Source organism: Hibiscus syriacus, unplaced genomic scaffold (assembly GCF_006381635.1).
Source record: "Hibiscus syriacus cultivar Baekdansim isolate YM2019G1 unplaced genomic scaffold, ASM638163v2 tig00110324_pilon, whole genome shotgun sequence".
In the NCBI taxonomy this organism is placed as follows: Eukaryota; Viridiplantae; Streptophyta; class Magnoliopsida; order Malvales; family Malvaceae; genus Hibiscus; species Hibiscus syriacus.
The window spans coordinates 1-104,732 of NW_024062682.1; the positions used below are offsets into that span (position 1 = coordinate 1).

General features: G+C 34.8%; 8 protein-coding genes, 2 non-coding genes and 8 pseudogenes across 11 annotated transcripts; 14 read left to right on the forward strand and 4 right to left on the reverse strand.

Moving 5' to 3' along the window:
• The first annotated feature begins 7,308 nt into the window (after positions 1–7,308).
• On the forward strand, positions 7,309–8,996 carry LOC120117910 (annotated as a pseudogene).
• Positions 8,997–10,135: 1,139 nt separating this feature from the next.
• On the forward strand, positions 10,136–10,661 carry LOC120117909 (annotated as a pseudogene).
• A 611-nt stretch (positions 10,662–11,272) lies between these two features.
• LOC120117897 (two-component response regulator 24-like) lies at positions 11,273–11,863 on the forward strand. Its single transcript, XM_039138066.1, has 2 exons — positions 11,273–11,611; positions 11,690–11,863. The coding sequence occupies exons 1-2, from the start codon at positions 11,273–11,275 to the stop codon at positions 11,861–11,863; spliced, it is 513 nt and encodes a 170-aa protein (XP_038993997.1).
• An 836-nt stretch (positions 11,864–12,699) lies between these two features.
• LOC120117903 lies at positions 12,700–20,130 on the forward strand (annotated as a pseudogene).
• A 1,688-nt stretch (positions 20,131–21,818) lies between these two features.
• LOC120117908 lies at positions 21,819–22,664 on the reverse strand (annotated as a pseudogene).
• A 1,118-nt stretch (positions 22,665–23,782) lies between these two features.
• On the reverse strand, positions 23,783–25,087 carry LOC120117937 (annotated as a pseudogene).
• A 63-nt stretch (positions 25,088–25,150) lies between these two features.
• Positions 25,151–26,288, forward strand: LOC120117938 (bidirectional sugar transporter NEC1-like). The gene is made up of 5 exons (XM_039138098.1): positions 25,151–25,202; positions 25,294–25,308; positions 25,506–25,542; positions 25,628–25,838; positions 26,025–26,288. The coding sequence occupies exons 1-5, from the start codon at positions 25,151–25,153 to the stop codon at positions 26,286–26,288; spliced, it is 579 nt and encodes a 192-aa protein (XP_038994029.1).
• Positions 26,289–26,368: 80 nt separating this feature from the next.
• On the reverse strand, positions 26,369–28,017 carry LOC120117906 (syntaxin-related protein KNOLLE-like). The gene is given in 3 exon segments (XM_039138073.1): positions 26,369–26,867; positions 26,870–27,410; positions 27,853–28,017. Coding segments are annotated over 2 exon segments (939 nt in total). The 5' UTR covers positions 27,402–27,410; positions 27,853–28,017; the 3' UTR covers positions 26,369–26,460.
• A 7,066-nt stretch (positions 28,018–35,083) lies between these two features.
• On the forward strand, positions 35,084–37,324 carry LOC120117907 (aquaporin SIP1-1-like). The gene is made up of 3 exons (XM_039138074.1): positions 35,084–35,456; positions 36,014–36,286; positions 37,033–37,324. The coding sequence occupies exons 1-3, from the start codon at positions 35,157–35,159 to the stop codon at positions 37,180–37,182; spliced, it is 723 nt and encodes a 240-aa protein (XP_038994005.1). The 5' UTR covers positions 35,084–35,156; the 3' UTR covers positions 37,183–37,324.
• Positions 37,325–42,986: 5,662 nt separating this feature from the next.
• On the forward strand, positions 42,987–47,394 carry LOC120117904 (apyrase 2-like). The gene is made up of 10 exons (XM_039138072.1): positions 42,987–43,589; positions 44,085–44,213; positions 44,304–44,360; positions 44,458–44,550; positions 45,712–45,917; positions 46,117–46,208; positions 46,505–46,716; positions 46,804–46,993; positions 47,077–47,200; positions 47,307–47,394. The coding sequence occupies exons 1-9, from the start codon at positions 43,269–43,271 to the stop codon at positions 47,184–47,186; spliced, it is 1,410 nt and encodes a 469-aa protein (XP_038994003.1). The 5' UTR covers positions 42,987–43,268; the 3' UTR covers positions 47,187–47,200; positions 47,307–47,394.
• A 1,322-nt stretch (positions 47,395–48,716) lies between these two features.
• LOC120117911 lies at positions 48,717–51,210 on the forward strand (annotated as a pseudogene).
• Positions 51,211–58,101: 6,891 nt separating this feature from the next.
• On the forward strand, positions 58,102–59,529 carry LOC120117947 (annotated as a pseudogene).
• Positions 59,530–60,151: 622 nt separating this feature from the next.
• Positions 60,152–61,745, forward strand: LOC120117932 (pentatricopeptide repeat-containing protein At1g09220, mitochondrial-like). Its single transcript, XM_039138091.1, has one exon. It carries the CDS (start codon positions 60,152–60,154, stop codon positions 61,652–61,654), a length of 1,503 nt encoding a protein of 500 aa, XP_038994022.1. The 3' UTR covers positions 61,655–61,745.
• A 442-nt stretch (positions 61,746–62,187) lies between these two features.
• LOC120117899 (thioredoxin-like 1-1, chloroplastic) lies at positions 62,188–64,265 on the forward strand. Of its 2 annotated transcripts, none has more exons than XM_039138068.1 (4): positions 62,188–62,479; positions 62,829–63,017; positions 63,218–63,382; positions 63,764–64,265. In XM_039138068.1, the coding sequence occupies exons 1-4, from the start codon at positions 62,231–62,233 to the stop codon at positions 64,010–64,012; spliced, it is 852 nt and encodes a 283-aa protein (XP_038993999.1). In that variant the 5' UTR covers positions 62,188–62,230; the 3' UTR covers positions 64,013–64,265. The 2 variants fall into 2 exon arrangements, with proteins under 2 accessions (XP_038993999.1, XP_038994000.1); XM_039138069.1 differs by having other exon boundaries at positions 62,192–62,479; positions 62,838–63,017; positions 63,764–64,251.
• Positions 64,266–64,682: 417 nt separating this feature from the next.
• LOC120117950 lies at positions 64,683–64,879 on the forward strand. Its single transcript, XR_005515707.1, has one exon. It is a non-coding gene; the product is annotated as a U2 spliceosomal RNA (small nuclear RNA).
• Positions 64,880–65,784: 905 nt separating this feature from the next.
• Positions 65,785–66,464, reverse strand: LOC120117900. The gene is made up of 2 exons (XM_039138070.1): positions 66,386–66,464; positions 65,785–66,259 (listed from the first exon to the last, which is right to left on the reverse strand). Exons 1-2 carry the CDS (start codon positions 66,386–66,388, stop codon positions 65,894–65,896), a joined length of 369 nt encoding a protein of 122 aa, XP_038994001.1. The 5' UTR covers positions 66,389–66,464; the 3' UTR covers positions 65,785–65,893.
• Positions 66,465–85,902: 19,438 nt separating this feature from the next.
• Positions 85,903–96,597, forward strand: LOC120117939 (annotated as a pseudogene).
• LOC120117949 lies at positions 86,913–87,109 on the forward strand. The gene has a single exon (XR_005515706.1). It is a non-coding gene; the product is annotated as a U2 spliceosomal RNA (small nuclear RNA).
• Positions 96,598–104,732: the final 8,135 nt, after the last annotated feature.

Sequence of the window (104,732 nt, forward strand, 5' to 3'; positions counted from 1 at the left end):
TTCCAACGTAAAGAAAACAATTAAGACAAGTGTTTGTAGGGATGTGATATAGTTGAATTGAAGAGAAGGGACAACATTCATACCAAGTTTTTTTTTTTTGCTGGGAATTTAAGAGCCTAAAACACAGGTTTGAGGATCAACAATAATAGTTAATTTTGTATGAAAACTTTGGTAAAGTGGTTCATTTAATCTATATTTCAGCTAAGTAAGGTTGCAATTTTTGTAAGCAGTGGAAATATTTTCCATTTAATTTGAGTGGATAGTAGGTGTAGTTTAAAACCTACATACACACATTTGTAGGTGACTTTCTCTTAGATATAATATATAAAAAAGAAGTATAAATATTTTAATGCTAGAATTAAATATTTTATTTTAGAGTACTCGATTATGAAGAGTAATTTCAATATAAAAATATTAAAATAAGACTAAATTTGAAGGAGATTAAATTTAAGTGTGTATATCAGTTAGATGAATTATTCACATTTAATTATAAGAGAACTTAATATTTACAAAATGTAAATTATATATTTGTCTTGATAACCATTTAAGTTAAATATATAATTCAAATAAAAGGTAAACACATAAAATCTTAATTTGATTATTTTTTATAGAAGTCGTTAATTTTAAAAATAGAAAATATCCAAAATATAATGAATGTTGACAACCACAACCGTAAACTGCACAATAAAGACAAAAAAAAACTAGTCACTTAAGATCACATTAGAACCATACAAGAAAAGATTAAAAACATTACTAAATGAAATTTAGTTAATATAGTCTTTCAAACGTCTACTGCACTCACGATTTTCGGCCCCTATTCGACCTCGAGTTTGACAAAAATAAGAAAAATATAATATGTTCATTTCTTAAGTGTCGAGTGCTTCTGCCCCTTTCCTCTTTAGGGCTCCTACTACTGTCTGGTTTTTTTGTCATTTTTGAATCGGAATTGGTAAAACCAGTTTATTCGATTACTACAGGATGAACCCATTCGGGATATGAACAAAAAAGAAAAGACCTATTCAATCGTTTACAAAAATACCAGTTACAATACCTATTTGCCAAAGAGGAATCCTTTTAGTAGTAGTGGCCATTTACCCCACTTCTCTCCACATTTCATCAAGCGGCCATGCTAGAGACATCAACAGTCATGGATAATTATTAGATGAAATCCTCCCGAATGGATAATGGAATTCCTATTATTACTATTCTCTTTTTTATCTTCATTTTAGAAAAAAAAATATAAATGAAAACATGTTGAGATTATCGATGAAGCTCATGATCAATCGAATATTGCCAAGAGGGAGTGAATTGACTTTTTGAGTTAGGGAGTAAGAGAGGTAGGAAAATTTGCACAGGGATTTATAGTGGTTCGACTTCTCAACCAAGTCTACATCCACTACCTTTGCTCCTCACTAAGGATTTTCTAACAAATTCATTAATTTGTTTTTTTACAGGATTAAGATATAACATTTACACTCCTTAGCTTTTCACAGGCTAAGCTAAAAACCAATCCCCTTTACAAAGGAAAAGAAATGTAAACAAGAAAACCTTTAAAGGTAGGGTGTTTACAAAGATTTAAGCTCATAAAAACAAAACCTAAGGATATACAATTAAACTCACACAAATATTTACAAGAAAAAGAAAATAAAGATTGAAAAACTTTCTCTTGTGTATGAATGCTTGGATAGGTATTGGTAACCTTCTTCAAGTGTCATCAACTTGTTTTTATATGTTGGAATGTGTTTGTGGTCGTTTTTAGCCGTTGGGGATGATTTGGAGCCGTTAGGGATTAATTTTTTTGCAAATAAAACTGCTCAGGACAGGAATATCGGTACTACCTTTAAATTTTTTAAATAAACTATCCGTTAAAGACCATTGGGCTGACCAATATCGATAATATTCCTCATGGTATCGATACTACAATGTAAATAGTATCAGTACCCCTTTAGGTATGGATATCTATTTTGCATTATGGAATTTGAGATATTGAAAAACATGGTAGTATTGATACTACCTAGAGAGTATCTATACTTCTCTTACCTTTGGTATCCGTACCACGCGAACAATATCGCAGTATCAATACTGTAAGAACAGTATTGGTACTACGTACCCAGAAAAACATTTTTGTGCTCAAATTCTAGTTTAATGGACTTGAATTATTTTTTGAAACTTTTGAAAACTTTGAACAAATTCAATCAAGTCCAAAAACATTTTACCTTAATTTGTTGTATCAAAATTATAAAACATGTTCAACAATCTCCCCCTTTTTGATATAACAAAACATTTGAAATTTGTTTTTGAAAAACTCCCCCTTAATAAAATATTTAATGAAAAAGAGAAATATTTGGAAAATATTAAAGCTCCCCTTTTTCATTGAGAAATTGAATTTTTCAAATCTATACTTCTCCCCCTTTTTGTTATATAAAAAATAATTAAACTTTAAAGTTAAAAAATAACAAAGGAGAGTAAGTGGTAAATTTAAATTTAAAATCATTTGAAAAATCAAAACTCCCCCTCAATAAATGCATTCCAAACAAAAAAATTAACTTTAAAAGCATGACACTTAGACATTGAATTTCAACAAAGATGAACAAACATGTTAGTAACACATGAAATTCAATATATCCAAGTCTAATATACTTTATGCAATACCAAATGTTGTATTTAAGTGCATGTACATAAAGCTATCCAAAAATGTTATGCATTTGAAAAATTGATATCAATTGTTAGAGAGATATCATTTGTAATAAACCACATGCATAAACATTTAAATTAAGGTTAAAAACTAAAATTTGTAAAAAAAAAAAGCATTTAAAACCAATCTTGACCAAAATTCATTATGATGAACAAATATTATGAAAAACATTAAAACTTTAAAAATGTCCATCATAACATATTTTCAACATACATGAGATAGAAAACATAAAATTATTTAAAATCAAAAATCATGCATGCTTAAACTAAATGAGCAACCAATTATGCAAGATAATTAAAATAAGCTTTGAGGTTACCCATTTCATATCAAGTGTGGCTAGCATTTGAGTATCTTCACTTTCATCACCATTGCTCCCACACACCTACAATAGAACCATTGATCTCACACACCTACAAGACATTCATTTGGATTTTGGTATCCAAATTTCTTTGGATCCTTGGACGTTAGTTTAAATGCCCTTGTTCTCTTAGGAATCCATACTTGTTTAATTTTAAAATGTTTTCCTTTCTTTAAAGGAAAGTATGTTCCTTGTGATCATGATAATGACAATGTGAACATTTTGTCATATGAAACTAGATGAATATTTAAAATGAATTCCTTTTCTTTTGTTAAACATTTAAGCTTAACTTTTAAATCAAATATTCTTTTTCAAAATTTTCAATTTTTTACTTTTGAAAGCTCTAAATCATTTCAAACTTTCAAAATTTCATTTTGATTTTCAAAATCCATTTTTTGCTTTTAAAAGAAAACCGTTTTTCAACTTTAAATTTTGAAATCATTTTTCATATTTGAAGTTTATGGTCTCAAACTCCAAAAATAATTCATATGTATCTTGTAACTCATTAAAAATATGAATTAGATTCATTAGGTTAGAAGATACCTCGGGCTCTCACGAGCCATAAGGACACTGCCTTTGTTGGTTCTTTTTTCTTGTTTCCATGTATCTTTTCGAGCTTATTCCAAGCTCATTGGCATTTGAACAAGAAGAAATTCCTTCATAAATATTGGGACCAATGTACAAACAACATGTGCATGGCCTTGGCATTTTGTTGAGCTTTCTTTCGTTCTTGGGCACTCCACTCCTCCGTCTTCTTCTTTGGAGAAGAGTAGTTGTTCTCGATCATCTCCCATACATCAAGATCATTGGATTGGATGAATAGCTTCATTAATTTCTTCCAATGGCGACAGTTACCTCCATTGAAGTATGAAGAATTATTAATAGATTGAGAGTCTTCCATGTGGAACGAGTCGAATGTGGAAGTCATCTTCTTGGTTGTATCGGGAATCAGTAGAGTTTTTCAAGGATCATCTCAAGGTTGTTAAACCGTCTAATAAGTCAAGCTCTGATACCAATTGTTGGGATTATCGATGAAGCTTAATGATCAACCGGATATTGCCAAGAAGAAGTGAATTGGCTTTTTGAGTTTAGGGAATAAGGAGTAAAGAGAGATGAGAAAATTTGCACAGGGATTTATAGTTGTTCGACTTCTCAACTAAGTCTACATCCAATACTTTAACTCCTTACTAAGGATTTTCTAACAAATTAACTATTTGTTTCTTTTTACATGATCAAAAGATAACATTTACACTCCTAGCTTTTCACAGGCTAAGCTAGAACCAGTCCTCTTTACAAAGAAAAAGAGATGTAAACAAAAAAATCTCTAAAATGTAGGGTGTTTACAAAGATTTAAGCTCACAAAAACAAAACCTATGGATATACAATTAAGCTCACACACAAATATTTACAAGAGAAAGAAAATAAAGATTGAAGAACTTTCTTATGTAGAATGCTTGGATAGGTGTTGATAACCTTCTTCAAGTGTCCTCGACTTATTTTTATATGTTGAAATGTGTTGTGATCATTTTTAGCATTGGGGATTATTTTTTGCAAAAAAAACTGCCTAGGACATGGAGTCGATACTACCTTTATAATTTTTAAATAAACTAGCCGATAAAGACCGTTGGACTTGACCAGTATCGATACTATGCCTCATGGTATCGATACTACAATGTAAAGTAGTATCAATACCCCTTTGGGTATGGGTACCTATTTTGCATTATGGAATTTGAGTTATTTGAAAAACACATAGTAATATCGACTACCTAGAGAGTATCGATACTTATCTTACCTCTTGTATCAGTGTCACGTGAATAATGTCAATATTATTCATGAAGTATCGATACTGTAAGAACAATATTGATATTGTACCTAGAAAACATTTTTGTGCTCAAATTATAGTTTAATGGACTTTGAATATTTTTGGAAACTTTGAAAACTTTGAATAAATTCAATCAAGTTCAAAACATTTTGCCTTAATTTGTTATATCAAAATATTATAAAACATGGTTCAGTAAAACAACCAGTTTAACTTGTCATATATAGGGTAAGAACCCCCAGTAGAGACTAATACGATTCAATTCAAAATTTTGTTTGTTCGGATTTGATTGTGTTGTAGCTCTATAATTTAGATTGGGTTTATCGTTGGATGAACTGCATTGCTGATATTTATCCCAAAAAAGAAAAGGTGGATACAACTAGTTCGTGAACAACCATCACACTGTCAAAATTAGATAGGTTCGCTCTGTAGAATACAATTTCTTTTTATTCTTTTCTTTTTTTAATTCCCATATCTCGGTAATGGGGTTTGTTGATTCGAAATCACGCTCTGTAGGATTTGAACCTATGACATTGGACCAACTACAAATTGTAAATAAGAATTGAGCAACATGAAAATATTATTCACGAATGCAAATCGCATATCCAAATCCAATTCGAGGGTCCAAAACATGAAAGATCAGTATGATAACAAATTAACAATATCTTGATCGGTCGTGGCGATGTCAAATCTAACCCTGAAAAAAATAAACGAAAACAACAACCAAATGACCGAAAATGTGTCATAAAGACAGAAAAATATTAATTTAATATAATATATAAATATATATGTATATGAGGTAAGATAAGTTATATGGTGTGAAAAAATTTAATTTTACATTAATTTAGGATTAGATGAATGTAAATTGATGTATAAGATTAAAAATAAAAAGATTTTTACAAAAAAAAATTAAAGTGGATAATCCTAATCATCAATTTACTTTTATCAAATGACCTAAATTAATATAAAACTTTTAAATTTATATATATATATTATTTGGTATTACTTATTTATATATATATATATATATATGTGTGTGTGTGTGTGTGTAATATTAAAAAAACAAATTAAAATTATCAAATACTTGAAAAGATCAAATGGAGTTCTTTAAAAACAATTAAAGAATCTAATTATAACTTTTTAAAATTCGAGAGCCATGACCCCTCAAGTAGTTCGGTCACTGCACATTTATATGACTCTTTATTAGCACCACATTATTTTTATTGGATGCTACATTGTTAGCACGTCATTTTAATATTTTTATTTATAATTGTGGGTCTGTCATTTTATATATTTCTTTTAATGTATATTTTATTTTACCGCCCAAAACTATAGTTTTTTTAAATTCAAACATTATAACATTATAATTTATTGTTTGATTAAAAAGAATAATATATGTATATTGTGATTTAATCATGACTCCTAATATTGTAGAATTCTTAACGTAAACATAACTAATATGATACATACAAATATGATACAATTGCATAACTTATTATATATACTACATATTAAGTGAAAATCAAAGGAGATTTAAATATCTCCAAGCAATTCTTTGTATAGGTCAAAATTTGAATGTCCATATGAACTTGTAGGTCATACTACAAGGTAGGGTAAGCGTGTCCTTCCCATAGTTTTAGGATAAAAATCCTTTGGATACTTTTCCCCCTTAATTTCATAAAGTAGATGAAAATATTAACCTCGTTTTAGATGTGAGATTCCCCCCTTGATTCTGAAATAAGGTTTATTAACTTGCACGTAAAAACAAATTTAAAGTTAATTTTATATGTTATAATATTAATTTTTTAATTGTGAATGAAACCATAACCATTACCTTAATAATTTTTTAGACGAATATAAGAACCAAGATATTCACTCTGTAACAAACTAATTATGTCATTATATTTAGAATACTTTCAAGTTTTACGGCGAAATTGGCAGCCATGTTGACTGTCGATTAAAGATATTAGTTAGGGACAAGCACATAATTTTATGTGAATGTAAGTTTTTAGAAAATTAAAATTTAAAGACACAAAACTATAAAATTTTAGAGATGTGAAATTAGATCATTAATATAAATATTTTTTTTTATCTTAAACGACAATCCTATTTAAAACTACTTTGATTGCCGCATATGGTTGTATATGAGGTAGCTGATAATACTTTGGAAAAATAAGAGTTTAAAGGGTTAATAGTTAAGCACATGAGAACCAGAAATGATGTTCTGGGAAACCTAACCCGTCGACCATTTGCAAGCCTCAAATATTGAATTATATCCATCATATTTTTAACTTATTTTTCTTTCTGGAAATTGAAAAATTTTCTGTTCTAAAAGGTATTGGCTTTGATTGTGTAGGCCATGTTTCCTTTGAGAAGAAGGCCTGCATATATTTAAGCAGTGCCTATTCTTTGAGATTTACATGCAAAGACAAAATCTCCCATAAAGAACTATCTTTGTGTGCTTTTTCTTCCTTTTTGTTTTTCTAATTCCATGGCAAGTTCAGTTGTTTCATGGATGGTTTTAAGCATTTTCATGGCAATTTCAACCACTCAAGTTAAAGCTGCTGCCAGGGCCTTTTTCGTATTTGGTGATTATCTGGTTGATAATGGCAACAACAATTACCTCTCCACCACTGCTCGAGCCGACTCGCCTCCTTATGGCATTGATACTTCTAGCCACCGCCCAACCGGTCGTTTCTCCAATGGCAAAAACATTCCTGATTTCATCAGTTAGGGATTCTGCTCTTCTTCTTCATTGTAGACTGTAGTTTTATCTTATCTGACACCAATTTTAGAGTCCATAATTTAGACTCGTATAAAACTAAATGAAATGACTTAAAATGTGTATGCATATCAGGTGATGCACTTGGATCAGAGCCTACATTGCCATATTTGAGTCCAGAACTTAATGGAGATAAGCTACTTGTCGTGCCAACTTCGCTTCTGCTGGTATTGGAGTCCTCAATGACACTGGAATCCAATTTGTAAGTCCTCAAATTTCTTCTTTTTCTGAAAATAATTGATAATGATGGCAGGTAAAATTATAAGAATGTCCTGACAATTTCAATACTTTGAAGAATACCAGTCCAGATTGGCTGACCTTGCTGGAGAAGATGAAGCACAAAGGATAGTAAACGATGCATGTGTCCTTATCACCGTTGGCGGCAATGATTTCGTAAACAACTACTACTTGGTGCCATTTTCAGCAAGATCTCGCCAATTCAATCTACCTGATTACGTTAGATATCTCATCTCTGAGTACAGAAATCTTCTCATGGTAAAATCTCTTCCCCTTTTGTAACATTCGATCATCTAAATTTCGATCGTATCATGTTTATCATGAATATACAGTTAGTGAATGCTATCACAACCAGAACTTGAATAATCGAAACCAATGTAATATGGTAAATTGTGACATTATGTTGCAGAGACTGTATGAGCTAGGAGCACGGCAGGTTCTGTAACCAGGACCGGTCCATTGGGGTGTGTTCCTGCAGAACTGGCAATGAGGAGCCTAAGTGGTCAGTGTGATCCTGAGCTGCAACGAGCAGCGGCATTGTATAATCCACAACTTGTTGAAATGATTAATGGGCTCAATGGCCAACTGGCTACAAATATTTTCATTGCTGCTAATACACCGCATCAAACCAATGATTTCATCAGTAATCCTGGAGCCTATGGTAAGTATATATTATAGTTTAATATCATTTCCGAACACAAATATCTTAACATATGAATGGTAAATTTCTTTGAAGGATTTACTACATCAAAGATAGCTTGTTGTGGTCAAGCACCATACAATGGTTTGGGATTGTGCACTCCATTATCAAATTTATGCCCGAATAGAGACGAGTATGTTTTTTGGGATCCATTCCACCCATCCGAAAGGGCTAATGGGGTCATCGTTGACATGATTTTGAAGGGTTCAGCCGAACACATGAGCCCCATGAATCTCAGCACCTTCTTGGCTTTGGACACCACGACGACGACTTAGTTCAGTTCCTTTTGCACAACGATGAAGAACCTAAGCTTTTGTACTACCATTTGTTGTATGCTATTGCCATGCACTTGATTATTAATTTATTATGTTGTTCGTTTTGGAATTCGCTTCCTCATAACTTGTAATCTTTTAATTGAATAAGATTATTAAAATTGTGTCAAATGTTTACAAAATTATTTTAAATTAATACTCTTATTTACTTGAATAGCTAACTTGAAAATAATGTTGATAATAAATTAATAATCAAATATTTACAATATTTTAATAATCTTGTTAAAATTATATCAAATGTTTACCAAATTTTAATAATCTTTCATTCATTTTTTAAGTTAAAAAATAAAGTCTAATAAACAATATAGAACCTTCCATCAATGGAACTCATTGAATGATTAATCATTTAATTGATAAATGTTGGATTTTTTATGCAACAAATTTTGAAATGTCTATTATTTTTATTAACTATTATTTTTTTATGAAAGTAAAAGAAAAATATAAAGTTTAATAGGAGAAATAATATCTTTAGCATTATACTTCAATAAGATCCATTTCATGAATGTTGAATTGTTGATTGAAGTAAACTATTGTACTAAAAAAAAGACACAAATGTCTTTGATTCATGTTAATGTAATGTATTGATTATGAAAATAATTTGAAAAGTTAACATGATATAAAGTGTATGTATTCGAACCCTAATTTCTAAAATAGGTGGTTATCGAAACATAAAATTTAGGTACTTGTTTTAAAAAAAACTCATTACAAAAGTGATTTGATCTAACATATTTAACTGTATTTTATATTAAAGTATATTCTATCTTTAATTACGTATTTGAAAAATATGACATTGATGATATAATTATCTGAAAGACAATAAACGACGATATTTCAGATTTTGCGCATCTAAAAAGTAGCTGTAAAGGAAAGAAAATCCAAGCAAACTAGATTTCATCTTTGATGTACTTGTGACTCGCTCTTTTTTACAATTTGAAACAAAATACCACGGAGTTAAAGCAAAGTGATAAACCAGATATCGAAAAGCAAGTCCTTAACTCGAATGCAAGCGAAAAAGGTACCATTTCCACTGCCTATATAAATCCACCTAGTTCAGGGACACGATCACTGCCATCGAAGAATTCATACTCATTCAAGCAAAAATTAACAAGATACCATTGAGGTAACCAATTAAGATGCTTGTATTTTTGTGTAAATCTTCATGATTTTGACAACTTACAACTAACATTTTCAATGTGTTTTCGGTTGAAACAGATGGGGTTGGGAAATGGTGCATCGAGTTCATCATTGAACACGAAATCAGGTGAAGACAAGGTTAATAACAACAAGAATTTGAGTGTGTTGGTTGTTGATGATGATCCACTCATCCGAATGCTCCGTGATATGCATCTCAAGAGGTTTGGACTGAAGCCTCAAGTTGTTGAAGATGGGAAAAAAGCTGTCGATCTTTTTCGTATCAGAACTTCTTTCTATCTCATCCTAGTGGATAAGTAATCAGATTCAATTGATATACTTTCAAAAAATTATATACTAATGGTAGGAATAAATGCATATGCATGTGTGTTTTTTTCATAGGCAACTAAGGAGCTGAGAGATATGGGGATAAATAGCATGATCGTTGGCGTAACTTCGCGTGGCTTAGAGAGTGAGATGCAAGATTTCATGGAGGCTTGTTTGGATTATTGCTTTGAGAAGCCATTGACTCCTGATATGATCACTTTTCTTCTAAATGAGCTCAACAACAAGAACGATGACGATAACAACAACGATTGATATTCTCATCATCGATATGATTCGAGACATTAACCTACGATATTTCTCCTTGAGTTGTCTTACTAGAAAATAAAATGCAAACCCATTGCTTTCTATAGGCATTTATGTATTGGTTTGCTTTGCCCTTTATGGTTGTTGTTAAATACCAGTTTAATGTAATTTCCCTTTTCCTAATTAAAAAAAATCTGATGGATAATGCTTTTTATTTTGAAATTAAATTTGGTGAATTCTTTTTTAACATTATTATATATGAAGCAAGGCCTAAACAAAATACCAAGTATAATGATCTGGTGCTATAAGTGTTTCGAGTATGCATTGGTCTGGTTCAAGAATGTTCTACCTGAGATTACAAAGTTTGTTAATCAGTTATAAAACTGGTATTTCTAACTGATAGTTAGGTAGACACCTTTGAGCTAAACCTCTGCTATATAAAGAGGCTTCACTTTTTTTTTCAAAGAATGCATATTTCCACCTACACATTGCCATTGAAGACTCCATACTCATTCGAGCAAATTGACAACATACCATTGAGGTAATCAATCAAGATTCTTGTATCTTTGCGTAAATTTTCATGATTTTGACTACCTTATAACTAATATTTTAAATGTTTGAAAAGAAATGGAGACGGGAGATGGTGCATCGGGCTCATCATCGAACAAGAGACCAGAGGAGGACGAGATCACTGAAAAGAATAGGAAACCAGAGGAGGACGAGATCATTGAAGAGAATTGGAAACCAGAGGAGGAGGAGATCATTGAAAAGAACAAGAATTTGAGTGTGTTGGTTGTTGATGATGATCCAGTGGTACGGAGGGTCCATGATATGCTTCTCCAGAGCATTGGAATAAAGGCTCATGTTGTTGAAAACGGGAAAGAAGCTGTGGATCTTTTTTGCATTGGACTGTCTTACGATCTCATTCTAATGGACAAGGATATGCCTGTCATGAATGGCATTGAGGTATATATATACAATTTTCCAAAGTCAATTGATTGGCTTACAACTAAAATGGTATACTAATGCGTGTGTGTTTTAAAGGCAACAAAGGAGATAAGAGGAATGGGGATACACAGCATGATCGTTGGTGTGACTGAATCTGACGTAGACAGTGAGAAGCGAGAATTCGCGACGGCTGGTGTGGATTATTGCTTTCAAAAGCCTTTGACTCCCGAAAGGATCAATTTTATCCTGAATGACCTCAACAACTTCTGATCCTTTTCCAAGTTTTACACTAAGCATTCTGTGACCTTCAAGATGTTGGTATTTTCCAACTTGAGCTGTTAATAAATAAACCATATTCACTTACCAAAACAAGACAACATTAGTTTCTGTTAAACCATATAACAATCATGTATATTATACTCCTAAATCAATTACTCAAACACAAACCAAAATATTCTCATTTCAATCTAAACATCATATTCGATTTTTATTCAAACTTTTTATTTTTAATACTCTGTCACTTTTTACTAATCGAAGTTTAATCAATTACTTTAAAAAAGTGATAGAGTATCTCGTCACTTTAAAGTTCATATGCCCAAAAAATAAAAAAATAAAAACTGAAAGCGGTTAATAACCGCTTAAAAGCATATGCAACTTTTTATTTTTTTTCCATAAAAAATCAATTTATTCTTTCATATTAAAATGATACAAGTGAATGTTATGCTCAAATAGACATGGTTGATGAGGATTGACATTAATTTAATGATCATAATGAAAAACTCCTATAATTTAATATAGTTTACTCTAAAAATTCATTTCACATATAATTATAAACATAAACAATTTTTTTTTTGTGGGGTAAATTATCATTCCCTTTTATTGGTCATGGTCAATAACGTGAAGCTTAGCAGTTTAATCTCCCAAAACAGATCATCAAACATTCAAACTGGATACGTGTCAGTAATGAACAGAATCTTCTTTTTTGTTTTTCCCGAATGCACCAAACGGTTCAATCCTCCCTACACGTGCAGATCAACGGCTCAGATTTCTCCTCTCTTCCGTATATAAACTATGCGACGACAGGTCTCGGCAAATTAGCGGAAATTTGCTGGAAAAAATTGAAAAGGAAGAAGAAAGCTCGATTAGGGAAACGGTGGCTTTTGATCGAGTGTACTTCTTCTCCGTCGCGTTTCATTTTTCTAGGCCTTTGATCTGTTAAATGTCGTAACTTATTTTCCGATATTTTATGATTGTATTTTATTGAGTGAGATCGGAGATGTTGTCGTTGCAAAACGGAGTTGGGGTCTCTAGGACCGCTCCGTATGGCGTTGGAGTCGTCGATCGAGCTGATGATACCTTCGATGCTTCGTCGGTGGCTGCCGGGAAATCTTCCGTCTATGCGGTGAAGCAGGAGCTGTCTTCTTCACTCGGTATCGTGCCTCATAGTGGGCACGGTTCACATGAAGGTTCGTTTCTTCAATTTTTTAATATCAATATTTATTTGTTTTCATGAAAAAAAAATAAACGCGCGAAATGTTAGATTATCTTTGTTGTTTTTTTAATTTGTGTTTGTAAAATTTCTTATTTGATTTCTAAACAAACTATAGTTTTCAGTTAGTTCTCCAATTTTGTTTTGGCAAAATGGGGTTGATGCATAGATTTTAGACTTTTTGCCTGTCAGAAGAATTTATTAAATACTGTAAAATTCTAAATTGGTCAAATTATCTTATCTGTGTAATTTCTTATTTTAATCACTGATGTCGCCCATGATTTTCTTTTGATGCAGTTGATGAAGATATGCACTTGGCTCTAGCTCATCAAATGTATAAATCTGGAAACTACAAACAAGCGTTGGATCATAGCAGTGCTGTTTACAATCAGAACCCGCTTCGTACTGATAATCTGCTTCTTTTGGGTGCTATTTATTATCAGGTTAAGAGATTGCCTTTTTTGTCTTCCTTTTATGGGGACCTTGTTTTATGATTTTATATAAAGCTTTTTGTATATGTTTTTCAGTTACATAATTATGATATGTGCATCGCCAAAAATGAAGAAGCCCTTCGAATCGAGCCTCGTTTTGCAGAGTGTTATGGGAACATGGCAAATGCTTGGAAGGTACTTGTTAATCTTCATGCAATTTTTTTAAGTTAAATTTTGAAAATTAAGTAATTTATTTTAAAGAACTGATGGAGGTGTAACCTAATATGTAGGAAAAAGGCGATATTGATGTTGCGGTTCGGTACTATATGATTGCAGTTGAGGTTTGTATATGGTTATAAAACTTCTCTCTTGTTAGTAACTCCCTCTTTTGCCAGCCAAATCTTCCGTTATATTGTTAATCTTTGTTTGAACTTGCATTGCTGCAGCTTCGACCTAACTTCGCTGATGCATGGTCGAATTTAGCTAGTGCTTACATGAGAAAAGGAAGATTTAACGAGGCTGCACAGTGTTGCCGGCAAGCACTGCAACTAAATCCTCTTTTGGTATGATTTTAATCTGGTTATGTTTTATTATAATCCATTAAATGTTCTAAACTTGCAATTCTATATGAATTTCAACATTTCAATTTTTTTTTTGGTTCCTTTGTTTGCGTATCAACTGTGACTCATGATTTAAGATTTCAATAAGATTTTTTTGAACTGTGTAAGATATCTGACCTACACCTTTTAATTGCTTTACAGGTTGATGCTCATAGTAATCTTGGAAATCTTATGAAGGCGCAAGGGCTAGTGCAAGAAGTAAGTGTCAAGAAATAAAATGTTTCTACTGTTTGATAGCCTACTTATAGTTTCCGTGTATGTGAAATTCTTGAGTTAAATTATGTTTAATTGTTAGCTGATAGAATTCATGCCTTTGGCATTACCATGTTGAACTCTTCAATAGGATTTGGTTGGACCTCATTCCATTCCATCTTTTGGTGGAAGTGGTTTAATCTTTTACCTGCTTTGAGTGTGTATGCTCATTGCTGATTAACCTCGCCTAACCTCTTACCCTCCTGCTCGAACACGTGAGGGGAAAACATCCTTCCCTTATTTATTGATTTTTGCAGTGTGTCTTTATCTGGTAAGTTACTGATCGAGGTAATTCATATGTGGAACTGTGTCTTGATGTCACACTTCGATACAGATATGAACTTCTTATCCACAGTCCAGGGCTCAGATGATGGTTGCTCTTGTTATAACTTCATCTTCAGGGATCGAATTGTCAGACCTAATGTTTTGTGCAGGCATACAGTTGCTATATTGAGGCTCTACGGATACAGCCTACTTTTGCTATTGCATGGTCAAATCTTGCGGGTCTGCTCATGGATTCAGGTGACTTAAATCGAGCCCTTCAGTATTACAAGGTATGCAGAATGTTGTTCCCATCATTTTTTTCTTTTGTCGTTCTTTTTTGTAAAAAATCCTGTATTTTTTATTTCCCTGATGACATGGTCAATTTTTCATGTGCTGCTTCTTTTTTAATAATTTTCCACGAGATATAATCTGCCATCCCCCTCCTCCCCCCCTTCCCAAAACCGATTTTAGTCCTAAAAATTATTTTATGTTCTGCAATACTGATCTAATTTGCTAATTTGAAATTGTAGGAAGCGGTTAAACTTAAACCAACATTCCCTGATGCCTATTTAAATCTTGGGAATATTTATAAGGTAAGCCATCTTGCCTTGTGCTGATAATGTTTTGTTTCTGCTAGTGCCTGGAGCGTTCTTGTATTGGAGAAAAACATGATATCTGTTTCTTTCCAGGCTTTGGGAATGCCTCAGGAAGCTATTGTTTGTTATCAGCGTGCTGTTCAGACTCAGCCAAACAATCCAATTGCTTTAGGTAAGTGTCTACTACAAATATATTTTTTCTTTGATCAAGGATGAAAATTTTCTTTGAACTATCATTTGTTTTGTGCTGTAGTTTGTCTTCTGCTTTTTTATTTTCTTATAACCGTTGCATGCCTTTTTTTTTGTGCTTGGAGCTATTTAGATTTTTATTATACATTAGAAAGACAAGTTAAATAATGTTATTGAAGTACACATTATGTGATTATGGTGCAGGAAATCTGGCAAGTACATACTATGAGCGAGGTCAACTGGATCTGGCTATCCTCCATTATAAGCAAGCTATTTCTTGTGATCAACAATTTTTGGAGGCTTACAATAATTTGGTTCGTTTCAATTTTTGTCAGATTGTAGACTTTATTGTTTGCTTCTATGCTAAACTGAATTTGCTTTTAATTATTTTCTTGAAGGGAAATGCTTTGAAAGATACAGGTCGTGTTGATGAGGCAATTCAATGCTATAATGTAGGTTTTTTTCCTGGCCATTTATGTTTCTTCTTTCTTTTTTTTCCTGTAATTATTGTTATTGATCTTATCAACTTACAAATTTTCCATTGTTGGTTAAGCAATGTCTCACTTTGCAACCTAATCATCCACAAGCACTTACCAACCTGGGAAATATATATGGAATGGTATGCTATCCTCAAATTCTTGATATGTGGATTACTAAAATACAGCTCGTGATGAATTTTTTTAGTGAATGGAATTCTTACAAGATCTTTTTAACTTTGCAGGAACATGGTTGCTGCTGCTGCTTCTTACTATAAGGCTACATTGGCTGTCACAATAGGGTTTTCTGCTCCATTCAACAACCTTGCCGTAATCTATAAGCAACAGGTTGTACTTTGGTGTTCGATTTTCTGTTATCACCTTTGATACTGAAATTAAGTTAGCAACTGCCTTTTTCTTTGCCTCTTGTATCTAATGAGTATCATTTTTTCTCTGCAGGGAAACTATATAGAAGCTATATCTTGTTACAATGAGGTTTTGCGGGTTGATCCCTTAGCAGCTGATGGGCTAGTAAACAGGGGTAACACTTACAAGGATATTGGTAGAGTCACTGAAGCAATTCGGGATTATATTCGTGCTATTAATATCCATCCAAATATGTCAGAAGCCCATGCAAATCTGGCTTCTGCTTATAAAGACAGGCAATTTTCTTTGTTTCTTGTCATTCCTTTTCAATTTTCACATTCCTTGATAAGAGGGTCCATTTCAACTTAAAAGAAGAGGGACTTCGTTTTCCAAAATTTAATGATGTTTCTCTTTGAGCTTATATAATATCTTGAGATCTCTCTTTCTCTTGCCTTTGCCGATGTCTCCTTATTGGTTAAGGTTTTGTGAAGATATTTTTTCATTTTAGCTATAAGACAACTTTCTTTTGTTGTTTGCCTTTTGAATATTTGTACATAATACAATCTTTGTATGGCCTTTTTGTTACCAACTTTTATAGCTTGGGGGGGAGGGTTGTTTGATGTTTTAGTCCATAATGGGGGAAAACAAATTTGAAGCATCCTGCTCGTCAGTGTAATTTTCTTTTATTAGATGTAAGATTTGTTCTATTGGTCAGGAAAATTGCCTTTTTATGCGATTTGATTTTGACTTTGGTTTACTTGTAATACAGTGGACATGTGGAGGTTGCCATCAAAAGTTATAAGCAGGCTCTGCTTCTTCGACCTGATTTTCCTGAAGCTACCTGTAACCTCCTACATACATTACAGGTATCACCATGGAATTAAATCTGGGGCAAAGCTATATTTTCGTTCATTTTATATCGTTTTTATGTTTTAGTTGAATCATTTCTTGACATGTCAGTTTCTATGCGATAGCAATTCATGCTGTGTATACTTCTACCAATTCTAAGTGATGATGGACCATGGCTAAGATTTAAATAGCTTGCTTCATTCCTTGGAACCTTATGGCCTTCTGTAGAGCACCATATTTAATTTGGATGAACTAATCTAATTTAATTTTACATTTCCAGTGTGTGTGCAGCTGGGAGGATCGCGATAAAATGTTTACTGAAGTTGAAGGAATTATCCGAAGGCAGATTAATGTGAGTATTGATATACATGTACTTTTTTCCTTGTACATTATATTGCCTTTTTATCTATCTTTTTCAGATGCTCGTATTCCTTAGTATTTCCTTTTCAATGCACTTAACTGCAATAATTCTGTTGTCTCAGATGTCAGTTCTTCCCAGTGTGCAACCTTTCCATGCCATAGCATATCCTATTGATCCAATGCTTGCCCTTGATATAAGGTATAAGTTTCTTTTAATAGTACTGTATGTAATTTACTACAGTGAACTTCCGTCTTCATCAACATTTCTTCCCTTTTCTTGCAGCCGTAAGTATGCTGCTCATTGCTCCATGATTGCATCACGTTTTGCTCTTCCTCCTTTCAATCATCCTGCACCAATTCGTATCAAGAGCGACGGTGCAAATGGGAGACTAAAGGTCGGTTATGTCAGCAGTGACTTTGGCAATCACCCATTGTCACACCTCATGGGATCAATATTTGGAATGCACAACAGAGAGAACGTTGAGGTTTTCTTTGCCCCCCTTAATTGGTTAATCATTCTGTGGTATAACTATTGGGACATGATTGAACATAAGAACATGGTATTTTGCAGGTATTTTGCTATGCCTTGAGTCAAAATGATGGTACTGAATGGAGACAGCGTATCCAATCTGAAGCCGAGCATTTTATAGATATCTCTGCTATGTCATCAGATGCTATTGCCAAAATGATAAATGAGGATGGAATACAGATCCTTATCAACCTGAATGGTTATACCAAGGTATATTATATTTCACAATTTTCATCCTTTCGAGGAACCTAATTTTATTTTCAGAAGCTTCGTACATTGACTTCTGTGATATGATAATGAAAATTCAATCCAGTTTCTTTCTTTGAATTTTGTTTTTCTGGTGCCTAATTTATGTAACTTATGGCTCTTGTAGTTTTGAACTTTTAAATTTCTGAATTATTTCTATCAAAAAAAATTTCTGAATTATTAACTTTATAAATTTGAAACTCTGATATTAAATAATTGTCCTGCTCGATGATACAGGGTGCAAGAAATGAAATTTTTGCCATGCAGCCTGCACCTATACAGGTTTCATATATGGGATTCCCTGGGACTACTGGGGCAGATTACATTGATTACTTGGTCACTGATGAGGTAGGTATCGGTGCTTTACAGAAATCTTCAATTATTCTGTTGTTCTTTGTCTAACTTTGTATTTGTTTGCTTTCAGTTTGTTTCTCCTTTGCGCTATGCACACATTTATTCTGAGAAGCTTGTCCACCTCCCTCATTGCTATTTTGTGAATGATTATAAGCAGGTCAGTTTTTTAAACAGGGGGATAAATATAATTTATTCTTTGTCAGTGAACTCTTGTGATGTGCTTTAATTGTCATTCAGACACTTAAAGACCTAATTCTATAACTCTTCACTATGTGCAGAAAAATCGGGATGTGTTGGATCCAACTTGTCAGCACAAGCGATCTGATTATGGTCTTCCAGAAGATAAATTTATTTTTGCATGCTTCAACCAATTGTATAAAATGGATCCTGAAATATTTAACACCTGGTAATATGAGGATGATCTTGAAATGGACGTAAAATCCCTATATTTTGTCATTACACTAAACTTTCATACTTTGTTTAACTTGCAGGTGTAATATTCTCAAGCGCGTACCAAATAGTGCACTTTGGCTCCTCAGATTTCCAGCTGCTGGAGAAATGAGACTGCGAGCTTGTAGGTTCTAATGTTTCATGTTTCCCTATAAGAACAAAACTTTCATAGTATTTCATGGTTTTCATCGGTGACATTGGTCTTAATTTTCAGATGCTGCTGCACAAGGAGTACAACCAGACCAAATTATTTTCACTGATGTGGCCATGAAACAAGAACATATCAGGCGCAGTGCTTTGGCTGATCTATGTCTTGACACGTAACTATTCTTCCTGCCTTTTGTTCTTTCTGTAACAGCATTGTTTTGATCTTAGTTTAGTAATGGTGGTTGCCTCATTATTCTGTACAGGCCTTTATGCAATGCACATACTACCGGCACAGATGTGTTATGGGCTGGCTTACCTATGGTGACTCTGCCTCTCGAAAAAATGGCTACTAGGGTTGCTGGATCACTTTGTCTAGCGACTGGTTTGGGGGAGGAGATGATTGTGAACAGGTAGGAGTTCAACAGTAAATTGGAGATATAAATTGTTCTATGCAGCCATATTAAGTTTGATCTTCATTAACTTCTCGGTTAACGTAACATTTATGTTATGTTATTTCTTCCTCCACAGTATGAAGGAATACGAAGAAAGGGCGGTTGAATTGGCATTAAATAGACCAAAGCTCCAATCTCTCACCAACAAGCTCAAGGAAGCTCGTATGACATGCCCGCTTTTCGACACAGCACGCTGGGTAAACCTTTACCTAACATCTCTATTATTTTCATGAGAAATGCTTAAAAAGTGTTTACTCGTAAAAAAAAAACGGTGGCAGGTGCAAAATCTGGAGAGAGCATACTTCAAAATGTGGAATCTGTATTGCTCAGGGCAACAGCCACAGCACTTCAAAGTCACTGAAAATGACTGTGATTTCCCTTATGATAGGTAGGAACAAACAGGGATGTGTAGATAAGAATCAAGAGAATATAGAAGAAGAAAAGATTCCTAATTTAGGAAGGACGGACGGTTGTTTTAGAGAGATTATTATCCGGAAATGGAGTTGAGATGTGTTTCTGATATGTTGATTGCATAGATGCCAGCTAAATACTTCGCATTCCCTTGAGATGTTTAAAACGAGTGGCTAAGAAAGAGACTGGAGCATGGTTTATTACTGTGGCCAACAATTATGAAGCAGAAAAATCGGTAGTTTTCTTAACATTCTGCGCAGGGAAAAAGAGATACTTCTCTTAAAATTCATTTTTACTGATACGGAGCCAATGTTCAGACCTTTAATAATGAACTATTTTGGACCAATTTTCAAACTTTTGCCGAACCTACCTTTCTACTTCGTTTTAAGTACTTATTCTTATATGCTCACTTCGATGCTCCATTTTTGCCTTGCTTCCCTTTTTTATGTAATCATCGTACCTAATAATTATATTTTATATAATCATCGTACCTAATAATTATATTTTATATAATGACGATTGTGTTTGCAGTTAGTTTTACTCTTGTATTTTGGCCAAACTTGGGGTCCACAGTTGTCTTCCATTGAAGGGGGTACATCTGTTGTCGATCCATGGGGCAAACCAAATTCGATAGTTGCAATTACTGTTCCACCATGCTTCTATTATATGTCAAATATGGATATGGCATCATACACATGCTTTCATCTTAAAAAAAATATTTTCTACATCTAAAACTTTGATGATATTATAATTCATATCTAAATATATTTGTAAAATCAACTGTCAAATATAAATTGAATTTAATTTGAAAGAAATTGGATTTGATGCAATAATTATTGAGCTCGAGCTCAAACTATCAATCAAACTGCTTTGAGTGCTATCATAACTATCGGCTATGGCGTAACAAAGCCGACGTAAATGTGCCTTTGAGAACAACTAGGATCTCTGTTCCTCGTGGGTGAGTGCGAGAAGGATTAAAACGTTGAAGCTAAACTGAATGTTGTTCGGCTCAGGCATCATATACATAATGATGATGAACATTAATATAAAGTCCTGAATGTCTACCTTCACCTTTGATGTCTGAGGCCGAGGCCGATGAGCAAGTGAAAGCCAAGAGGGTGAAAGCAACAATAACAGAGCGAATTCCTTCTATTAATGCTTAATTTGACTTAGATGGTTGTTTGCCCGTGCTTTGGAGAAGAAGATTGAGAACTTTTGAGTGGCAACGACCTGTTTATCATTGTTCTCCTTAACTACCAAGTTAGGACTGTGACAACAACCGGCCATGTACTCTCAAATAAGGCCTTGGATGATTAACCTTCGGCGAGGATACGTGGGTGTCTGAAATAGTCCATATAAAATCACGGGTGTGATGCGACGGGAGAAAAATGAGAGTATCCTGTCAAACTCTGTTTTATTTTGATCATTCCGTTAATATACATGTTTACGGTATCGAATAACATGTCCTAGAAATAATTGTCAATCTTTTTTATGTTTATGGTGTTTTTACAATTTAGATTGTATTTCAGATTCAGATTGTGTAAAGTTTAAACTCCTCCCGTCAAACCTCATAATTCTAATTATATATTCTAATTTCATATCCAAATGATCCCACACAGAGGAGACGAGAAATAGGTACATCATAAGCCACCATATTCTTTTTATTCATGCTGGACATTCATTAACTATAACACTCGCACTCAAATTCAAATTCCAATAACTAGCTAATTCATTATATAATAGCAAAAACTCGTGGAAACATTATTTCAAACAAACATCTGAGGTTTTGATTTAGCTACTAAAGTACTTTTTAATCCAATCAGAACCGAGACTGAAGATACTTAACCGTATTCTTGTCCAACTGGAAGGCCTTGGTGAGAACATCTAGGTTGATCGGTGGGTTTGAGCCAAACACTGCATTAGCAATGGTGATAACCCCAGCATTTTGACTGCTGAGACCAGCAAATGCAACCGCAGCAGTTTTCCCTATGTTGAACTGGAAATGAATCATACCGATGGGGAAAACGAAAACATCTCCAGGGTTCAAGTCCGGGTTTGATATAACGAAGGCGACATAAAGTGTGCCTTGGACAAGAAGTAAGATCTCAGATCCTCGAGGGTGAGTGTGGGGAGGGTTAACGCCATTAGGCACATAGTCGATTCGAACCAGAGATATGTCGAGAGTGCTAATTCCTGGTAATACGTCAACATTGACCATAGTGACATTTGATCCAACTAGATTAGATGTGTTCCCCGGTTTATTTAGGCCGGAAAAAAATGAAATCTTCTGCAACTGAAAGCTTTGGGTCTTTGCAGAATTTACCGTTTACAAACACTGCAATGAAGAAATGTTAAAAGTTATATTAAAACATTAAAGCTAAACTGAATTTTCTTCAGCACAGGCTTTCACACGAAGTAGACTACCTGCCGCCATTTTTGATGTCCTTGATAGCAACACAGAAATCCTGGAAAGGACTGGGGTCATATGCTGAGGCCAATGAGCAAGCAAAAACCAAGAGGCTGAAAGCTATAAGAATAGATTGAATTCCTTTCATTATGATATACCAGCAGTGCTTAGCTTGTTGTTTGCTATTGCTTTGGAGAATATTAGGAAACTTTGCATGGCAGATGAAGCTTTTTATAGATGGAAACCAACCATCACTTCATTATTTTTCCATTAGTAGCAGGTAAAGACTGTCACGGTCAGCTGACCGGGTACGTCTCAAAGTTGAGCCATTTTAATTTACTCATTCTGTGGATTTGTATGCTTATGCTTCTGGATTATAGGTCATGGAACTTATTTTCATGTTTCTGTCTATGGTATTTTTGCAGTTTAAGCTACTGCTATCAGATTTCAGAATTCTGATCATAGACGAGTTCTCAGACTCTTGTGTTTATCGAACTGATTTGCAAATGAACATTCCTCAAAGAATATACCCAGATTTCTTGCAGAAAACTGGTCAAGTAAAAAGTAAACAGAGAGTTGTTAAAACATCGGTCGTTGACAATGACATTAAGCAGCACGTAATCCAGATAAAATGAGCTTAACAAATCTGATGACAAAGGGATTGAAAACATCCGCTATTATTTATGTGATGAAAAAACATTTTTCTTGACGCAAAACCTGCTTCCTTAGTTAAATATCAAGAAAATTAATTGATTTGAAGGTAATTCAACTAATATGTAAATATAAATCGGGGTGAGGCTAACTGCTAATTTGCACATGGAAGATATCAAACTAACTAATTTGGGGAAATAATTTAGATGACACAATTGTGTTTACCAAATCATAAACTTGAGACATATTTGATAATTCAGTGTTAGCCAAGAGGTTTAGCCGTTTAGGTTACAAGTTACCAGAATAGGTTCACCTACTTACCTAATCTTGTAAAGATGCGTCTGATCTGAGTACATGAGCATACTGATTGGAAGTTGTTGAAAAAGTGAATAGGATTGTAAAGTGGATTAATTCGGTTAATCATGTGTATCAGATTCGGTTTACGATAAAAAAAGGTGAAGAATCCTTAAAACATATGTAGAGCTGACAGTTTCGAATTGCAGAATTCCATCTTCATGAATTAAAAGGACCAATTTCCATATGCTTTTTTATGCAGTTAGTTAATCGGTATTGAAGATCACGTTAATGAATACATAGAAATGCAGCTTTACTGGCATAGAAATAAGACAGAGCAGATGGATTTTTTTTTCCTAATGATTAGTTAATAAAGTATGAGCTTTTTCTTGGATGAGTTCCCACAACGCATCCACATGTTGTTGTTGAGTCGGAGTTGCTCCAATGGCGCATCGAATCACATCAATCCCACCCACCACTGCATGACTTATGAAAGATCTCCCACTTGAGTTTATGGCCTCCACCAATTTACGGTTCAATTCATTGCCTCATCATCGTCCTCGACCTTGGGCTTCAACCTGAAGCAAACCAATGCGAACTTTCTGGGTACTACCATCTCAAACCTCTCATCTTTCCTCACAAATGCTTCGAAGCATTTAGCCATGGCAATATCGCTTTGAATGTGGTACATCAGGTTGGCCAAACCATGTCTGCGAATCACAATCCAAAGCTTCAAAGCCCTGAATCGTCTACCCAATGCGAAATGCCAATCTTTGTAGTCAATCACTGCTTTGGATTGGCTTGCCTTGTTTCTTAGTATTTCAGGATCACTAGATAGTGAATCGGTTAACAACTTTGGTTCCTTAATCCACAAACAGCAGTCCTTGTTTGTGAGAAACCATTTATGTGTGTTCGTGCTAATGGAGTTGGCAAGCCTACTCCATCCAGATGATGGCGGAGCTCAGGACAAATGCACGCACTCCCGCATATGCTGCGTCAATGTGAAGCCAAAGCTTGAATTCCATGGCAACTTTGTTTAACTCCATAATAGGATCGATTGCTCCAGTGGGTGTTGTCCCAACGGTTGCACATAAAAATAATGGCACCAAATCTGATTTCATGTCATCATCAATGGCGATACGAAGTTTTTCAGGTGACGTTGAAAACCCTGTCGAAAACGATGTTTCAATGAACCGGAAATTCGATGAGGGGATGCCTACTAATTTTGCAGCTTTTTGGAAAGTGAAATGTGTTTGATCCGATGCATAAACTACCAATTTGGTTATGTTTTCCCACCCACCGAGCTCTTTCAGTGCTTTGTCTCTTGCAACAGCAAAAACGCAAACAGCAGCCTCACATGTACTGCCATGTAAGACTCCACCACCGGTTCCGGTAAACAAAAATGATGATGGTAGCTGAAGTAACTTGCGCATGCAGTCCAACACAATGGATTCAAGCTCAGTCGCCGCAGGGGATGAAATCCAGTTGAAACCAACGACATTAAAACCCGAGCAAAGCATTTCCCCTACAAAGCCAGAAGTGCTAGCATTTGCTTGGAAGTAGGCGAAGAAGTTTGGACTTTGCCAATGAGTGAGGCCTGGAATTATGCAATCCTTGACATCTTTGAGTATATCTTCGAGCGGTTCAGGGAAATAGAGCATTGGGACTTAAGTTCTCTGTCACTGAGAAACAGTGTGAAGAGCTTCAGGCATATATCAATCAAAATGAGATTATTGGGCCCTCATCAGCAGCTGGCTTTCATATTTGGTGTCTTGGGTATTCTCACTATTCTTAACCTATCATATGTTCGATTAGTTTTTACGTTTGTCGATTATTATTGATGATTTATCTATTCTGTTTTGAACAGAGAACCGAACCAATGGTATGAATTCTTTCTGAACCTCTCTCTCCATACTATAATACACCATCTTCTTCCTATCATTAGAACCACCGACCATGATTCTTTACCCAAACTAGAAGGTATGAACCGCAACAATATTACCCAAAATCTAAATGAGTGTTGGATATGCGTATGTTTGCAGGGTCATAATCTCTAATGTTCATTCTTGCTTCTTTCAGGTAGCATTGTCTCTTTCCTGGTGTTCTTGGCACCAGTGTAAGAGCCTTTTCTGATACATATTTGCTAATAAAATCAATGGCACATTGCTGATAAATCTGTCTCCTTTCTCTCTCCTTATCAGGCAAACCTTTTATAAAATTTACAAGAAAAAAACTGCTGAAGAATACCAATCAATCCCATACATGGTTGCACTTTCAAGTGCAATGATGTTATTGTACTACGGCAGGCTTAAGAGTAATGTGAACCTCATCGACGGCACCAGCAGCTTCAGATGTGCCATCGAAGTTATTTATCTTGTGCTATACATCATATATGCACCAAAGAAGGATAAGGTACAGTTGGATAAATCAACTTAACTCGATTACACTGAAAATCTTGACACTGAAGTTTTTTTAGGGAATTTGCAGGTATTTACAGTGAAATGGATAATATTATTCAACCTTGGAGGGTATTGTTTGATAATGGTAGTCACCAATTTGTTAAGACAAAGGTCTAATCGAGTGATTGCCATGGGATAGATTTGTGCTGTTTACAGTGTTGCAGTCTATGCTTCTCGTTTAAGCATCATGGTTTGTTTACAACAGTTTCTTTCATTGTTTATCATCTATGTGAATTATAAGAATAGAAACAAGGGTGTTGAAATAACAGAACAGATGCAAAAAGTAGATATGGAGAGCTCAGTCGGGGATATAAAACCAAGTTTTGCAGAACATGAACAAATCAAGGAAATCACAATCGTTATTGCTGAGAAACCAGTTGAATCAGTTGAACAAATCAAGTAACAGTTTTTTTTCTTATTCATTTTTATTTAATAAGATATGTAAGAGCAACTTAAATAAAAGTACAATAATCATATATATGTGATAAATATTATTACCGGTCATACATTTTTTGCTAAATAAAATAAAGCAGAAGGAATAACTGGACATTAAATCCTCTGTAAAAACATCTCAATCAAGAACTGCTAAAGCTAGTAGCAATTGGGATGACAATCGCGAGAACAATCAACAACAAAAGAATGATCCCAATGCACATACACTTCCTGCTGCTCCTTTGATACTGTTTTGCAGTGTTGAGCTCTTTAGAACCATCTTTCACATAATGGCTAGCATTAATCACATGATGCTCAATATCATCCATTTGTTCCCCTTGTGCCTCCACCATCACTGCCATATCCAAAAACACCTGGTGCAGTTCCAGCAAGCTCCTCTCGATCTCTTTAGCCGCATCATGCCTGTCCTGGATCTCGACCACCGTCTCCAACACTTTCCCTCGGCCGTGCTCTTGTATTGCCCGTGTCAAGAACCCCTCACCACCATTGCCGTCGGAAATTATCTTCTCGATAATTTCCTCATCCGGGTTTCACCTGTCACAGTGAAATACCTTCTCCCCACTGTTTCCCTGTACTCGGTCATCATCTTCTGCCTCAAACCTTGGAAATCCATCATCAGCTCCTTCAACTTGTTGCGCAACCCATTGGTTACTGCAATCCTAGTCCTGTAAGCTAACGTACCTTCTTTGCAGCCCGAAAGGCGCTTGTTAGCTGCATTTGCTCGATCCATTTCTTCGAGCTGCGCCTTGATAGTCCTGGCTTTCTTTTGCACGGTGACGATGTCATTGTTGATCTTGTTCCGTAAGGCCTTTAAAGACTCCTGTTTGTGAAGTGTTTTGCTCTCTTCGTTGGACTCTTGGAGTTTACCTAAGAGTTCACGGATTACTGCCATTTCTTGCTTCACTTTCTCTGCTTCTTCAAGGAATAGGCCAAGGTTTTGGTCCATGGTGTTTGCGTTGGAAGACATTTCGAGGTCATAGTCCGGTCCAGCTTCGAGATCTTTCATTGCCTCTTTCTTGAGGTCTACGTAGCTCATAAACGATTTGGTCATCAGATCATTCATCTTTGCTCCCTGGAATTCCCAACAAAACAATCGGATAAATACATGAAACAGTTATTTTCATGAAATTGATTCCAAAAATGTCATATCAACTTGCATAGATGAAAGGCTTCTGGATGAACTAACTAATTAACTAAAAGCTCAAGAGAAACAGAACAATGTTCACCAATTGAAAGTAAGAATCACACAAAAAAGAGTTTCCAAATCAACAGAAAATGGTTAGGTTCTAGTTTACTAGATTCTTTAAAAATACAAATGAACTGATGAAATGGGTTTTCTCAAAATCAACATACAAAAAGAGGGTTAGGATCTCATTAACTAAACTCTTCGAAAATACATATGAACATATGAAAAGGGTTTTCTCAAAATCAACAAAACAAGAAAGGGTAATACTCTAATTAACTAAATTCTTTACAAAAAAAATAGCAACCGATGAAATGGGTGCTTCCCATACCTTGGATGTTGCAGTTGTGATTGCTTTATTACTGGAATTAGCTGACAGATGGAAAGAGAAAAAGGGAAGAATTTGATTAATAGGACTTAGGTGTTTGGATTGGAAAGGAACTGAAGATACAAAATGGAAAGAAATTAAAATATGAGATTTCAGATGTTTGAATTTGATTGCGAGCTGAGAGATAGCACTTAAAAGTAATCGGAAAATCGCTTTAAGAAAAGAGAAAAATGTAGCCGTTATAGATCTAAGCTCCGATATTCCAACGGCTATATTTAGATGCCCGTTGTTTTAAATTCTTTGTTTTTCTTTTTCCGTTTCAAATTGGTATATTTTTTGAAGTGAATTATAATTATACTTCAATATTTTATATCTACTATGTAATATATTGATGATTTATAGGTTCAAAATAAAATTGTATAAATTATATATATACATATATATTATAGGTTCAAATTGGTATATTTTCGATCAATATATATGTTCCCAACTACAATAGATGTTAGAAAAGTCTGTCAAACGATACATGTATAGTTTATAAATTTGATTTAAGGGACAATAGGAATGTTCTAGTAAGTATAGTTGGTCCAAATTTTATTTATTTTATTTTATTTTTAAAATAAAAATATTATATATTAAAAAAATCCATTCCCCTCCCCTCTGCATCGTACCCCTTCCCCTCCCTGCTGCACACTCTTCCTCTCCATACTGCAGTGAAGACAAATTTACCATTCACTCACTTCCCTGCCTCCCTCGCTTTCTCTCCCTCATCCCCTTCACTCTCGTCTCTTCTCTCCTGTATGAATAAATCAAAAATCATTCACCCATTAAATTTAAGGTAAGATATTTAAGGGTTTAACTATTTAAGAGTTTAAGATGACAGTTAAGATGATAGTCTGTCAGTGGGTGTTTGATGACAGAGACGATGGTCAGATATAACCGAAAATGACCGACAATAGTTGAAATTATAGTTTGAAATAAAAGATATTAGGATTTTGAGGTTTTTTTTTCCCCTAATTTTAAAGAATTTTAGATTTTTTTAATTTCAAAGTTTTTAAATAAAAATTTTAAAAATATATAAACACGACATGTGTCGCGTAACGTACTTTTTAAATGTATGTCACAATCGAAATACTTAAAATAATAACATCTATAATATTAGACACTTAGATTAATCGAAAATAAAAATTAAAGATCTAAATGAAAAGACAAAAGACATACAGTTTGAACAATTTTTTTGTATTAAACCTAATTTATATTACATAATTATTGAGATGTTTATTTTTATATATTTAATATGTTTTTTTCTAATTATAAATAATTATTTAGTTTGATACAATTGTTAAATGTTACTTAAAAGTTCCAAGTTTAATCTCCTAAATCTATCTAAAATATTATTAATTTTTATTAATAAGGTGATGACATGTGTCTTTGTCTTATTGAAGGATTTAAATTTATTTAATTATTTTTAAATTAAGACTAAATTAATTAAATGTAGAACTATAAAACATCAAATGTATTATTATATAAATTTTAAAACTACCACATCAGCTTATCGTTACTGATTATGGATGAAATTATTTTTTATTTAATGATCTATTTAGAAATGATAACATAATTTAGTGACCAATAAAATAATCTACCCTCAAATTTTCTTTCAAAGGATAACATTGTAAACACCGCATAACTCTCCACACTCTTAACAATAATAAATTTTAGAGTAAATACAAATAATAATCATTTAAATGTTAAGATTCTTTTATTTTTTTCCATCACAAATAATATTTTTTCGTAGAACATGTCATTATGAAAAAACTTCATTCCTGTATCATTAAACTATTAATAACAGCTAACTTGGTACATTAAAAATCTAAAAAAATAGCAGTATCATTTCATTTCTTTTGTATTCTTTTTCTTTTTGTAATTTGATAATATTTTTGTAAAAAATATTATCAAATTATTCTTTTATTATTGAAATTAATTAATAATTGTCTGTTCAACAGAAAATTGACATTTTATAACAACTATTAATAAAAAAAAAATTTAAGAAAAAAACTCAGTTGTGCTAATTTAATTTTTTAAATTATAATTATAATTAAAGTAAATTAAAATACAATTTTTTTAATAGAAATTGTAATACAAATTTTAAAATTTTGATGACCTCTAAAATTTCATTGACCATATTGTAGCTTACTGCTATTTTTTCGGTATATCACTGGTGATCAGTATTATTACTGATTTAACATCGGTCAGACTATATTTCCCGATCTAACACCCTTAGCAAGAAAGTGCGCCCCCTACACCGCGCTATATGCTGATTTGGCGTCACGTGAGTATAGCGCACCCCCTGCCCCGCGATATACGGTGATCTGGTGCCACATGGGTATAGCGCGCCCCCTGATCCGCGCTATACGCCACGTAGGGGTATAACGCGGATCAGGGGCCGCGCTATACGCCGTACCAAAATTATATTTAACGCGGTCCCTGATTTGCGCTATATCTTTTATCTGAATAATTACATATAGCGCGGTGCAGGTATCGCGCCTTATATGCTTATAAATACACTCCTCCGGCTCACATCTCCTCGCATCTCTCCTCTCTTATAAATTAATACAACAATTCCGTCAACAAGTAATAATTATCGCAATCTTCTCAAATTTGATTTAGAAGTTCGTGCGATTTTTCGTTATAAGGTAATTTTGTTATAATTTTTTAATTATACTTATTGTTTATTATCATTATTTAAAAAAATATTACACTAATTATTTTTAATTAATTTTTATGTTTGTAAAATTGAAAAGCAGGAGCATACGTCGAAATAGTTTTGCGGTGCAGGTAATAATATAAAATTAAATTATTTATGTTGATGTGTAAAAAAATTATTATGTTATATTTTCGTTCATATATAATTTATTTAATCAGGTTTGTTTAAGTTATTTTTTTACAGATATAATATTGCCGCACTTTTAAACTCAAAGAATGGCGCGACTTTCAGCTATTGTTTATTATGATGGTGAAATTCGAGAAGATGAAACCAGCATTGTTTTCATATCAAATGAGCGTGTTAAAATATCATTCAAGAGAAATATAACTCTTGAGGAGCTAATAACGAAGATTTCGAGGAAGATTCATGTTGGAAGTAACAGAATAATGTCGTCGTTGCAGTACAGATTTCCAACATCATTGTTGCCATTAACTTATACAGCGTTCGAACTTTCGAACAATGATGATGTTCAAATGATGGTTGAAGCTCAAAGTAATTATTCAAACGCCACTATTGAGATGTATGCACATTTTGTTCAAGTGTGTGTTGTTCGGGGTCAATCTTTAAGCTCACACTATGGGCTGGCTGAACAAGTTGATAAAGTTGACAGCTCGACTACAATAATGTGTAATGATTTTAATGTCATAATGGGGAGACATTCATTCTTAACTCCTTACGATATGTACCGAGGTGGGTCCATGAATAATCCGTATGGCAACATCGCGTCCAGTTCAAGGGGAAGGCATTCATCTACAAATTTCTTTGACCATATGGAGATGCCATCGACGCAACCATCTGTGCAGTTTCCATTTGATACGATGGCTTCAAGCTCCAAGGGGAAGCATTCGATTGCGAGCTTTTTCAATCTCAATGTCGATATGTCTTCCAGTTCAAGGGGAATGCGTGCAAGTAGTAGGTTCTTCGACCTAAATGTGGAGAGCATGGAGGAACCATCATCTCCACCAGAAGAACCGCTTCGTGAGCCTGGTGCGGATGGTGCTGAGACTGGACTATTCATTCACCCAGAATCACCGCAATTCAACTCCGATGATGATGAAGTTCCAGGAAATGTGGCACAAACTGACCCTCCTGCACACATGTATGAAGCTGATTATGGTGCAATGTACGGGCTAGAATTTACGGATATGCCTTATCTCGGTGACTATGGATATTACTCATCAATAAATAATGGTGAGTTATCTTTAGGCATGGAGTTTTCAAGAAAAGAAGAAGCGATGATGGCTATCAAAAATTACAATATCCGTAATTCTGTTCAGTCCAGAGTCAACCGATCGACGACCGAAAAATATGTATGCTACTGTGCCTGACGCGAAAACGGATGCAATTAGATGGTTCACGTATCAAAAATAAAGAGGAAAAACAACATATGGGAACTAACAGTATACAACGGTCCTCGCACATGTTGTGCTGGAGGGGTCAACCAAGATCATCCGAATTTGGACTATGAAGTGATATGCCAAGCCATCATGCTCATGGTAAAAGCAAGCTCTCATATAGCTGTTGCAGTGTTGATTTCAGCTATACAATCGCAGTATGGGTACACCGTCTCCTATAAAAGAAGCTTGGTTGGCAAAACAAAATGTCATTGTCAAACTTCATGGCGAATGTGATGCATATTACAACGAACTTCCAGGTTGGTTTAGGCTGGTGTGGACGTTGAATCCTGGGATAATTGTGGACTTCGAAACCTCCTATGCATACCATAATGATCGAGTTCTTCGCGATCGATGCCAATTCTACCGGGTTTTTTGGAGTTACCCACAGTACGTTAATGCTGCCAAATACTACAAGCCTGTGGTCCAGATCGACGGGACTTTCTTGTATGGAAAATACAAGCAAGTTTTATTATTGGCAGTTGTCCAAGATGGCAATCGCAACATTCTTCCAGTTGCTTTTGCTCTTGTCGAAGGAGAAGATACAGATTCTTGGGCTTTTTTCTCTGAAATTTACGTGAACATGTTATCACGAGGGAAAGAATTTGAGTCATTTCAGATCGCGGAGCTGAGATCAAAGCAACAATGGAGTCTTTGGGTCTAATGTAGCAACCACCCTTTGCCCAACATAGGTATTGTCTCCGACACATTGCTGCGAACTATCATGGAAGGTACAAGAAGAATGATGAGCGTCAATTAATTGTCGCATGAGTAAGTGAAAGCAAGTTAGTAAGTTATAAATTTTTTTATCATTTTAATTTTGCAAAGAAAGCAAGTTAGTAAGTTATACATTTTTTGATCAGGTTACGAACTACTTCCTCGAACGTTTGAATCAATGCTTCAAGATTTGCGGGCGAAGAACGAGGAATGATATGATTACATTAGCCTCATCGATAAAGAAATGTGGACGAACGCATATGATGGTGGATATCGATATGGACACATGACGACCAACTTGGTTGAGGCAATCAATTCAACCTTAAAGGGTGCACGTCACTTACCTGTAGCCACTCGACGGTCGCATAACAGATCAGAGGGACCATCGCCATCCAAACATCTGATGGACCCCTCAACTCAGGTGGGATCACCGCCCTCACATCATCAGTAGAATATGGCACCTATTTAAACTAAAACAAATAATATATAATTTTTATCAAAATAATAATCTAATTATATAACTATAATCTAAAATTGATTTTTAAACATTAAAATTCATACATGTGTGCCAGCCTTCTGATCGATTAGCACCCTAATTTTTTTCTAAATCATCAGGTAGCTCCTGATGATTTTTCCTATCAGTAGACCACCTATTCAAGGAAAAAAATTTGTTATACGTTGTATAAAATTATTAATATACAAAATCAGTTTTATAATTACCTCAGAAGTAGTGGAAATACGAATGTGTTCTTCACAACGGGACATAAAAAGGGCAATCGATACCATGCCCAAGACTGCAGCAGTAGGAGACATCCGCCGATAGCATTACGCCTGTAGTCAGTGGCTCCACACATCTCCCTGTACAGCAAAGCTAAAACTGACGAGCCCCAACTGAATGATCCGGCGAGACGAAAGTCGCTAAGATGTCGCAACCATATGCAGTGAACTAGGTTGCACGATTTGTCCGGCATCAGCAACCCTCCTATCAGCTGCAGTATGCATGCTCGTGCATACATCTTAACCTCGTCCTCAGAAGCGTATGCGCTCAACTCCCGAAAATTGGCATATAACCAATTTAACGGTATCTTACCTCCGATAAAATTTTCCGGGACACGTCCAAGACTATCCCGACACAAAGTAGTCCAAGAACCGGAAGCTATCCCCGATATCACATCTCCATCCATCGGAAGCCTCAGGTGCATAGAAACATCCTCAAGCGTGATCGTACACTCTCCGCACGGAAGATGGAATGTGTGGGTCTCCGGCCTCCACCGCTCTACTAAGGCAGAAATCAGGTATGACTCTATCTTACAGTGACCCTGATATCTTCCTATGTAACCGAATCCAACCTTTACTAAATACGGCAAGACACGGCTGGATATCACTAACTTAAGATTTCTAATAAAAGGATCTAATACACGGTCATTCTCCTAAAAATAAATAATTACAAAAATTAATTCTTAATCTAATAATCATGCATTAAATGAATCAACTAATTATTACTAATAATTTAAATTAAATTAAAACGTTAAAATATTACCGTATCAACAAAGTGTCGAGATATTTAATTCTTAATCTAATAATCATGCATTAAATAAATCAACTAAATATTACTAATAATTTAAATTAAATTAAAACGTTAAAATGTTACCGTATTAACAAAGTGTAGAGATATAATTTTTTCATCCGAGCGAAGTAGACTGTCTTCCATTATATATCTGTAAAAATAATTATATTAGTAAAATATTAAATAAAGTAAAAACATAATAGTTAAAATATTATAAAATATACCTTAAAAAGATAGTATTTGGGAGAAATTTAGAGAATTTGAGAGAATTTGGTGTGATAAAAGTGATTGAGGATGGGAGTATTTATAGGGAGGATGGGGACGTGAAGAGTTGGTAATTAGGGGTATAGCGCGTCTCCTGCACCGCGTTATACGCTACGTGTCAGATATCCAAGTATAGTGCAGGGCAGGGAGCGCGTTATACCTACGTGACGTCAGATCACCGTATATCGTGGGGCAGTGGGCGCTCTATACCCATGTGCCGCCAAATCAACATATAACGCGATACAGGAGCGCGCTTTCCTGCTAAAAGTGTTAGATCAAAAAATATAATCTGACCGATATTAGATTGATAATAATACCGATCACCGATGATATACCGAAAAAATAACCGTAGCTTACTGTAAATTTTAATAATCAAATCGGTTGATCCCTTACACGATAAAGAGACCTATTCCTTTTACAGATAATCCTTCCCTTTAAGCTTGATGAACTCTTTGGGAATCATTTGGTGTTTAAAATACGGGCCCAATTTAAACCAAAATTTCTATCTGTAACAAAGCAAATCTCTCCTCTAAAAACCCTCTTCTCCATATTGTTCTTCAGTTGAAAATTCTCTGTAAAAACAAGAAGAAGAAACCTAAAGATGAAGGGTCCAATAAAGATTGCAATCGGTGACATGGTAATCTCTTTCATGTGGGCTTTTGTTTCATCGTCGTTTGGTTTACTGACTTATTTGATAGCCAGCACCGCTGGTGTCCAATCCTTAGCTTGGGCACCTCTTGTTATCATCACCGTGCTCTTTTTCGTTTTCCTTTCCATCTTTAATATTATTGGAGCAGTTCTCGGTGGGGCTAGTTTTGATCCTACTGCTACCACTGCCTTCTATGCTGCCGGTGTCAGCGACGATACCCTTATCTCCATGGCCCTCCGCTTCCCAGCTCAGGTAAAATAAATAAATACACTAAATTTTGTATGTTTTTTGTTGTTGAAGAAATCTGTATCATTTGACATGGGTTCTGCTGTTCTTTTAACTTTTTGGATCAAATTATATGATCTTTTTGTGGTTTAATATTGATCTTTTGACTGTTTAGACATTCATTTACTAGTTCAAAAAAATAATTTGCAAATTCATCTCTAAATCCAATTTAAAAAATAATATTGATCTTTTAACTGTTAACACTCTAGCTTTAGTTATTTTCTTTGTGTTACTTTCAAATATTCATTATCTTTACTTGCTAGCAATTAGTTGTTAGTCTTCTTTTTCTCCTTTCAATTTGTGTAGTTGTGTATTCATGTCGTGTTGCGTGTCAACCGTCAAGATTGTGTTGTTTTGAGATAAAATTAAATTGCAAAGAACCATTCATGTTAAAATCATTGTCTTGCTTTTCCTTTCTAGCAAGAGAGATATGTCATCTTAAGATGTTTAAAAATGAAATTGAACAATTAGCTAAAGCTACAATGTTGATGTACATTACTGAAAATGGAGTGTTTCACTGGCAGGCTGCTGGCGCCTTGGGTGGTGCCCTGGCAATCATGGAGGCGATCCCGGAACAATACAAGCACCTGATAGGGGGACCATCTTTGAAAGTAGATACACACACTGGAGCCATTGCTGAGGGGGTCTTGACATTTTTAATTGCCTTTGCTGTTCTTTTTATCATCCTTAGAGGCCCACAGAGTTCAATATTCAAGACATGGTTGATTTCCATTGTGGTCGTAACATTAGTAACGTTTGGCTCTGCTTACACTGGACCTTCCATGAATCCTGCATTTGTAAGTTTCGCCCTTCCAATTTTTTGTATGTTATTCAACTTATCTTTGAGCAACTATGTCTTACGCTAGTGTCGGGTACAATTCCACAAGCGTCAAACATAGTTGCTTAAAGATAAGTAGCAACATAGGTTACGTGTTCCCTCGCCCAAAGGTTTCCATGTATTTTGAGGGTCTTTGGGACCATTTCTCTACACCAATGTTTGGATCTGTGTCGAACGGGTTTTCATTTAAAGGAAGAGTTACAGTAACATAGACAATCACTGCTGCCTTGTGATTTTAGTTTAGGATTCTATCAGTGCTTCTTTGTCTGGTTAGTCAAGGATAGTTGTCTCTGAAATTTGGCTTTATGGGCAAATATTCGATCTATGTTACTTGGACTCGGTACAAGTGTCGGACTTGGGTATGTGTCCAACACGGTTTTGTTGAATTATTATTTTTTAAGTTTCTATGTATTTAGAGGGTCCTTTGTGTTGCTTCCTTCAGATTTTATCATTTACCTTGTCTTTCTATTGCATCATCTCCTTGAAATCCTGATTACACTTCCTAGTCAATAATGTTATACTCCAATGTAAATATGCATCATATTATGCATTTATTCCTCACCTCTTATCGATTCTTTAAATTTCGTAAGTTTGTAAATCTTAACCAGTCATTTCCTGCATTTCTTTTCGAAAGCAACTGTATGTTATTAGTGCAGACATTGCTTTACATTCTAAATGCATTTGGAGATGTGAATCATATTGCAGGCCTTTGGTTGGGCATATGTATACAGCCAACACACCACTTGGGATCATTTTTATGTTTATTGGATCTGTCCGTTCATCGGAACTATATTGGCTGCGTTGGTTTTCCGGGTATTCTTCTCCCCACCACCAGAGAAAGTGAAGAAATCATAAGGTTGCTTAAAAAGGTTCCTGTGCCAATCAACAACAGCAAATAAGCTCAATGTTTATGCAATAAGCTTTTCTTTTCTCGATTTGGATGATCTGATCATCAATATCTGTCTGTCATTTGTGGATACCATGAACGAACCATATTTTCTTGTTCGCATTCTCTTGTCTGGTTGACTGCGAATCATGTGAACAAATCATGGCTTGAAATCGAAGAAGTAAAATATATATTTTTGTATAATTATTTATTTATATAAAATATAATCCAATGAAACTTGCCTATTTTTACATATATAATTGAATAAATACGATATTTACAAGACTTTTGAAAAGTCAAACAAGAAAAATTGGATTTGAAACCTAGAATAAAATTATTATAAAATTTAAATGCTATGTTTTTACAATTTAAGAATATATGATTGATTTTGAACATTCATGCAAAATTAAATAAATTTACCCGTTAATTATTTTTAAAAGATTTTTGAATTACATACAATTTATTATATGATATTTTAATTTTCTTGTTAAAACGAATGTACTGCCTAAAAATTTGTTGTACAATATTTTATTTTTCTTACTAAATTGAAACTAATTAAATTTTAAAACAAATGTTTCATTGATAATCATATAATAAATTTTAATGTACCATCAGAGAAAATTAATGAAACACCTGGATTCTCAACACCAAAAACAAAAAGGAATACTATTTTAGTTTCCACCTTGATGCCATTGGCCTTTAATCGAATGAACACCCTTTTCTCAATATATATATATATTGTAGTTTCCGCTTTCTCTAAAATAAAATGAACTAAAATTACGTTAAGAAAAAAAATCTCCATTTTCTGTAGAATTAAAATGAATAAAAAAAAATTATATTATTTAAAAATTCTAGCACCAGGGCAAATGAAGTCTCTCTGGGCGCACGTTAGCCGGCCTAATGGGTCCTCGGTTTCTCTTCTTTGCTTCTGATTTCTTCTGCGGTCTTGTTAGCAGAGATTTTTTCGTAGTTGTTTTTGTTTCTTTGGTATGGATTCGTCGAGTTTGAGTCTTGATTGGAGGAATTTATTCGTGGGTTCGAAGAATCGGTCGCTTGATTTCCCCCCTGAGATTCATGATGGAGCTGTTGCGGTTAAACCTCCTCTTGAGGTAATTGAGGAAGGCATTGCTGATTGGAATCATGCCCTAGTGGGTCAGTTCATTGGCGTGGCTCCAAGATTTGCTTCATTGCAGCGTATAATCGTTTCGATTTGGGGGAAATCTTCGCAGGTGAAGGTTAGTTTAGCTGGTCCCAACCTCTATGTGTTTTCGTTTACGGATGCTAATCTGAGGGACTAGGTGCTCAATAACGGTCCCTGGCATATCCAGAATAAACCTCTGGTTTTGAGGAGGTGGGAGCCTGGATTGCAGAGACTCAATTTTGACCTAGCGCTAATGCCTATCTGGGTTCAACTCTATAATATCCCGCTTGAGCTCTACACTCAAAAAGGACTTAGTTACATAGCTAGTGCATTAGGTAATCCTCTTTTTATGGATTCCATCACTGCATCTCGTGAGAGGCTAGAATTTGCTAAACTGTGTGTTGAGATTGACGCTGACAGTGTTCTCCCTGATGTTATTCATGTAATGCTTAAGGATGGGTCGTTTGTGGAAATAGAAGTGCATGTGCCATGGATGCCCCAGTCCTGTGCTACGTGTAAAGTGTTTGGGCATCATGTTAGCTCGTGTACTAAGATTAGGCAAACTCCTGTTAAGCCTAAGGAAGTTCAAGTCTGGAGGAAGAAAGAAGTCACCCATTCTGATGAGACTGGTAGTAAGGAACCTCTGTTTACTATTATTGAAGCTACTCGTGAGAAGCTTACTTCTGTTGATCATGGTTCTGATCTCCAGGTTGGAATTGCCATGGAATCATCTGTCCAAGATCTTCAAGAAGCTAGTGAGGTCACCCATCTTGTTGGTCTGGGGTCTGGTCCCATGCAACTTGTTACTGTTGACCAGTCTTCTGTTTTGAAGAATCATAATGGTGACTCTAGTGGTCTTGTTAGCAACTTGGGGGTCGAGGGAGTTGTTAAGCCTAGTGAATTTCCTTCTCTTCAGGATTCTCTGAAGAAGAATACTATGGGTAAGAAAAAAGAGAATGTTGGTTCCTCTAGTAAGGTAGGAAACTTGGTGGATGGCCCCAGGAAGACCAGGGTTGCTTCCATTGGTGTAGCTTTGTTACTTAATGAGATTAAGGCTAAGAAGAGGGATTATTTGGATAAAGTGAAGAGTAATATGGTGTATTTGGGTACTGGTGTGATGTTCCTTCCTCCTCTTGACAATGATAGTGAGCTTTTGGAATGTTAGGAGGATTAATAACCCCCTAAAGCAGGCGAAAGTGCTTAAGAGGCTGGATTCTTGTGAAGTGGATGTTATTTGTCTTATGGAGTCTAGGATTAGAAGGGATAATTCTGCCAAATTTTCCACTGTTTTTTCTGCTGATTGGAATTTAGTTGAAAATTATGATTGTGTTGATGGGGGCAGATTATGGATTATTTGGAAGAGGCAGCTGTCTTTTTATGTGTTGAGAAGATGTGATCAGGCCATCTATATTATTGGCACTATTGATGGTTTTCAAACTGCTATTACTGCTGTTTATGGTAGCAACAGTGGTGGTACTAGAAGAGGTCTTTGGGAGCATTTGAAGACTGTCGAGAATGCTATTGGATCCTCTTCTTGGGTGATTGGTGGGGACTTCAACATAATTGCCAGAGCTGAGGAAAGCTCAGACTTCGATGTTATGGGAGTTCATAATTCTACTGACATGAAGGAGTTTCAGGACTGCTTGGAGGAGCTTGATCTGATGGACCATCATTTCCTTGGGCCTATCTTCACTTGGTCAAATAGGCAGGAGGGTTTTTTTTTAGCTCGGAAGCTAGATAGGATTTTGGTTAACTCTCAGTGGTTGTTGGATTACCCTAATTCTTTTGTGGAATTCAAAGCTCAGGGGGTCTCTGACCACTACCTTGGGATTTTATGGTCTCAAAAGGGTGTTTTGATTAAGAAACCTAAACCGTTTAAGTTCTTTAATTGTTGGTCTTCACATGACAGATTCCTGACTATAGTTAAAGACTCCTGGCAAGTGCACTGTGCAGGTTCTGCCATGCAAGTTCTGTTTAGTAAAATGAGAAGGCTTAAGCCTCTCTTAAAAGAGGTCAATAAGGAGTTTTATTCTGACATCTCTGGTAGAGTGAAGGGTAAAAGATCTGAGTTGGAGCAAATTCAGATTTTTAATTTGACTCATGTTGAGCAGAGAATAGTTGATGAGGAGAAAAGAGTCTATGATGAGCTTGTTAACTTGGAAGTAGCTGAGTCTGAGTTCTATAGACAGAGAGCTAAGATGCATTGGTTGAATGAGGGAGATCTCAATACTAAATTCTTCCATCAGAGGGTAGAATCCAATAAGAAAAGAAATACCATTAGAGTAATTAAAGGTGAAGATGGTCAATTTTATGACACTTTTGAGGGCATGGCTGCTGAACTAGTAAGTTTTTTCACTAGTCTAATTGGAGTTGAGGACCCTCTTGTCAAGAGCAGTTCTATTGAAGATCTGAAAGGCCTGTTAAACTACTCCCTGCCAGAAGGAGCTGCTGATTGTTTAATTAGTGAAGTGACTGATATGGAGGTTAAGGAGGCCTTGTCTAAGCAAGGTAAGGACAAGAGCCCGGGTCCTGATGGGTACACCTCTGGGTTTTTCAAGGCTGCCTGGGACATTTTAGGTGCTGATTTCACTTCTGCTGTGAGGTATTTTTTCCAGACCTCCTATTTGTTGCTTGCATTCAATGCCACTGCCATTGTTTTGGTTCCTAAATCCCTTAATGCATGTCTTGCTAAAGAATTCAGGCCTATTTCTTGTTGTTCAGTAGTTTACAAACCTATTACAAGAATTCTAGTCAATAGACTTGCTCCTTTCTTTCCTAGTATGATATCACTTAGTCAGTCAGCCTTTGTTAAAGGCAGGAACATTGTTGATAACACCTTGCTAGCTCAGGAAATTGTTAAAGGCTATTCTAGAAAGAGCCTTTCTCCTAGATGTGCAATCAAAGTTGATTTACAGAAGGCTTTTGACTTTGTTAGTTGGGATTTCTTGTTGAAGGTTCTTGCTGCTATGGGTCTCCCTTGTACTTTCTGTAATTGGATTAAGGCCTATATTACTACACCTATGTTCTCTCTTTCTTTAAATGGTAGCTTGGTGGGGTTTTTTTTAAGGAGGTAGGGGGATTAGGCAAGAAGATCCTTTATCTCCTTACCTATTTGTTTTAGCCATGAATGTTTTGTCCTCTCTCTTAGATGATGCTGCTAAGCATGGTATTTTTAAGTTCCACCCTAAATGCAGAAGAATATCTCTCACTCATCTCTGCTTTGCGGATGATCTGTTTGTTTTTTGTCATGGCTCTTTGGGCGCTGTGTTGGGAGTGCAATGCACTTTAGATAAGTTCTATGAGCTTTCGGGTCTTAAACTGAACGCCCAAAAGACATAATTATATGCTTGTGGTGTGAACATGTTTGACTTGGAACAGATCAGAATGGCTACTGGGTTCAGGGTGGGACAGCTTCCTGTGAGGTATCTTGGTGTGCCCCTGGTGACTCGCAAGCTCACTAGCAAAGACTGTGAAGCACTTCTGACCAAGATAAAGGACAAGCTCAGGATTTGGTCTAACAAGAACCTGAATTATGGTGGTAGGCTCCAATTGATTAAATCTGTTTTATTCAACATTTTTAACTATTGGAGTAGGCAATTGGTTCTGCCCAAGGGTGTTATTAGGGATATTGAATGCCTCTGTATGCGTTTTTTCTGGAAAGGCAGTGATTCTTCTGCTAAAGGGGCTCGTGTGGGTTGGAGCCATATTTGCTCCTTGAAGTCTGAGGGTGGTTTGGGTCTTCGAAGCCTTGTGATGTGGATTAAAGCTTGTTGTTTGCTCCTTATAAAGAACATTTTGGCTAACGAAGGCTCTCTGTGGATTGCCTGGATCAATGAATATTGTTTCAAGTCAGTTAGCTTTTGAGATGTTGAGTGTAAAGCTCACTTCAGTTGGATCCTGAGCAAGCTTCTGAGTATGCGTGAGGAGGCTAGACGTTTATTCCTCCCTTGTCCCAACTGGAGTCTTATTAACGGCAAATGGATTTGGGACAATATCTGGGATTGCAAGGCGAAAGTAAACTGACATAGACTGATCTGGTTTCCTGCTCACATTCCAAAATTCTCTCTTGTCTCGTGGATGGTCATTCTCGACAGATTGCCTACTAAAGACAGGCTTGTTCGGTTTGGTTTGGAACAATGTATGTGGTTTGTGTGGCTCTGGCATTGAATCTCGAGATCATCTTTTTGCTGAATGCCCTTTTGCAAAAGAAGTGTGGGGAATTGTTTTAATTGCTTGTGATATTCGTTATGACCTTAACAGTTGGGGTGACATTTTCAACTGGTTGATTGTAAACTTGAAGGGCAAATCCATCAGAGTTCGTATCATGAAGTTGGCTTGGACTGGTCTACTGTATTTTGTATGGGAGGAGCGTAATCATAGACTATTTCGAGGCTCGACTCGCTCGGTTGATGTAGTCGTAAATAGCATAAAAGAGGCTGTTAGAGTCAAATTGTGTAGATTTAGATGTCCTAAGATTGAGGATATTAATAGCCATTTATACTTGAACTGGGTCTGTATTGAAGTTCTTTGTTTACTGTAGTAGCTAGGCTAATATAAATTACTTATAAAAAAAAATGAATAAAAAAATCCTGCTCTAATCTATATTTCCTTTGCTCCTGAAATCTCTCCCTCTACATTTTCTCTTTCTCTCCTGATTTCCTCTTTCAATCCCAACCCTTTCAAAATCACATCGTTTTTATTACATTTTTTGTGTTTGGATTTAACTTCAAGTTTCTTATAAATTCGAAAATACCGAAGTTCAGAAACCTGGAGGATCTGGAGCCATTACCGGCTTCCACCGGCAACGGCCAGATCCGGTACCGAACACCATCCTCAGCCGAGCTTCTCGATTCCGGTTCAAACGGAGGCCCGTTATCTCCGTACGGAAACGGCACAGACGATCACCCCGAAAAGATGATCAAGCGTTCAATGGCTAGGTATGAGTCCATCTCCGACAAGATCCATAAGTACCGAGGCGTTTTGCTGGTCATCTCCATCCCTTTTGTGCTTATAACCTTTTTGTTATACGTCTTTCCGGGGAAATCGGCGTCTGATGCGGTTGTGATGGAGGAGATCGAGTTAAATAACGGGAGAGTAGGGGCGAATTTCAGAGGGAATAGGAATTATGCGGTGATTTTTGATGCGGGGAGTTCTGGAAGTCGAGTTCATGTTTATTGTTTTGATCAGAATTTGGATCTTGTTCCAATTGGCTCTGATTTAGAGCTTTTTGGACAGGTAATTTCTTTTTCCACAACTCGTAATTTGTAGACAGAATCATGCTTTCTTGGAATGTAGCTTTTCCTATGATGTAGTTGTGGATTTAAATCTGGAATTTGGATGAGAACCATAACTTTAAGATGATATATATATATATATATATATGATAATTCAATTCTATAATCTTGGTTTTTCCCCTTTCTATCTTTAGTAATTCGTGATCGAGAAATTTCCAAAAAAAACTGTGCTAAAGAAAGATTATATTAATGATCTTTATTTTATTGATATTTGTGAATTATGACATAGTTTGGCTCAAATTTAAAGTGGAATTTAACTTTATGCTCTACAGGAAGATTTTACTTGAATTGAACAAAAAGGAAGTTTCAAGCATCATTTGTTCAGTCTTTTCCAATTTGCCGTTTTATTTATGTGCTGTGGAAGAAGCATTTTCTTGAATTTTATGCAGCTGTTTTCCAAGTATTACTTAGGTTAGTGAGGTTTGTTTTGTTGTAGCTTAAACCGGGATTGAGCTACTATGCAAAAGATCCGCAAGCTGCGGCCAATTCATTAAGTAGTCTTCTTGACAAGGCAGAAAGCGTTGTGCCAATGGATTTGCGATCAAAGACCCCTGTCAATGTTGGGGTAGGTACTATTTACATCCATTGTGCATTCTTATTTTTGCATTCTAAGTCTCTTAATTTGCTGAAAAATGGGAATTCGAATGTTGTGTAGGCAACTGCTGGTCTGAGGGCTCTAGGAGGCGACACATCTGATAAAATTTTGCAATCAGTAATTCTTTTTCTTTTTTTTTTGGATATCGGTTATGTTCACAGCATTTTACTTTGCCATTTCATCAAGCTAATGTTATTTAAAAATACATATTTAGGTTAGGGAACTGTTGAAAAGTAGAAGCACCCTTAAATCCGAAGCAAATGGGGTCAAAATTCTGGACGGCTCTCAAGAAGGTTCTTACGAGTGGGTATGATATGCTAAACTTTCTTGTACTTCTATGCTTTGATTTTATTTTGTTTACTATAACTAGGGTTAAAGTATAGTGCGAACCCTGTATTATAGTCAAACGTGCAATTCAGTCTTTGTATTTTATAACTGAGCAAACCCTAAAATTGATACAAATATTAATGGAAAAATGCTGATGTCGACTTTTGAAATCTTGTAAAGGACATTAGTTGAAATTTTGTTTCATTTGAGTACCTAAACTTTTATTTGTTTCAAAACCATACCTAACGTTTACTTTTTGTTTTATTTTAGTACCACACTGTTAAAAGCTTAATTAAATTACTAGTCCTGTCTTTTTTTATGGGTAAATTACATCATTCATCACTTAACTATCTTCTCACTCCTTTTTAGGTCACTAAAGTTTAAAATTTTTCAATTTAACTACTCAACTCTCAAATTTCTCATGTCTTAATCACTCTAATTTATTTTATTAATAATTTTTGTGGCATGACAATTTTATTATTATTTTATTAATATATAGTGAAGATAAAAAAAATTAAATTTGAAAGTTAGAGTGATTAAATTAGGAGTAATTTGAAAGTTAAGTAATTAAATTAAAAAAACTAAACTTTAGTGACCAAAATAGGAGTGAGAAGATAGTTGAGTGATGAATGATGTAATTTACCCATAACAGTTACACTAAGTTTTAACGGAATGAAACAAAAAATAAACATTAGCTATGATTTCTAAACAAATAAAAGTTTAGGTACTAAAACGAAATAAAACTGATAGTTGAGGTTCTAAATGTGTAGTTTACCCTAAAATATATTGGGCACTCGTTTATCCCTTCTGCTTTTTGACATTGAATTTCGATTCAACGTCGATTATGAGGGTTTTTAACGGCCCCACCTTATTTCAGAAAGAAATTAAAGGAATCAGTTCTATAGTATAAGGATTAAACTGCACTTTTGAATATATAGTACAAGGACCACTTGGTGTTTTAAACTTATTACTGATCAGTCTTATCAAGATGATTCATGGTGGTGCTTCAAACCAGAGGTGGAACAAAGGAATACTAGAATCAATTATTTACATGCTGTCGGAGATCAGGATCCATTGGAATTTTTCTTACTGATTGGGCCAATAGACCTAATTCTTTCTTAACTGCCATCTTATTTTATAGGTGACAATAAATTACTTATTAGGGAATTTGGGAAGGACATATCGGGACACAGTTGGCATAGTTGATCTTGGTGGTGGATCTGTTCAAATGGCGTATGCCATCTCAGAGAGTGCTGCTTCGAGGGCTCCAAGTGTACCAGCTGGACAGGACAATTATGTAAATGAAATGTATCTGAAGGGATTGAAATATCACCTTTATGTTCACAGGTTTCCTCATTTTGACAAATAATGATTCTATTAGTGATTTGAAATGGATGATGAAGAGAAACTATGATGGAATGAGATTACTTAAGGAATCAAATTTATCATTTGTGTCTCTATTCAGTCATATGATTCTCAACTCTCATGAGTCATGAACATGTTTATATTTGAGTTCTATAACTTTATGTTGCATTTTTGTGAGCAGCTATTTGCGCTATGGCTTATTGGCAGCTCGAGCAGAAATTTTGAAGGTCTCTGAAGATTCTGGCAACCCTTGTATCTTAGAGGGCTTTGATGGTATGTTTGAATTTGTTCAATCAGAACTAACTCTACAAAGAGCATTATTTTAGTTATTTGGGCTGCATATGGTGAACATGGTGTACGCATTCAGTAACCAGAGTTTAGTGATCACTGAAAATGTAAGCTTTGGCAATAGGCTCTTTTCTGAAAATTGTAGTTCATATCTCTATTCCGAAACAAAAACTTTGAATGCTCTGAATAATGGGATAGTCCGTGTAGTTTCCACATCCTTTGTTCTTTGTTGGGCATAATATTTGCCATTTAAGTACATATTGGGCATTTCATTTTCAAAGGTACTTATCAATACGGAGAAGAATTTAAAGCATCAGCACCGTCATCCGGTTCAAGTATTGAAGAATGCAGGAGGGTGACTCTCAAGGCTCTTAAAGTAAATGATTCATGCACGCATATGAAGTGCACATTTGGTGGCATATGGAATGGCGGAGGTGGAGATGGACAGAAGAATCTGTTTGTTGCTTCATTTTTCTTTGACAGGGCCGCCGAGGTATTGCGTAATCAAGAATTGTATTACCTGATACAAACTACAGGACAATCTGATTAGCCATTCTAAGTAATTTGTTTATGAATGCAGGCTGGTTTTATTAAAGCCAGTGATCCTGTTGCAAAAGTTAAGCCTCATTCGTTCTTAGACGCTGCAAAACGTGCTTGTCAAACCAAGTATGCGGATGCTAAAACAACATATGCAGATTTGGGTGAGAGTAACCTGCCCTATATATGCATGGATCTGGTTTACGAGTACACTCTACTTGTCGATGGATTTGGTAAGTCTGTACTTTTGGCATCAAGTTCAAGTTATGCAACTTCGTACTTCATAGGTATCTTATGTTAACTTTTTCTCGGGCAGGACTTGATCCCTACCAAGATATTACGTTGGTGAAGAAAGTGAAATACCGGAATTCCTTCGTCGAAGCCGCTTGGCCACTAGGCTCTGCCATCGAAGCTGTATCATCTTGAAGTAAATATTCTAGGTCAGCGTCATCGGCTTTAATTACTTATTGGAAATTTCGCATGACTTGGGGTTCTTTAGCATGCACAGTCTTTTCCTAATCGAATACACTGTTGATAAATATGCAGAACGAAACACCATTGGATGTTCGTATTTGAGATCGGATTTTTTGGTGGGGTATAATCGGAAGAGAAAAGTTTCATTTAATCTTCACTGGTAATTTACATTTTTTTTAGTTTTCTTGATTTTTATAATTTTTGTAAGAGTTAATTCAATTAGTTCATTTAGATTGTAACAGATTAGGTTACCAACGTGTTTTGTGTCCCTAATGATTTTGTTGGTAAAAAATATACATTTGTCTCTTGAATTACATTATCTCTCTTTGATTTGATCTTCTGAAAATAAAAAAATTAATTAGATATTTGAATTTGTAGTTTGCAAATTAAATTATGTAGAAGCTGATTTCATACGTGGCTTATCTTTAGTCAAATTTTATATATTTTTAAATAAAAAAATTAGCAATTTCTATTTAAGATAAATTAAGAGTTTAATAAACAAACAAAAAATAGTAAGAAATTTGTATAATTCCCTTATCACTTCATCACTCGCAGTATTTTTGTAAATATATTTTTAACCTAAAATGTTTTGCTCAATGTAGCATGACTTAATATTTAAATTTTTGTTAAGATTTTTACTCAATCGGATTGTTTATGTTTGATTATACACCCGTAATTATTCAATTAAAACGAAAGGCAGAACTAAAAGAAAAAAATCCTCATAAAAATAAAATACTTGAAAAAAATATGGAATTTTTATATAAAAAATAAATTTTGGATAATAAAAATCCAAATAATTATTTGATACGAAATGATTTAATCCAACCCATTTCTTAATAAAAACTTTAAAAATATATGAAAAAGAGCATTAAAAATCAATATCTTTTTTTAAAAACTTGAAAATCAAAATCTTGAAAGCCTATTTTGCAAAATTTAAGAATATTTCTTCTACCTCTGCGGTTGCAATAATTTTAATGATTAAAAACAACTTTTCTAGTCCGTATTCCCAATTTTCCTTTATTAATTATAGCTAATTTTAATTATATTTCATTACATTTTACATGATATTTAACACAAACAAAAGTATTATTAATTGATATATGTTATTGGTGGACCTCACACAAATATGAACATTTATTCTATAACAATTTTTATTTTAACTTGTGTTTTATGATATTAAATGGAACATAAGTGAAATCTAATGTAAATCGTCAAATGATTAAGCAGTCGCTTCAACTGTGGGAGCGTGTATCAGAACCTGCAAATTACATGTGCTTTATTTGTTTGTTTGTTTTTTATGCCTTCTTTGTGGTGATATATTGCAAGCTATTCAGCTATAAAATGTCTCTAAAAAAAATAACTAAAATAAAAAATATAGATTAAACACCAATAATTATATATATATATATATATATATATATATATGTATACTGCGCGGAAAAAAGTAAAGCGCTTATGAATTAGGTTTGTTTTTCACCTTTTCCATTTTTCTTAGAGATAAATAATAAAGGTAGATCAATTGTCTTTTGACAAAGAGGATTTTTTGATTGATTGTTTTAATCGACGTGCAAGAATAAGATGTGCGAACTGTTTGGGAGACGGGAAAATTATCTCTGCCCCGAGTCCTCACCCGAGATTTTATAAAGCATGAAAAGTTGAGAGGAAAGTGGCGGGCTTAGAAAAAACACAAAGAAGCTTGATTCAAAGCAACAAAAAGTTATTTCACTTTCAGAGTTAAATTGCTGAGACAGTAAGTAGAAAGACACTGCTTGACTCTTATAATTTATTGCGCATCAGTTTTCTCCTTGTTCTGTCATTTGCTCGAACACTTCCTGTGCAATCTAGAAATGTGGGGAATCAGGTTTACAAGATCAAAGCTTCATGCATTTTCAGTTTTCGCAAGTGCCCATTTTAAAGAAGTGCATTTAAAACCAACCCAATATCAAAATCTCGTCGTTGAAACAGTTGGAACAACTACAAAATCAATAGCTATAACCAACCCTTTGAATTTTCGGTTCTCATTTCAATTTTCTTCTTTTGGTACTTCAAATATTGATTTCCCAAGAGAACCTAAGTTTGAAAATTTTGATGAAAGCAGTGATAACGATAATGATGATGGTGAAGATAGTGATGAATTTGATGGAAATAGTGTGAATGGATTGAGTTTAAGCCGTGGTGTTACTCAAGATGTAAAGAAAATTATGGACATAATCCGTGAATCAGGTAGTAATTATCTTTTATTGAAGAATAAGCTTCAACAATGTGGTGTAAGGGTTTCCTCTGAGTTTGGTGGTGGAGGTGCTTTCTCGGGTTCGACATGATTGGGAAGCAGCATTTACATTCTTTTTATGGGCTGGGAAACAGCCTGATTATGCTCTTTCGTTGCGGGAATATCATTCAATGATTTCTATTCTAGCGAAGATGAGGAAGTTTGATACTGCGTGGACATTAATTGATGAAATGAGAGGAGGACGAGCTGGCCATTGTCTTGTGACACCACAGACTCTTTTGATCATGATAAGGCGTTACTGTGCTGTGCATGATGTGGGGAGGGCTATAAACACATTTTATGCACATAGAAAGTTTAAATTTGATGTGGGAATTGAGGAGTTCCAGAGTCTGTTGTCTGCCCTTTGTGTCGATACAAAAATGTGCAGGATGCTGAGCATCTAATGTTTTGTAACAAGGATGTCTTCCCATTTAATTCCAAGAGTTTTAATATTATACTGAACGGCTGGTGTAGTGTGATCGGGAGTCCACGTGAAGCAGAGAGAGTTTGGACCGAAATGAGCAAGAGAGGTGTTCGACATGATGTTGTGTCATATGCAAGTATCATGTCCTGCTACTCAAAGTCCTCTAATCTTAACAAGGTACTTAAGCTTTTCACCCAGATGAAATCAAGGGGGATTGAACCAGATAGGAAGGTTTACAATGCAGTAATCCATGCTCTTGCAAAGGCTAGGCATGTAAAAGAGGCCACCAATCTTCTCAAAGTTATGGAAGAGAATGGCATTGCTCCAAATGTTGTTACTTTTAATTCACTGATAAAGCCTCTATGCAAAGCGCGAAAGATAGATGAGGCTAGACACACCTTTGATGAGATGTTGCAAAAGGACCTCACTCCTACAATTCAGACTTACCATGCTTTCTTTCGTATTCTAAGAACTGGGGAAGAAGTGTTTGAGCTCTTGAACAAAATGAGAAAGATGGGTTGTCAACCAACCAATGATACTTATATCATGCTGATAAGAAAGTTTAGTCGATGGTGCCAGTTTGATAATGTCTTCAAGTTGTGGAATGAGATGATTGAAAATGGGGTTGGTCCTGACCGTAGCTCATATATTGTATTAATTCATGGACTGTTTTTAAATGGGAAGTTGGATGAAGCATACAAATATTACATGGAGATGAAGGAAAAGCAGTTTTTGCCGGAACCAAAAATAGATAAGATGCTGCAGGGTTGGGTTTCTGGTAAGCAATTTGCAGAGCGACAAGTGGCTGATCTGAAGAACAATCAATTGCTAGATAAACAGTTGAAGTGGAACAGAGTTCAATCGAGAAAACTTGAGCAAGATAAAGATTTTCTCAAGGAACCTGAAACCAGAAGAGTTGTCAGAGAAAGAGGTTTTTCTTTTTGGGAGCAATAGATTTGCATGATACCATAACATTCCAGAATATATTTGTATGGGATTGGGACTATAGGCTTCAATACTGAGATTCCTTTGGATACTATCCGGTGCATGAGATTCTCCATCAACAACAATAATCCTGAATGCCTCATTTCCTTATAAATATTTGATAATACCATCTAACATTGTCGTTGAGAATATTATTTTTGAATCATGAATAACTGACACTAAGCATGCAATGATTTCAAATTAATTGGGGTGTTATTCATTGAATGTCATCTGTACATTTATATGAAATGCACATCATATCCTTTTATGGATTGTGAGATGTTTTTATTGTGATGCTCTAAACTGTTTTGGATTAAAATCATCTGTGGCCTGATATGAATTATTCTTTTTCATGTCGCTAACATACAACTGTGTGGCTACTTAGTCTTATGGGCATAGAGTAAGGAGGCTAGCACAACTTTTTCTCGAGGAGTAACAATTATTTATAGCCATACTTTTGCAAAATTTTAGCCATGAGTAACAAGTATCTGGATTGTTTACAGTTCCTTCGTTTTGAGGTCATTGCTTTTAGGCTGGTCACACTGCTCCTTGTGGTACAACATTCTGTAAGACATTCTTCGCACTAATTCTCATATTTTGTGCTTGATGAGACATGCAAATAAATCTTTTTTCTTTATGTCATTCCGTTTGACCTTGAGAGAAAGGTCTCAGTGCTTCAAAAAGCATTGAAGATGGGGAAATTAGAATTCCTTAGAAACCCGTCACAGCATATTATGAAAGATTGCATAGTTTATATGACAATCCTCTAACCCTGCTGCTTGAGGTAGAAAAATCTTGTGGCCATGTATTAGACAATTTTAGCTCTTATTGTCTAGAATACTAATTTTAACTCTTTATTTCTTTGTTCTTCCTTTAGCTTTGACCTTGCATTATGTTTGTCATTATGAAGTCTGTAATCACCCATGCTTTTTCCTGACTCCCACACTATGAATCAGACTGCTTTTGTTCCCTTAACTACCCACTAGATTGAAGAAAAACTGAAAATGATTTAACCCAACTTCCTTTAGCTCATTTGCATCCCTACTGTTAAGTAGTTCGTTTAACGGAAAGTAATTGAGATTGTTATATTAAATTCATATATGTTTTCGTGCATCTATGTATGGATGTATGGGTTCTCTTGGTAAGTAGCTATAATGGATAATCACACAGCATTGACTGGATTTTTTGTACTTATTGCTCTATGTTGACTCTAACACTGGCTATTTCGTATTGCCAATTTGTTCTCATCGATTAATATTTCTGTTCTATGTTGCTCTGACCCTTTATCTTTTTGAAGTTTTCATGTTTGAAATTTGTGTCTTGCATTTGAACATGGTTATGAGGATATGATCCTCGAAATTTACAATTACACATATTTGTGTCCGATATTAACACCTGTATTTAACTTAGCACGTTTGTTTGTTCCTTCAGGATCTCCAAATTTTTACTTCATCAGCTTGCATTTTCTAAGTCTTGTTTTTTGACTATGAACATTATTCTACTATTAATAGCCACTGACCTCCAGGCTCCAAGCCATTTCCATGTCTTTCCATCCAGCAAGGCATAGTCAAAGCTCAATACTGTTTAATACGTCATATGTTTAGTTCTAAGCTGAGGTGAGCAATCCATCGTCTTTTATTGGGAGAACTTCCTACAAATCTGGCTGACAATTGATGGATAAAAGTACAGATGTTGAGATTTGATTTGAAATCAATATCTCTGGCTGCCTATTGAGATCAAGTTGGTCTAATAATCACTAGCTTTTTAGTTTGGCAGTGAAATTAAGTTCTTATTAAAGCTACTTTGACATCTTGTGGCTTCATCAATGTCTAGTTGTCCCCACATTCTTTCATTTATTTCAAAGTAAGTAAACTTCTCTTTCTCTATTTTTCTTTGCCTTCTCAATTCCACTATCACATAAATTTAACTAGTGAATGTGAACAGAAGTGTGGATGAAGCAGCACTATGTTGTTCTGATTTGTAAAATTATGAAATATTTGTGTTTGACATCTAATTCTTAAAATGTTCGGCACATTTATGACATCTCCATATTAAAAACTTAAAGCATATCTTTGAGGTACAAATGGCCAAGAGACAGTGGATGATGGTATGTGATTATGTTACTCGGACACAGGTAGGTATTGGATACATGTATATATTCTTTTCGAAGTTTGACATATTTGTACTTGATACACAGGCGTTGGATCGTATCTAAATATAAGTACTGAATCCAAGTACTTCAAGAAAAACAAAGAGTCGGAATGATATCTATATCACTCTAGCTTTAGTTCCAAGTTAGGCTTAAATCATTATCTGGTGGGGGTGCTTCTTATGGGAAAAATCTGGTGCGTGGCCATTTGACATGAGATTACCCACTAGCTTGTAGATTAGGTGAATTACACGTGGAAAACTACATGGGGTCATTTTAATGACTTTTTTCACGTTTGGAACTTAGTTGATGCGTATTCTTACATGCCATCCATTTGTCTTTGACTAGTCTTTACTCGTATGGTTGTATGATCATGCCATTCTCAATCAATATCCCTAACAAATGATGTAATGTGCTGATTCCATTATTCCGATATTTTTTCTTGAATAATGCAAAGCATATTTTTGATGTGGGTACGGGATATGATCCTCTAAATATATCGAAAAGCTTGAAAATATTCATATTTGGGGTCATTTTAATGACTTTTTTCACGTTTGGAACTTAGTTGATGCGTATTCTTACATGCCATCCATTTGTCTTTGACTAGTCTTTACTCGTATGGTTGTATGATCATGCCATTCTCAATCAATATCCCTAACAAATGATGTAATGTGCTGATTCCATTATTCCGATATTTTTTCTTGAATAATGCAAAGCATATTTGATGGGTACGGGATATGATCCTCTAAATATATCGAAAAGCTTGAAAATATTCATATTTGACACTCACGTTCAAGTCCAAGGCACAGATTACAATTTGATTGCTCAATTCTCGTATTCTTTTCCCCACCATTTGCCAGTCTTTTAACTTTTTCTCTCTCTCCCCACAGGTAAAATCAAAAGTCATGGTTCTCACAACCAAGTAAAGTGATGCTTTTCAAGGTATTTATCAACAATTGAGGTATTACACCTTCTCTTACTCATATTGACTTTGCCTAAAGTTTTCCACTTTTCTCTTTCATGTCTATCTGCAAGCTGGGATAATGGCAACTTTAGAAAATCTTTACTTCAAATTTGGGGATGACTATCATATATGGGAAATGTATCGAATACAAATATGCTGAACTTTTTAAAGATTATATACATCTATATGCATGTATTTGAATTATCATAAATCATATTCATGTATGAATATAAATCGAATACAGTTACCAAACATGAGTGGTTTAGAAAAAGACAAAAACTTAGACAACATAGTCATTTGGCTATTTGATGAAGGAATGATAAATGATTATATTAATTGTGATTTTGACATGTGGGTATTAGAATTTCAGATGAACAAGCTACCTAGTACATGGAAAGTAATGGAGGTTGAGGGCAAGCAAGTTTGAATTCCCAGGTACTTTTGTATTTTTGTTTAGGTCATAGATGACAGATTCAAAGCATGGAACCCCTATTCTTTGCATTAATAACAACCCGGATTTAAAAAACTCGTTCAGCCAAACAAAGGGATAAACATCAGAATCTCAAATAATAATAATATTGTGGATAATCATAAAACAACTCTTTCTCATTCTTTCTTTAACATGAAAACTCCCATCGTTTCTTTACAGCTATTTTATCTACGTTTTCTTAACGTTATTTATGAAAATATCCGCCCCAATATCATTTATTAAAATAATACTCATTTTTATCACGTAGGATAAATGCACGTTCAATTAGTTGTGCCCTTTGGTAGGTGCGTTTTACGAGGTGTTTTTACCTTATGTGGCAACCCAATCAGCGAACTCGAATTTTTCTATTGAATAAAAGTAAGGTGTGGTTGAAACAACGCTGTTTTCATGGGATTTGGAAATAAAACTCATACATACAGGCATACAAAAATTTTGGGAACTAAACATACAACAGAATTAAAAGAAAAATAAATATATTTTTCAGTAGGAACTCATCTGTATTAAAAAATTACTGTAAAATATATTTATTTATGTAGACTATTTTTAATTTCTTTCATTTTTATTTGGTTCTCAAAATTTTTATACGTATGTATATATGGTTCTTATTCAAAGTTTATTATTTTATTTTTTTCAGAACTTATGAAAAGCACGTTAAGTCAGTCTCATTTTTATTTTATTCAATAAAAAAAATTAAACTTATTGATTGGATTATACAGGTGAAAACATGTTTCGCCAAACGCACTTTTTAAAAGTGTGGTTGGTACTTGGTAGTAAATGTTGTATCTTACGTGACAAAATTTTGTATTATTTTTGTGAATAATTTTAAGATGATGTTATTTTCATAAACAATTTTAAGATATTGTTAATTTTCATAAAATATGTTAAAAATAATATATTTAAATTTTAAAGTGTATTTTTACTATTTTGTCTTCATCTTCTTTCTGTCCAACTTTGACACTTTCTCGTATTGAAAATATCGAATTGGATTGATTAGTATAATTTAATAAAATAATTAAGTAATGCTGGCTATTCCCTACTCCATACAATACGCTATCGTCTTCTCCTAGTGACATTAAATCGTAACGAACGAAGCTAACTAAGACTATTCGAGCACGTGATTAAATGAAAAATATACGCGTAAATTTGTTTAGTTTTTCACGTAAAACTTGCATTATCGTCTGTTTAGCCATTTTCCAAAACGACGAGTTGCGGTTTAAAAATATAAGACTCATTCAAGTATTTCGATATAATTGATTAAATTAAATATAAATTTTAAAAAATATATATAAATGAGGATTAGGGTCAACTGGAAAATTCCGAGTTAGGCAAGATTCGTATTATATGTGGATTTAATTATCAATCCAAAATGCACCCGCCATATATTTAAAAAATAAATAAATCAAGCAATCCATGTCTGTATCACGCGTGTGTCGGCAGATTAGTCAAGAATTGAATTCCTCAAGTCCTTTTTTTTCTTTCTCTAAAGTCATCTTTAATCTTAATTGATTGGATTTTCCTTCGGTTAATATATATATAAAAAAATCGAATGCATATTTCATGCCACATAAGATAAAAACAAAAGGAGGATATTATAGCTTGAGTATCATTTGAACATTAAATTAAGGCTTGTTAAATAAGAAAACAAAACTCGAAATTTAGATATTTAAACCCTTATATTTATATTAAAATTATATAATTTGATCAAATACATATTTTTATTTCATTCAATACATATTCGATACTATTGTAATATTCGTTTCATAATTAAATTATTTTCAATACAATTAAACCAAAAACTAAATATTTGGTCTGTTTGTTTAAAATTACTTGCTTTTAATCTTAAAAGGACTTTTGAAAAATGAAAAACATTAAAAAATTATAAACAATGATAGCCAAAATGGAATCCAATTCCTCAATAAAAAAATCTTGGGGTAGGCGCATGGAATTTCATTCTCTGAGTTCCAGTCTGTCCAGAAGTGTAAATTAAATTAAATAGTATAATGATACATTTAGAAATTAAAAAAATATATATTTAGAATCTTATAATAATCTATCACCATTTCATTCATTAACATATTATATGTATACATACATTAAATATTAATTTAAAAATTAATAAATATATTAACACGTTATCCAAAATCTAATGCGAAGGAGATAGATCCAAAACGTAGGAAAGGGAAGAAACGTGGCAAGGAATAGGATTTATCTAACAGACAAAAGCAAATGATGTAATTAAACTAACATCATGGCTTAATAAGCCGCCACCTTTCCCCATACGTAGGAGAGAAAAAAAATCTTTAGTCAAAACGATAGCCAATCATCTTCAACATTCCCCACCAATAGCTGCCACTTTCCACTTTCCATGGGATTTTGGGACCTTTCCAAAACCAACTCATTCCCCCACGCCATGGTTTTCAGAACCGGACCGGTTAGTGAACCGGTCATATTATCGGTTCACTGGTTCAATCGGTTGAATCGGTCGACCGGTCGAAAGAATCGGACGACGTCATAATTATTTAAAAAATTAAATAAAAATACTAAAAATATTTAATAAAAAATAATTTTTATATTACAAGTCATATTCAAAGCAAGTCATAACATATATAAGTTAAAAACCATAACATCAAGTGAAACAAAATAATTCAAATTAACTACAACATAATATTTAAGGTAAAACATATTAAATAATAAATATAATTATATAACTATAATTAAAAAATAAATTTGAAGTTAAAAAATCATAACAAAATGATATTGTTTGGTTTAATTTTTTTTAAATCAATCTCACATGGCTAAGAAACATAGAATAGCATCCCAAAAGTCTAAAGAGTAAAAATATGAGAACAAATCAATCTCACATTGCTAAGAAACATAGAAGCGCATCACAACTAACTTCTATAAATAATAGCGGTAATTTGACATTCAAAATCATGAAGCCTTTTGGTGAGCATTGAGTGAACTATTCTTTCACTTCAATCAAACTCGAATTTTAGGCTTCAATTGAGCTTCTAATTTTTTTTAGAATTCAAGCCTTTTTGAGTTCAAGTTTCAATATTATATTTCGAGTTTGAGTTGAACTTGATAATTTTTAGCTTGTGAGTTTGAGTTGAATTGAGCTTACTTTTAAAGTTTTCAAGTTCGAGTCGAGCTCAGCAATACTCAAGTTCGACTTGGCTCGTTTAACAAACGACGTTGTTTGGTTTAATTTTTTTTAAAAAAAAAAAAATCCTTGTTTTTCCCGTTTTTCCTGGTTTTCAGCCGATCCGGTTCGAACGGTTCATCGGTTCTGACCGGTTCACTAATAGCGGTTCAACCGATTTAGATTAAACCGGACTAAACAACGATTTCAGTTGAATCGGTTGAACCGACTAGTCCGATTTTCAAAAAAGAGCGCCCACGCACGACCATCCATATAAACATTTTTTAAATATATAATTTTATGTTAGATCATATATTTATTTTTAAAATAAAAAAATGAATTATTTTCCACACAAATCCTGCATCCATAAAACCCCAGCATTCCTCCCTCTCAAAAATTTCAATTCTTTCTTCCTGTTTTGTGTGTTTGATTTTGCCTTCCAAAACCAAACTTTGATAACTCCTAAACCCTCTCTTTTTCGGAGCTAATAACTTAATTACTTGGGGAAATTAAAACATGAAACAGCAGCATTCAAGTTTGCCTCCAGGGTTTAGATTCCACCCTACAGATGAAGAGCTCGTCCTTCATTATCTAATGAAGAAACTCAGTTCCTCACCTTTCCCCGCTTCCATCATCGCCGATGTCGATATCTACAAGTTCGATCCTTGGGACTTACCAGGTGAGTCTTCCTTTAACAACCCTTTTTAACGTTATCATCTAAGTAATCATTTCTGAACTTGTTTTAATGTGGTAATAATGTTATGTCTTATATCTTGTTTCATGTTGTTTTTCATCAGACAAGTCTGTGTTTGGTGAAAAAGAATGGTACTTTTTCAGCCCCAGGGACCGAAAGTACCCTAATGGTGCAAGGCCGAACAGGGCAGCTGGATCTGGGTATTGGAAAGCAACTGGGACAGATAAGATTATAGTTACATCTTCAATGATAACTGGAAGGGGTGAAGTGCATTCGAATATCGGTGTAAAGAAAGCTTTGGTGTTCTACAAAGGAAGGCCTCCGAAGGGGATAAAAACAAACTGGATCATGCATGAGTATAGACTTTCACAAAGCCCTAACTCTAACTACAACAGTAGACCATTAGGTCTAAAGATTGCTCCATGAGGGTAAGAGCCTCTTCTTAAACACCGCAAATCATTGCATTTTACATAGTGACTTGACTCCTCAATTTTCTATATTTGCCGTGGATTTTAGTTGGATGATTGGGTTCTTTGCCGCATCTACAAGAAATCCCATGCTTTGTCTTCGACATCAATAGCAGAAGCAAATGATCAAGTCCAAGAGGAAGATGAAGCAGAACAGTTCATTCAAGATGCCCTTTTACCAGCCTTGGAAAGTCCTTCAACCGACAACAATAATACTATTAGCCTTCGTCCCCAGAAATCATGTTCTTTCTCCAATCTGTTAAATGCCACCGACTACTCGATGCTCAGTAGTTTTCTTGCAGATAATCAGTGCGACATAACTGGATATGAATCTTCGCCGTTCAGCTTTCGGAACATCGAACAGACACCGGCCGCCGGTGACAGCAGGTTGCTCCAAATGGAAAACAAAGTCAAGCGCCAATATTCAAGCATTGATGAGGATTACTTGGAGCCATCAAAGAAACATATCGGTTCTTGCAGTGACGCTAAGAGCACCGGCCAATCTGATTTGACTCGATACAAATTAGTAAACCAGCCATTTTTCAACCGTAGTTTACTTCCAAATCATCATTTTCATTTCCAAGGATAGAAAAAAAAGATTTGTCAGAGATTGAACATGTGTGATTTTGTATTGGAAACAAATGTGAAAACTTGAGTAGAAATATTTGAAGTATTTGAAAATGTATCAAATTTTTGTAGAAAACTTATATCATATTCGCACTTTGTAAATAACGTATTTGAAGGTGAAGGTTCTTCTTACACTCGGGTATAAGCATCTGTCACATGTTATATAGTTGAGCACAATTTTTTTCAAGGTTAAACTAAAATTCAAGTATGTATTAATCATATAATTTCATTAATTTTACAAATAATTTTAATTATAACATGATGAAAATAATTTATGATCAACTATTTGATCATTCATTAATAAACATATGTTAATTTTATATACAATAAACATTTGTTGAGCATAATATTAATGGTTTAATATTTATATTGTAATAAAATTAAAAAAAATTAATATTGATTTTATAATTTTTAAAAGTTTAATGTTAAATAAAATATTTTAAGGTAATTTAGTGAGATTTTGAGATAGTTTAACAACAAAAACACGGGTTGTTCTCCATTTTTCATTGATTGGCTCAATAAAATTTTCCAGAAATTCCTGTTTTTATATGTTACAGTTATTAATAAATCCAAATTTTCCCTTCAAATATTTCCAAAAATTTGGATTTCTTTAAGAATCATAAACAATGATACAATAAACAGAGCTTTAACAAATTTTCACTGAAAATAAACCAAAACCTTTTCATCGCTTATGCTGTCTCTAAGCCATGTTGAAGTCAACAAAACCTCCATTTCCATCCAAAACCAAATTTTCTCTATGGTTCCTTCGTTCATTCAATTCTTTGCTTTCACCTGGGTCACCTAAACAAATAGAAACCCATCCTTCCCATTCACATCAATATAACTGTCAAAAATACTTCCTTTTCTCATTCTTAAACGAAAACCCAACAAATCGAAGAGTCCCAAAGCAAGTTCATTCTCACTTACTCACAACTGCCTCTTTTTCCCAATCTGTTAGACTCTTCAATGCTTTACTTAGATGCTATTCTGTTTGTGAAAATCCCAAAGATGCCATCTTTCTTTACCAACAAGTCCAAACCTTCTACCTTTACTTAAAATTTGATAGCTTTACTTATGCTTTCCTTATTAAAGCTTGTGCTAGTTTAGCTGACCTAGCTTTAGGCAAACAGTTTCATGGGGTTGAAATAAAAATGGGTTTTGAGTCCCATCTTTATGTGCAAACCGTGCTGGTTAACATGTATGTAGAAAGTGGGGGGTTGATTGAGTGTAAGAAAGTGTTTGATGAAATGCCTGAGAAGAATCATGTTACTTGGAATGTGATGATCACTGGCTTGGCTAAGCAAGGAGATATCGAGATTGCACGTTTTTTGTTCGAAGGGATGCCCGATAGGAATATTGTTTCATGGAGTGGGATGATTGATGGATACACTAGGATGAACAGGCATAGGGAAGCTTTACGTTTGTTTCGAAGAATGGTTGCCGATGTTGGGGTTGATCCTAGTGAAATAACACTCTTAGCTATTTTGCCAGCTGTTTGGAACATTGGAGATGTCAAGATGTGCCAATTGATTCATTGTTATGGATTGAAAAGAGGGTTTCTTCTGTCCGACATTCGTGTCATGAATTCGCTTATAGACGCATATGCAAAATGCGGTTGCATAGTAAGTGCATCGAGGTTTTTCGAAGATATTTCAATGACTACTAGAAATTTGGTTTCATGGACATCATTGATATCAGGTTTTGCAATGCATGGGATGGGGAAAGAAGCTGTTGAGAGCTTTGAAAGGATGGAGCAAGATGGTTGGAAGCCAAATAGGGTCACTTTTGTGTGTGTTTTAAATGCTTGTAGCCATGGATGTCTGGTTGAGGAAGGGCTCAATTTTTTCGAAAAGATGGTTAATGAGTATCGAATCTCGCCTGACATTAAGCACTATGGGTGTTTGGTGGACATGTTGGGGAGGGCAGGGAGGTTGGAAGAAGCCGAACAGATTGCTCTACAGATTCCTTGTGAGATATCAAATGAAGTGGTTTGGAGAATACTGCTCGGTGCTTGTAGCTTTTACGGTAATGTCAAGATGGGTGAGAGGGTGACATCGAAGATAATGGAGACCGAGAAGAGATATGGAGGTGACTATGTTCTTATGTCGAATATCCTTGCGGGTGCCAGAAGGTTCGCAGATGCTGAGAGCTTGAGGACATTGATGGAGAAGAGGAATGCCATCAAAGTTGCTGGGTCTAGTGTGACCTGAGACCTTGGTGTCTAATACTCTAATGTGTAACCATAGTTGTTGATGATGATTCATCCCTTGTACTGCAGTTTCAGTTTCAACAAATTCATCTGTGAACTTGATTGGATGAGAAAACCGAACTTGTATTATATTATAAATGAACAAGTACAAAGGTCATTTTTTTTAGAAAAAAGGCATGTCTGAAATCCACCTTTAGTTTTGCAAAATCTTAGGTATAATACCACGTGTCAAAAGACTGACTAATTACATTTACATGCATCTCTTGACCAGCAAGAAAACCGGCCAACCCTTTTCCAATTACAAAAACATAATATATGGTTGGATTCAACTCAAGACAATATAGATGAACGGTTAAGGTCAATCGTTGGAGCTAAAAATAACCAAGAAAAAACTGGCAAAGCCTACAAAATAAAAGATAAAGGCAACCACTTCTAAAGAATAATACATACATAACACAGCAAAAACTCTTATTTTTATATTTAATTTTAGTTTGCTTTAGGAGTTAAAGGAACAGGGTTCAATTTTCAATCTGGGTTTTGGTTTTGGTTGATGGGAAACAAATAGACAAATCAAACAATGGCCAAGGTTTTGGGGAAAACAAGTATTTTATCAGCTTGTGACCATAGCCAGAAGAAGAATAAAAAAGGTGGAGGTTCTTTGTATTCTAGGAGAATTCCTGGGATTTGTTTTAAAGAAGATAGATTTACTTCCTTGAAGATGAAATCTATGGCTTTGAGGTGTGATTTTAATGGGCAAAGAGTGGTCTATTTGGAAAGGAAAATTGTGGACACGAGAAGGTTTCTTCAGGTTCCCCTTAAAGTACAGGTTGGTTTCAATAACTTTATTGTTTTTTTTTTCAGATCTTGAAAAGGCACGTCATTTATGAATATTGCTTCTTAATTTATATGATTTTTTTGAGTTTCTTGGTAATTAACGCGTTCTCTTATTAACCTTCTACAGTTCTTAGCTTAGTTTTTCACATGCCTATGAACAAACTTCAAATATTTAAATAAAAGTTTTGGTTTTTGCTCTTAAATAAATTATACTAAACTCTAACATATTTGGTAGTACATTTGGTTTATGATTAAACCTCCTTTCCCCCCATAATTTGATCTGTTGCAAAGATCAATAAACAAATAATAATTGGTTTCTCTTGTCTTCTGGTATTGTTTAGTTGAATCAAATACGAACTGGCCTTATTGGTAAAACTCCAAAGTGGTGGGAGACTGGACTGCAACCAAATATGAAAGAAGTGACATCTGCACAAGACCTTGTGGACGCTCTGTTCGATGCTGGTTATAAACTCGTTATACTAGATTTCTACTCCCCTGCTTGTGGTGGCTGCAAGGCTCTTTTTCCCAAGGTTGTAATAATGTAGACTCATAGACTTACATCATTTGTTTTATGTTGTATTTCTGGTGATTGCAGTGCTATTTTCCCCCAAGGTTATAATAATGTAGATTCGTAGTTTTGTATACTTTGTTTTGCATATTTGTACATCTCCATGTATTTGTGTTGCTCGTATTTCGATGAATTGTGACTCTGAATGTTGGGATCTGGTAGACTTGTCAATTGGCAAAGATGAACCCGGATTCGCAGTTTCTTCAGGTGAATTATGAGGAGCACAAATCCATGTGTTATAGCCTTAATGTCCATGTGCTGCCTTTCTTCCGATTCTATCGTGGAGCGCAGGGGCGTCTATGCCAGTTTAGCTGCACCAATGCGACGGTTAGTCTTGTACTCCCTCCCTTCTGATGCAAATTTTATCAGATACGTTTAGTGAATAGAATTGTAGAAAAGCACCTTATCTGTCAATTTATGCTCATTTTCCCACTATGATGCATTCCAATCAAATATATGGAACTTGAATTCCAATGGTGAAAATGAATAACTTGTTGGAAGAGTCACATTTATGAACTTGCTATGAGAATCAAAACTGATTTCGTCGCTTTCGCTTAGTTTTCAAGATTGTTGACAGATAGATCGCAGCTCAGCTGATGCAACTGGTTTCAAATCTCATTTGACATTGCCATAGTCTATGTTGTCGAATTTTTCACCATGTTTATCATGATATATGTTCCAATTACAATGGTCGAAATGATTCCACAGATCCAAAAGTTCAAGAATGCTTTGGCAAAGCACACAACAGATCAATGCAGCCTTGGGCCGGCAAAGGGTCTTGATGAGAAGGAGCTATTGGCATTAGCTGCCAACAAAGACCTTTCCTTTACCTACAAACCAAAACCAGTTCAACCCAATCCGTATCGTGTTCCTGCAAAGAAAGACATCCTGGTATCGAAAACATGCTTAAACCCGAAAGAGAGTGAGGGGAAAACCTTGGTTGGTGCTGGGGGATGATGTCAGGTTTCCTTTTGGCAGACCTCAAAGGTCTTCCCCACAGTTGCCATTGTAGTACAGAGTTCCATGTTCGTCTTCCATATACAAACATTTATGTTATAAATGGAAAACATAGTAGAGGTTGAAATGCCATTAATGGCAACTTGTCTCCTCCATGGAGTTGTAGGTTATGGATTTAATTTTTTGGATCCTAGCCCGCTTTTGGTTCAAGGGTGATTGAAGAGCAAGTAGCTGTGAATATGTTGATGTAAAAGATTACATTCATAATAATAAATATACTTATATATATTAATATGGTAATATAGAATGAAAGCCTTCTCCTTTTCTTCTTTCCTTTGTGTTTAGTGTTTGATGACAAAGGAATCCCCATGTCCTTCATTCCAGCAAGGAAACAAATGCCAGATTCGAAGCTAGTTTAGCATTACTGTTGAAAAAGATGTACGAGAAATATGTATTAATTCCATCAAAAGAAATATATCGAAAATAATAAAAGTTAAGAAATAACTGTTTTGAAGTTCAGGGCACAAAAATTGTCTGCAAATCGAAGATGAAGATGAAGGTAATCGTCCGGGAAGTTGTGGTGGATTACATTTTCTTAATCCTTCATTTGGAAGGCGTAAAAAAATGAAGAAGCTGCTTATAAAACGGGCGGGCTTGGAAGGCGGAAAGCATACCTTTCTCGATCTTTTTGGCTAAGATCAAGTGTAGTATCTGTTCTTATCAGTTTAATATCTGATACGTGGGTCATCGGCCCACATGATATTAAATTTTTTTTTTGAGGGGGAGGGACCACAACAATAGCTTGCTATTGGGTCTCTCGCGCGTCGCTCAAGCGTTGCACTTTAGCTCGAGCCTGGCGCACCCCACCCAATTGTAGTTCAATTTGTTTTCTGTTTTTCTACATGCCCACCATCGTGTCCTAACTAGTGCCTGCAACCGTTAATCCTTACTCTCCCGTAGATAGTAAGTGACTGGAAATTTCAAAAAAAAAAATCATTTACAAAATGTTTGTATAATAATAACAGATGGTTGAATCAATCTTTGTTATATTTATCTGAGACTCCGATCCATGGGAGGATCGAAGCCAATCCGACAGCTTTATCGGTAGTGATATTATGGAACCAATCGTTGAGGATGATGTTCCTATATTATAATCGAATGTAAAGTTCGGGATTTTCCATCAGGAAGACACACAATGATTGATTCATAAAACCCAAGCTTCTCTTTGCATTCCATAATGTGCATGATACAAGTATGTTCCGGGCTACATTGGAAAGCTCAAAATTCGAACTGTCGGTGTATAATTCAATACAGAAAAACCACGCAAGAACTTTTTTAAACCGATATGCGAAAGTGGTTCCAGGCAAGAGTCAGGACTGGGCTGTAAACATTCGAGAAACAGAGCTTTTAGAAATGTTGAGGGCAACTGGGTAATTTGAAGATTATAGTAAAAAATAAATAAATAAATAAATAAACCTGTCGAATTCCATGCCAGTGAATTGCAAGATTCTCTGTAAACAAATGTCGAGGGAAATTGGGTAATATGAAGATTCATTCTTTCTTGCAAGCAATCCTCTGGTGTTCTTTGGTCAGAGTCTAAAATTACTACAGAAACGCTCTGTTAACTGAGATAACAAAAGAATGAAGGGAACGTTTTCATAATGTTATTTTATTTCACACAATTTGTCTAGAAGATTACTACATAACAGAGAGAGAGAAAAGGAAAGAAACATGAACTTGAAAATGTTACATAACGAACAAAAACAAAACCGTATAAACACAAGAAAACATTAAGCACTGGGCTTTTTATGCTACAACAACAACCATAATGTTCCAATCCAAAAGAGGAGGGTCGAACTATGAATTCAGTTGTAAACTTTTTCATGCTTCTCTTTTACCGTCCTTAACAGAAAATCCGCCAGTGTCACCGCTGTTATCTCCGCCACCGTTCATCACAGCGAGAATGGTATTCATCATAGCTTTTTCATCAAGAGTTTGGGCAATCTTCCCATCGCCGTCTTTGTCAATTGCATCAATAAAGAGCATGAACTCATGAACCAGCTTTTGATTGGCGGCTTCATTGGTAACCATGTCCTGTTTCTTTCTCTTGAGCATTTCACACTCCTTAACCTTCTTCTGAAACTCAAGTTGGGCTGCACTTAGCAACTCCTTCATCCGCCTATTCTCCTCTCGTTTCCTTTCCAATTCAGCTTCCAGAGCCAAAACAATAATTGCATCTCGGAGATCCTGTTTTACCCCCCCAAAAAAAGTACAATATGTGGTATATACATTAACAGAATCAAAGGCCTAATTGTTGTTGTTGAATAAAATCCAAAAAGGGAAATTGAAATAGCAGAAAATATAAAATCTAACCATGGGAGCAGGACGCAAAGATTCGGAAATGGAAGACGGGAATGCTGAAAGAACCGGTGGTGTGAAGGGGTGAGTTGATTTTGATGTATATATAGAAATATAGAATGAAGAGAAGGGACGCCCCCGTCCATTTGACTGACTCAGCATAAGGGGCCTTTTTCTTCCAAAGTTCCTGACCGTATCACCTAATGAAAAACTTTAGGGTAAAATACATCTCATATCATTCAATTGTATGTTTGATAACATACGAGCTACATTTTTATAAACATTATAATTTAATCACTCAGTTAAAATACATAATAAATAAGACATTGATCTTTAAAACATTAGACGTAGGGATGGGCATGGGTCGGGTTTCGGCCAACCCGACCAATCCGAAAATTTTACATTCTTCTCCCGATCCGACCCGACCCAAAAATATATACCCTTCAGGCCTTCACCCGATTCGACCCCGACCTGAAATAATAAAAAATATTATTTTTATTCAATAAAAACAATGATTTAATTGAAAAAATAATATATAGAGGGGTATTGTTGTAATTATTCCTAGATATATAAGGTAAAAAAAATTCGGGATGGGTCATGTCGGTATTTTAACCCTAAACTCGAATCCGACCCGACCCGAACATCACCTTTAAAAAACCCGACCCGGACCCGAAATTAAAAAAAAAACCAGACCTAATCGGGTCGGGTCAGATTCGGTACCCATATTCATCCCTGATTAGATGTAACAATGATATGGACTGATATAATAACAATTTGAGTCTTTAAAGTTGTTCATTCTATTAATTTGGTCTTAATTCAAAATATTTCAAAAAAATTAACCCTTTATATTTAAAGATTTTATCAATTTAGTATTTATTCTTCTCTTATAAATGTTATATTATTTTGTTGGTATTATAAAAATTTAACAGTAACTTTGTTGATTTATGATAGAATATTATTATTCAACAGTTGTTATAATATGATAGATTCATTTAGTTTGATAATGTCGTAAAAATGATTAAGTTAATTAAAATAAATTAAATATGAATAGTTATATTTTAGGATCAAAATATTAAAAATATAAATTTTAATAACTAAATTTATTATTATATAAATTATATTAAATGTCTATATCAATTTTAATGGTAAAATAATTTATTTGTAAAACATTTTTATTTAGAGATTAAAGTATATATATTTTTAAAATTACCATTTGTTATCAATCGAATATATAATTGTGTGACATACATTATGTTTCTCAAAAAATTTCTTAAAATTTAATAAAATTATCAAAAAATAATTTGTAAATTAAAAAGTTAACAAAAAATAGTATAAATGAAATAATTTAAAAATATTAAAAATATTTTTAACAAAATTTTTAAAAAAGAATACCTAAGATGATTTAATTTTATTTTATTACGTGATTTTTTTAATTAATATGGGGATACATGTTAGCATCTGCTCAAAGATTTTTATAATTTTGATAATGAATATTAATATCTCTGTATACATGGTGCTCAACCCCAAACTTCTAAAAATAACAACGATTCTTTAACTATTAAGGTTACTTGATTCGTATTTTTATTACGTGATATTTTGTAAGGTTGTCTTGCGATATTTTTATTTATTCCACATCATTTTATAATTGAAATATCTAAGTTTAAAAATTCTAGTTTGAAAGCTGATTAACTAAATAAACATCGTTTTTATTACATTACGTCCCAAAGCATAAACCAATACAAAACTCAGCCTCTTGCTGATGTAATAAAGACCAACCTCACATTAGTCACTGCCAACTTGGATATTTCGCGGAATGAAAAATATAGTGTTTTCAATGTCAAAGAATTATATTGGCACGTAATCAATTCTTGAGCCTCTTTCTTATATCATTTCAACTGTAATATATTACATTTACACCCGTCAAAAAAATATACTGGCACGTAATCAATTTCTGTTTCAAAAACATAAATGTGCAGTATCTAAGTTTAATAATTTGAGAATCCATTTAGTAAATGCTCTCATTATGTTTTAGGTTCGAATAATTATATTTATAAAATATATTTTATTAATAATTAAAAAATTATAAATATATATTATCTTGTAATCATCTTAATTTATTAAAAAAAATTAATAAATTGAACTAGGCGAGCCAAAATAAACCAAAGCACCCGAAGATTGTACGTGGAAGCAAATTTCACCATGATAAGAAAAGCAAGTACCAAGGATTATGAAATATATTTGATTTCAAATATGAATCTACAGCCTTTACCTCTATGTTTTGGCTCTCAATACAGGCCAACAACACTGGAATTGATATGTGATGTGTATATAGAAAGGATAAACAGGGTGATGAGTTGACAAATTAAGTTTTTGGATTACAGCCCACTTTCCATATTGTTGATGGCGTGGAGCAGCCGGAATGGTCCATAAACAGTTCTTTCCCTAGTCCCTGCAGAAAATTCTAAAATCAGGCCTTTGAATTTTCACGAAGGAAAGTTTTACTATTACTATCCAATTTATTTTCTTATTTATGTATTTCCGACTAACTGAATTTATTTCAAAATTATTATGTTGTTCTGTTTTTCATTATGGAAATCCACCAAAGCATTTGAGAGAGAGAAAAAACAAAAACAAAGAAACATCAGCATCAATCAAACATGCTCCAAACACAGCTGGATTTTGTTAAAAAAACACATCTGGGTCTTTTTCATGGAGCATCCAACTTTGGGTATGATGGCGATTTTCCAAGGACAGATCCCAAAGCTGTGGCCTGTAAACACATACACATCAGGTAGATCCCATTTTTGTCAACAATCTTTTATCATTGTAGTTAAGATCCATGTGGCTTCATCTTTTCGACGGTCATCTAGATTGAATGTTTTATTGTTGTTGTGGACGTTGGCAGATAAAAACTGTACATCAAAATTAGGGGTAGTTGAAGTTAACTTGAATGAATATGATTATGTTAGTATTTGTTTGTTTGTTTTTTAAAGTGTTTATATTTAATTTATGTTTCTTTAAGTTTTTAATATCATATTTGTGTTTGTTTATTATTTTTAAAAGTGTTCGTGTTCTTTTATTTATTGTTCGTGAACGTGTTCGTTAATATATTTACGAACATGTTCATTTAACGTTCACAAACATGATTGTTTAATGTTTGTTTATCAATTGGTTATATATTCAATTTTTAGTTTTATCTAAACTAAATAAAAATGATAAAACTACGCCAATAGTGCTTAAACTTCTTAAAATTCATGGTTTAAATTTTAATTATTACCATGTGTTCAATTTAATCCTTACCTTCACCAATTTTTAAAAATGTAAAAAAATAAAAGGAAAAGGAGAACCAAGTAAACAAGCTTGTTCATGAAAATAAATGAACGAGTCGATAAACGAGTTTGTTGATAAACATAAATGAATCAAACACACATTTATCCGTGTTCGTTCGTTTATTAAATGAACATAAAAAAATTTGTTCATACCCATTTATTTAACTTAATAAACGAACATAAATGAATATTGTACGAACGTGTCACCAACAATTCATCGAACTCTGTTCATTTACACCCCTAATCAAAACAAGTGATAGACATTGCAAACAAGTATCGAAGAAGGACAAACAGTACTTCAAAGATGAAGTTTGTCAAATGTTTAAAAGTAAACACTTCATAAGCAGCACATCAAGAAAAACACTCTCCATACTAAGACCTTCTTTTGCCGATGAACCTCCCGTTCATTCCTTGTATATATTATAAGGGAGGTGTGTGAATTGGTGGTGAAATTCGGCAGTCGGTAAAGAAATAGGTCAAGCAATTGCTTTATTTCGTCGCCTTAAAGATGTTCTTAATTACTCTCTTCCTCATGATTCTGCTTCTAGCCTTGTCAAAGAAATTACATCAGAAGAAATCAAAGATTATTGTCAAAAGACTGTCAAACCTCATCTCTGGAATGGTTTCTCTTAATCAAACTGCCTTCATTAAAGGTAGAAGCATTGTTGACAACACACTTATGGCTCAAGAAGTGGTTAAAGGTTATGGGAGAAAAACATATCCCCTATATATACAATGAAAATTGACCTTCAAAAAGTTTTTGACACACTACATTGGAACTTTATCATTGTTGTCTTGAAAGCTTTAGATCTCCTAGATAAATTCATTGGATGGATTGAAGTATGTTTCACTGAACCAATATACTCAATATCTTTTAATGGTACTTTGATTGGGTTCTTCAAAGGTGCAAGAGGAATTAGACAAGGTGACGAAGTTTTTCCCAAAAAATCACCGGTGATTGGTATATTTACCGATCTAACACCGGTCAGATTATATTTCCCGATCTAACACCCGTAGTAGTAAAGCGCACCCCCTGCCCAGCGCTATATGCTGATTTGGCGCCACGTGGGGTATAGCGCGCCCCCTACCCCGTGCTATACGCTGACATGGGTTACACGTGGGTATAGTGCGACCCCTGATCCTCGCTATACGCCACGTAGGGGTATAACGCGGATCAGGGGCCGCGCTATACCTGGTTATCTGACACATGGGGTATAGCGCGATACAAGGGGCGCGATATACCTTTAATTACCCACCCGTTCACACCCCAATCCTCCCTATAAATACCCTCATCCTCAATCACTTTTATCACACCAAATTCTCTCAAATTCTCTCAAATACTCTCTCTGTTTAAGGTATATTTTTAATATTATGTATTTAATTTATTTAAGTATTTTACTTTATTTAATATTTTACTAATATAATTCTTTTACAGATATATAATGGAAGGCAGTCTACTTCGCTTGGATGGAAATCATATATCTCGACACTTTGCTGATACAGTAACATTTTAACGTTTTAATTTAATTTAAATTATTAGTAATAATTAGTTGATTTATTTAATGCATGATTATTCGATTAAGAATTAATTTTTTTAATTATTTATTTTTAGGAGAAGGACCGTGTATTAGATCATTTTATTAAGAATCTTAAGTTAGTGATACCTAGTCGTGTCTTGCCGTATTTAGTAGAGGCTTGATTTGGTTACATAGGTAGATATCAGGGTCACTGTAAGATAGAACCAGACCTTATTTCTGCCTTAGTAGAGCGGTGGAGGCCGGAGACCCACACATTTCATCTTCCGTGCGGAGAGTACACGATCACGCTTGAGGATGTTTCTATGCACCTGGGGCATCCGGTGGATGGAGATGTGATATCAGAGATAGCTTTCGGTTCTTGGACTACTTTGTGTCGGGATAATTTAGGATGTGTCTCGGAAAGTTTTATTGGAGGTAGGATACCGTTAAATTGGTTAGATGCCAATTTTCGGGAGTTGAGCGTAGACGCCTCTGAGGATGAGGTTAAGATATATGCACGAGCATGCATATTGCAGTTGATAAGAGGGTTGCTGATGTCTGACAAATCGCGCAACCTAGTTCACTGCATGTGGTTGCGACATCTTAGCAACTTTCGTCTCGCCGGATCATTCAGTTGGGGCTCGGCAGTTTTGGCTTTGTTGTACAGGGAGATGTGTGGAGCCACTGACTACAGGCATAATGCTATCGGAGGATATCTCCTACTGCTGCAGTCTTGGGCATGGTATCGATTACCCTTTTTATGTCCCGTTGTGAAGAACCCATTCGTATTTCCACTACTTCTGAGGTAATTATAAAATTGATTTTGTATATTAATAATTTTATACAACGTATAATAAATTTTTTTTCCTTGAATAGGTGGTCTATTGATAGGAAAAATCATCAGGAGCTACCTGATGATTTAGAAAAAATTAGGGTGCTAATCGACCAGAAGGCTGGCACACAAGTATGAATTTTAATGTTTAAAAATCGATTTTAGATTATAGTTATATAATTAGATTATTATTTTGATAAAAATTATATATTATTTGTTTTAGTTTGAATGGGTGTCATATTCTACTGATGATGTGAGGGCGGTGATTCCACCTGAGTTGAGGGGTCCATCAGATGTTTGGATGGCGATGATCCCTCTGATCTATTATGCGACCGTCGAGTGGCACTCCACTGATCGCATGCTCCGGCAGTTTGGTTGTTTTCAACCAATTCCAAAAGCACCTCACAATATGGATGAGTTGCATAGCTTAGATAGACGAGGCAAGACAGATACAGATTAGTTGGTGAGGCATCATGAGTGGGTCGTGTTGTGGGAGAATCGATATCGGTGTTTTCCACGTAGAGAGCCCATTTTTACTGACTTCTTGATGTATGCTGAGGATTATTATGAGTGGTTCAACAGTAACGAGAAATCGTTTCTACTTCCCGAGGATGCACGAGGGCAGACCTTTCCACAACGTCGACAGAGACGTTCACCGACACAGCACCATAGTCCCCCGACTCGTGGACGGAGAGCAGGTGCTTCTGGTTCATCCTTAGATGCACCAGCAGGACCTTCACAGTAGCCACTGTAGCCATTATGATGCCGCATCCATATATGATGTCGCCATCACCTTTCTATTACCAGATGCGTCACCGCCGCCTTCACCTAGTTTTATAACCCCTCCGCCGCCACCGTCACAGATGACCCCTCATGGAGACTATTATGAGTCTATATTTGTAGATTCGACTTGGGGTTCATATACTGGATATTTAGCGGGTACAGTCTCATCACCCATGGCCGCAGCACAGACACCTCATGTATAGTTTTCACACTCATCGATGTATGGGTTTTCCTAGTTTTCGCAGGCCGGTGGGATAGTCAGTCATACACCTCCAGGGTCCTTATTCTATGGAGGTGCTTCATCGTCATCAGCTCCTCATCAACCTAATGTACCTGCTCAGGACGATGACGACAACGATGACGACGACGATGACAGCGAGGAGTCAGAACCAGTGATATGAAGAAATCCTCCTCGAGACTGATAGCCACCGCCCTACGGAACACATTCGCGACGCAGACATCGATAGATTTTTTTTATTATATTTGTATTTACTTTATTTTGTTTAATTGTAATTTTTTATTATTTCTCATTTAATACTTACTTTATTTTGTTAAATTTGTTGGACTTTTTTTAATATATTTCAGTTAATTTTGTTTATTACCATTTAATATCAGTTATTGTAATTTGGTTATCATTTACCATTTAATTCTTATTGTAAGTTTGTTGTATTTAAATACCAAATTGTTATTAGTTTGATAAAATTTAATGATTGTGTTCGTTTTTTAATGTTCATCAGCGATTATCGAATGACATTAACTTGAAGTAAATGCAAATTAAAATACAAGAATTATTATTTGATAAACAAATACATCATTTCCTCATCAATTGTTACTTGATGACAACAGAAGTGGACATGTTTTTCTAGTGTGTCATGGGTTTCTACAATGGCCACATCTTCTGTCTTGTCTAGATATTTCTCGAATATCCATATCGTAATGAATTCGATTGGATTTTGGATGACCACGCTCCCTCAATAAACTTGGATTTGGTACAATCGGAAGATAATCTTGAACCTCATCAGGGTCTTTGTCATTACCTATGGGTTAGTATACCTTAAAAATTCAAATAGTAGGTATACGGGATCCACAAAATGGTTATAGTCTTGATGTGTATGCGAGCAAGCTGCTATCACATGAGAACATGGATACTTCAGAGCTTGAAAAAACCCGCAGTCACACGTTCTGTCCCTTAGATTTACTCTTAACGACACAGCTTCAATCCCTTGAAGAGGTCGCGGTAACTCTGTGACACGAAGCATTTCATGCCTTCTAGAGAGGCTTGTTACAGACATTTCATTTCATGCAGCAATTTTTTTTCTGTAGATATGCAACTAATCTAGGGTGATAGACATGACCGCCTTGCATCCAGGTTTGAGCTTGTCCCCCGAGCTTTGCAAAAAGCGCCCCCAAATAAAAATATGTAGTTTTTACCAAAGTCGCTACAGGTAAGTGACGTACACCCTTTAAGGTTGAATTGATTGCCTCAGCCAAGTTGGTCGTCATGTGTCCATATCGATATCAACCATCATATGCGTTCGTCCACATTTCTTTATCGATGAGGCTGATGTAATCGTATCATTCCTCGTTCTTCGCCCGTAAATCTTGAAGCATTGATTCAAACGTTCGAGGAAGTAGTTCATAACCTGATCAAAAAATGTATAACTTACTAACTTGCTTTCTTTGCAAAATTAAAATGATCAAAAAAATATATAACTTACTAACTTGCTTTCACTTACCCATGCACACAATTAATTGACGCTCATCATTCTTCTTATACCTTCCATGATAGTTCACAGCAATGTGTCGGAGATAATACCTATGTTGGACAAAGGGTGGTTGCCACATTGGACCCAAAGACTGCTGTTTTGATCCCAGCTCCGCGATCTGAAATGACACAAATGTTTTCCCTCGTGATAACATGTGCACGTAAATTTCGGAGGAAAAAAGCCCAAGAATCTATATCTTCTCCTTCGACAATAGCAAAAGCAACTGGAAGAATGTTGTGATTGTCATCTTGGACAACTGCCAATAATAAAACTTGCTTGTATTTTCCATAAAAGAAAGTCTCGTCGATCTGGACCAAAGGCTTGCAGTATTTGACAGCATTAACACACTGTGGGTAACTCCAAAAAACCCGGTAGAATAGGCTTCGATCGCGAAGAACTCGATCATAATGGTATGCATAAGAGGTTTCGAAGTCCACAATTATCCCAGGATTCAACGTTCGCACCAGCCTAAACCAACCTGAAAGTTCGTTGTAAGATGCATCTCATTCGCCATGAAGTTTGACAATGACATTTTGTTTTACCAACCAAGCTTTTTTATAGGAGACAGTGTACCCATACTGCGATTGTATAGCTGAAATCAACACTGCAACAGCTATATGAGAGCTTGCTTTTACCATGGGCATGATGGCTTGGCATATCATTTCAGAGTCCAAGTTGGGATGATCTTGGTTGACCTCTCCAACATAACATGTTTGAGGACCGTTTTATACTGTTAGTTCTCATATGTTGTTTTTCCTCTTCATTTTCGATACGCGAACCATCCAATTGCATCCGTTTTTGCGTCACACACAGTAGTATACATATTTTTCGGTCGTCGATCTGTTGACTCTGGACTGAACAGAATTACGGATATTGTAATTTTTTATAGCCATCATCGCTTCTTCTTTGCTTGAAAACTCTATGCCTAAAGATAACTCACCATTATTTATTGATGAGTAATATCCATAGTCACCGAGATGAGGCATATCCGCAAATTTTGGCCCGTACATTACACCATAATCAGCTTCATACATGTGTGTAGGAGGGTCAGTTTGTGTCACATTTCCTGGAACTTCATCTACATCATCACCATCGGAGTTGAATTGCGGTGATTCTGGGTGAATGAATAGTCTGGTCTCAGCACCATCCGGACCAGGCTCACGAAGCAGTTTTTCTCGTGGAGCATGCGCTCCACATTTAGATCGAAGAACCTACTACTTGCATGTCTTCCCATTGAACTAGAAGGCATATCGACATTAAGATCGAAAAAGCTCGTAGTCGAATACCTCCCTCTGGAGCTTAAAGCCATCGTGTCAAATGGAAACTGCACAGATTGTTGCGTCGATGACATCTCCATATTAAGGTCAAAGAAATTTGCAGATTAATGGCTTCCCCTTGAACTGGACGCGGTGTTTCCATACGGATTGTTCGTGGACCCACATCAGTACATATCGTAAGGAGTTGCGGATGAATGTCTCCCTATTATGGCATTAAAATCATTACACAATACTGTAGTCGGGCTATCAACTTGATCAACTTGTTCAACCAGCCATAGTGGGAGCTTAATGATTGACCCCGAACAGTACGCACTTGAACAAAATGTGCATACATCTCAATAGCGGCGTCTGAATAATTACTTTGAGCTTCAACCATCATTTGAACATCATCATTGTTCGAAAGTTCGAACGCTGTATAAGTTATTGGCAACAATGATGTTGGAAACCTGTACTGCAACGACGGTATTCTTCTACTACTTCCAACATGAATCTTCCTCGAAATCTTCGTTATCAGCTCCTCAAGAGTTATGTTTCTCTTGAATGATATTTTAACAAGCTCATTTGATACAAAAACAACGTCGGTTTCATCTTCTCGAATTTCACCATCATAATAAACAATAGCTGAAAGTCGCGTCATTCTTTGAGTTTAAAAGCGCGACAATATTATATCTGCAAAAAAAAATAACTGAAACAAACCTGATTAAATAAATTATAAATGAACGAAAATATAACACAATAAATTTTTACACTTCAACGTAAATAATATAATTTTATATTATTACCTGCACCGCAAAACTATTTCGACGTATGCTCCCGCTTTTCAATTTTACAAACATAAAAATTAATTGAAAATAATTAATATAATATTTTTTTCAAATAATGATAATAAACAATAAGTATAATTAAAAAATTATAACAAAATTACCTTATAACGAAAAATCGCACGAATTTCTAAATCAAATATGAGAAGATTGCCAGAATTATTACTTGTTGACGGAATTGTTGTATTAATTTATAAGTTGAGAAGAGAGATGCGAGGAGATGTGAGAAACTTAACCGGCGGATGAGGGTAGTTATAACCATATAAGGTGCAGTACATGCACCTCGCTATATGTAATTATTCAGATAAAAGATATAGCGTGGACCAGGGACCGCGTTAAATATAATTCACCCCTACGTGGCGTATAGCGCGGATCAGGGGGCGCGCTATACACACGTGTAACCCATGTCAGCGTATAGCGCGGTACAGGGCGCACGCTATACCCCACGTGGCGCCAAATCTGCATATAGCGCAGTTCAGGGGGAGCGATTTACTGCTACGGGTGTTAAATCGGGAAATATAATCTGACCGGTGTTAGATCGGTAAATATACCGATCACCGGTGATTTTTCGAGAAATACACCCAAGGTGACCCCCTATCACCTATTATTTTTGCTATTTCTCTGAATGTGCTTTCCAGCCTGCTCAATTTATGTGTTGCTAGAGGACTGTTCAATTATCATCCTAAATGCAAACAAATAGGTCTTACACATCTATCCTTTGCTGATGATTTACTGATATTCTGTAAAGGAAATGTGGAGTCAGTTGCAGGTGTAACCTCTGTTCTTGAAAAATTCTATGAATTTTCTGGTTTGAATCTCAATGCTTCAAAGTGTGTTTTCTTTACTGCTGGTACTTCAACCAGAAATGTCAACACCATCAAACACCTTACTGGTTTTAATCTTGGAAGCTTTACTATTCATTATCTAGGAATTCCTCTTATTACCAGAAAACTCACAGTGAAAGACTGTGAAAACCTTATTGAGAGCATCAAATCCATACTTAACCTGTAACACCCCAATTTAGGGGTTAAAATTTAAGAAATTATAAAGTGGTGAATTTAATTGGTATTTTTTGAAGAAATTGGGGATTAAATTATAAAGTTTTAAAGTTGGCAGACCATTTTATAAAGTGCAGGAAATTCAGTGGCTAAACCCATGATTTAACCATTTCTTATATATGATGAATTATAAGTTCTTCCCCGTGCGCAGGTTTCATATTTTCTAGATTTCTCTTCTCCAACAACCCTCCTTCCAACTCCGATCTACTCGCCGTCCGACCTCCGATCGACGAACTAAAACCACCATCGTGTTCGTTGTCAACCAAGGAACAAAACCCCTCAAACCTTTCGTCGTGAATCGTCGTCGTTCGTCGTTAATTTCAGTCGGAAGTATCATCAGTAATAACTTGGTTTTAGTTGGTTTTTCATCAATTCACGACGATCCGATCATCCTTTTACGACACCTCCCGCACCATCGTGTTCTTTGTTCCGTTCCGAGTCTGCCGGTGTCATCCTTGGTCTCTGTCAACGGCGGCGCGTGAGGAGGTGAAGCGGTCAAAGTTTCCGATTCGTTGAAATCGAGCCCTCCGTCGTTCAAAAATTCGAACCGATCTTTGTAAGTATCTCGAAATCACTTAAAATAATTTTTAGAAATTTTTACGTGATTTATAGGACACATGAGTGGCCCCCACGCGCCGCCACTGCGCGTGGGGATGGTCCAAATGACCGATTTGACCAGTTTTGGTGCATAGTTGACCGATTTGACTTGTTACAACCCGACCCGACCCGACCCGTTGACCGTTAACCGGCGTTGACTACTGTTGACCAAAACTTTGACTGGCTTTGACCGGGAATTAAACAACCTTTGACTTTGACCGAGTATACCTATCCTGACATTTTTCGACGTTCCAAATCTGATTCCGCTGTCCGTTTTTTGAAATTCGAACCCGAAGACCTAGATATTACCGGTCAAACCCGTTGACTTTGATTTTGACCAAAAATTCCAAATTTTTGAAAAGTCATATTTTATGTTTTCGATGTCCTGAATCCGAATCCGAAGTCCGTTTCGCCAAATTCGAACCCGGTAAGCTATTTTCACTGATTTATCACCCGATTCGATCCGTTTATCGTAATTAAGCTCCGTTTTATATATAATTTATGTTGATATGTATCTGAGGAATCATTGGAAGTTGAATTGAAGATCAAAGGCGTTCGAATAGAATTTTTATAGTCGATCAGTATTGCACGAAAATCGAGGTAATACTTTACTACCTCTTTATGCTGTATGGAACATGTTTATATTGATAAATGCATGAACAAGATAATGTTGGTCACTTTGGTGGAGTTGAATAATTTATACACTCGATATGATGTGGTAGAAATTTTGTAACTAATTACGGATCGAATGACTAATATAAGAGATTGAGGAATTGTTAGATTAAAGTACAAGTTTGTGATTAGTGATAAAGAAATCAGCCCTGTATCTGCAACTTATAATTTATTTCATCAAAGGTTAAATGTTAAAGGTACTTGGATGAGTGTTGCGTGTTGTGAGTATTATAAAATATACGCAAATAATGTGCAAGTATACACAATAGCTCAAGTAATAAAGTGATGAGTGAGTATCGTCTCCACAGGGATTGGAAGGATATTGAGTAAAGTTTATGCACTATTCTATCTAAGTATAGTTAGTCTTGATATATACAAATGTCACGACAATGGATATGTGTATACTGGTGAATGTGGATTGATGGTGTGATGGTGTAGCAAATGGAAATGCAGTGGCAAGAATAGATGTTTAGTATTGAAAATGATGAAATGTCAAGACAATGAAAAATGGTAAAAACAATAAATAAAAGATAAATAAAATGAAAAGAATATAATCCTCACGTGATAAGCTTTCAATGGAATGAATGGTAGGGATTGATCTAAGAATGCTAAACTTATCTCTCAGGAAGATTTAAGCTATCTGGTCTTTACTTACTCGACAGGGCTTTCCTAACATGTTCTCACATGAACCTAACAGAATAGCATGCCAAGGCATCTGCTCTCACTCAACGATGTTGGACAGCCTACCCTATTGATAAAGATACCCTTTTTAGTCGTTGAAATCCTATCCTAGTCTCTTCCGAGATCTAAGGGATTATGTTATAATATTCCTAGACCGGTTCAAAGCCCCTTGAAAATACTATAACCCATTGCTTATGAGGATCTTGCCTTGCGTTTCTTCCGAATACTTACAAGTATTTTTAGCTTAGGATTCTTCCGAACACCTAACCTTCATCTAAGAAATGGACATTTTCATGTCTATTACAAGCCTAGATGGTGAAGCATTCATAAACAAAGCAAATAAAGAACCAAAATAAACTTAAATATACCATTAAAATAAAGTTAAAACATCCATTAAACCAACACCACCAAATAAGTTAGTTCATGGTGGGGTTCGAAATATCCATAGAAAAATCCACAAAATATTTGTTCCAACAACCCACAAATAAAATAAATAAAATAACAGCAAAGGGAAGTGAGAAAGAGCCTTCGACGCGCGCCACCGAAGGTCTTCTCGGCCACCACGAACCGCCTTAGCTCGCTAGCTCCTCTCGGCGCCTAGCTCGCCACTCCTTGAAGCTTTATCAATGGAGGAAAACCCAAGGAAGAATAAAGGAAAAGGAAAAATAAAAATATGATTTTTCTGCTACAATATGCGTCTCCTTTCTTCCACCCACTCTCTTTCTTGTAAGGTGTAATATATAAAAAATATCTAGGGGTAATGATGAGGTTGTTGGGATATTGTTGGGTGCAAAATACCCCTAGAATCACATGTTGTGCATGAACCTTATCCTTCAGGTGTCAGTGGTCCCCTAGCAGGCTGTTACAGCCATCATTTCACGTGCAGAGCTAGCTGTCCACATACAGTTGTATATTTTTGTCGTTTTCTGCGCCAGAAATGCCGAGGCATTTCAATCTGCTTCAGCGTGTGATGCCGCGACATTACTTCCCAGCTCGCCTATTTTGCTTGTTGTTTCCTGCACATCACTAAAAACCACACCTTCCTCCTCATATAGCACCTTAATAAAATAAAATAACACAACCACCACAAATGCAATTACATGCAGCTACATACATCTAAAATGACTTATATGTACCCTTAAACAAACAATAACTTAAGTCAAAAAGGCCTTAAAAGTAGTCTTTTTACAGAGTTATCAATGAGAAATTATGAGAATACTCCGGTAGGGTAAAATTACAAAAATACCCTTATGTTATAAAAAGATAAGATTTGAATATGGAAGTTAGATAAGAGGATTTTACAGACATATTGATCTGATAAAAATATTGATGTGCATAAGAAATGTTAGTTTTATTTGGAAATTATGGATAACCAGTTTTAATCCTAGGAGAGTTTGTGAAGGATACTAGAAGTCTGTTAAGAGAACAGTTTCAAGATCAGAGAGTGTTAGGAGAGTTTGTGAATGATACTAGAAGTCTGTTAAGAGAACCGTTTCAAGATCAGAGAGTGTTCAAGAAAGCAATTGATCATAGGATCTCTAAATTATATTATGTTCTTTAAGAGCTAATATTGAAATTATATGGTTCAGAAATTACGAAAATGCCCTTGAGAGGTAAAATAGTCTGAGTTAACCCTGAATGAGAAAATACTTCGAGGATTCGTACTTAACTCGATTAAGTACGAATTTGATTGTTAAGATCCTGACTTAGTTTAGGAGAATTCCTGATATTCCGTTTGTAAAATCTGATAATACACTTGACCCAGAAATATCCGAGTTATGAGTAAATACCTGAAGAATAATTTATCGGGGTGCTCTGTTGTCAGAATTGTTCGAAAGGACTAAAATAAATGATAAGATTAAATTTAATAGTAAGATCAAAAGAAAGGAAATGATTAAAATATGTTGAATCTGTAAAATGACCAAAATACCCTTTTAATGTAAATGACTCAAGAATATCACCAAGCTTAGGAATGATTGAATATCCTCGAGCTCTGAAATGAATGGAATAAAACTAAATATCAAAATTACCAAAATACCCTTATGGCCTAAATTAAGTAAATGTCTTGGATTAATTAAGGAATCCAAGTAAGCATATCTATTGGACTACCTTTAAAGGTAATGGAAAATAATTTAAGTGAGTAGATCAACCCTAAAGCTATGTCAATACCTGAATGGCATAGATATTACTGGAACATGTGTTCGTCTTCTCAAGTTTGGCTCAATGATAAATTTTGGAAGTATTCAGCTCAACTCAGCCTAGATCGTATTCAGTACTAATAATTGAACGTTTGTTTGACAAATCAACCACGAAGACCAAATTGAATGGAATGGAAGTACAACATGTATCTGAAATTCAGGAACGTTTGAATTACTCTGAAAAATCCTGAAGTAACTGGAATGGATATGATTGCAAAATGAACTAGGTAACCTCAATGACTGAGGATTTAATAAGTGATTTGGATAAGTTTGGAAACTCTGATGAGTTTACGTAGTGTACAATTACAATGGGTTATGAACAAATTAATCAAGTACGTCAGCATTTCATGATATTATGGAAGCGTGGAAATGAAATAAAGACATTGGAAGATTTATTCAGTGATGATTCCGAAAATGGTCTACGGACAAGAATTTGTGGTATTAAAGAGTAAATACCCTGGAAGAACAATGAATTGACCAATCGACAAGCATTAGTTCTGGGAACTATTTTTCTAAGAGTTATCCGATAATCCGATCAATCGACATATAATATAAATGTCATGAACCTTCATTTCTTCCTTATCAGCTCAAGTCACATTCTGAATAACTGATTATTCTGTCAGTTATTGAACTCTTTCAATAGTGATTCTGAATTCTGATATTCTATCGTATACTAAAGATCCGTGTTCCCCTACTTGTTAAAATTATCCAATATCTTTGAATACTATATGTAAATTCTGGTGTGTTCCCTACTCACATGAATATTTTACCTGATTTTCGATTTGATTTCTGACCTGATACTTGACATGGATTCTGATCTGATATCTGACATGGATTCTGATTTGATACTTGACTTGGATTCTGATCTGTTACTTGACCTGGACTTTGATATGATACTTGACGTGAATTATGATTTGATTTTTGATATATCCGTTTACGAACGGAACATGTTTTATTTGGGGGGTTAATGTTGGAGGAAGAATACCTGGAGGTTCCTCGGCTGTGTGCTCAGGGCCTTACTTACTGGTTCCTTGGCTGTGTGCTCAGGGCCTTACTTACCGGTTCATCGGCTGTGTGCTCAGGGCCTTACTGGACGTGACGGGGTTGTATGGTTCTGGGGAACCTACACATTTTGTTCGTGACGGATGGGGGTATATATATATATGTTTTAAAAAGATCTGAAAAGTTACATGGTTTTTGGGAACACACTAGAAAACCTATTATGATATCCTGAACTCAGTCACCCGAAATATTTCTCTGAAACGAAAGCTCATTGTCCGTTACCACCTGAAATATCAGTAGGATCTCTGCTCAGTATAAAAATCTATAAATGTTCAGAAACAATAAGGAAATATATATTTATCTGTATCTACACATTCATCAGCATCATCTGGTAGTTCTGTATTACTGAGCTTTCCAAAGCTCACTCTATTACTCACCATTGCAGGTTAAAAGAATTGTACAAGTACAGTTATCGACATCAGTAAAGGAATTCTTCCGGCGTTGTTTTCAGAGAATGGTACATGTGATTAGGGGGCATGTAATTGTATTTTGATTTATATACGAGTCTGGAAATCTGTTTTATTTTTAAATAGTGACAATTGATTTTATTAGTTTACACGTGCTGTTAAAAAGTTTTAAATTTTCCGCTATTTTTACAGTGGGTCGCTCCGGTGGCCAAAATGTGACACCCTGGATCGGATCTGGTTACCCTTATTGGTCTGTAGGGGTTACATAACCTCTGGTCTGGAAAACATCTTAGTTTTGCTGGCAGACTCGAGCTCATTAGAGTTGTCCTGTTTAGCATAGCAAACTATTGGTGCAGACAACTTCTTTTGCCCCAAGCTGTTATCAACAAAATTGACTAGTTATGCTCTCGTTTCTTCTGGAAAGGAACTGATTCAGCAGCTACTGGTTTGAGAGTCAGTTGGGACAAAATCTGTCAACTTAAATCCGAATGGGGTCTAGGCCTGAAAAATCTTAAATGCTGGAACCGAGCTTGAAAGATCAAACTTATAAAAAACATTCTTGCTGGAGAAGGTTCGTTATGGGTTGCTTGGATGAACAACAATGTTTTAAATGAGTGCAATTTCTGGCATATTGAGAGAGGCTCGAAATTCAGTTGGAGTTTTAATAGATCGCTCAAGTTAAGTGATGAAGCTCTTCCTGCCATTTCAAACAACACCTTTACCATAAGGGAAATCTGGCAAGAAATCAGAATTAATGGGGAAAAAACTTCCTGGAAATCCTTGATTTGGTTCCCACTTCATATTCCGAAGCATATCATTATTGCTTGGATGGCTCTCCATGATCGCCTTCCTACTCGAGAACGACTTCAACATATGGGGATTACTACTTTCGGGGACTGCACTCTATGTAATGCATCAATGAAAACTCGTTCCCATTTGTTCTTCGATTGTTCAACTGCTTCTTATCTTTGGGAAGCAACACTTTCACATAATGGGATAAAGAAATCTGTTTCAGCTTGGGAAGACATGATTAATTGGGTTACAAATACATGGAAAGGCAAGTCTCTCATTGTAAGTATTTAAAAATAGCTTAGTGTGCTACAATCTATGTTCTATGGGGGTAACGCAACCGAAGAATTTTTCAAAACCGAACAAGAACTACTGAAGATCTCTTAATTTGCATCAAAGAAGTTGTTGTAATCAAATTAAGGGGAAAAACTATAAATACGAATGTTAATATTAACTATTTCCTTTGTAACTCTTGGGGTATAGATTAAACCGATCTTTTCTTGTTGTAAGTATATTGTACATATATTTTTTGTGATCGATTATTTTTGTAGCAGATATTGCTTTCTTTGGGTAATAAAATTCATTTATCCAAAAAAATTATTTTTATGCACTCTAAATTACGTAGGGGTCGGGATACCACTCCTGGGAATTTGTCGGCATTCCAATCCTCGGGATCTGTCGGTACTCATGAACTAATTGGTTATACTATATATTTAATACTCTAATTATTATTTTTATCATATTTTAATTATTAATTATTATTTTTAAAATCATACTTAACATTACGTTTTGATTTCATATTAATTATTCATAATTAAAAAAATTAATAATGATCATGTCATCATTAAATTTGTTTTAAAATGTCACATCAACACTTTTATTAATTTTTAATGACAAATTACCAAAATAAAACCAAAACATAATGTTAAATATTTTAAAAATAATAATAATAATTAGGAGATCAAAATAAAACGAAAGTGATAATTAAGATATAAAACATGTAATTTACTTTAAATTTTAATTTGATATAATGAAATATATAAAGAAAAATATTTTTATTTATACATATCTTTAATATTTTTAATTTAGTCATTATGAAGATAATTAATGATATATATTTAATATAAAAATCATTACATTTTTTTAGAGTTGTATAATTAAATCATATTCTTTATGATTGTATTGGAAAACGTCAACAACTAAACTACCTAGTTCGTCAGCATCTGCAATTGTGGGCTTTTCTTTTGAAAGATGGTCAGCACTCAGCACTCTATATTACAGAAGGCTGGGGGGGCCATTTGATGACCAAAGGTAGATTCTCCACTTTGGTAAGTGCGTCGACCCTCTTCAGTGCAACGTGGAGACAATGATACCGTGATGTCATTATGAAAGGGTCTACATTGACTCCATTGGCTTCGTCCACTATTAATATATATCATCATAATATTAAAACGAAACAAGGTGTGTCTGCCTCATCAAACTTCATCTTTTGTTTTACCTGTCCTTAACTCATTTATACCCTTTTCTACTAGTGAATATATACTACCTTTTAATAATCTAAGACTATAAAAGAAACTAATAATTTTCTTTATCCGTACCTAAAATGTATTTTGATGTAAGGTATGATCTTTCACACATGAATAAAAAAAGTTTACATATATGGGTTAAGTTTCTAATTTTATCGAAACATTCACATAATGTTATATCTTTGTTTGTGAATTTGGTGTAGGTTGCAAGTGAAAGATGGGGGAGAGGATGGTACTAGGTAGACACTGGTGTTACATTTGTTCTCAAATGGGGAATCCAACAATGGAGCTTGAGATCAAATGTCCGTTTTGTGAATCTAGATTCGTTCAAGAAATAACCAACATTTGACCTTACTCCGACAAACAGTGGCGAAAATGATTCAGGATCGGTGAACATTTTTTTCCTTTAAAAGAGTCGTATTAATGAAGTTGTGAGAACTGATTTAGTCACTTTCGTTTAATTTTCAAGATTGTTGACAGATAGATTACTGCTCAGCTGATACAACTGGTTTCGAATCTCATTTGACATTGGCATAATCTATGTTGTTTGTCGATTTTTCCCCATGTTTATCATGATATATGTTCCAATTACAATGGTCAGAATGATTCCGCTGATCCAAAATTTCAAGAATGCATTGGCAACTTGTCAGAAATGTAAAACATAGAAGAGGTTGAAATGCATTTAATGGCAACTTGTCTCCTCCATGGGAGTTGTAGGTTTTTGGATTTATTTTTTTGGATCCTAGCCCGCTTTTGGTTCAAGGGTGATTGAAGAGCAAGTAGCCATGAACATGTTGAGTTGATGTTAAAGATTACATTCATAATAATATATATACTTATATATATTAATATGGTTATATAGAATGAAAGCCTTCTCCTTTTCTTCTTTCCTTTGTGTTTAGTGTTTAATGACAAAGGAATCCCCATGTCCTTCATTCCAGCAAGGAAACAAATGCCAGATTCGAAGCTAGTTTAGCATTATTGTTGAAAAAGATGTTCGAGAAATATGTATTAATTCCATCAAAAGAAATATATCGAAAATAATAAAAGTTAAGAAATAACTGTTTTGAAGTTCAGGGCACAAAAATTGTCTGCAAATCGAAGATGAAGATGAAGGTAATCGTCCGGGAAGTTGTGGTGGATTACATTTTCTTAATCCTTCATTTGGAAGGCGTAAAAAAATGAAGAAGCTGCTTATAAAACGGGCGGGCTTGGAAGGCGGAAAGCATACCTTTCTCGGTCTTTTTGGCTAAGATCAAGTGTAGTATCTGTTCTTATCAGTTTAATATCTGATACGTGGGTCATCGGCCCACATGATATTAAATTTATTTTTTGAGGGGGAGGGGCCACAACAATAGCTTGCTATTGGGTCTCTCGCACGTCGCTCAAGCGTCGCACTAAAGCTCGAGCCTGGCGCACCCCACTCAATTGCAGCTCAAGTGTTTAACCTTCCTCTCCCTTGGACTAAAAGGGGCTGAAACTTTCCAAATTAATCAATTACAAAATGCTTGTAAAATCAATAGGGATGAAACAGTTTCTTTGTAATATTCATCTGAGGCTCTCCGATCCATTGTAAAGGTGCAGAAGCAAAGCCTACACAGCTTGATCAGTTGTGTTGTTATGGTATCAATCTTTGAGGATGAATTATAATCGGTATGTAAAAGGTTCGGATTTTAAGTCCCATAATGATTGATCCATATAACCCAAGCTTCGCTTTGCATTCCATAATGTGCATGGTATAAGTATGTTCCGGGCTTTTGAAATGCACAAAATTTGAACTGTCAGTGTATAACTATGTACAGAAAAAACCACGCAAGAGCTTTTTGACTTGCTGAAAACTTACTCTGTCGACGACAAACCGATATGCAGAAGTGGTTCCAGGCAAAACTGGAGTCTGAGTAACTCCTTCAGGGTCCAAATTACTACAAAAACGCTCTTATGGTGCTCTATTAACTGAGATAACAAAAAAATGAAGGGAACGTTTTCATAATATTATTTTATTTCTCACACAATTTCTTTCGAAGATTACAACATAACAGAGATAGAAAAGGCAAGAAACATGAACCTGAAAATGTTACAGAGTGAACAAAAACAGAACTATATAAACACAAAAGACATAAGCGCTGGGCTTTTTATTCTGCTACAGCAACAACCATATTGTTCCAATCCAGAAGAGGCGGGTCCCTCCAACTATGAATTCTGTTGTAAACTTTCTTATGCTTCTTTTTTACCGTCCTTAACAGCAAATCCGTCAGTTTAACCGCCACCGTTCATGGCAACGAGAATGGTATTCATCATCGCTTTTTCATCAAGATTTTGCGCATTCTTCCCATCGCCGTTTTTTTCAATTGCTTCAATAAAGAGCATGAACTCCTGAACCAACTTTTGATTGGCGGCTTCATTGGCAGCCATGTCCTGTTTCTTTCTCTTGAGCATTTCACACTCCTTAACCTTCTCCTGAAACTCTAGCTGAGCTGCACTTAAGAACTCCTTCATCCGCCTATTCTCCTCTCTTTTACTTTCCAATTCAGCTTCCAGAGCCCAAACAATAATTACATCTTGGAGATCCTGTTTTACTCAAAACCAAATATATACAATATACAAATTAACAGAATCTAAGGCCAAACTGTTGTTAAATGAATAGAACCGAAAAAGGCAAATTGAAATAGCAGAAATATAAATCTAACCATGGGAGCAGTGCGCAAAGATTCGGGAATGGAAGACGGGAAAGCTGAAAGAATCGTGTTGTGAGAGGGTGATCTGGTTTTGATGTGTATATATAGGTTAGGAAGGATGCAAAGAAAATATTGACCGTATTTTCTGATTATAATAAGGGAAACGTTTCATTTTAAGTTTCCTAAAGGGATCACGTGATGAAAAACTTTTAGGATAAACTATACCTCATGTCCTTCAATTATTTGTTTAGTAACAAACAAGTTATTTTTACAAACATTACAATTTAGTCATTCAATTGAAATATTATTACAAATAGATCATTGACTGTTAAATATTAGACAGAATAGTGATGTTGCATGATATAGTAATAGTTCTAATATTAAAAACTTATATATTCTATCATTTTAGTCCTAATTCAAAATAAGTCAAAAAATTTAACCTTTCATATTTAAGAATTCTAATAATTTAGTCTTTGTTCTTCTAAATTACTTATTATTTTCTCAAAAATGTTGTATTACGTTTCTGATATGGTAACAAGGGTAAACTACACATTTAGTACTTAAACTATTATTTTTGTTCTGTTTTGGTACCTAAAATTTATTTTTTTCAAAATCATATGAATATTTAGTTTAGGTTTCATTCTGGTACCTATTGTTAAAAACTTAACGAAACTACTGTGTGTGGTATTTTTTATAGGTAAATTACATCATTAATCACTCAACTACTCAACTTTCAAATTGATCATGTTTTAATGATTCTAATTTGTTCTATTAATAATTTTGTGACATGACATTTTTGTTATTATTTTATTAATATATAGTTAAAATAAAAAATAAATTTGAATGTTAGAATGATTAAATAAGGAGTAATTTGAAAGCTAAGTAACTAAATTAAAAAAATAAACTTTAGTGACCAAAATAGGAGGGAGAAGATAGTTAAGTGATGAATGATGTAATTTATATATAAAAAGTGCTACGTACAACAACTCTGTTAAGTTTTTAATGGCGACATACCCGAAACAAAATAAAAAGTAAACATTAGGTGTGATTAAAAAAAGAAGTTTAAGTATGAAAAGAGACAAAAGTAATAGTTTGAGTAATAAACATGTAATATACCCTAATAACAATAACTTATAATTGTTTTACGACATAGTACATTTATTCAGTTGTTATTATAATAAAAATTTTATACATGATGATTGAAGAATTAAGTTTATTAAATTATCTTAAATTATAACAAAATTGATAAAAATGTGTGAAGTTTTAGAGAGTAAAACTATTATTATATCAAGTCACACTATATATCAATTTTAATTTTAATGGTCAACAATCTATTTGTAAGATATTTTAATTCAATGATTAAATTGTATATATCTTAAAACTCTGTTTATTGCTTAACATATAATTAAGCGACATAGAATATATTTTATTTAAAAGCCTACAGAAAACTATAAAATTAATAATTATAATTAGTAAAAAAACATATGTATAAATGAAATAATTCAAATATTTGAAATTAATTTTTTTAAAAATATTTATAATTTTTGAATTATTTCATTTCGCTTTATTACTTTATTTTTTTATAATGTCCTATATTTTTAGTGGTTCCACATCACTTTAAATGGTAAAGATCATTGGTGAGGATTATAAGTGATTACAAATTGTAATTTAGGTATTTAGTTTAAAATACATATAATTATATATTTGATTTAGTTAAAAAATAATTTAAATGTCTGACTTTAAAAAACAAAAACAAAGAAACATTAGAGCATCAGCGTCAATCAAACATGCTGCAAACACAGCTGGTGTTTGTTAAAAAATATTACACTTCATTAGGGTATTTTTCTTGGAGCATCCAACTTCAGGAATGATGGCGACTTTCCAAACACAAATCCCAAAGCCAGGATGTGAAACTCTCCTTATGTAATTCAGCATCGAGTCACACCCAGCTGTGGCCCTGTAAACAAACACATCAGATCAATCCCATCCCATGTTTGTCAAGAATCTTTTATCGACTGTAGTGAAGATCCATGTGGCTACAGTCATCTGGATTGAATGTTTAATTGTTGTCCACGTTGGCATCAAAATAAGACAAGTGATAGACATTCCAAACAAAGTATCGAAGAGCGACAAACAGTACTTCAAAGCTCCAGTCTGTCAAATGTTTGAAGTAAACACTTCATAAGCAGCTCATCAAGAAAAACAGTCTCCCTACTGAGACCTTCTTTTGCCGATTCATTTGCTTCACTAAAACATCAATTCCATCACATCAACTCCATGCATTCCATGGACGAGCAGCAAGAAATAGCAAAAAGAGAGTCTGACCCAACACTTTCAAATTTATAAACTGGGTCCTAAATCTAATATGGACATCATAAATTGAAGCCATGTGAAATTGTTACGTACGCTTAGTTATGAAAACAAGTGTGATTGTGGCTGTGGGAATGATATGAGTAAGAGTTTTGGTTCAGAGGCTTTGACTTTTCGGGCAAATAGAAAATATTTTTCTAGGAATTTTTTTATTTTGGAAAATTATTGTTCTGGCACTTGTATGCCTATCAAAGCTTGAATTCGTTCAAGAACAAGTTGTAATTATTACCTATTATGGTAGTCTTGAACTTCGGAGGGAATGGCGTGAGTAAAATTTAGGGTTAGGTTTTTTATGCTTTTTAGTATACTTTCTTGTAAAAAAATTAAGATTACAAACAAATTAATAAACTTTATCAATGCGAAGGATTAAATTGATAATTAAAGAGAGATTGACTAAATTATAATTAAACTATAATAATGACATAATTTACCTTAATAATAAATTATTGTCCCAACTATGGTTTGGGTTTTTTGGGAAGGGCGCGAATAAGGCTGTTGGTGGTGCTCACGTCAGTTGAGACAATATTTGTAGGTCTAAGCTTGAGGGGGTTAAGCTTAAGTGACATTGCTGATTGGAAATTTGGAATAATGCAAGCATAATACAACATGTGTAGACTATGAATTTATATGGGACCGTGGTGGAAGAAACTCCGACTGCTAATTCTCGGTCGACTAACAGTCGTCGTAGTCGAGCGAGATTTCCTCGCTGTCACGCGTGGGCGCGTTCGATAGGAGCACGACCTTTGACTTGGGAGCCACACTCCAAAAATAAAATGCACCTACCCAACTGGGGCCAGACTACAAAAACCCAATAAACACTCATGAGTGATGTTATATAAAATATTTAGGAAAAAAAGGTACATGATACAAGTAAGCATGTGAAGAAAACGGCAAAATCAACCAACTAGAAAGGTGGAAAAATTTATCTAAATAGTGGTCGCCGAAGACTATTTGTCCAAATAGGAATTCTTTTTACAGTATTTTAGAGAAGATGTTGAAATTATACGACGTCTTTAATAAAAATGTTACAATTACAAGGTGTTTTTTTACATTTCTTTTATATGAAAAAGCCGTATCTTCCAACTATCTTTTAAAAATATATTATGTTGTCTAATCAACTCCCAAAAATGTTATAGATTATTCTCTAATTAAGAAAATAAAAAAAATGGCAACAAACTTGAATTTTTTTCCCATTACCCTACCTGAGCATTTTTTGCCAAAGAAAACAGAATCCGTGGGTCCAGCCTTAAATATCATAATAATATATAAAATATTCATAAGAAAAAGCACATGATCTAATAAGGTGTGTAAAGAAAACAAAATGCATGGGTCCAACTTTCAGTTTCACCATTAGTCATGACTCATCAACTGATAGTATCCAATAAATTATTGTATTAACCTTTAACTCTCAGCTTGGCTCTCAACACAGAAGCAACAAACCTTCTATTTAGCTTCCCCAAGCTCTGTCTCTTTCTATTGTTGTTAATAAATTTAATTTTTAATATTTATATTTTTATATCAATTTATTTTTTAAAAAAATTAATTTAATCTAAACCATTAATAATCCAATTTGATATCAATATTTTTATTATTTACAACATAATTTCTGATATGATCTGAAACTTTCTTAACCTATTCTTTAAATATATACTCATTTAACAATCACGTGTAATATATTAGCCTATCTTTTATAATCAAGCTATATTCCTTGGTCAATTTTAAATTTGGAATCATCTCACTACCATAACATGCCCTACAGTGTAACAAAAAATAAAATGCCATACAGTATGGCAGCGACATGCCGACATTAAAGCAAGTATTAATATCGGAACAAGTTGGGTATTTTGATTTCTATGGAAGGCCAAATTTCAGAAACAATTTTCATGATGGAGTTGAAGTCGCTTCAGAATCCGAGCAAGGTTTTAGAGAATTCAAGTTTTAATATGGTATATATAAGATGAAAATAACAAGCTTGGATTTCATTAAACTGACACGATTGTAAAAGATGAAAAAACAAGACATTATTGAAAACATAAAACATAAGCCGTTGGCTTTTCATTCCATGAGAGCAGTTGTAAAATTTATGTTCATGCATCAGCGGCAAATCCTCCACCGTTCATCATAGAGAGAATAGTATTCTTCATTGCCCTCTCATCAAAATTCTGGGCCGTCACCATATCGTTTTTGTCTATAGCTTCAATGAAGTCCATGAAATAAGCAACCATGTTTTCCTTGGCGGCTTGCTCAGCAAGCATGCTCTGCTTCCTCCTCCTAAGCATTTGACGCTCCTTAGATTTCTGTCGAAGCGCCACTAGACCAGCCCTCAGCAGCTTTTTCATCCGTCTTTTCTGCTTTCTCTTCCTTTCCACCACAGCTTCCATAGACATCTCGGGGACCCTGTTTGATCCAAAAATAAAAGAGGAAGAAGATATAGTAAGAATTTAATGCCTGGTAGGTGAATGCAAAACAAGTAATGAAAGTGAGCTCCCAGAGATATAAATCTAATCGTAGGAGAAAGAGCCCAAGATTTGGGGGAAAGGAACATACCGTTAGCTGAGAGAGAGTTGAAACCAATTCTTGAGTGAGTTTGGCCTTACGAGAGATTATGATATATAGAAGTGAGTAGTCCGTACTACAAAGTGCAAATGACGGGTGCCAATTCCAACGCGCTTTCTATTTCGGCAGTTCTATGCTTAATGACAAAGTTACCCTAATTTTGTGCAAATGTCTATTTTGCCCCTTACTCTTTTAGGGTATTTTAGTCTTTAACTTTTAATTTAAATAACTTTTGTCAGATGAAAATTGTTAATTAACTAACGATCAACATATATTGTTAACGTAATATTTACACGTGTAGAATTATTGATGTGACACATATCACGCCATCAATTGAATACATATAAAAAATATAAAAACACCAAAATAATGACGTAATATATATCACATCAACAATTGAATTCATATAAAAAATTCACATGAACAACATGTGTTGACCATTAGTAAATTAATGATTTTCATCAAATAATGATTGTTTTAATAAAAAAATTAAAATGTTTAGAACTAAAATGAAGAATAATAGACAAAATAACTTGTATAAACGTCGGAGTAGTTGCATTATTATACCTAAAGTTTATATATAAAACTCATAAGTGATTGAGGACATGACATACATTTAACTCAAAATCTATATTTTGATTTTGATTTACAGTAGAGATTTATTTTTTTTAAAAAAAAATTAAATTTTAAAAATCAAATTTAAATTTAAAACGAAAAAATATATATAGACTCAAAATTAACAATATAATTAATATATTAATTAATTGTAAAAATATAAATGCGTTTTACATTAAATTATTGAACTCAAACAATGTTCGGTAAAATAACTAATGAATCTAAAAATTATCCTCCAAAAGATTGTTTCTTGAAAGAAAAAAGAGAGGAGACCGCTGCTTTTGTTTCCCCCTAAAACTCATTCCATGATGTTCTTCTCAACATCTTGTTTGTTTTAATCATGTTTTTAATGACATATCGGTTTCTTAATGTTTTTCTTTCTATTGTCCCTTACGGTGTGGAAGTTTGTAAGGGTTTTCTTTATTAAGGTAAACTATACTATTCATCAATTTTGTTTAAGTTTTATATACTTTTCATTAATAAATTTAAAAACATAATATTTGGTCACTTTCATTTTTATTTAATTAAGATATCACAATAAATTGATAAAATTAAAATGGATAAACTACACAAATGATCACTAATGTTACTAATGTTTGAGTAAGTTTTCATTTTCCCAAATAAAGTTTTAAAAGTAACAAATTTATATCTAATTTATTCCAAAAGCATTCTAATTTTTTGTTTATCATTCGAAATATTTGATTGCTTCATGTCCAAAACAAGTTAATTTCTAAGTTTTATTTTTAAAATTTTAAAACTATATATATAAAATTTGGAGAAAATTTTGGAAAAATTAGAAAGCTTTTGTGATAAATTAGATATAAAATCATTGTTCAAGAACCTATTTGATGTTTTAGTGACCAATTTATTAATTTTGAAACTTTAGTGGGAAAAACAAATACTTATTCAAATATTAGTGACCATTTGTGTAGTTTATCCATTTTAATTTTATAAATTTATTGTGTAATGTCAACAATATGTTAAAGGTCTAATAACAACTAACCCTCAGTGAACACACCTTAATTAAATAAAAAAGAAAATAAATAAATATTATATTTTTTGAATTCGATGAGAAAACGTGTATAGACTTAAACGAATGTGATTAATCATGTAATTTACTCTTTTTGCTGTTATTGTATTCTGCTTCTTAGCGTTCTTAACACTGAGCAGTTCATGTTTAATGTTGTTTATATTATCACGTTTACTTCTAACATTCTAGAATTTTATAGTTTCTTAGGTTCAAGGATGAATTAGTCTTCTTGAAAATTCAAATTTTGTTGTAATTTAAATTTATTATTATTATTTTATATTGATAATTTATTTTTACTTTTCAAAATTTTTATAGATTTAATTCCTTTAAAATTTTATAAATTCTCAGCCTAACATAAAACCTTACCTCCGTCCCTATTTAGATGTGCATCATTCTTCTTGTTCTTCTCATCCAATTTCTAATTGATTCATGCATAGGCTGCAGTATAATCTTTTGTTTTAATTCTAAAAGTACCTGTGTTCGGTGGTGGATACTTGACATTATTTGCCTGAGGGACCATTTTAAAATATCTAGATTTATGGGGAGGCCAACGGTGAATTATATATATTTTGAGGGGTAAAAGATAATTTTACATTGTCTCAACTTAAAATTGTTTAAATTTTAAATATTTTTGGGTCATAACCCCACTACCTCTTAAAGATACCGTCATTGCATGTGTTATTGTTATGATTTTCAAACTTATAATTTTCCTTATCCGTACCTAAATGTATTTTCAAACAAGGTATTGATCTTTCACACATGAATAATTTTTTTTTACATATATGAGTTAAATTCTTACATTCATCAAAACATTCGCACAATAAAGCTTGAGATCAAATGTCCATTTTGTGAATATAGATTCGCTGAAAAAATCACCAGTATTAGACTTTAATCCCACAACTATGGTGGAAATGATTCAGGATAAGTGATCAATGTTTCCCTTCGAGGTCCAATCTTGCTCCGTTTGGTTGGTGGTCTAGGCTCTTTCCAGTTGCGACTAACGGGTGGGCACAAACCAACGATGCAAATAAACCTATTGCCTACGGGTGATGAACTCACAAGAGAGTTTTGAATCCTTAGATTGGAAAAGTGTTTGGAAGAGGGCATTTGAATACTTCAAGACATGCAAACAAAACGGTTTCGATTGAGACGGTTGAATGATCTTATTCGATACGTTCAACGAGGAGGCCTTGATAGTTCAAGGCTCATTCGGTTTCAACAATGAACAGCCATGTCTTTTATGATTACCTAATGGAAGCTGGTTGGGAACTTCTGTTACAGTATTTGTTGGACAAGGATCCGAACCACCATGGAAGCCCACCAGCAAAGAAAGAAACAATGACAATGATGTCGAATGTTACCATTGATGACAGCGTACATTGTTGCGCGTGTTTGGAAGATATTGAAATCGGGAGTCAAGCTAAAGAGATGCCATGTAAACATATGCATTACTCCATAGTTGGAGCTTCATAGCTCTTGCCCCTTTTGCCGGTTCCGCCTGCCTTGGGACAATGAAAAGATTGAGGGGAATGTCTCCGGAAACAGTGGCAGGGCGGGAAACCGAGGGTTTAATAACTTTGTCGGGTTCTTCTCAAACTGGTTCTTGTTCAACTGCTTCATTGGAAACCATGCCTGCAAGCTCAAGTGCAGCTCAGACAGATGGTAATTGATTTAATAAAACTTGAGATGATTTTATTAAGAGAAAATCGCCTCAGTGACCAAAAAAAAGTTATAATATACGATTTTAACCAACTTTTTTTGGATTTGCCAAAATGACCAACAAAATCGCAACGCGAAATAAAAATCGCAACGCGATCCCCAGAATCGCAAATCAGTTTCCAAAATCGCAACGCGATTCTTGAAAATCGCAATGCGATAGTACAAATTCGCATTGCGATTTTCCAAAATCGCAACGCGAATATGAAAATCGAAACGCGAACACATAAATCGCAACGCGTATCCGTAAATCGCAACGTGTATCCGTATATCGCAACGCGTATCCGTAAATCGCAACGATAATACATAAAATCGCAACGCGTATCCGTAAATCGCAACGCGATATTTAAAGCGCCATTATAATCGCTACGCGTATTTTATTTTCAAATTACAAAAACCAATATTAAGACAAAATCCCGTAATCGCAACTCATAACCTAAAACCTAAAATCACAACTCAGTCCCATCTCCATCTCTCAATCTCTACGGCGAAGAAATCCGTCCCCATCTCCGAAGATTTCCGTCCCCATCTCCGGCGAAATCTCTCACAACCATTCACGGTCAGAAATCCCTCACAATATTCAGAAATGGAAAATCAACCTCCGAGGGTTAGTTTTTTAATTATTTTTTTTTTGAAATGTTTGCATTATTGTAGGTTTTTCATATTGAAACTGATGATAAGTTTACTGGTCATTTCAATAATAGATTAACCATTTCACTTAGATTTCATTTCGCGTTACGATTCTGTCGTTGCGATTTTCATTTCGCGTTGCTATTCTCTCGTTGCGATTTTCAAGTTAGTATTTGTCTTTGTCTTTGTTCTGTCTTTTGGTTGAAGTAATGCAATCCATTCAAGTTTCAATTTGCAGAAGAGTCGCAACGAGATAAATGAAAATCGCAACGAGAGAATGACTGTCGCAACGAGAGAAATGAAAATCGCAACGAGAGAATCGCAACGCGAAATGAAAATCGCAACGAGAGAATCGCAACGCGAAATGAAAATCGCAACGAGAGAATCGCAACGCGAAACCAAAATCGCATTGCGATTTTCATTTCGCGTTGCGATTCTCTCGTTGCGATTTTCATTTCGCGTTGCGATTCTCTAGTTGCGATTTTCATTTCGCGTTGCGATTTTCATTTCAATCAAAAGACAAAACAGTGTTGCAAATTTTAGTTTCAAGAATAAACTACTACTTTTTATGTTTATTGTTTTTGGTATATCTTCACAGTGTAGTTTTTGGTATATCTAACTTGGTATGTTTATTGTTTTTGTAGAAATTTTTTTCGGCTCAATTGACCTTGAGAAATAAAGTCAGCCTGGCCACTACAATTGCTTCAAAGCTTTCACCTGCTCAAAGACAATTGTTTGAGGAAACCTGCTTCGGGCCATGGTTGAGAGTACAGCATCCGGGTGGAGATGCTAATTTGACCCATTTGTGGCTTCAGACCATGACATCAAATCTACCCGACAGTATACAACGTGGTGAGGAAGAGATATGGTTTCATTTTCCACCAGCGTATACTTGTTTTGGGCGGAAGGAGTTCTGCTTAATCACTGGTCTACGATTCGGACACGATGATGTAGGCCGGTACACTCGTCATATCGCCCGCCCATCATGGTTATCCCGGGTTTTTCCGGATGAGTCAATGGAGAAGCCGAACCTACATGTCGACGACCTGAAGAAATTGTTTAATAAGAAAGCTGGTTTCACTCGGATGGATGACGTCGATGTTGTCCGAGTATGCCTTCTACTACTTGTGTATGCCGGCTTTTTAGGCAGAGAGGCCAGACAACCTATTCATCGGGAGCTAATAATATTGGTAGAGGACCTGAATGCATGGAATCTGTTTCCGTGGGGTTCGTATATATGGAAAGCTACCTGGACTAAGTTGTCGTCTGCCTTTGATGACCGCAAAAGTTTGCGGGGCGATGGGTCCAAATACACTTTGTCAGGCTTTGTTTGGGCCTTTAAGGTAAGAATTTCTATATAATGTTTCTAAAATTATAATTAATTATTTAACAATTACTAATTTTGTTATTATATTGTTTGTAGATTTGGATATTCGAGGCTTTCCCCAGCATGCGTACATATGCAATAAAAACGTCAAATGATATTCCCAGGGCTATTTCCTGGAAGAGGAAACTCTGTTGGATTGGGAAGACTTAATACCATATGCGACAATAAATAATGTAAGTTAACACAAATACTTTCATATAATATAAACAAGTTATTAATAGTAGACGTTTAACTTTGTTTGAGTTTTTATATTTTAGGAGGCCAACATTCCATTACAAAGACTGACACCCACGGAGGAAGAGCTTGCCACTGATTGGTGGCAAGCTAGTCAGAGTTTTTTTGATGGCACGGATGATGAGCAGCATCCACTTCCTCCAATTCGAGAGCCATCACCTCACCTAGAGCCATCACCCGATCGACCCGACTATACACCTCTAGAACGAGAGCCATCACCTATCCCGTCACATCATCGAGCCTCTTCTCCACCATCACCTCATGATAGGCGACCGGCAAAGATGCCACGACTCCTATCTCCCTGTTCTCCACCTCCACCTCAACGGGATGAGTCAAGGGAGTTACGTGATGAGGTCAATGCCTTGCGTGAGGAGATCGGTACTCTACGCGATAACGATGGTGCATGGCGTGTGGAGGTGTCAACTTTACGTGGTGAGGTTGCCGCTCTACGTGAGATGATAGTATCGTTGCAGAATGAGGTTCATACTCTACGCAACGAGGTAAGTTTAAGATTTTCCATATTTAACTTAATGATAAATTTACTCGTAATTTCACTTAGATTAGCCATTTCACTTAGATTGCTTAGTAAATTTATTCGGTTGCTGCCAATTCTGCTAAACTGTGTATTCTTTAACACTGTGAAATAGTATTTGTCTTTGTTTTGTCTTTTGGTTGAAAGTAAATTTGTTCGGTTGCTGCCAATTCTGCTAACTGTGTATTCTTTAACACTGTGAAATAGTATTTGTCTTTGTTTTGTCTTTTGGTTGAAAGTAAATTTGTTCGGTTGCTGCCAATTCTGCTAAACTGTGTATTCTTTAACACTGTGAAATAGTATTTGTCTTTGTTTTGTCTTTTGGTTGAAAGTAAATTTGTTCGGTTGCTGCCAATTCTGCTAAACTGTGTATTCTTTAACACTGTGAAATAGTATTTGTCTTTGTTTTGTCTTTTGGTTGAAAGTAAATTTGTTCGGTTGCTGCCAATTCTGCTAAACTGTGTATTCTTTAACACTGTGAAATAGTATTTGTCTTTGTTTTGTCTTTTGGTTGAAGTAATGCAATCCATTCAAGTTTCAATTTGCAGAAGAAGAAATAGTTTACTTTCGCAACACGAAACTTAAAATCGCAACGCGAAATGAAAATCGCAACGACAGAATCGCAACGCGAAACCAAAATCGCAACGACAAGATCGCAACGCGAAACCAAAATCGCATTGCGATTTTCATTTCGCGTTGCGATTCTTTCGTTGCGATTTTCATTTCGCATTGCGATTCTGTCGTTGCGATTTTCATTTCGCGTTGCGATTTTGGTTTCGCGTTGCGATTTTAAGTTTCGTGTTGCGAAAGTAAACTATTTCTTCTTCTGCAAATTGAAACTTGAATGGATTGCATTACTTCAACCAATAGACAAAACAAAGACAAATACTAACTTCAGGGTATTAGTTTGAAACATATTTTTCTTTGTTATCTGATGCATTTTGTGAACTATGATAGAATAATGACTTGGGTGAATACAATGCAAGTTTGAAACATATTTGTCTTTGTTTTCACTGTTTAAATATCATGTCTGTTTATTTACTGATTTTTGTATTTAATTATTTAAGAGATGTTATTAAGGGATGGAGCTCTCATTTGGCTAAATTCTTGGATGCGATCAATTATTGGACTCGTTCTGGAAACAAGAAGCCAAAGAAGCTCAATATTACAGTTATTAGAGACGAGACCGCGCCACAACAAACGAGCGGAGCCAGAGGAGATTGTGGTCCTCTCGTATGCTTGGCGTTGGAGCGTTTGACGACGGGAAACATCAAGTATCTACCTCCCACCGATAGAGATAGAGCTGCAGTAGGCTTGTGGTTTCGGCATTATATGGCTAAATCGATATATACGAGACGCTGCCTACCTGCATCCGCGTTATAAAAATGTCCATAAACAATTGGTAAGTTTATATACTTTTGGTTTGAAAATGTTTGGTTAAGTACCTAGAATTCAATAATTTGCTGTTTGTAGGTTTTAGATGTGTAGAAAGTGTTGTTTGAGCAAATGTTTGGTTTCTGCAGGTTAATCTCAGAAGTGAACTGCGTGAAAATGATGTATGGCTGCCAAAGTTGATTCAATAGTTTAATTGATTGTTTTTTGATTGTTTAATTGATTTGTAAAAGTTGATTCAATAGTAGATGATCGGAAATAAGAATTATTGCTTATTTTTTGATTGTTTAATTGATTTGTAAAAGATGATTTGTAAAAGTTGATTTGTAAAAGTTGATTTGTGTAATTGATGCGAATATAATTCTTATTTGTGCTTGTTTAATTGATTGAAATGTAATGGTTGATTTTGTTGATTTCAATCTGCATTATGTTGAAGGCAAAATTGACTATCGCAATGCGAAATGAAAATCGCAATGCGAAATGAAAATCGCAACGAGAGAATCGCAATGCGAAATGAAAATCGCAACGGGAGAATCGCAATGCGATTTTAATTTCGCATTGCGATTCTCTCGTTGCGATTTTCATTTCGCATTGCGATTTTCATTTCGCATTGCGATTCTCTCGTTGCGATTTTCATTTCGCATTGCGATTTTCATTTCGCATTGCGATTTTCATTTCCGCATTGCGATTTTCATGTTGAGATTTTCATTTCGCATTGCGATTCTCTCGTTGCGATTGTAATTTCCGTGTTGCGATAGTCAAATGCATGCCTAATAGTGATAACAACTGAATAACAAGAGTTGGTTAAGTCAAAATGGTTGGCCTGAGTCATTAATTCAACTGAAAATGTTAAAAGTTCACACATAAAATCCACATAATACAACGTTTGCATTTAAAAATCACATAAGTTAACAGTCCCAAAAGGTGAAGCGAATTGTGATTTTGATGAGGATCCATATTTTGGTAGAGGAAAAGATGATTTTGATGGCACTGGTGATCCACATGTCAACCTTGTATGACCACTTTCCTTGCACCGACTACATGTCGATCTCTTCTTCTCTTCACCCTTAGACGGTATACGATCGTGACTTTTTGGTCGGCCAGGTAGCCTTCTGTCCATGGCTGGTGGCAAAACTGTTTGTAAGTCATCTGGTATGTCCCACTCAGAAGGATGTGGAATAGGGTAGACAATCTCGGCATAAGTCTGTCGATAAACTTCTGTAGTGTAGCAATCCATAGCGTATGCGCTTGAATCATCTTGGTTTAAATGAAGAGCAACTTTTATAACATGGCCACACGGATAACCAGATGTTTGCCATTTCATACAACTACACGTCTTTGCATTTAGATCGACTAGCCCATTTAAGTTATTATCCAGTACTTGAAACAAAGTGTTTGAACATGGTTCAACTCTCCATGACGTTGACTTCACAACACGTTTCGTTATCTTTTTTTCAGTCCATGGTGTAACACGATGTTCCAATGTTCCTGTAAATTTAAATAAACAATACTTAGTAAAATATATAAATGATAAGTTACGAATTCAAAGAAATAATACCTGCATGGTTTCTTTTCTTGTAGTACCACTGTTGAATAGAGGCTCGAAAAAACTCCATTAACATAGTAATGGGTAATTTCCGGGAATGACGACTTAGAGCGTTGATTGATTCTGCACTATTAGACGTCATGAAACCATATCTTGCTCCAAGTTGATGTACTCTTGACCATCTTTCAAACCCGACATCTTCTAGTGTTTGAGCACACTGAGGCAAAACACGTCTTAAACAGTTTATATGCTTATTGAAATCCACTTCCCGATAAGCTTTTACAGCCTTCCAGTATGTCCATTTGTGTTTTTTATACCAGCAGACCTTGATTTTAGATTTCTATACAAATGAACACCACAAAGTCCATGAAAAGCATATGGGAAACACCTTCTAACAGCGTTGTCAATTGAGTTTGCCCTATCGGATATGATTGTCAGATTGCTAATAGGACCTATGCAATCCCTAAGATGCCCCATAAACCATGTCCATGAATCAGAGGTTTCAGATTTGCCAACCCCGTAAGCTATTGGCAATATCCCATTGTTAGCATCCATGGCTACTGCTAATAAGTTTACTCCAAGGTATCGACCTTTCAAATGTGCTCCGTCAACTATAATAACTGGGCGCATGCAAGTAATAAACGAACGAATCTACAAAATAATATACACAAGAAATAATCATTTAAATGTGAAATGCATGTAACTAACAAAAATGAGTCAACAAAATTATATTGATTTACTAACCGTAGCACCAATGGCGATAAACAGCAACTCAAAGCGTCCATCTCTATCTGTTTTGATATGAGTTACCGACCCAGGATTTTTCAGCTTTAAATTGTGACAATAAGCCGGCAGTTGGGCAAACGATGCTTCTGGCGACCCCCTCAACAATTCCAAGGCATAACATTTGGCTCTCCAAGCTTGAGAATATGATATACTAATCTTGAACCGAGCATTCATGTCAGTCATAATTTCATGTCCCCGATATACCCTGCCATTCAAAAACATTAACTCAGCCAGAAAACCACCCAACACCTTTTGTTTGCCTGTCTATGGTGAGGAAAAACTTGGGTTCTTGAACATGTATGTTTATCAATAAAAGTCCTAACTTGAAACATTTCGCAATCTTTTATTCTCTTTGCAATCATTCGCCACATACAGTTTTTGTCAATCATACACCTTGTTTCGAAACGATCTTTGCTTGATTTGTTAACTTTTAGTTGATAGCCATCTTCCACACATTTCGTATACAAAGCTATCTTCAAGTCTTCCTTTGTATCAAAACAATCATCTTTCTTGATACGAATAACTTTTGTGTAACAATCAACTGCTTTCTTTACCAACTCTTCTTCCGGTATCTGAAGTAATTCTGGCATATTCCAGTTATACGCCCGTGGAATTTTCTTTTCTTCGGGGTTTTTCTTCTTCTTTTCTTCTTCAGGATTATATGAATTACAGAATGGATGTTCAACATGTTCATTCACAGTCGTAACTTCCTCCTCATTATCATCAACAATACATTCTTCGGCAACGGCTGTTTCATCATCAAAATTCGGGTATTGACCAATATCAAAATCATTACACGCAGGGTCTGTTTCTTCTTCTGAAACATCATCAAAATCCGTGTATTGACCAATATCAAAGTCCGGATATTGACCAAGACCAAATTTCGAATACTGACTAGTACTCACAATTTTTTCTGTTGGCTCATCATCGTCTAACTGGTCAATACGAAAACCGGAATTTGGTGCTGAAAGTTGATTGGGATTTGGATTAGAGAAAGGTTGTGGGTTTTGAGAAAAACTTAGTTGATTACTACCCGCTACTGACCCAACAATACTACTTCTAGGTTCAACAACATACAATGTAACATCATCTGTGAAACACTAATGTAAGCAATGAATCGTTCAACATCTTCATTGTCGGTTAACAAATAAACTTTACCATTTCTCTGATAAGATAGCCTAAATCCACTTAGGGGCTCTAAATTCAATTTATTTGAAACACGTAGCATTAGAGTTTCATAAGTTAACTTTTGTAAAGACAATTTTAGTTGAAGATTCATGGGTAAAGGCATATATTGTAAAACACCATGAACATTATCCCATGACCCTCCAAAACACAAATCTATCCAAACATGATCAACATTAGATGATTTCATGGTTGTAAATTAATTTACTAAACAGACGAGCTGCGAAACTAAAACCTGTTGCCGGATTGGGAAGGATGTCGTTGGATATAGGAACGGATGTCGCCGGAGAGAGTGATAGATGGAGATGGAATGAGTTGCGATTTAGGGATTTAGTTTATGATTTCAGTGTTATATACCCAAAATTTCAGTGTTGCGATTTACAGATTCTCGTT

Excerpts from the sequence above, each read along its gene's own strand:
- LOC120117938 (XM_039138098.1), top strand. The coding sequence starts at position 25,151 with ATGAGATTATTGGGCCCTCATCAGCAGCTGGCTTTCATATTTGGTGTC. Across the intron at positions 25,543-25,627 it reads CTGGTGTTCTTGGCACCAGT|GCAAACCTTTTATAAAATTT; the intron begins GTAAGAGCCTTT and ends TCTCCTTATCAG. Across the intron at positions 25,839-26,024 it reads ATGCACCAAAGAAGGATAAG|ATTTGTGCTGTTTACAGTGT; the intron begins GTACAGTTGGAT and ends GCCATGGGATAG.
- LOC120117904 (XM_039138072.1), top strand. The coding sequence starts at position 43,269 with ATGATCAAGCGTTCAATGGCTAGGTATGAGTCCATCTCCGACAAGATC. Across the intron at positions 44,214-44,303 it reads AGACCCCTGTCAATGTTGGG|GCAACTGCTGGTCTGAGGGC; the intron begins GTAGGTACTATT and ends AATGTTGTGTAG. Across the intron at positions 44,361-44,457 it reads CTGATAAAATTTTGCAATCA|GTTAGGGAACTGTTGAAAAG; the intron begins GTAATTCTTTTT and ends ATACATATTTAG.
- LOC120117907 (XM_039138074.1), top strand. The coding sequence starts at position 35,157 with ATGAAGGGTCCAATAAAGATTGCAATCGGTGACATGGTAATCTCTTTC. Across the intron at positions 35,457-36,013 it reads CCCTCCGCTTCCCAGCTCAG|GCTGCTGGCGCCTTGGGTGG; the intron begins GTAAAATAAATA and ends TTTCACTGGCAG. Across the intron at positions 36,287-37,032 it reads CTTCCATGAATCCTGCATTT|GCCTTTGGTTGGGCATATGT; the intron begins GTAAGTTTCGCC and ends ATCATATTGCAG.
- LOC120117932 (XM_039138091.1), top strand. The coding sequence starts at position 60,152 with ATGTTGAAGTCAACAAAACCTCCATTTCCATCCAAAACCAAATTTTCT.
- LOC120117899 (XM_039138068.1), top strand. The coding sequence starts at position 62,231 with ATGGCCAAGGTTTTGGGGAAAACAAGTATTTTATCAGCTTGTGACCAT. Across the intron at positions 62,480-62,828 it reads AGGTTCCCCTTAAAGTACAG|TTGAATCAAATACGAACTGG; the intron begins GTTGGTTTCAAT and ends GGTATTGTTTAG. Across the intron at positions 63,383-63,763 it reads TTAGCTGCACCAATGCGACG|ATCCAAAAGTTCAAGAATGC; the intron begins GTTAGTCTTGTA and ends ATGATTCCACAG.
- LOC120117897 (XM_039138066.1), top strand. The coding sequence starts at position 11,273 with ATGGAGACGGGAGATGGTGCATCGGGCTCATCATCGAACAAGAGACCA. Across the intron at positions 11,612-11,689 it reads CTGTCATGAATGGCATTGAG|GCAACAAAGGAGATAAGAGG; the intron begins GTATATATATAC and ends TGTGTTTTAAAG.